This window comes from Dipodomys spectabilis, unplaced genomic scaffold, assembly GCF_019054845.1.
Source record: "Dipodomys spectabilis isolate Male_0828 unplaced genomic scaffold, ASM1905484v1 ptg000318l, whole genome shotgun sequence".
NCBI lineage: Eukaryota > Metazoa > Chordata > Mammalia > Rodentia > Heteromyidae > Dipodomys > Dipodomys spectabilis.
The window spans coordinates 109,920-247,500 of NW_024870995.1; the positions used below are offsets into that span (position 1 = coordinate 109,920).

Sequence of the window (137,581 nt, forward strand, 5' to 3'; positions counted from 1 at the left end):
CAGATGGTACTCTAGGTGTGCGCAGCATGTTCCTCTTCTCAAGACTAGAGGTGCAGTGACCACTGATTACCACCAGATGGTACTCTACTTGTGCTCACCATCCTCCTCTCTTCAGGACTAGGGATGTAATGACCACTGATCTCTACCAGAGGGTGCTCTAGGTGTGCATACTCTCCTCCTCCCCTCAGGATCCTGGATGCAGTGACCACTGATTCCCACCAGAGGGTGCTCTAGGTGCGTGCACCATGTTCCTGAGGACCAGAGGATGCAGTCACCACAGATTGCCACCAGATGGTGCTCTAGGTGTCCATACGATCCACCTTTTCTCAGGACCAGAGATACAGTGACCACTGATTCCCACCAGATGGTACTCTACCTGTGTACACACCATCCTCCTCCCCTCAGGACAGGGATGCAGTGACCACCTATTCCCAACAAAGGGTGCTCTACGTGTTCACACCATGCTCCTCCCCTTAGTACCAGAGGGTGCAATGACCACTGATTCCCAACAGAGGGTGCTCTAGGTGTGTGTACCCTCCTCTGGCCTGGGAGTTGACCCACAATCTCCGCCCCTGAACCTCTCACTTCTGCTCTTGCTCTCCTCCCCTCTCACGCTGACTCCCCCCTTCTGGCCCCGCCGTTCTTGAGCAACAGCACAGCAACATGGCCCCACCCTTTGACCTCTACCCTTGTAGCTTTGGCCCCTCCCACAAGCCCTTGCAGCTCCAGCCCTCTTTCCCCGAAGCTTTCCTCCCCCTGGCTCCAGCCTGCTGCCCTTTTAGCCCCGGGGTCTGGCTCTGCCCCTCCCCACCTGGAGACCTGGGGGCGGGCCTTAGGTGGAGCAACGCCAGGAAGGCCTTCCTCCTGCCCCGGCCTTCCCTCCCTGCCCGGGCCTTCCTCCTGCCCCGGCCTTCCCTCCATGCCCGGGCCTTCCTCCTGCCCCGGCCTTCCCTCCATGCCCGGGCCTTCCTCCTGCCCCGGCCTTCCCTCCCCACCGAGGCCTTCCCTCCCAGCCCCGGCCTTCCCTCCCCACCGAGGCCTTCCCTCCCTGCCCAGGCCTTCCCTCCCTGCCCGGGCCTTCCTCCTGCCCAGGCCTTCCCTCCCTGCCCGGGCCTTCCTCCTGCCCCGGCCTTCCCTCCCCACCGAGGCCTTCCCTCCCAGCCCCGGCCTTCCCTCCCCACCGAGGCCTTCCCTCCTGCCCGGGCCTTCCTCCTGCCCCGGGCTTTCCCTCCCTGCCCCGGCCTTCCCTCCCTGCCCGGGCCTTCCCTCCCAGCCCCGGCCTTCCCTCCCTGCCCGGGCCTTCCCTCCCAGCCCCGGCCTTCCCTCCATGCTGAGGCCTTCCCTCCCAGCCCCGGCCTTCCCTCCCCGCCCAAGCCTTCCCTCCCAGCCCCGGCCTTCCCTCCCCACCGAGGCCTTCCCTCCCTGCCCGGGCCTTCCTCCTGCCCCGGCCTTCCCTCCCTCCCCGGGCCTTCCCTCCCTGCCCGGGCCTTCCCTCCCTGCCCGGGCCTTCCCTCCCTGCCCAGGCCTTCCTCCTGCCCCGGGCCTTCCCTCCCTCCCCGGGCCTTCCCTCCCTCCCCGGACCTTCCTCCTGCCCGGGCCTTCCCTCCCTGCCCGGGCCTTCCTCCTGCCCCGGCCTTCCCTCCATGCCGAGGCCTTCCCTCCATGCCGAGGCCTTCCCTCCATGCCGAGGCCTTCCCTCCCAGCCCCGGCCTTCCCTCCCCACCGAGGCCTTCCCTCCCTCCCCGGGCCTTCCTCCTGCCCCGGCCTTCCCTCCCAGCCTGGCCTTCCCTCCCTCCCGGGGCCTTCCTCCTGCCCCGGGCCTTCCCTCCATGCCCGGGCCTTCCCTCCCTGCCCGGGCCTTCCCTCCCAGCCTGGCCTTCCCTCCCAGCCTGGCCTTCCCTCTCCGCCTGGGCCTTCCCTCCCCGCCGAGGCCTTCCCTCCCGGCCCGAGCCTTCCCTCCCCGCCGAGGCCTTCCCTCCCCGCCGAGGCCTTCCCTCCCCGCCGAGGCCTTCCCTCCCCGCCGAGGCCTTCCCTCCTCGCCGAGGCCTTCCCTCCCGGCCCGAGCCTTCCCTCCCCGCCGAGGCCTTCCCTCCCCGCCGAGGCCTTCCCTCCCGGCCCGAGCCTTCCCTCCCCGCCGAGGCCTTCCCTCCCCGCCGAGGCCTTCCCTCCCCGCCGAGGCCTTCCCTCCCCGCCGAGGCCTTCCCTCCCGGCCCGAGCCTTCCCTCCCCGCCGAGGCCTTCCCTCCCCGCCGAGGCCTTCCCTCCCCGCCGAGGCCTTCCCTCCCCGCCGAGGCCTTCCCTCCCCGCCGAGGCCTTCCCTCCCGGCCCGGGCCCGCCCTCCCCACCCGGCGCAGGAGCCGCCCTCCCCACTGCCCGGCGCCCTGCCGCCGCGAGGGGCTGAGCGCCAGCCCAGGGCCGGTGCAGCAGGCGGGCCGGCCGACCGGACGAGCGGCAGAGCGCTTCCTGGTACGGGGCTTACCGGTTTACCGGCCACAGGGGGTTTGGCGGGTGCCGGCGGGGTGGAGTGGGGGGGAGGTTCTTGGCGGACCCCCTCCTCCCCACACCCGCTCTCTGCGACCCGCACCGCACCGCGGCCAGACAAGCACAGCCTCCCCGACTTGGACAAAGGCTAAAGCAATCCAGCGAAGACAGTGTTGTCAGCACCGGGTGAGGCAAAAACCCGAACCTCAACCTAAATGTCATCCTCACACAAAAAGGAAACCCCGCTATGCAGTGTTCCTGACAGAAAAGGTCAGTGTTGCATTTCACCGGAATTTTCTTAACAACGTTATTCTACAAAGACAGTTACAAACTGGAAGAGTAACATTTTCTAAGCCATATATTTGAGAAAGAAGGAATCAATAAAGCATCATCAGAACACTGACAGAAGATATGAACACATTTCGCCTAAGATGACATGTAGGTGGCAAATTTATGCACATAAAATACATTCAAAGCTGGTGGCTCATGCCTATCACTCTAGCTACTCAGGAAGCTGAGATCTGAGGATCATAGTTCAAAGCCAGCCTGGAGAGCAAAGTCCCTGTGAGACTCTTATCTCCAATTAACCACTCAAAAAACATAAGTGGCACTGTGGCACTAGCCTCGAGCAAAAGAGCTCAGGGACAAAGCCCAGGCCTTGAGGTAAGGTCTGCAAAGCCACATCTCAAACAATTAAGGCTGGGCATGGGAAGGTCTGTTTTCATAATAGGAGAACTCTGGTCCAGGCTGGTCTGGCACAAAGCAAGATCCAATTGTAAAAACAAGGAAAGCATAAAGGATTCTATTTATCCAAACATATTTCTTGCAATGATATCTGTCACTGTCCTTTTATCATATTTAAATAACATTTCTGTAGACACTAAAACTTCATGTTAGTTTTCTGCAAACAACTTGTTAACCCTAAGCTCAATACACAGTTGCTCTATGGAAAAAAATAATTTAGAAGGAAAGACAGCCCTGAGAAACAATTACACAGCCCTGAAATATACTACATTGTTTCTCAACAGCACATCCTTCCCAAGGTACAGAACTTTGTAAATGTGTGTACTGAAAAGTGCTCCCTTCCTCTTCTTTTAAAGACACACATGCAGCAGACCTTACTGAGTATCAGTAGATTCCAATCTATGATGCAGACTGTTATTTGGCTTTGGGAGACAGAGAGGTCTTCGTGCCCAATCCACAGTGGGTATCTGAGGGGAAGTATATACCCAAACAACACAGTTAAGCATTGCAGACCTCAGGTGGGAAGCTCAAGCATGTTAAAACTACTGATTCCTTCATTAACATAGGGAAATTACTAGTGAATGTGACACTATTAACCTATAGGATTCAATGAAAATTACTAAAAAGATACACAACACCAAACAACTCATGTTAATTCCCAGCTTCACATATCAAAACATCCCATTTTCTGTTCTCACTTAGGACTAAATTTATTAAGTAGAAGGAGTTCATCTTTATTTGGCAAAAAATTTACTAGTAACCAAGTCAAGTAAGTGGAGTGGGAGTGCTAATATGGAAAATACACTCCAGTGACACACCTTTTCCTTTGAAGGGTAACAGTTTTATTTTTGAGAAACTTCTTCCTGCCTGGTGTCAAACAGCCACATTAAAAAAAAAAAATCAAAAATGTTTTCTTCCCCCTCATTATAAAATAAATTACAAGGGCATAAAATTTCTTTTTTAAAATCATTACAGAGAGTTTAGCAACAGCATCCAAAATGAACAAAAATGGGGGGAAGCATTTTCTCTATTTTTCCAATGTCTTTGGTTGGGGCCCTCCCCACATGGTTAATACTTCCTCACACCTTCCTTCACATCTTTCTCCAGACTCTGAAATAAACATGATGGAAAGCAGGAAAATGCTTGGTGCAGTTTTGGAGATGAACCTTGGAGTCCTGGGCTGAGCCTGAGTTCACCAAAGCAAGTTCTGTAGGGAGGCCATCTATCCAGCCCATCCTTCATTGGGCCAAACACCCAGATGCTATAACGCACGATTCCAAGCTTTCAGACGCTCCACATTTTCTCCTGAAACTGGGCATTTTCGGCCAAAGTGCCTACAGTCAGAGGAAGTCAACACCCAACAAGACAGCCAGTTCCCTTTCTCACCTAAGGAGGATGGAGTCTGGCTAACAGGGAAAGGAAAAGTCTGCTAGCCTCTGCCTCCACTGAAGTTACTCACTGCAAAGTTGATACAGTGCTAAGTCTAGGAACTGATTCGCTTCTAAGATAAAAAGGGCAGCTTGCGGAAAGCCCTGGAACACAATACCACTGAAATTCACCCAAAAAACCCCTGAAATACCTTTGTATCTATGCCTAATAAAATCTATATAAGGCCTAAATGATGAAAACAAAAAACTTTTTTTCTGCTGGTCCTGAGGCTTGACCTCAAGGCCTGGGTGCTGTCCCTGAACTTTTTCTGTTCAAGGCTAGCATGCTACCACTTGAGCCTCAGCTCTACTTAGAGCATTGGTGATTAACTGGAAATAAAGACTCTCAAGGCTTGCCTGCCTGGACTGGCTTCTAACTGCAATGCTCACATCTCAGCTTCCTGAAGAGCTAGGATTAGACATAAGTCACCAGCACCGGGCAAAAACTAAATCATTTTCCACTCACCCCCTTGCACCCTCGTCCCCATGCCCTATTCAAGAGATGGTTTGGGGTACAGTTCTGTTGGGGTCCACCCAGCATGTTCAACACTGGGCCATACACCTAGATCCTGACTCAGGATTCCAAGCGTCCAGACTCACCAAATTTTCTCATCACAGCACCAAAAGTCAAAGGAAGTCTCTGTAGAACAAAGGCTCTGCATCTTTGGCCTCTACTCTACTGAGTGGGATCTGGAGTATGGCCAACAGAAAAAATAAAAAATAAAACCCCACTAAATATCTTTCTGGCCTCCCCACGCAGCTCCTAATATGACAGATCTTGGGCAAGGCCTGAGGCAGTAATGGCTTATTGAGATCAACAGGGGACATGACTCAGCATAAAGGTACCTGCCTAACTAGAGGGAGGCCTTGGAACACGATACCATACACATGCTCCAAAATCTAAAGAAAATACCTTGATATACCTAGCAAAATGTGGATAAAACCTAGATACTGGGAAATGAACCTCTCACACAATTTTCCCAACCACCATTCCCCATGCCCTGTTAGGGATATGAGAAAGCACAGCCGAAGGCTGTGAATAGACTGGGGCTAGGCCCAGATTAGGAACTGGGCAGAACTCGGAGCAGGTGCAGATTTGGAGCAGGCGCAAACTCAGAACAGGCCTGGTCTCGAAGCTGGTGAGGACTTATTGTCCTCACAGCTGGCTGGGACTTGGGAGAGGCCCAGACTAGGAGCTGGCCCAGATGGGGGGCAGGCTTACATCCCAAGCTGGCCTGTACTTGGAGGAAGCACACACCTGGAGCTAAAGCAGACTCAGACCAGGTGCAGATTCAGAGCTGACCTACACTCACAGCTGGTTCATGCTCCAAGCAGGCCCAGACTCAAGGCTGGCCCAGACATGGAGGATGTCCAGACCAGAGCTGGCCTGGACTAAGACCTGGTACTACAAGCCTGTTTGGGGTCCTAACTCATAGAAATCACTTCAGGCAGAGCAAGCAGGGTGAAGTAGACCCTCATTCTCCCAACAGTTCCGCAGCCACCTCACCCCCATGACCTGACCAAGGCCAACCAGGACTGAACACACAGCTGAATGGTCAGTGCAGACTCTGAGCAGATGTACACTTGGAGCAAGTGCACAAGCGGGAGCTGGGGCCAGAGGCCTACTTTGGGTCCTAACTCACCAAAACTTACTAAGAGTGGAGAAGTAGGCACCAGTTCTCCACACAGTTCCTCAGCCATTCCATCCCCTTGCCCTGGCCCAGCCAAGACTGAAAGCTCAGCTCAAAGCTGGGCACAGACTCAGAGCTGGGGCCAGAGGCCTGGTTTGGGGCTTAAACTCACCAAAGCCACTTCAGGAAGGGCAAATTAACAAGCAACGAGAGCCAGACCACACTTCTCCACCAAGCTCCTCACCCACAACACCCCCATGCCCCGGTCAGAACCTGGCTTAAAATGTGGCTGAAAACGTTGTGTAGACTTGGAGCTAAGACCACAGGACCAGGTTCAAGCCTAGGATCTCCAAAGGATGTTTTTTGTTGTTGTTTTTGGTTTTTTTGGGGGTCCAGTCGCAGAGCCTGAACTCTGGGTCTGGGCGCTGTCCCTCAGCTCTTCAGCTCAAGGCTAGCGCTCTACCACTTGAGCCACAGCTCCACTTCCGGCTTTTTTCTTTTTGCTTATGTGGTGCTGAGGAATCGAACCCAGGGCCTCAGGCATGCAAGGCAAGCGCTCTACTACTGAGCCACCTTCCCAGCCCCTTCCAAAGGATGTTTTGTCCTGCCATAGTTAACAAGCCCTTCTCTACACACCCCTCACACTCCTCACCCAACACAGCCTAAAGGTCTGTGCAGACTCAACTCACAGATGTGCCAGGAGGTCTGGGTTGGGGCTGAGTTCACAAAAGCAAGTTCTGTTGGGGCCTACACAGGATACACTACATTGGACCACACACCCTGAGTGAACACTCCCTGTTCTACCTTCTGTGCTCTCCACATTTTCTCCTCACAGCATCCGCTGTCAGTGGAAGTCACTGTGCAACACAGGTAGGAACCTCTCTGCAGCTGGGGGGAATCCCTAGTACCACTAGCAGCTGGGTAGATCCTGCCTTCTGCCTCCCGTAGTAGCTCCTGGTTAGATAGCTGACATAGTGCTTGACCTTGGCACTGACTGGCTTAGTGGGAGTTAAAGGGGGTGTGGTTTTGGGTTAAGATGCTTGCCTAGCTTGTGGGAGGCCCTGTAATACAATCCCAATTTCATTCAGCAAAACCAAACAAAACAGCTCAGAAAAATGTGTGTAAGACACATGTACTGGAAAGTAAATGTTTTCCACAAATACCATCCCCTCCAACCCTTATGTTGCGTGTGTGCCAAGACTGAACGCACCTGGCGCTGATCCAGAGGTAAGGCTGTGGGCTCCAACTACCAGAGCTAGCTGTGCTGGGTCCAAATGTCAGCTAGGTAGAGTACACTGTTCCACATTCATCCCCTCAACCCACTGAGCACCACACCACTCACTGGGCATGGCTGAAGGCTCAGGGCACACTCAGAGCAGTGAGCAGAGGCACCACTAAAGGCCGTTATAACAGGTTAACTTACCCAAGCATAGCAGAGAGGCAGGCTGCACTTCTCCCTGTATTCCCTGACTCCCCACTCTCCAGGCCATGACTGGGAGCCTAGGTTGGCCAAAGCAAATTCTGTTGTGGGTCCACCCAGCACATCTTTCACTAGGCTGTACACATAGAGAAAACACTCACCAAAGATCCTGGACTGTCCACATTTTCTCCTCACAGCACTTGAAGAGGAAGTAAACACAACAGGAGCCTCTCTTCAGCTAAGAGGGATCCAAGGTGGGGCAGAAGGCATGGCTAGGGTACCATCAGGCCCCATCAGGCCACAGATAACACATCATACAGCCTAGACGGATGAATTCCTCGAGGGACTGCTGAGACAGACAGTCCATTCACGGCAGTACCTTGCTATCTTCTGGTATCTTCTCTGTGTTTCTCAGGTGTTTTCTGGAGACCCAGAAGTTCGATGTGTCTCTGCTGCTGAGTCCATGGTCCTATACCACCTACCAAGGGAGCCAGATAGAGCCTAGCCTAAGGACAGACAGCTGTACCGTTCTGACTGGGCTTTTTGCTCATTAAAGGCCCTTGAGTCACCACTCTCCTGGGTGAGGTTCTGGCTGCCCTGCTGCTTTCCAGTGGGCAGCTATCACTCAAATGCCAAATAAATCAGTACTGACATATGCAAACCTGCTCTCTTTACTGGGACTGGGGACAATGTGTAGATGACTAGAGCTCTGCTAGTGCTGCCCCAAGTCCCCTCTGAGAAAGGGACACAAAGGGCAGAGGCAGAACTCTGGAGTGGGACAGACTGGACACATGCCAAGAAGGGAGGCAGACCAAGACCCTCTTGGCAAAGGCCATGCAAGTGGCTCCCCCCACAGACACAGGCACGAGACACAAGTGAAACGTGGAACACCTTCATTTGCTGACGATGAAGTCAACAAGATAAAACCTTTCTCTTGGTGGCAGAGAGTGGAACCGGCTCCGTGGATTGGGGTGGGGACGGTGCTATGTCGGGGCGCCCACAAGTCCTGCAGGGCCCTGGCCTAGGATCTGCCCGACGACAGCTGTCTCCAGGGGCTTGAAACCCAAATTGTCCAGTGGGATCCCAAAGGCCAGCAGCTTTGCCTCGTACGTGCGCAACAGGTCGTTGTGGGCCTGTGGGGACAGGGCAGGGTCAGAGAGGCAGATGAGTCTGCCTGGACCTGGGCATCATGGCAAACATGAGGTAGCATCTAGAGGGACATGAAGGGTAGAGCTGTCATGACACATCAATAATAAAGCTAACAGGCCAGGCACAGTGGCTCCTGCCTAAAATCCTGGCTCTCTGGGAGGCAGAGATTAGAAGCATTGTGGTTTAAGTCAACCTGGACAAAAAATTCAAAAAGAACAAAAACATCTCAACCAATAAAAGCTGAGTGTAGCAGTATGTGCCTGTTAATCCACCCATACAGGAAGTATAAACAAGAGGGTTAGGGTTTAGTCCAGGCAGGCCTGAGCATAAACCCAAGACCTTATTTAAAAAAAAAAAAAAGGCAAAAAGGGCTAGGCTAGGTGTCTGTGGCTGAAGTTGTAGAGAGCATGGTTAGCAAGTACAAAGCCCCAAGTTCACATCCTAGTACCATGAGAGGAAAAGGAAAGAAGAAAGGAAGGGTTAAGTTAGCAAAGGAGGAAGGGGGAAGGGGGGAGGAGTAAGGGAAGGAGGAGGAGGGAAAAAGACGAGGGAGGGAGGGAGGGAGGGAGGGAGGGAAGGAAGGAAGGCAGGCATGTCAATGGCTTACTATGCCAGACCCACTGCTCACACCTTTACATGAACCTCACAACATGGAGAGAGGTAGAGAGGCCACCTACTCAGCAGACCTGTTGGCCGTGAGAGGTCCTAAGATCAAATTCCAGTATTAAAAAAAAATGGCCGAGCGCTGGTGGCTCATGCCTGTAATCCTAGCTACTCAGGAGGCTGAGATCTGAGGATCAAGGTTCAAAGCCAACTCGGGCAGGAAAGACCATGAGACTCATATCTCCAATAAACCACTAGAAAACCAGAAGTGGTGCTGTGGCTCAAGTGGTAGAGCACTTGCCTTGAGCTGAAGAGTTGAGGGACAGCACCCAGGCCTAGAGTTCAAGCCCCATGACCGACCAAAAAAAAAAAAATGTAGCATAGTTGGGTCCTAGCCTCTTGCTAACATTTCTCAGTGGTCAGTATCCCTCCATGCCCCGACAGAATGGCAGTGAGACTGGGCAAATGTGCCTCATGCCTGTAACCCTTGCTACCAGAATGCTGATATCTGAAAGACTGAGGTTCTAAGCCAGCCTAGGTAGAAACATCCTCAAGACTCTATCTCCAATTAAGCAGCAAAATGCTGGGCTGGAGGTATGGCTCAAATGATACACCCGCTACGACAGTATGAGTTCCTGAATTCAAACATTATTACTATCTCTCTCTCCGCCCCCTCATACACGCACCCCCACACACATACAAAGCAGCCAACTGAGGTACACTTAGTGCAGAGCGCAAGTCTGCTTTGAGTGCATAAAGCAGGAGGATACGGTTTTCATGAAATTTGCAACAGAATCAAAAAAGGGTAGTTCCCTGACTGCCCTAGGCTGAAGACAGTGGAGTTAATCTAGGGGATAGGAGGCCCTCCAACTGCTCCAAGTGGCCAAGTCAATACAGTGGGGTAAGGGAGCAGCAGACAGGAACACAACAGGGGGCAGAGCCACAAGCATGCCTCATGCATGCCTATCCTGCAAGCCACCTGTGCCCCAGTCTTCACACCAGGCTGAGTGACCTTATGCAGGTGCAGATGACCTTGGGCTATGTCTGCCAACTCACATGAGAACAGTCACACCTGCCTCATAAAGTATACAGCCAGTGGAAACAGGTGGAGTCCTCAGAGACTGCTTTTAGAATGTCACCAGGCCAAAATCAGGTGCAAGATCAGAGGGAGCATACAGGAGCCACATTCATACCTTGCAGACCCGGGCCAGCTCATACTGTAGGTCCTTGATGGTGGTGTTCTTTGATTCCAGAACATCCTGAGGAAAGAGGCAAGAGTGAGTTTGAGACTCATTCCCTGCCAAAGAAGACAGCATCAATGATGGTTAGGGGCTCCCTCAATGGTCCTGAAGGCAAGGGGAGTGACGGCCTGGCTTGACTCCAGTATGGAGTGTCAGCATGGAGAAAAGTGACCTAGGCGTTAGCCCTTCTGGTACTGCCTGCATCTCCATAGAGATGGTCCACAGTGGAAACAACAAAGATGCAGTTAGAAAAGACAGGCAGCACAGCTCTAGCAGTGCAAAGACTAGTCAGTGGAGCCGGGGCCAGTGAATCACACCTATAAATCCTAGCTACTCAGGAAGCAGAGATATGAGCATCAAAATTCAAAGCCAGCCCTAGCAGGCAGAAAAGTCCATGAGACACTATCTCCAATTAACTAGCAAAAAGCTGGAAGTAGAGATATGAATCAATTGTTAGCATGCCAGCCATAAGAAAAGTCAAGCGAGCCGGGCACTGGTGGCTCACGCCTGTAATCCTAGCTACTCAGGAGGCTGAGATCTGAGGATCGCGGTTCAAAGCCAGCCTGGGCAGAAGAGACCGTGAAACTCCTATCTCCAATAAACCACCAGAAAAACGGAAGTGGCGCTGTAGCTCAAGTGGTAGAGCGCTCGCTTTGAGCTGAAGAGCTGAGGGACAGCGCCCAGGCCCAGAGTTCAAGCCCCACGACCGACAAAAAAAAAAGAAAAGAAAAGTCAAGCGAGAATTTAAGGCCCTGAGTTCAATACCAGGACCCCCCCCCCAAAAAAAAAGACAAAAAGGGCTGGGAAGGTGGCTCAGTAGTAGAGCGCTTGCCTTGCATGCATGAGGCCCTGGGTTCAATTCCTCAACATCACATAAGCAAAATGCAAAAAAAAAAAAAGCTGGAAGTGGCACTGTGGCTTAAGTGGTAGGGTGCTAGCCTTGAGCTGAAGAGCTGAGGGACAGCACCCAGGCCCAGAGTTCAGGCCCCACGACTGGACCCAAAAAAAAAAAAAAAAAGAAAAAAAGAAAGAAAAAAAGACTGATCACTGGAAACCACTCATGGATTCTTAAAGTTCTAAGCCCCCAGCTGGAGCCATCCCACCCTTCCTGGGCTAGGAAGATCCCAGACAGAGGTAGGCCTTCAATCCCAGGGCTACATACTTGCCAGCACCAACAAGCCCTCCCTCCCCCCCCCCCCCCCCCCCGCCCCGTGTGTTCACTACCAGAGGCCTGAGACCCCAGGTCTAACCTGGATCTCCCAAGCACCAACTCCCACAGTGCAGGACCTACTGCTTTGCTTTGGTAAGTGAACAGTTTCCTCAGCCAAAAGCATGGACCCTCCTTTTCCCTCCTCCATCAGGAGTGAGTCCTGTTCAGTCAGACTCTTGACAGCTCTGGCACCTTCTGCTCTAACTCTGAACCAGCCTACCTGCTCCCTCTCTAGCCCTCTGTTCCCTCTCTGACACAGAGTAGACTCTCTTTGACCCAGTCATCCATGTCCAGAAACTTCTGTGGTTTCAGATTAACATTACACACATGGGTGCTGCTGACAGACTTCTGTACTTGCATCAAATGAAGAGTCTCAGTCGGCATCCTCTAACACCTGAGTGCTTCCCAGGACACTCACCAAGGTCTTCCCACTATGCCTAATGCTGCAGGCTTCAGCTCAGGATGGTGGACATGCACAGAAGCAAATGGGACCAGAGTGCTTTCGGTGGAGACTAGGCAACTTGACTCAAGGTTAACCCTTAGAGCCTTGAATTTGAGGTAAGCAGATGGCATTTGTGTTCAGCTTAGCTGTATGTTGAAACACCTTACAAACACCACCTGTGGTGCTTGAAGATAAAAACACATCCACAGACAGAGGAAGGTTCACGACTACTGCTACACATGTGCCTCTCTATTACAACACAGCAGATGCACCAAGTGATGGCAACCTCGTGATCTGGAAGGACCAACCCTTGTAACAGGCTGGCCTTACCTGACTAGCCTGTTGGTGGTATCAGGACCAGCTGTTTTCAACTCAGAAGTAACAAGCCATGTCTACCAACATGACACCCTGTGTGCCTCTAAGGGTCCCCCAGGAATCTACACTTGGACTACTTGAGGCCAACCATGAGCCTGAGAGCCAGCCAGTCACTCTAGCTTGCTAGGATTCCCTTCATCTTGTAGCATCCCCCACCCCTACCCCAAACCCAGGAGGAAAGGGACATCAACCAGTGCCAGAAGCCTGACCAGCAAATAACAGGCGAAGTTCTGTTGGAGGCTGTGGCCTCCTGTAGGTGACTACGAATATTCTGTCTCCCCAGCCTGCCATAAAAGCCAAAGCCACATATACTTTATTTACTAGGGTCTCCATTCTGTGCCCAGGAAAGTCCCAGAAGAACATTGCTACCCAAATAGTGAATGCTATGTGCCTGCCCTCAATCCCTGGTACTCACAAAGGTTATAGAGCTACACTTTCCCTACCCAATGAGCCAAACTAGACTGTCGAGGATGCCTCCCAGAACTGCAGCCATCTCTCAGGACTGCATTTGGATCTGTCTCAAGTGACAGAGGAACTCAGGCACCACAGAGCTGAAAGCAGAGTTTCCACTCCCAGGCCATCCTCAGGAAACTAAGCAATTAGCACCTGACACATGATGATAAGCTACTCTGCAAAACTGGAATGGCAGAGGGTCAGAAGTTCTAAACTACCATGAGATTAAGGGACGGGGGGGAGGGGGGGGGGCACTCAGGAGAGATGCAGGAAAATCCATAAGAATAAACTCCTGATGCACATGAGCCAGGACACAGAAGCCTGCCACAGTCAGGAAGCCTCCCTCTGTCCATTCGAGGCAGCACAACCCAGTAGTTAGGGTACCACCACAAGTATTGAGGCCATATGCTGGGGCAGAAGTATAGGCACCTTCTAGGGATCCTTTTGGGACCTACCTCCAGCTTGCGAGATACAAGACTCAAGGCTGCAGGATCCAGGTTGGAGGCTGCCAGCAATTCATTGAACTGCACTTCCTTCTTCTCTACAGCGACATTCAGTGCCAGCAACTTGCGCTCCAGCACCAGATTCTTGAAGCCTGTCTTCTGCTGCACTTCCTGGATGGCGGCAGTGAACTTCCGGTAGAGCTCGTCCCTCTCCTGCTGTACCTGTGGGGATGATGCTGGGGTAGGTGGCCAGGCTCCTCCCCTGGAGCCATCTCACTGGGGATAAGACGCTTCCCAATCCTGCTGGAACCCCTGGCTCTACAGAATTACGCTAGTGCCACACTAGTGCCATACCCATAACTTACAGGTCCGCGTGCCATGCACAGGGACCTCTGTGCCGGCCTGTCTCACAATACATGCAATCTACCCTTTGTGCAAAGAACTGACGGTGGGCAGCTGTCTACACAGCGAAAGGCATGAATGAAACATTAGTATGAGTTCTCTCAGGAAGCAGTGGAGTACACCAATAAGAACTGGAGAGCCAGGTGCCGGTGGCTCATGCCTGTAATCCTAGCTACTCAGGAGGATGAGATCTGAGGATCGAGGTCCAAAGCCAGCATGGGCAGGAAAATCCATGAGACTCATCTCCAATTAACCACTCAAAACCGGAAGTGGCTCTGTGGCTCAAGTGGTAGAGTGCTAGCCTTGAGCTGAAGAGCTGAGGGACAGCACCCAGGCCCAGAGTTCAAGCCCCATTGCTGACCAAAAAAAAAAAAGAACTGGAGAGTCCCACTCAGAGAGCTGCTCCACAGGTAGGTCACAGCCAGCCTTGCCCCACTTAGAGCTATGGGTACAGAGAAGAAGCAACTCCAATCATTTTCCTATGGGAGCCAGTGTATTGCACAGCCAGCAGGCAGGGTTTGCAAGAGGGCCTGTGGAGTATCCTACACACAGTTAGCATGAGCCACAGGTCTGTTCCTCTACATCAAACCTTCAAGCAACTGCCTGTCAACCGGAGTAAGGCAGTCCTTTCCCATTTCCTACCCCTTTATCTAATACTGTGTAATTTAAAAAAAAAATTGGGGCTGGGAAGGTGGCTCAGTGGTAGAGGTAGAGCGCTTGCCTTGCATGCATGAAGCCCTGGGTTCAATTCCTCAGCACCACATAAGCAGAAAAAGCCAGAAGTGGTGCTGTGACTTAAGGGGTAGGGTGCTAGCCTCGAGTTAAAGAGCTGAGGGACAGCGCCCAGGCCCAGAGTTCAAACCCCATGATCAAAAAAAACCCAAAAAACAAAAATCAGAGAGTCTTTTAAACTACTATTGCCTGCATGAGGAGCAGGAAACATTTATCTCTCCTTTCTTATTTCTCCCTACTTTAATCCTGTTAAACAAAAGTAATTCCTTGCTAAAAATTAACAAAAAAATTAGAGAACTTTCCAGTAAAAAGTAAACACCCTTTAAACCCAGTTCCCAGAGGTCAACATCACTGTGGTCATTTGGTCTGTCTCTTTCCAGAATATTCTCCACACAAAAAAAGAAACATATAATACTGTTAAGAAGGAAATGGATTTGTGCTACAACACAGAAGCCTTCCCCTCCCCCACCACTTTGGAGTATTTGGGCTTGAACTCAGGGCCTCATGCCTGCTAGGCAGAAGCTCTACCACTTGAGCCATATCCTCAACGCTTTTTGGCTTTATTTATTTTTATTTTTATTTTTTTGTCAGTTGTGGGGTTTTTGCTCAAGGCTAATGCTCTACCACTTGAGCCATAACACTACTTCTGGCCTTTTCTGCGTATGTGGTGCTGAGGAATCGAACCCAGGGCCTCATGCATGCGAGGCAAGCACTCTACCACTGAGCCAACTTCCTAGCCCTGCTTTAGTTATTTTTAAAAAAAAGTTGCAATTTTTTTCCTAGTGCTAGCCTCAGAACTGCAATCCTAACTACCCCTCTGTGCGGCTGAGATTATGTGGCACATACCATACCCACTTTATTTGTTAAAATGGGGTCTTGCTGACTTTTTTCTTGCTGGCCTCAAACTAAAAACCTCTCAGTCTCTGCTTCCTGAGTATCTGAGATCACAAGGGAACCTGACCACACCCATACACACTGCAGCTTTTCACATAGCAGCATACATATACCACCTTCCCAAGGCAGTGAACACATTATCTGTGTCCTCTCCAAGTACTGCACAGTTTGACAGATTTTTTTTTTTTTTGGGGGGGTGGGTCCGATCGTGGGGCCTGAATTCTGGGCCTGGACGCTGTCCCTCAGCTCTTCAGCTCAAGGCTAGCGCTCTACCACTTGAGCCACAGGGCCACTTCCGGCTTTTTTTCTTTTTGTTTATGTGGTGCTGAGGAATCGAACCCAGGGCCTCAGGCATGCAAGGCAAGTGCTCTACCACTGAGCCACCTTCCCAGCCCTGTGACAGATTTTCTTATATCTACTTCTCTGCCAGCTGACATGTAGAATGCCAGTGCCTTTTGGTCTCTAGATTTTATTAGCAAATATGAATCCCTGGGTCAAGTCAGAGACACTGTATCTCAAGCATATTCAAGTGGAAGGAAATATAGCAGATAACATACACTGCAACCCAGGCACATCTCTGCTTTCCTCATTCCACTAACATTGGCTTTAAAAATGATAAAGAAGCTAGGCACCGGTGGCTCACACCTGTAATCCTAGCTATTCAGGGGGATGATATCTGAGAATCACAGTTCAAAGATAGTCCAGGCAGGAAACTCGGTGAGACCCTTATCTATAATAAACTACTCAAAAAAGCTAGAAGTAAGCAGACGCTGGTGCCTCATGTTTGTGATCATAGCTACTCAGGAGACTAGATCTAAGGATCATGGTTCCAAGGTAGCTGTGGCAGGAAAGTTTGTAAACTCATATCTCCAATTAACCACCAAAAAGCCAGAAGTGAAGCTGTGGATGGTACGGCACTAGCCTTCAGCAAAAAAGATCAAGGACAGAGCCCAGGCCCTGAGTTCAAGCCATAGGACAGGCAGACAGAACACACGCACACACACGCACACAGTGGTATGCATGTGTACTTGCACTCTCAACTACTCAGGGAGCTGAGTGGACAGGTTGGGTTGGCTTGAGCCCAAAACTTCAAGACCAGGCTGGGCAACAGTGAGACCTTGTCTCTTTAAAAAAGGAAAAGAAAAAAAAAAAAAATGCTGCAAGGAGTGAAGAGCAAGGTGGCCCTGTGGCTCCCGAACCTGAGACAAAGTGTCTACAACATATCCATAATGATCACCTTAATGAACCTCTGCTCCAGCACCTCATGCTCCCACTGCAGGTCTTTCAGATCCTTCTCAGAAACCTTCAAACGTGCTTTTGTACACTGCAAGAAAATAGGGAGTAAGAGTCAAAAAGAACTCAGGACTCCACACACCCATGTAACAAGGCCAGATTCTAGGAACAAAGCCTAGGAAAGGTACCAGGGATTCTAGTGCGGCCTATACAGCTGCACTGAAGTGTATGAATACATAGAAGACTAGGGCCTTGTCTCCCCCTACAGAATTTACAGCCCCAGAAAAACAAAGGGGAGGGTCTAGATTCCCAGATCTCCCATTTCCCTTTCCCCTTTCTAAGGGATGCACCATGCACATTCAGAGCCTTTTTTTTCATGAGTCCAAGAGGTATGTTACAGAGAGGAATTTAGCAGGGAACTCACAACCAGAATGTGTTTGTCCCTTTCGTAGTTCGCAAGCTTCCTCTGCATCTCGCTCATTTCCTCTCGTGCCTTCTGGAGAGGCTCTAACAGACGCCTATTCTGTAAAGACACCTCCGCCATCTCCCTTTCTAGGTGTTCTTCCTTCTTCCGCATATCCTCCATTTGCTCCTGCCATAACAGTGCAAGTGTAGCAGAGGCTCAGCCTGAGGGCATACCCTGGGTACCCATCTCACCACAAATGGATCCTGCCAGCAAAGTATGCTGCAGATTTTACATATAGACAGTAGTGTGTGTGTGTGTGTGTGTGTGTGTGTGTGTGTGTGTACCAGTTCAGGGCGTGAACTCATGGCCTGGTGCTATCTTTGGGCTTTTTTGCTCAAGGCTAGTATGCTTGCTACCCCTTGAAAAATAGTACTACTTTTAGCTTTTTTGGGTGTTTAATCGGAGTTAAGTTTTACAGAGTTTCCTGACCAGATATGATCCTCATATCTCAGCCTCCAGGGTAGTTTAGATTACAGGCACCAGCCACAGGAACTTAGCTGATCTAAGGTCTCAGAGTCAACTTGCCTCAAAGAAGAGCCTGCCCTGTGTCTGCTTACAAAAATCTGTTTAATTCTATTTCCGTGATGTTGTATATTGTTTTCCTGGTGTGACGTACAAATTCCCATCCCAGTTACAAGCCTCCTTACACTCTCTTAGAATGTGACTCACCCCCCAATTCCAGTAGTCCACTTAACACCTTCATAACACCTCTTCTCAGAACTGACCCTACCCCCGAATTCCCATAGTCTACGTAATGTAACCCATGTGACCCACCTGACTGCCCCCTAAAATTCTGTTTAAATTCAGCCTACACCTGTCTTTGGCTGCTGCTTCCATTCCTGCTTGGAATAGCCTGGCAGGTCTATCCCCTACTAAAGCCTTGAGCTCATATTGGACGCTCTCACTCGCCTCACATTTCTTACATCCAACGGTATTTTTGTAGTCTTAACTCATTCTGAATTTTCTAGGAATGTAACCTCCCATACAAAGTGAGAGGTTACACTCTGTTCAAGACTGTATCAAGAGCTACCCTCCCCTGCAGGAAACCCTGCCACCGTCAGCATTGAGGCCTGCTGACAACTGCCTACTCTGGATACACTGTGGCCATAATGTAGTGCCTACTACAGTTGTGTGTGTGTGTGTGCACATGTCAGAATGCCCCTTATGTCACATCTTCCCCCCTCTTCAGCACAGTTAGTGGAACACCTTGATTGTGATCAATTACAGGTATAGCTACCATATGTCGTCCACTATAGTTCTGCCCAAGTATGCACACATCAGAATGTCTTTAACATTGATATCTCCTTCACTAAATTACAGTTAGGGAAACATGGCTGTTTATGAATTTCAATAATAGTAGAGGAGCAATGGACAGTATTTCTACAGAAAAGAGAATTGGGTCTGGCAGGAACAAGGGCTTTGACTGCATCCCTAGGTTCTGTCGACATTTTTGGACAGGCAGAGCAGGTCTCCTGGCCCATGTCAGAACCTTGAGGGAGTTGATGAGGGCCAGGTTGTTGAGTGTGATGTCATTGTAGTAGTTCTTGATGTCAGTGAAGGCCTCCTCATGACGGTGCATCAGGGTATTGATCTGGCCATTCTTCCTCTCCTCCACTTCATGGATTTCAGTCTTTCTCCGTAAGTCAAGCTCATCTCTCAGCATTTTCATCTTCTTATCATACTTGGCCTCAATTTCTGAAAGGCAAAAGCACACATACCAGCTTGGAAAAGGACCAGCTACCCAGGAGGCAGGGCTGGGTAGGATCTTGGTTAAGGGCCAACCTGGGAAAAAATGTTTTCAAGATCTCCTCTCAATCAATGAGCTAGGTGGGGTAGTGTATACCTGTGATCCAAGGTAGGAAGAAGGCCACAGAAAGAAAAACACTATCTGGGGCCCACCCCAGGCAAAAATATGAGACCCTACCTAAAAAATAACTAAAGCAAAGAAGGGTTGTGGACACGTCCCAAGTATTAAAGCAACTGGCCTACCAAATGTGGAACTCTTGAATTCAAACTCCAATACCACCCAAGGAGGGAAAAATACGGTGAAGTAAATGAAATTTAAAATAAATAAATAAAGATGAACAATAATGAATCATAATCTTAGCTATTAAGAAGGCTGAGAGCTGAGGATCTTGGTTTGAAGCCAGCCCAGGCAAGATAGTCCATGAGTATCTCTATTTGCTTATGTGGTGCTGAGGAATGAACCCAGGGCCTCGAGCATGCAAAGCAAGCGCTCTACCACTGAGCCAACTTCCCAGCCCAGAGTATCTTATCTCTATTTAACTACCAAAAAACTAGAAGTGGAGCTATGGCTCAAGTGGTAGAGTTCCATCTATGAGTGAAAAAGGCAAACAAGAGCACAAAGGCCCTGAGTTCAAGCCCCAGTACCAGCAAGGAAAAAAAAAGCCCACATGCCTCCTCCCTGCCCTCCAACAACAACAAAAAAAAAAAAAAAAAAAAAGAAGAAGAAACAGCCCACATGCCCCCTTTCTAAAACCTGCAGTTAACAGCAGGTGGTGCTTTTACAATGTTGTAAGAAGCATCATTCTTAAGAATATTCTTCCCCATAGCTGCTGGCTAGAGAAGGTTCCAATGTCAGAAGCCAATCTGGTTTAGTATCAAGCCCTGTAATCTGTGTTTGGCTCAGCACACAGGCCTTGGTTAGTAGCACTGAAATTAACTGACAGTGCTGGGAGCCTGAGTATGGTATTGATCAGTTAGTTATACTGGTCAATAACAAAAAGAACTGTGTGCTAAATATATCACCTGTCATCATCAGCAGAAAAAACTGCACCTTCCCTTCACTGAAGTTTGGCAAACCTTGCATGTATGGCCTTTTTCCTGACCCTAACCAGTGTTCTGGGCCATGTTTACAGGTTATTTTTTTGTTTCTAAGTATTTTTGTGGTTGTCAATCCTGGGAATTGACCTCAGGGCCAAGATGCTGTCCTGAAACATTCTTTAGATACTCAGGAGGCTGATATCTGAGGATCAAGGTTCAAAGTCACCTGGGCAGACAAATCTGAGAGACTCTTATCTCCAATTAAGCAACAAAAACCCCAAAGGGGATCTGTGGCTCAAGTGGTACAGTACCAGCATGTTGAGTGAAAAAGCTAAAGGACCGAGGGGAAGGAGGAGAGGGGGTTAGAGGATTGGGGGGGGGGGGGGGGGGCGGAGAAAGGAGGAGACGGGTGAAGGGGAAAGGGGGGAGAAGAGGGGAAGACTGACCTCGAACTTGCCTCTCAAAGTCATTCCGCAACTTGGTGATCTCCTCAGCATGTTTCTGTACAGGTAAGAATGGAACATTACTACACAGGAAGACTGAGTACACCTCTCTCACTCCTCTTTGTTGGTCGTGAGTCTTGAACTCTGGGCCTGGGCACTATGCCTCAGCTCTTCAGCTCAAGGCTAGCGCTCTACCACTTGACACAGTGCCACTTCCAGTTTTCTGGCAGTTAATTAGAGATAAGAATCTCACGGACTTTCCTACCCAGGCTGGCTTTGAACCTCAATCCTCAGATCTCAGCCTCCTGAGTAGCTAGGATTACAGGCATGAGCTACCGACACCTGGCTCACTCCTCTTAAGTCAAAACAATTCCTCACCAAATGTGCTCATTATCTTGCCCATGTAATTGTAACCCCTCTGTACCATATTTTCACAATAAAAATAAAATAAAAAAAACAAAACAATTCAATTCCTCACCATTGGGAGAAAACTCAGTATAGTTGACCCCATATTGCTAGAGCTGGTTGCTTGATTCCCTCTCTTCCAACTTCATGGAACGTGTCCAGAGTAGCATAGCTTTGGCAAGTTCTACATTCCATAACTCACTTCCCTCCCAGAGGTCATCTCTAAGCCTGAGAGACATGAATAGACAGGAGCACTGAACGTAGCTGGGATTCCTCACTCAGGCTTTCCTGCAGACCCAGGCTTCCTCCAATGACCTCACAACCTGCAGAGACACAGGCTTCCTCCAGTACCCTCACAACTTGCCTTACTGTTGCTTAGAGCAGCTTTCAACAATTATTTTAATCAAGCCAGGTGCCAGTGGCTCATGCATGTAATCCTAGCTACTCAAGAGGCTGAGATCTGAGGATCACAGTTTGAAATTAGCCTGGTCAATTCAGTCTGTGAGACTTTTTTTTTGGGGGGTGGGGGGGACGGGGGAGGCTGGTCCTGGGGCTTGAACTCAGGACATAGGCTCTGTCCCTAAGCTTCTTTGTGCTCAAGGCTAGCGCTCTACCACTTGAACCACACCTCTACTTCTGGCTTTTTCTGAGTGATTTTTTGTTGTTTTATTATTTTATTTATTTTGTCAGTTCTTAGGCTTAAACTCAGGGCCTGGGCACTGTCCCTGAGCTACTTTTTCCTTAAGGCTAGCACTCTACCACTTGAGCCACAGCACTACTTCAGGCTTTTTCTGTGTATGTGATACTGAGGAAACGAAGGCAGTGCTTCATGCATGCGAGGCAAGCATTCTACCACTAAGCCACATTTCAAGCCCTGATTTTGTTTTTGCTTTCTTTTTTTTGCCTGGGGCTTGAATTAAGGGCCTGGGCTCTATCCCTAAGGCTCTTTGTGCTCAAGGCTAGCACTTTACCACTTGAGCCACAGTGCCACTTACAGCTTTTTTGAGTAGTTAACTGGAGATAGAGTCTCACAAACTTTTCTGCCCAGACTACCTTTAAGCCATGGTCTTCAGATCTCAGCCTCCTGAGTAGCTAGGATTACAGGCATAAGCCACCAATGCCAGGCTCTGTGAGACTGTCTCCAATAAACTACCCCCAAAAAAGTACAATTGTGGTTCAAGTGACAGAGCACTAGCCTTGAGTAAAAGCAGCTCAGCAACAGTGCCCAGGCCCTGAGTTCAAGCCCCAGGATCAACGCACCCATGCACATGCACACAGACACACACAGACAGACAGACATACACAGACAGACAGACAGACAGACACACACACACACACACACACACACATGCGCGCGCGCACGCGCGCACACACACACATGCACACACACACAGGCAGAGATTATTTTAATAAGTAACTATATATTTAAATTTTTGAATAAACATTTTACTTATTTATTTATTTACTTAATTTATTTTTGTCAGTCATGGGGCTTGAACTCTGGGCCTGGGTGCTGTCCCTCAGCTCTTCAGTTCAAGGCTAGCGCTCTACCACTTGAGCTACAGCGCCACTTCCGGCTTTTTTCTTTTTGCTTATGTGGTGCTGAGGAATCGAACCCAGGGCCTCATGCATGCAAGACAAGCGCTCTACCACTGAGCCACCTTCCCAGCCCTCAATTTTTTTTTTTAGGGAGGACTCAGTAGATCACTTTGGTCATGTAACCCAGGCCTTAACATTAAGCAAACCGCCTCCTATCACTTAATTAATCTGAAACCAGCCATCTCATGCTCTGAAAAGACTAGATAGGCTAGAAACCTCAGCACCCTCACAGGTCACTGCAGTCTACAATGCCACTGAGTTTTATGTTCAGACAGCTGAAGCTGCGCTGCTTCTAAGCACAAGACAAATGTTTGTCAACCCAACATCCAGAAAGAACCTTTAAAACAAAAATCAGAACAAACATCCTTCCTCCTAAATTCTCAGAAGGCTCCCAATTGATTCAGGTCCAAGAGCTATCCTCACAATGGCTGAATAATCAGGGGACTAGCTTCATGTCCCCACGGTCTGTGAACCCACATCCGCTCTTACACTTACCAGCCGGAGATTCTTCACCACAACTTCGTTGGCTAGTTCCTGCTCCTTAAGCTCCACCTTCAGTGCCCGCATATCCTTGCGCAGTGCACCCTCCTGAGTACGGTGCTCCTTCTGAGCCAGCTTCATGACGACAGTGCCCTCTGCCTTCATCTCAGTAAGGTTGTTCTGGTGCTCATACAGCAGGTGCTTCACCTTCTGTTTGTACACCTACAGGGCAGAGAAAGGAACCACCTCTTACTCACACACCTGAGGTACACTGGAGGAGACCAAGACTGGCACATGAGACACATGCCCAGCTCACCTGGAGCTACATGGGCAGAGCCAGGTTGCAAGGAAGTCAGCCTGACCGCACAGCTCCAAGCTCCTGTCTGTTGTACTATGGAGGCTGAGATTCAAACATGCAGGGCCTTCAGGGTCTCTTCCCCAGGAGTTTCAGTGAAACTTCTTTCCCTCAGCCTCCTTTAGAAAAATCTCATCCAGCACAAAGGGCTGTGACCCCCAAGCAAGGAGAGAAAATGCCCCCACCCCACCATCATGTTCTATTTCTGTGCTGTTGCAGGATGAGCCCAGTAGAAAAGGGCAGGCCAGCCTCACTCACCTTGATCTCCACCTGATGCCTCTCCTCTGCCTCCTCCATCTCCCGGTCTTTGTTTCGAAGCTCAGCTTTCTTCTCCTCCAGCTGCCTCCGAGTAATCTCCCAAAAGGTGTGGATCTTGTCCCGTTCCAGCTGAAAGTAGTTGCGCTCCTCTCGCTCTCGGTCCAGCTCCTCCCGAATGCGGTTGACATGCTCCTCCACCTGACCAGGCACAGGGTACCAGGTGAATCACACTCAGGAGCTCATCTACCACCTGGGATGTTTTGGCAAAGAGAAGCAAGGAAGAAAGAAGTAGGGACCAGAAAATAAAGGGCACCAGGTGCCGGTGGCTCACGCCTGTAATCCTAGCTACTCAGGAGGCTGAGATCTGAGGATCACAGTTCAAAGCCAGCCCAGGCAAGAAAGTCCATGAAACTCTTATCTCCAATAAACACTCAGAAAACCAGAAGCGGCGCTGTAGCTCAAGTGGTAGAGCGCTCACCTTGAGCTCAAAAGCTGAAGTACAGCACTCAGGCCCAGAGTTCAAGCCCGACAACCAACTAAATAAATAAATAAATAAATAATAGATAAAGGACTAAAAGTAAAAGGTTAAAATACAATGTGAAGACGTCTCCAGGGACAGTATATAGTCAACCAATGTCAGCATTCTCTTAAATCCAGACAATGATCATAGAACAATTAAGATAATTCTAAGGGACTTAATTGTTTATTTATTGTTTGTGCTAGTACAGAGGCTTAAACTCAGGATGTCTCACTATTGATTTGCTTTTTTGCTCAAGGATTGCACCACCACACCTCTATTTCCAACTTTTGCTTCGTAATTGGAGATAAAAGTCTCATGTTCTATTGATTTTTTAATTTATTTTTTTGGGGGAGGGGACAATACTGAGGCTTGAACACTGGGGCCTTTTGCTCTTGTTTAGCTTTTTGTTCAAGGCTGGTGGTCTACCACTTGAGCCATACCTCTGCTTCCAGCTTCTTGCTGGTTAATTGGAAATAAGAATCTCATGGACTTCTCTGACTGGATTGGATCTGAACCACAATTCTCAGATCTCAGCCTCCTGAGTAGCTTGTATTATAGGCATGAGCCCTTAGTGCTCAGATATTATCCTGGCAATTTATATTACATAAATTTCTCAAAAGAGGGCTGTGAAGGTGGCCCAGTGGTAGAGCGCTTGCCTTGCACAAAATTGCTCAGGGACAGTGCCTAGGTCCCAAATTCAAGCCCCAGGACCAGGCGGGGAAAAAAGCCAGAAATGGAACTGTGGAAAAAGCTCAGAAGAAGTGCCCAGGCCCCGAGTTCAAACCCCAGAACCAGGAAAAAAATAAGCAGACTTCTATCAGTCAACACACTTTGATCCAGAGCCAACTGAAACTGAAAAAGTAGGTTACAGAGAAAAGTAGGACAGGCTTCTATCTTTCTTGGGAATCTTACTTCCCTTGACAGACAAAACAACCACCAGCCCAGAGGGCTCTGAGTTGAGAACACTGAGCAGAGGTCTGGGTCTTCAGGAAGGAACACATCAAGATCTGACCAGTGCCTCAGCAAAACAACATCTTTCCATCATGGACTCTCAGTGTCACTCAGAGTTAAAAACAGGATTCATGTTCTATTCGACTCACACGGTGTTAGTCTGCCATTACATGATATTGAGACTTCTTATAAATATCCAAACTTGTAACTTTTCTTTAAAACTCAGTGAAGAAACAGCACTGGAGTTCGGTGCACACAAGGCAACCACATTGTGAAGTGACTGCAGCAGTGTTCTGCATGGGGTGCAAACCTCCCAGTCTCCCTTAGTCCCTGCCCTTCTGCCAGATCCTATAGGCTTCCAAGTCTGCACCTCAAATGTACAGTCCACAGTGACCAGCCCTGGCCCTGTACATTGTCTAAGTAGTTTTCACCCCACGTTAAGATTGGACCGCATAGGCTCTACTCACCTGTTCCTTGTTCATGTCCTCCGGAGCAAGTCCATCAACTATAGGAGTGCCTTTGGCTTTGCCTTTCTTCCCTTTCTTTTTGGGTGCCTTTGTTTAAAGAACAGATGATTAAGTAAAGGCTACTCTGCCTAATGGCCTCCAATTCTTGGCTGGCTCTAATTTGTTCCTTTGAGTATTCAAAAGCAAATGGCTATACCCCTACTGTTCACACTCTTGGAGTACTGTCCTGAATTTTCCCACTTTTTTTTTTATCATGGGGTTTGAACTCTGGGCCTGGGCACTGCCCATTAGCTCTTCAGCTCAAGGCTAGAGCTCTACACTTGAGCCACAGTGCCACTTCCCGTTTTCTGGTGCTTACTTGGAGATAAGAGTCTCCTGGACCATGATCCTCAGATCTCAGCCTCCTGAGTAGCTAGGATTACAGGTGTGAGCCACTGGCACCCGGCTTGAGTTTTCCCACTCTTAACCACACACAAACAAACACCAGCCAGGTAATGATGGCTCACATCTGTAATCCTAGCTACTCAAGAGATCAAGACTGGAGGATCAAAGTTTGAGGCCAACATGGGCAGGAAAGTCTGTGAGACTCTTATCTCTAACAACCAGAAAACCACAAGTGGAGCAGTGACTCAAAGTGGTAGAGTACTACTCTTGAGCAGAAAGCTCAGGGACAGCACACAGGCCCTGAGTTCAAGCCCAACAACCGTCAAAACGTAAAAAATAAAACACATTTGGAGAAACACAAGAGAAATCAATCTTCTTTCCAGAAAAATACTCCCCACCCACCCACTCCTCATCTGCTTCCATGGAGGAGAAACCCATCCCAGACTCATTCATTCCTTCACATAGGACAAAGACTTCTTTGCTCTGAATGCAAAATTTACTTGGGGGTCACAAAGCAGAATCTCCAGTACACACTGCTGAAATTAACATGATGGCTATAATGCTTAGTAACTACCACAGAAAGACCTGCAAAAACAAAATGTGCTCAATAAATGTATGGAGAAAAGACTCCACTGCAAGAATCTGTAGTGACAATATATGGCTTCCTTTTTTACAGAAAATCCTATCAAGAAAGACTGAGCAAGCAGCACTCACTGTGGGTACTCCGTAAATGGGTTACTAGATCACATGGCTCTTGGGGCCATGCTTCACTTTAACAGTTTTGATAAAGGTAAGAGTATCTTTTGTTGTCTACTTGCTTCCTGAGGCCAATTCAGATACCACCATTCCAAGCTCTACCTTCTGCCTTTGCAACTCCCAACTTTCTCCAGCCTGTGTTGTTTTCTTTTTGTTTTGCTTTTTGTCAGTCATGGAGCTTGAATTCAGGGCCTGTGTGCTGCCCCTGAGCACTTTTGCTTAACGCCAGTACTCTATCACTTGGAATCACTTCTGGTTTTCTGATGGTTAATTGGAAATGAGAGTCAGAGTTTCCTGCCCAGCTGGCTTTGAACTGTAATCCTCAGATCTCAGCCTCCTGAGTAGCTACATGAGCCACCAGCACCCAGCTGGCCTGTGATTTTATGTTCTACCTGTCTCTATAATATTTTTATCATTACCAGTTTTACAAGAAAATCCTTCAAAATATAGGAGAAAAGAAAACGAGCCAGGTGCAGCGATGTATGCCTGTAGTTTCAGCTGCTAAGGAGGATATGGTTACTGGACCATTGGAGCCCAAGGATTCAAAGCCAGCATGAGCAAAGTAGCAAGTCCTTATAGGAGGAGGAGGAGGAGGAGAAAGGGGGGTGGGGAGAAGGAAGGGGAGGGAAGAAGTGGGGGGTGGGGAGAAGATAGAAGAGTGGGGAAGGAAGAAGGGGAAAAAGTCGCCTGTATTTCCACAAGCTAGTGATAAACGTGTATTTAAATGTTATTATTCCCCCAGTCGGTTTTCAAAAGACCCATCCTCTGTAAACTGAGCTCCCCATACACTGCTTTCTAACCGCCTACAACAAAAAGGGAACCCCAATGGAAGGTCCTAACGGCCCTGGAGGAAGCTGCGCACCCCGAGTGTGGGGACGTGGGGGCCACAGAGGGCAGCACGGCCGGGCGCCCCGAGCCCGCGAAGCGGCGGGCCTCACTCCCAGGGGAGCGCGGCTGGGCCGCCGCGCCGGGCTCCCTGCGCTCCCGGCGGCCCGGGCGCCCCCGAGGGTCTCTCGGTGGACGGGTCTCCGGCGCCATCCCGACGCCGCCGGGGAAACCCTGGGTCCCGGGGGCGGCAGGCGCCCGGCTCCGCCGCGCGCTCGGCAAACCAGGCCCGGCTCGTCTGTCGCCCGGCCGGCCCCGCGCGCACACCGAGCGACCCCGGGACGGCCGCGTTCCCGATTCCGGGCTCCAGAGCGCCAGGCCTCCCCGCCCGGAGCCGCCCGACCCCGGCTGGCGGTGAACAAAGGGGCTTAAGCGGACGCCAGCCCGGGACCCTCGCCCCGCCTCACCATGACGCCGGCGACCGAGACCCGGCGGCCCGCGGACTACCACCGCGGCCCAGAGGCGGCCGCGCCGTTTCCCGGCAACCCGGGCGCGGTCCCGCACGAAGTCTCGGAGAGCCTCGCGATACCCGCCCGCCTCTGCAGGGCAACTACGGGAGTGCGTCCCTGGCAACGCGGGGCTGGCACGAAGTCTCGGAGAGCCTCGCGATACCCGCCCGCCTCTGCAGGGCAACTACGGGAGTGCGTCCCTGACAACGCGGGCTGGCAGACGTCGGGAGGGGGCGCTGCGCTCGGTGCCTCTGGCTCTGCTGCCGCTGCGCTTACTTGGGCTCTACAACCAGACTGGTGCTCCGTGGGGTGTTACCCGCACCTGCGATCAGAGTCTGCCACGCAAGGCGCGCAGGATCCAAGTTCGAGCTGCGGATCTGCTCCTAAGCTTACCCACCGTGATACTGAGAAAGACGCATGCTGCCTAGTGAGGATCAAAGGCGCACACGCGCGCGCGCACACGCACAAGTAAGTTCTAGTTCTGCTCCAGGTTTTGAAGTCAGCAGGTCTTCCCTTCAATAAAGTGTTCTGCAGGCAGGCGGCAGTGACTTGAGCCTGGAATTCTAACTTTTCAGGAGGCTGAGATAGACAGATCCCGGTTCAAAGCCAGCCCAGTGAGAAAAGTTCAAGAGACTCTTATCTCCAATGACCTACAAAATGCCAAAAGTGGAGGGGGAAAGTGGGGGACAGCTAGGGAAGGGGCAACATTGTCCAAAAAGAAACGTACTCTTTACCAGACTTACATAAGTGTAAACCTTCTGTACATCACCTTTATAATAACATTTTTTACAAAGCCAAAAGAAGAGATGTAAGTGGTAGAATTCCAGCTTTGAGCAAAAAAAAAAAATCTCAAAAACACAAGAACATGAGTTCAAGCTCTAGTTTTGCCACACATTCTAAAGAGGGGGAAGGAGAAGAAACTGTTGCTTGAAGAGAGGTCCTCATGTATAAGGACAAACTGGAAATGGACATCAGAGACTCCCAGAGAAGACTGCAGAAAAACATTATGTTTCTTCTCTGATTGTTATGGAAACAACTAACCACTGAAGAATTCTCAAAGCAACTCTCTATTTCCTGAAACCACCCCATTACCTACACTTAATGTTCTACATCAACCAGAAGGCTATCATAAGCAGGTGCTTGTCCTTAAAAAATGATCTTATAGAGCAGGGTGCCAGTGGCTTACACCTGTAACCCTAGCTACTAAGGAGGCTGAGACATGAGGACCACGGCTCAAAGCCAGCCCAGGCAGGAAAGTCTGTGAAAACTCTTATCTCCAATAAAGCATCAAAACAGCCAGAGGTGGAGCTATGGCTCAAATGGTAGAGCACTATCCTTGAGCAAAAACATTCAGCTCAGGGAAAGTACCCAAGTCTGAGTTCAAGCCCCAAGACCAGCACATTCAAAAAAAAAAAAAAAAAAACTTACACAGGTGGTGCCATAGCTCAGTGGCAGAGCTCTTGCCTAGCATGCACAAGGGTCTGTGTTTGATCCCAAAACAATGAAAAAAAAATGGTCTTGAAGCCAGGCGCCAGAGGCTCACACCTGTCATCCTACCTACTCAGGAGGCTGAGATCTGAGGATCAAGGTTCAAAGCCAGCTGAGGCAGGAAAGTCTGTAAGACTCTTATCTCCAATAAACCACTAGAAAACCAGAAGTGGCATTGTGGCTCAAGTGGTAGAGCTGAAGAGCAAAAGGACAGCGCCCAAACCCAGAGTTCAAGCTCCACGACCGACAAAAAGAAAAAAAAAGAACTCCTTTCAGTAAACAGGGCAAGAAAAAGAGGGTTTTGTTCAAGAAAGCCTGTACAGGGTTTGCATTTGTCACAGACCAATAGCACAGCTTGATATAGCAGTATGGACTGCAGAGATGAATAGGGAACATTGGCTGCAGACACCTTGAGCTCCAAACAAAAACCAATGTGACCTCTGAGTTTCATCTTGAATTTGAGGTCTGATTTTTAGGGAAAAAAAAAATCTTTTCTTCACATGTATACCTTTCATTCAGCAACAAGCTGTGCAGCTCAGAAATCCAGACAAACTTGTGGAATTGAAACCGCTTTATACAACTATTTAATTAAAAATAATAATGAGGGAAGGGATGACATTGTCCAGAAAGAAATGTACTCTTTACCTGTCTTATGTAACTGTAACTCCTCTCTACATCACAAGGAGGAGGGAGAGTTAGAGGAGGAATAGGAGGAGGAAGAGGAGGAAGAAGAGGAGGAGAAAGAGGAGGAGAAAGAGGAGAAGGAAGAAGAGGAGGAGGAGGAAGAGGAGGAGAAGGAAGAGGAGGAGGTGGCAGCAGCTAGATGTGGTAGCTGCTGTAATCTTAACTACTCAGGAGGCTGCTATCTAAGGATTGTAGTTTGAAGTGAAGTATATGAGACACTCATCTCGAATTAACCACCAAAGGCTTAAGTGTTAGAGTGCCAGCCATGAGCCAAAAAGCACAGGGACAGTGCCCAGGTCCTGAGTTCAAGCCCTAGGACAGTAACAACAACAATAGTAATAATAGAAACCCAGAAAAATGGTATCAAACTCTCCTGTAAAGTACTTGAGCAAGTGTTAATACATACAAACTGGGAATTTTGTCTAATGTTTCTTAAAAGCAAGTGGCCCAGACAGCCACATCAGTTCACTGAAGGTCTGGATATTATTATAACCAGACTGGCCTTTTTTGGGACAGTACTGGTGTTTGATCTCAGGGTTTGTGCTTGCTAAGTAGGTGCTCTACTGTTTGAAAGTATCTATCCTTTTTTGCTGTGGTTCTTTTTATAGGGTCATACTTTTTGCTTAGGCCTTGCTAGACCTAGATCCTCCTTTGGTTCACATTGTAGCTGCAATGATAGACAGGAACCAGCACACCAGCTTTTTCTGTTGAGATTAGGTCATGTAAACCTTTTTTTCCAAGGCTAACTTGAAGTCATGATAGTCATGATTACATCCCAACTAGCATCAGCCACCTACAATATAGTCCTGCCCTTTGTTTTAGAGGTAAATATTGTAATACTGGAAAATGAAATGAGTCACTGTATATATAACTAAAGCTTCAGAAAGACATAGCTGCCAACCTAGAAAGACACCCAACTAATTGGGAAAAGATATTTACCAGCAATATATAAGACAAGGGCCTAATATCCATTATATACAGGGAACTCAAGAAACTAAACCCTCCCAAATCTAACCAATCATTAAATGGGAAAGGGAGCTAAAGAGAGACTTCTCAGAGGAAGAGATAAAACTGGCAAAGGAAATGTTCATCATCCCCAGCTTAAAGGAAATGCAAATTAAAACCTCCCTGAGAAACCACCTTACCCGGGTCAGAATGGCCTATATCCTAAATTCAGCCAACGTCAAATGCTGGAGGGGATGCGCAGAAAGAGGAACCTCCGGCTCTGCTGGTGGGAATGGACACTAATACAGCCCCTCTGGAAAGCAGTCTGGATGGTCCTCAGAAAGGGAAGCACGGGGCTGGGAAGGTGGCTCATGCAGGAGGCCCTGGCTTCGATTCCTCAGCACCACATAAGCAAAAAGAAAAAAGCGGGAAGTGGGCGCTGGCCTTGAGCTGAAGAGCTGAGGGACAGCGCCCAGGCCCAGAGTTCAAGACCCACGACCCACAAAAAAAGACGGAAACCTCGGTAGAGGCAGCCGCTGGCGGGAGGTCAGATGGCTTCGCGGCCTTCCAGCCGTGGACGTCGCACGAGGTCCGGCGGGCGCACGACGTCGGGCAGGCGCCTTCGCAGTCCTGGCAGGAGCGGAAGATTCCGGAAGGAATGGAATGTTAGCGCGTCTATTTTTTTAACCCTGCAGTCGTTCCGGAACCCCTCCGCGTCTCCGTGGGCTGAGAAATCACTCCAGAGACTGGGACTCCGGCCTGGGCGCCGGCCAGCGCGGGTGCGGGCGCTCCGCGGGGTCCGGGGCTGAGCGGGGGCCGGGCCGGGCCGGGCCGGGCCGATCGGGCGGTCAGGATGGCGTCTTCCGAGACGGGGACGCAGCGGCGCTGAGGTCTCCCGGTGGCTCGGCCAGGGCGGCCCGGGTGCGCTCCCGGGCAAGGACCGGCGCGCCCCTCCGAGGTGCGCTCCCGGCAAGGCAAGGACCGGCGCGCCCCCTCCAAGGCGCGCTCCCCTCCAAGGCGCGCTCCCGGCAAGGCAAGGACCGGCGCGCCCCCTCCAAGGCGCGCTCCCCTCCAAGGCGCGCTCCCCTCCAAGGCGCGCTCCCGGCAAGGCAAGGACCGGCACGCCCCCTCCAAGGCGCGCTCCCCTCCAAGGCGCGCCCCCTCCAAGGCGCGCTCCCGGCAAGGCAAGGACCGGCGCGCCCCCTCCAAGGCGCGCTCCCGGCAAGGCAAGGACCGGCGCGCCCCCTCCAAGGCGCGCTCCCGGCAAGGCAAGGACCGGCGCGCCCCTCCAAGCCGCGCCCCCTCCAAGGCGCGCTCCGGGCAAGGCAAGGACCGGCGCGGCACCTCCAAGGCGCGCTCCCCTCCAAGGCATGTCCTCGGCAAGGACCCGTGCGCCTCCTCTAAGGCGCGCTCCCGGCAAGGCGCGCTCCCCTCCAAGGCGCGCTCCAGGCAAGGCGCGCTCCTCTCCAAGGCGCGCCCCCTTCAAGACGCGCCCCCTCCAAAACGCGCTCCCGGCAAGGCGCGCTCCCTTCCAAGACGCACCCACCTCCGTCTCCAGCTGCCACCGTCGCTTCCGAACGGGCGTCGTGATCCTCAAGTCCAGGTTTTCCGGGCCGGGGGAACCGGCGCCGCCTGCGCCCTACCTGGGCCCTTCCGCCCTCGGCCCCGCCACGCGCCACGCGCAGCGGGCTCCGCACAGACTCCTGGGGGTGGACGACCAGCGGGCCGGCGGCCCGCGGGCGGGAAGCGGCGGCGAGACCCGGGCGGGTCCGCGGGCGGGCGGGGCGCGGGGCCAGGACGCCGCGGCCTGCGGGCGCGGGGCCGGCAGGGGGCGCGCGTGGGGCGGGGCGGGGCTGCACCTGTGCGGCCCTGCGGGGCGCTGCGGGGAGGGGATCCGCGCCCCGAGGAGCAGCTGCGCGCCCCGCCCCGCGGGCTCCTCCCCGCCGTCGCGGCCCCCTGGCTGCTGCCCTGATGCGCGGCGCCCGGAACCGGGGCCGAGTCGCCGCCGCAGCTGCTGGGGCGCCGGAGCCGGGTGACGCCGCCGCCGCCCGTGCGCCTTCCGGGCCTGGCCGGCCCTATGGAGCCCTCGGAGGGCGCCGTTCCCGGAGGTGAGTGCGGATCCGCCCTGCGGCCGGCCGCGGCCGCCGCCCACCGCCCCCCCCCCCCCCCGCCAGCCCTCCCGCCCCCCGCCCCCCTCCCCGCCATCCCGCCCGCCCCCGGGGACCGAGGGCGGAGCCCGGCCGGACCCCCCCGGGAGCGGGCCCCGGGCTCCCGGAACGCGTCCCCGCCCCCCGGCCTGCCCCGCGCCCGGCCGAGCGCACCTCGCTGGTGAGACCCCTCCGGCCCGGCCCAGAATGGGGCGCGGAGAGCCGGGGGACCGGAACTGGGGTCCCGGCCGGAGAGGCCGCCCGCCGCTTCGGCGTCTGCTTTGTTCGCCCCAGACGACCCTGGGGAGCCGGGAGGGGTGGCCCGGGCGCAGGACGAGGCTGCGGGCGGCGGGCGGCGGCCGCGGCGGCTCGGCCCCGCACTGCTCCGAGGGCAGGCGGGCGCGGAGGGGCAAGAAGGCGGGCGGCAGGGCCTCCTATCGCCCCCCGTCCCTGCCCAAGGCCCTGCGGGCCGAGGTCACAGCCCCGTCCACGCCTGGCCCAAGCAGCCGGGCGACACCCGGAGGGGGCCGGTTCCGGGAGGAAAACGGCCAGACCCTTCTCCCGGGCTCCGTGGATGCTCCCGGAGCCACCCCGCCCCGCCCGCCGGCGCATCGCGGTCCCGGGCTGTCCACCCTAGAGCCCAGCGGGTGAGGAGGGCGGCCGCGCCCCTCCCGGAGCCCAGGGCCTGGGCGCTGCCGCGTGTGGGAGCGGACCCAGCGCTCCTGCTGGGGACCGCCGGGCGAGGGCTTTGGGGAGGCAGAGCCAGTTCGAAGCCGCACCGCGGACGGAAGGCCGTCCTGGCCCCGGCCGCCGCTCCCCGGCGGGGCGAGGCGCCCCTCTCTCCTTGGGCAGCCCCCGTTTCTGACTGTGTCGCCCCTGCCCAGGGCAGAGCCCGGGCGCAACCCGCGTGGCTCGCCGGGTCTGCGCTGCCCGGCACGAGGGACGGGCAGTGGGGACCGAGCCCACGCCATCCACCTTCCTTGGCTGGCTGCACTGTGCGCTGCCCTCCTCTCTGTGGGACTTCATGAGGCTTCACATCGGTAACTATGGCCGTCACAAGGCACGCACTTACTTCTGAAACTTTACCTTGAAGACCATGAAGCACACACATGAAAGTAGACACCTAGAAGCTCCGTGTACCACCTCCCAGCCCCAAACCCGCAGCAGGCCAGGCCAACTTTAAAGCAGTCTAGGCACGTTGTTTCATCAGTAGTCATTTAAGAAAGTAGCTCTCTAAAAATGACTTCTGGAAAACTACCCAAACACCGCTTTTGCACTTAGACAAATTAATACTCAGGGCTACCGGTAGACCCTCTACTACGAGAGCCAGTCTCCTTGCCCTTTTCCTTTAATTTTTGAAAAGTCTCCAATTTATGTCTGGGCCAGCCTGGACTCTATCCTCCTGTTTATGCTTCCTGAGTGGCTGACAGGCACATGACACCATGCCCAGCTTTCTACTGGTTGAGATGGACCTTGTGAACTTTTTTCTCAGATTGGTCTTGAACTGTGATCCTCTTGATCTTTTCTTGCTAAACAGGCAGGATTGCAGGTGTGAGCATTTAGATACCAGGCCTCTAACCCTCTTCAAAGTCTGTTAGAGAGCCTTCAGGGAGATCAAGAAGGACATGATCCTGCCCTCAGGAAGCTGAGTCTTAAGAGTGCCTAGCCTCCTTAAAATGCTAGAAGGAAAATCTGGATTCAGAGACAAAGGTGATGGGAAAGTAGGGTACATGTAGCTCCTGCCTCTGTGACCATCCCTTCCTCCCTAAAGCCATATTTTTTAACATTCATTCATTTCATTAGTTCAGAGGTACTCAGAGTAGTCAGGTCTGGAGAGCACAACAGGGAACGTGAGATTTGGGCCAAGTTGTTCAGTCACAAATGTGCTGAAAATAGGTCAGCAGCAAAGTACAAGTGGCAGCCATCAACCCTTGGGGCTGCCTTGGTGGGCAGGACATCTCTACTCTGCAGTCAGGGCAGCAGGAGCCCCAGAGAGGCCCAGACAATCCCCCTTAATAAGTGCTATGTAAGGACCAGGACATTGTGGGGTCCTTTGAGGGGCACCAGAAGCACCTGCTTCCTCTACTCTGCCAAGGGCCCTGAGTGGGACCAGTTAGCCAGCACCACCCTAACAGAGCCTTTGTGCCATGGTGGCTCTGCCCCTACCCTAGAAAGAGCAGCACATCTTGCCCATGGGAACTTCTTTTTCTAAGAGATTGCCACAAGGATGTAGACAGGCCTAGGTGATTTTTCAAACGAGCATTCATTATAGAACCTTGGGATCACCTCTTCACCATCCTCTCATTCACTTAGCAAACACATTTTAAATATGATATACTCTGGAACCAAGTATAGGTCCTGGGAATGCAGCAAACAGATTCTCCCAGAGTGTGCACTTCTAATACCTGAGCCCAAATGGTATTTGGCCCATGGTGTCTGATGCATGGTGAGTGCACAGCAAATATTAGTATATGGCCTTTCTCCCCCAGGTTTGCCCATTAATTCCAGCCAACATCAACCTTTGTTTCAATTGAGGGTTTTCACTGAGATGTAATTCACGTATCAAAAAAAAAAAAAAAAAAACTAACCCTTTAGCTAGATACCAATGGCTCATGCCTGTAATCCTATAAGTATTGCAGTTCAAAGCCAGCCTGGACAAGAAAATGTACAAGACTTTATCTACAATTAACCATCAAAAAGCCCAAAGAAGCCAGCTGCTGGTGACTCTGCCTAGCTACTCAAGAGGCTGAGATCTGATGGTTGCAGTTTGAAGCCAGCACAGAGAGAAGTCTGTGAAACTCTTAGCACTAATTAACTACCAGAAAAACAAAAGTGGAACTGTGGCTCAAAGTGGTAGAGCACTAGCCTTGAGCAAAAAAGCTTAGGGACATTGCCCAGGGCCTGAGTTTGAGTCCCATTCCTCCCCCCACCCCCTAAAAAAAAGCTGGAAATAGAGCTGTGGTTGAAGTGGTAGAATACCAGCCTTGAGTGGAAAAGAATCAGGGACAGCACTCAGGCCCTGAGTTCAAGCCTCTGTACCAGCACAAATAAATATAAATAACCCTTTAAAAGTATACAGTTCAGGGCTGGGAAGGTGGCTCAGTGGTAGAGTGCTTGCCTTGCATGCATGAGGCCCTGGGTTCGATTCCTCAGCACCACATATGCAGAAAAAGCTTCAAGTGGCGCTGTGGCTCAAGTGGTAGGGCGCTAGCCTTGAGCTGAAGAGCCGAGGGACAGCACCCAGGCCCAGAGTTCAAGCCCCACAACCAGCAAAAAAAAAAAAAAAAAAATTAAAATGAAAGTATACAGTTCAGTGTCCTTACTTTAGTCACAAAATTGTGCCATCTTCACCACTATGTAATACTGGGAAGGAAGAGAGAGAGAGGGGAAAAGTTGAGAGGTATTTGATTCATTCAACTCTGTGATACCATCGACTACTAAAATGGGAAAAGAACTGGGCTCAGTTACCCATGAAGATAATCCTAGCCACTACAGAGGCAGAGATAGGGAGGGCCACTTTAGGCAGAAAGTTTGAGAGAGTGAGAAGCTGGGCAAGCAGCAGGCACCTGTCATCCTAACTACAGGGAAAGCATAAATAGGAAGATCAAGAAACACAAATAGGAAGGTCGCTCAGGGGGATAGTGCATGAAGCCCTGGGTTCGATTCCTCAGCACCACATAAGCAGAAAAGGCCGGAAGTGGCGCTGTGACTAAAGTAGTACAGCGCTTGCCTTGAAGAGCTAAGCAACAGTGCCCAGGCCCAGAGTTCAGGCCTCATGACCAACAGGAAAAAAAAGAAAAAAAAAAGATAAAGGACTGGGGTGTGGCTCAAGTGGAATAAGGCTTGCCTGTGCACGTATCTAGCAAGCTCAAGGTCCTGAGTTCAAGGCTCCAGGTTCTTAAATTTTTTAATTTATTTTTTGTCATTCATGGGGCTTGAACTCTGGGCCTAGGCGCTGTCCCTCAGCTCTTCAGATCAAGGCAAGCACGCTACCACTTTAGCCACAGCATCATTTCCAGTTTTCTGGTGGTTAAATAGAGAGATAAGAGTCTCATGGGCTCTTCTGCTTGGGCTGGCTTCTAACTGCAACCTTTGGATCTCAGAATCCTCAGTAGCTAGGATTACAGCCATAAGCGACCAGCTCCTGGCTTTTAGAATCATTTTTTAACAAGGCCACTCTGCTTGGGACCAGAAGTTTGTCCCAGGGCTATACCATGTGATTCCAGAAATCAAAGGAGGAATGATAGTATTCCAGCAAAGCCCTTCTCCCTCCACCCCAAACCCAGTGTAAGATGGACACTTTGACTGAGGTTCCAAGGACCAAGACAGGAGTACCAGTGAGGTCAGTGCCAAGTCTTCCACCTACATGTTGTTCTCATTGGCCACCCAATAAAACCAAGTAGACCCCATCCCTTTCTTCTCCCTCACACAGTGGAGTCTGTCCTGAGAATGTGCCCATGTCCCTCTGCCTCATCCTCAGTCATCTGACCCTATCTCAGTTCTCCCTGCCTTAGATGCAGTCTGCACTCCCTCCAGGACCTCTGCACACACCTGAAGGCAGGAACTGGCAGAGTTCCTTCTCAGCTTTAGAGGACTCCACTGCATGTAGAGTCCTCTAGGCAAAAGGGACTGCATCCCAGGCTAAGCCTGACAGGCTTTCAGTCTGGAAGGTGATCCTGACTACCCAAGGAATATAGGACCTACCCTGCCAGCACCAGCTGTCCTTATTCAGAAGGCCAGGAGTGCCCCATCTCTGAAGATGGGACTCTCGTCCCTTACCTTTCTCAGCTCAGCTGACATACCTCCAGACCCAGGTGTCCTGCCTGGAACCTTCCAGACTCCTGGGCCTAGGTCAAAGGGGAAGGCAGGCTAGTCTCTAACTAGTAGCTGTCAACACTGCAAACCCGGCCCGCTGTCCCCTTGCGACCCTCCTGGCAGCAGCTGCTGCGCCGGATGGCAGCCAGGGCTGCCAGAATACACTCCACAGGGTCATGCTCCACCACACAAGGCCTTCTTTCACCCAGGTTCATCCTGAGCACCTTCTTGGGTGTGGGTCAGGCAGGCAGACCCTTCCCATGAAGGGCCTAGAAACCAGCAGGAGAGGAAGATGGAGGGTCTTGGGAGAGATCCTTGGAAAAAGGGAGAAGATAATGGGATAGGATAACAGGAAGGCAGGTACTTACTCTGTCTATTCTCTTGGGGAGTTACCACCTTCAAAATACCCTGCTGTGCCTGGTGCTGGTGGTTCATGCCTATAATCCTAGCTACTCTGGAGGTTGAGATCTAAGCCAGACTGTACAGAAAAGTCCATGAGGGGCTGGGAAGGTCGCTTAGTGGTGGAGTGCTTGCCTCATGTGCCTCACATGAGGCCCTGGGTTTGATTCCTCAGCACCACATACACAGAAAAAGCTGGAAGTGGTACTGTGGCTCAAGTAGTAGAGCGCTAGCCTTGAGCTGAAGACCTGAGGGGCAGCGCCCAGGCCCAGAGTTCAGGCCCCACAACAGGAAAAAAAAGTCCATGAGATTCTTATCTCCAATCAATCAGCAAGCAGGAAGTAGAGGTATAGCTCAAGTGGTTAGAGCCCCAGCCTTGAACAGAACCCTGAGTTCAAGCTCCAGTACTGGTCTGCACGCGCGGACACACATGCTGCTTTAGGAGATGCATGATTTGTGAATGGAGTCCACTAGGCAATGGAAAGAAACGTGTTTTGTGCAAGACCAAAGGACTGTCTGCATACCTGCAAGACAGAAAAAGATAAATGTGAAAAAATGAGCAATTATATTTGGTCAAGGTTTTATAGAAGTAACCTGGAAGAGCATTCACCCAGTGTGACATGTGACTGGTAGAGAGGGATGGTGGATGGCAGGGCTACCACTTTCTACTTTATCTCTTTTCATTGTGAATGCAAATGTCACAGGTTTGTTCTGTGACAGTGCTTGGGACTAGAGCACTGCTCCTTGGCTGTGTTGTACTCAAGGCTGATGCTCTGCACTTGAGCCACAGCTCCAATTCTGGCTTTTTGGAGGTTAATTGGAGATAAAAATCTTATGGACTTCCCTATCTGGGCTAGCTTTGAACTGCAATGCTCAAGTCTCAGCCTCCTGAGTAGCTTGGATTATATAGGAATGAGCAACCAGAGCCCTCTTCCTCCTACACCAGAGGAAGGACAGGAAAGCTGACACAAAAGCTCATAAATGAACCTGCATTGGATCTGGGCTGACCAAAAACCTGAGATATGTGGGAATACTAAGGGTCTGAACTGATTTGCCTATTGTGGAATTCCTGCAGTAGGACAGCAGCCTGATGCTGTAGTACTGAGAGTGGTCTGCATATACATTCTCATCACCTCCATCTCAGGAAGGCCTGAGTGGAAGAAATGGCTTCTCTGCCCCCTTTACTGAGGCATGGGTCTGCCCAGTGACCTTCTAGTCATTGCCCAGTAATGAGTTGACAAGTTTTCAGGTCCTTCTGAGACTTCCTTGATCTTGGGGAGTGGGAGAGTCCTGTCAGACTCAAAGTGACACCATGTGTTGGTTGCAGAGATTATTAAAGAAGCTGCCCTGGGTGTCTCAGCCCATGGATCAGGGGACACTTGCCATACACCTGTGGTGGAGGAGGAGGCAGGCATCCCAATACCAGCACCAGGGCTCCTGCAGGTCACTGAGAGGAGGCGTAAGTATCAACAACCAGCCCAGCATCCTGGGGGGCCCTGTCTCCCCAGAGAGCCACGCAGCCAGTGGGGGGCGGGGCGGGCAGGGATGGCAACAGCGCCACAGAGCATGGTCTGGGCTCAGCACTGAGCACAGAACTTTTATAGCTGTGCCTCAGCTGTACTGCCTGCACAATGGAAGATCCCAGAAAGTGTTCCAATATTGAATGTGCACAGATGATCGTCTGACTCCAGGTTTGCCCACATCTTAGTCTGTGCTGGCTTTACAGAGAAAGTTCTGGCTCACCCGCTGGCTGTGGGGCTTCCAAGCAATCACATCACTGTGGGGTGACTATGCCTCCTTCCTCCCCGCCTCCAGAGCCCCTGAGCAGCGTCTCCTCTCTGGAGGTCCACTTCGACCTACTGGATCTCACTGAGCTGACCGACATGTCTGACCAAGAACTCGCCGAGGTCTTTGCAGATTCTGATGATGAGAATTTTACCAATGAATCCCCAGCAGGTGAGGCTGGCATGGGGCTTGGAGGGATGAGAGGCATAGGAGGTGGCCTGAGGAAGCCCATGCTGCTGCTCCCTCAGGACCCACTATGAAAGTTTCACACCAATCTTGTTTAAGTGCTTTTCACTATCACACCATATAATTCACTATATATATTTTACATTACAAATTATCTAATGGGGATTTATCTCCCATTACACGAACCTCTCCTTAGCCTTACTTTGCAAGTGAGCAATAAGAAGCAAAGCTGCTGTCCCTTCAAAGTAGCACTGGAAATGAAGTCAGGCCAAGCACAAGGTGGGATGGGGCATGCTGAGCAGCCCTGGCCCCTCTGTGGATGCCGAGGAAGCACGGTCATTTTCCAGAGCTCCAAAATGAGTGTGGGAAAGGCCAGCCCCAGAAGTCTCCTTTGCCCTTCCTGTTCATCTCACACAGGCAGAGCCCTGACGTGTTGTCTCCTCACGCCTCCCCCACAATTGCTAGTCAGAGTAGGGTTCAAGTGCAGTCTGCAGTCTGTCTCCAATATGGCCAACTATCAGCCTCAGGCTGAGGGAGGGAGGGCAAAAAACTCAGCCTCCCCATTAGCCTGGTTCAGCTTCTGTTCTCTGACCTCCAGGCCCAGTTTATTTTTTTTATTTATTTTGGGTCCGGTCGTGGGGCTTGAACTCTGGGCCTGGGCGCTGTCCCTCAGCTCTTCAGCTCAAGGCTAGCACTCTACCACTTGAGCCACAGCACCACTTCCAGCTTTTTTTCTTTTTGCTTATGTGGTGCTGAGGAATCCAACCCAGGGCCTCAGGCATGCAAGGCAAGCGCTCTACCACTGAGCTACCTTCCCAGCCCCTCCAGGCCCAGTTTAGAACCTGAGTGACGCATGGCCCAGGATAACTCCCCACCACCGTACCCCTCTACCCCTCCCCAGCATACCAGGCCCAGGCTTGAACCAACAAATGTACATCTAGTGCAAGGTTAAGGTATGCACACACATACACCCCTCCACCCCCACCCAAGGGCTCACAGAATGTACCTTGTCAGCAGACCAACTGCTCACATGCTCCCTGTGAGGGCATGTCACATGGGGGTGGGGGCACCCTGCGTGTCCCCTGGGAGCTTGAGTATGTCAGAAACAGGAAGACCCTGGAACCGCGCTCACGGGCACCCTTGCCCCAGCTGTTCTGTGCGGAGGGTGGCAGAGGGTCGGGAAAGGGGTCCAGCCACACAGCCCACACTGAGATGACGTGAATCTGTGACAGGGTGGAGCTTGGAGGCTGACTACATCACTGGTGGGGTTGGGGGGGGAGGGCGGTTCTGGGGAGACCCCACACCCTGTTGTCTTGACAAGAGCCAAAGCTAGGCTCCCGAGGGGAAGGGGTGGCAGTTGCATCCACAGAAGCCCCCAGGAGATCGGCAAGTAGAACAGAGCCACCATGTGCCCGCCCCAGCCTCTGACCTCTCCTGTGTCCCCACCAGGTCTGCAGCCATTGCCCCGGGCAGGCTGCCTGCGCTCCCCCTCCTGGACAAGAGCAAGGGCTGAGCAGAACCTGGAGAAGCAGCCCCTTGGAGACCTGGAGCGGCAGAATGCAATTGTAGACACTTTCCTCACTGTGGAGGGGCCCAAGGAGGACTAGTGGTCCAGCCTTCCCTGGAGCCACAGGACCAGGCCGACCACCACTGCGATGGCAGCTCGGGATAGTCCTCACCCCAGGGACATCTCCTCCTACCCAGGACTCCAGCTGTTTGCCTCCTGACACCACATCAGGCCCCTGGGCACCCAGCACAAGTTTAGCCCAGTGGCCTTGCATCCAGCTGGTTTCTGCACCCTGGACCAGGGACGACACATGGAGTGACTGCTCTGGGTAAAACCAGAGTAGACAATGGTGAGCCTTCTGGAAACTCGTCTATAGGACCAGTGCTCTTGTCTGCCACCGATCCCCAAATCAGGCTCAGCGTGAGACCAAAGCCTGTGAGGGACACTTCAGGAACCCCTCAGCAGTGTTTCCAATGTGTTTCCTCAGACCTCGGCTTGGAAATGGGAGGTGGGTTTGGGGGTGACTTCTGGCATGCTCTGCTGTCCAGCCAAGCATGTGGGAGGGTGGGTTCGTTCCCAAACTTTCCAGATTAATTTCAATCCTGCCCTTTTCCTGTGCCACAGACAGGCACCACTGGTTCCAGGTCCACTTCTCCTAGTTATGGTAAATGACAGCTGAGAGCTGGAGGCCTGGCCCACCTCCTCCCTAGCTCAGAACACCAAATACCATCAGACTGCCTCAGAACCTGTGACAGCTCCTAACCTGGGGGGGGGGGGATCCACTTTCACCCTTTCCTGCTGTCTGTAATACATACTTGTGCCTGTCCCCCACTGTCCAGTTGTATGGGCCACCCAGTCTGTCAACTCAGTAGGAGACTCTGAGACCCTGAGGGTCTGTGTCCTGGGAACCCAAGGATGTGCAGGGGAGGCAGGACCAACCAGCTGCTCACTCTGTGGTGAGATGTTAGGACACCCAGCTAAGCCTTTTCCAGTTACTGCTTTTTATGTGCTAAAGGGCACTGCTGATATGACCATGAACCAGAAAATGGTTTTGAAATAAAGGTTTAAGCTTGCTCTTTGTCCCCAAGCCAATCTTCTCTACCCTTTTCTCCACTAAAGCCTTTCTGGAGAAGGAAAACAGGCTCCTGATCCTCTCACTGGACTGTCCTGCGGAGATGCCCCAGGCATACCTTGGGCTTTTGCTGTGTGCAGTGGCCATCAAGAGGCTCTTTTCTGAATAAAAGTCCAGTTCCTGCCTGACCAAGTCTCCTAAAACGTAAACCATCTCTGTTTCCAAGACAGAACACAGCAGCTGTCTCTTTCAATCTTACCATGGCAGCTGTGAGCCTCTGGCCATACTTTTGCTAGCAAGGTTTCTCCCATTCCCAAAACCCCAGTCCAACCTCCTACTGCAGCTACCGTAGAGCCATTTATAGAGTGGGATTAGAGCTTCACCACCAACTGAAGACCTAATCACGGTTCTTCTTTCTAGCGAACAGCAGGGTGCCATGGAGGGCTCTGCTAGACCGTGCTATATGCTGTCCGATTGGGTGATACACTTCAGCAATGTGTACACTGGATTTCAAGTTGCTAAGGAAAGCAAAAAAAAAATTTTTTTCCCTGTTGGTCATGGGGCTTGAATGCTGGGCCTGGGCGCTGTTCCTCAGCTCTTCAGCTCAAGGCTAGTCCTCTACCACCTGAGCCACAGCGCCACTTTGGTTTTCTGTCAGTTTATTGGAGGTAAAAAGTCTCATGGACTTTCCTGCCCGGGCTGGCTTTGAATCTCAATCTTCAGAGCTCAGCCTCCTGAGTCGACAGCAGTCTCAGCAAGTCGTGGCTTCTGAGCACACCATTCCCCTCCCTTCCCCTCACAGAAGGCAGGCAGGCTGAGAATACCAACCAGGAGTACCCTAGGCTGCCAGCACTAGCTGTGCCCTGTTCTGGCTATTCCCACCTCCTGTAGGCTCTTTCACCAGCTGGCACAGCAAGAGATTCCCCAGGTGAGCAGAAGAGAACCACAGCACTGGCTTACTCCAGGGATGGGTGCTATAGGCAGAGGGGGCACACACACCCACTCAGTCACACAGGTGGACAGGAAAACTGATTAAGTTGGTGGGCACTTATAGAGCAAGACACAATTCTAGTTTATTAGCTAGTAACTTGTGGAAGATGGGGACATTAACACACAAGACAACTAGATCAAACGGGGTGAAAGAAGTGGAAAATTTTTAAAAAGTATAGGAACACTGACCTGACTGACAGGAGCAGCAGGTGTGTCAGATGGGGTGTGCTAATCTCTGAGGTCCAGGACACAAGAAGCCTCATCCTTGGATTACCTCAAAAGGCCTGGGTGACTGTGGATTGTTAGGAGGTGACAGATCAGCGGGCATGCCAGTTTCACAAGAGACAAACACACAGGACCTTCTCATCAGCCAATGAGGTGGCCAGCCCCACAGCTGAGCCATGGCAGCAACATCACGGCCCCATAAGGTCCTGGAAGCCCTGCTACAGACATTAGGACAAAACGGGCCCTTCCGGGGTTGAGGGACCAGGCCAGGACCTCAACAAGACCCCCAAGTAGCTCAACTCATCTGGGTTGGAAGACGCCACAATACAGGTTGAGCCCTAGAGATTTAAATTCTTTAATAAGGTATAGTTTATAAACAGTAAAAGTTGAAAGCACCTGTCCCCATTGGAAATTCAACATTTGAGGCTCTGAGGCAAACACAATAGCTTGGAAAATGTACTGCAAGGTCCTGGCGTCAGGCCTCAGACAGCCACCAAGGGAACCTGAGCATACACAGGCATGCACGACAGCAACTGAGTCCCACTCTCCCTGCTGGTCACTCAGGAAGCCCTGAGGAACAGTTGGTTGTGTAGAGGTGTCTCCCTAGATGGCTAATACAGCTGATGACTTGTTACCAACCTACAACCTGTGACCCCCACACACCCAAGCCTCACACACTCAGTCCCCAATCTTTACCATACCCCAGGACCACCAAGAACAAGGTACCTTTCAGCCTAATGCATCAAAAGAACTTGGTACTCATAACCAAGAGCCAGCCATCCTTTACTCAAGAGAAAGCTACTAAGCAGGAACCTGTGAGGTACCCATAGGTGCCCTGTAGACCCTCCCTCAAGGATAAAAGGAGGCCTTGGAGCTCAGGTCACACCCTCTCTATAATTCTAACTGAAGGGGTTTGGGGGCAAAGTGGCATATGAGGGAATGGAATTGAACTTGACACTACCCAGTAAGGCAGGCCAACCCTAAGAACAGGTGCCGAGTTCTAGTTCTCCCTCACACTCAAGTGATATACCAGAAAGCCTAAAGGTAGGCCCCAGGGATGCCCTTTGAGTCTACCCTTCACCAAAAGGTGATAACATTAAGAACCTAAGTCTAGGCTGGGTGCCTGTAGCTCACACCTGTAATCCTAGCTACTCAGGAGGCTGAGATCTGAGGATCATGGTTCAAAGCCAGCCTGGGCAGGAAAGTCTGTGAAACTCTTACCTCCAATAACCCACTAGAAAACTGGAAGTGGTGCTGAAGCTCAAGTGGTAGAGTACTCACCTTGAGCTGAAGACCACAGGGACAGCGCCCAGGCCCAGAGGTTCAAGCCCCATGACAAAAAAGAAAAAGAAAAAAAAAAAAAAAAGAACCTGTCTAGCTGGGGGCTGGTGGCTCCTGCCTGAAATCCCAGCTACTCAGGAGGCTGAGATCCAAGGATCTCAGTTCAAAGCCAGCCTGGGCAGGAAAGTTCGTGAAACTCTTACCTCTAATAAACCACTAGAAAACCACTAGTAATGCTGTGGCTCAAGTGGCAGAGTGCTCGCCTCGAGCTGAAAAGCTAAGAGACAGAGCCCGGGCCCAGAATTCAAGCCTACAACCGACCAAAATAAATAAAGAACCTGTCTAAGCCAGGTGCTAGTAACTCATGCCTATAATCCTAGCTGCTCAGGAAACTGAGATCTAAAGAACTGTGCTAAGAGGCCAACCTGGGCAGAAAACTTCAAAGTTTACTACACTGTCTCCAAAGTAACCAGCCAAAAAAGCAGGGCTGTAGGCCTAGCTTAAGTTGTAGAGCACCAGCCTAACAAGTGTTAAAAGTCTTGAGTTCAAATCCTAGTACTACAAAAATAATAGTAATAAAAAATTTTTAGAAATCCTAGTCTAAAGTGGTAGAGCACTCGCTTTGAGCTGAAGAGCGCAATGACAGTGCCCAAGCCCAGAGTTCAAGCCCCACAACCGACAAAAAAAAAAAAAACCAGCTAAAAAAAAAAACCCTAGTCTACATGTGACAATTAGCTGACAGTTTCCAGTTTTTATTATATTATTGTTGTTGTTATTGTTTGCTAATACTTGAACTCAGGGTCTGTGCTTGTGCTTGGCTTTTTTGCTCATGGATGACACGACTACCATGTAAGCCAATCCTCCAGGCTCATTTTGCTGGTTAATTAAAGACAGTCTTACGGACTCTTCAACCCCAGTTGGATTCAAATCACAACACTCCTGGTATCAGCCTCCAGTGTAGCTACAACTACGTGCATGGGCCACCTATGCCCAGCTCCTCATTCTTCACAAAACTTTGCAGGTATCTATGTTCAGCTTAGGCTCCTTCTTTCAGCAACTTGTTTTTTTTCGGCCAGTCCTGGGCTTGAACTCAGGGCCTGGGCATTGTCCCTGAGCTACTTTTGCTCAAGGCTAGTGCGCTATACCACTTGAGCCACAGTGCCACTTGCGGCTTTTTCTGCATATGTGGTACTGAGGAATCGAACCTAGGGTTGCGAGCATGCTAGGCAAGCACTCTACCAGCCAGTAAGCCACATTCCCAGCCCCTGCAGCAACTAACTTTAACAAACAGGGCCCGGGATCTCAGGATAGCCCTCTGGCTCCTCAGCCATCTCCTTTCTTTGAGTTCTGAGCAACATTACCTAAAAACATCTGTTGGCAGTTGTCACCTGTTTTAATTTGTTTTCCAGTTATTCTAGCAGCTGCAGTGGAGGGCTTTGGGTAGTAGCAGTCGCAAACACTAGGCTGCCTTGCACAGGCTACACCGGGCTCTCCTGCAGATGCTGCTCAGTGCCGCCCTCCTCCCGTTCCCGGTTCCAGTCCTTCAGGCCCTCAGGAAGAGATGTGTCTTCCTCAAGACTGCCAGTGCCGTCCACAAACTCCTCATAAGTGGACTTCTCTGCAAAGGGCCGAGGGCCCAGTAACTCCACCATGTCGGCCTTCTCCAGAACTTCTTTCTCCAGGAGCCGCCTGCCCACCTGAAAAACATGGTTCCCCATTAAGACTACTATGAGGGGCCTGCTCGCACTAAAGCCCAGCACAGAGCTGTGCTTAATGGCCCTGCCACAGGCCAGTCCCAAACCTTAGCAGGGCCACAAGGAAGAGTATGGCTTGACCACACCTGTCCTATGACTCATGACCCTGGCTGCGCCACTCACTTTCTCCACTTGCTCCCGGCACTGGGTAAGCAGTTCCAGGGTCCGATCATAGGCAGAGCTGACGAGGCACCGAACCTCCTCATCGATGAGCTGGGCAGTTGCCTCACTGTACGGCTTCTCCACCAGAGCCTCACCTTGTCTGGGGAAGTCAAAGGACACCTGGCCCAGCTTTTCACTCATTCCAAACTGCACAATCTGGAGTGCATGAGAAGGCAGGTGAGCCGTAAGAGGATATGCCTGTTGGAGGCCATGCACTGGGACAACTGCACCTTACCTGAGCATAGGCACTTTGAGTGACCTTCCTCAGATCATCCTGAGCCCCTGTGGTGATCCGCCCAAAGAAAAGCTGCTCAGCCACCCTGCCCCCCAGCATCATGCACATGCGGTCCAAGAGCTGCTCTCTTGTGTAGAGGTACTGCTCCCGGGGAAGGTACTGGGCATAGCCAAGTCCCTTGCCCCGGGGGATGATGGACACCTGCAAAACATAAGCCGATAGCATCACCAGTCCCAAAAATTTCCCAGGTCTATGTACCCAGGCCCACAGTGCCCAGGCCCTGGTCACCTGATTTCAAGGTCAGATCAAAGCTTACAAGTGGGCTGGGAAGGTGGCTCAGTGGTAGAGTGCTTGCTTTGCATGCATGAGGCCCTGGGTTCGATTCCTCAGCACCACATAAGCAGAAAAAGCCCATGACCAACCAAAAAAAAAAAAAAAGGCTTACAAGTGAAGAAAGGCCCTGCCTGAAGCCAATACCCTTTGTTAACTTAACCCTTGAAAAGTAAAGGACATGCCTATGAATATACTGTGTTTGCGTGGGGTGGCACTTGGACAAGGCTGGGAGTTGGCAGGCCAACGGACACAATCAGTGTGAAGTGCTGACCTTCAGCAGGGGGTCTGCGTGCTCCAAGAACCAGCCCACCACTGCGTGGCCGGCCTCATGATAGGCCACAGTTGTCTTCTCACTGGGCTGTAGGACCTGGGTCTTCTTCTCCAAACCTATAAACCACATTTCCAGGGCAGTTAGAGGTAGGGGAAGAATGTCTAACACCCTTCACAAACGGACAGCTTGTATGTACTGTCACACTCAATTCCCAAGGCCCAGCCAAGAACCCATCTCTTCTGATATATCAGAGGGGAAAAAAGCTTGAGATCTACCAGCTCCAGGATGATCTGTGTTCTGTCTCCTAGCTTCATCTACTCTGCCCACGACCCATCCACACAGCTCCCACACACAATGCTTCAAAGGACCCTTTAAGCCAATCAAACAGCTATGTATGAGTCAGAGAACCCAATCACTTTCTGTGGTGTAACAAGAAGCAATACCCAAAGGTGTCCAGAGAGGAACAATCCCCAAATGTCCTAACCACAGATCACAGAAGATAAAGGACAAGAGCAAGCAGCCTGTCCTGAACTGTGTCTACCTACCACTGAGTGAATATTCAGGCTCGGTAGAACCCTAGGGTGGCTTTCCTCTTAAGAAGCTCTGGTAACTTGCTCTGGGCAATTGAGTAAGTACTGCATCTATTTCCCTAGAAGTTAAACTTCAAAACATTCAAAGACTAAGCTCAAAGATTGCCTCTCACCTGCCTAAATTTGGAGCTAGGTGAGGCTGGATCATGACAGCTGCTGCCTGCCACCAACCTAAACTTCATCTGCAGGAACAGCAATAGGAGTAGCCTAAACCATCCAATACAACATCTAACATTTTCTGATGTGGCAGGAGACCCTAATCTGCCACTGATTCCAGGTCCCTCCTATCTGGCCCAACTGAGAGCTAAGCTAAAAGAGGCTGCTGACTAAAACCAGGAGACCAAGCAAGCCAGGCACCAGTAGCACATGCTACTTGGGAGACTGAGATTTGAGGATAATGGTTTGAAGCTAGCTAAGGTTGGAAGCAGAGCTGTGACTCAAATGGTAGAGTACTACCCTTGAGCAAAAAAAGCTTAAGACAGGGGCTGGGAAGGTGGCTGAATGGTAGAGCGCTTGCCTTGCATGCATGAGGTCCTGGGTTCGATTCCTCAGCACCACACAAGCAGAAAAAACTGGAAGTGGTGCTGTGGCTCAAGTGGTAGAACACTAGCCTTGAGCTGAAGAGCTATGGGGCAGTGCCCAGACCCAGAGTTCAGGCACCATGACTGGCAAAAAAAAAAGCTCAAGACAGTGCTCAGACCCTGAGTTCAAGCCCCAGCATAAAACAAAACAAAACAAAGAACTATACAACTTGTGGGTGAGGAAGGGAAAAGTGAAAGAAGGGGTAGAAAAGGGGTGACATTATCCAAAAAGAATTGTACTCATTACCTGACTTATGAATGAAGATGCCTTTGTGCAACACCTTCGTAATAACGTGTGTGTGTGTGTGTGTGTGTGTGTAGTTTCTTTCTTTCTTTCTTTTTTAAGCACCAACAGGCACTCTGGCTCACATCTGTAATACCACTGAGATTGAGAGGACCTAGGTTTGAAGCAAGCCAGGTTTGATGCAAGCCCAGACAAAACATTAGTGAAACTCCATCTCAACAAAGTAAGTCAGGCATAGTTGCAGGCACCAATCATCCCAATACGCAGGATAAGTTAATAGAAAGAAGGATTGTGGTACATGCCCAGCCCAGGCAAAAAAAAAAAAAAGAGAGAGAGAGAGAGAGACCCTATCTACAAACTGAATACAAGATGGGCTGGAGGTGAGGCTCAAATGAGGAAATGCTCACCTACTGCCTTAAGCCCCAGTACCACCAATACAAAAGGAAACTTCAACCATGTTCATTCTGTTAACAGTGCTACACTAAGAAGGCTCAGGGTCAGTAGGGTCCACACACTCCTGGTCTTTTTTAACAAATACCACTGGCCCCAGTTCCTCCACCCTAACTGCGCCCCCCCTCCTCCCTCCCAACCCTCCCTTTGGGAGAATTTCCGTTCTTTACATAGCCAAGTGTAACTCTCCTGTTTCCTAGGGCCTCTGAACGGCCTGCATGTAACTCTTAGAAGGCAGCAAAGCCTGCTGGGAGTGCCCATGTTTCCATAGCAAAAGTGAGGCTCAGACATGCCTGCAAGCTTACCTCCAATGACCCTTTCAATGGCTTGCTCAAAGTGCTGCTCCTGGACAGAAGAGCTCAGATGGCGGGCTGCAATCAGAGCTGCTTCATTGCATACATTAGAAATATCAGCACCTGACCCAGGAAAAGAGAAGCAGCCAAGTTAGTACTCCTAGACATCAGTGTTCTACCAGATCAGTTTGGTGAAGGGGAAATCTTTAAACTTCAGCAGGGGGGGCTGGGAAGGTGGCTCAGTGGTAGAGCGCTTGCCTTACACGCATGAGGCCCTGGGTTCGATTCCTCAGCACCACATAAGCAAAAAGAAAAAAGCCAGAAGTGGCGCTGTGGCTCAAGTGGTAGAGCGCTAGCCTTGAGCTGAAGAGCTGAGGGACAGCGCCCAGGCCCACAGTTCAGGCCCCACGACTGGACCCCAAAAAAATAAAAAAATAAATAAACTTCAGCAGGGAACAGAGAATAGGAACTGCTTCATTAGTCACCATTAATTTTAGCCAAACTTTCTGGTTACACAACTTTACTGAGGAATAATTCATACAGCATTGAAGAACACTGATTTTTTTCAAGCTGGAAAAGTGGCTTAGTGGTAAAGTGCTTGCCTAGCAAGTATGAAGCCCTGGGTTCAATTCCTCACCACATACACAAAAAGCTGGAAGTGGCGCTGTGGCTCAAGTGGTAGAGTGCTAGCCTTGAGCAAAAGAAGCTCAGGGATGGCACCCAGGCCCTGAGTTCAAGCCCAGAACTGGCAAAAAAAAAAAAAAAAAAAAAGAATACTGATTTTCTTCAACAAATGTCAACTCTTGCCACAATCTAGTGAGACAAGCCCTGAGTTTAAGCCCAGCACATAAACTAAAAAATAAAACATGCTGTGAACATGCATGCAGAAATCTGAACATGTTTTCAATTTTCTTGAAAGCACAGGGTGAGGGTGGTGCTAACCAGGGGTTACTCACGGATTCTAGCCATTCAGGAGGTTAAGTTCTGAGGGTCATGTTTGAAGCAAGTCTGTGAGACTCTTTATCTCCAATTAGCCACCAGAGAACAGAAAGAGGAGCTGTGGCTCAAAGTCATAGAGGGGTAGGATTGAGCAGAAAACCTCAGGAACAGCTCCCAGGCCCTGCATTCAAGTCCCACAATAGGAAAGGCAAAGGCAAAAGGCAAAGGGCGAAAGGAAAGGAAAAGGGAAGAGAAAAGGGAAGGGAAGGGAAAGGAAAGGAGGGAGGGCAGGCAGGGCAGGGCAGGGGGAGGAGAAGGGGAAGAAAAGAAAGGGTGAGGGGAAAGTACAGGGTAGTACAGTAACCTTGTCTCATAGACTTTCCCTGCCTGGGCTGGCTTTAACCACTATCTTTATTTTTTATTTTTATTTTTTTGGGTCCAGTCGTGGGGCCTGAACTCTGAGCCTGGGCGCTGTCCCTCAGCTCTTCAGCTCAAGGCTAGCGCTCTACCACTTGAGCCACAGCGCCACTTCCGGCTTTCTTTTTGCTTATGTGGTGATGGGGAATCGAACCCAGGGCTTCATGCATGCAAGGCAAGCACTCTACCACTGAACCACCTTCCCAGCCCAACCACTATCTTTAGATCTCAGCTTCTTAAGTAGTTAGGATTATATGTAAGCCCCAGTGCCCAGTGATTAAACTTTTTTTTTTTGCCAATCCTGGGGCTTGAACCCAGGGCCTGAGCGCTGTCCCTGAGCTTCTTTGACTCAAGGTAGCACTCTACCACTTGAGTCACAGCACCACTTCAGGCTTTTTCTGTGTATGTGGTACTAAGGAATTGAACCTAGGGCTTCATGCATGTATGGCAAGCACTCCACCACCAAGCCACATTCCCAGCCCAAATCCAGCATTTCTTTTTCTTTTCTTTTCTTTTTGTTAGTCATGGGGCTTAAACTCTGGGCCTGGGTGCTGTCCCTCAGCTCTTCAGCTCAAAGTAAGCACGCTACCACTTGAGCCACAGCACCACTTCCAGTTTTCTGGTGATTTATTGGAGATAAGAGTCTCATGGACTTTCCTGCTCGAGCGGGCTTGGAACCATGATCCTCAGATCTTAGCCTTCTGAGTAGCTAGGATTACAAGCGTGACCACCAGTACCCAGCCCTTCTCTTTTTCTTGTATTCAGCTTTTCTTGTAAGGCAAGTATACTAGTAAAAAATTCATTCAGTCTTTTAAAATTTTCTTATGTTTTCATATTTCCTTTTTGTTGTTATTGTTGTAATTGGTTGTAAGCCTTGAACTCAGGGCCTAACTACTGTTCCTGAACCTCACTGTGCTTAAGGCTAGAGCTCTACCACTTTGAGCCACAGCTCTACTTCTGGTTTTTTGAGTGGTTAATTGGAGATAAGAGTCTCATCCCTTCCCCAGATGTTATTTTTGGTCTCTGCAGTAAAGACTAAGTCAGAACAGAATTAAAACAGAAAATCAAATGGGTACAAACAGACTGTAGGGGTTAGAGGTGTGGCTCAAGTGGTAGAGTGCCAGCTGAGCAAGTATAAGGCACTGAGATCAAACCCCAGTCCCAAGCAAAAAAAAAAAAAAAAAGGGGGGGGGAGACACAGATAGACAGAAAGAGTGACAGAGAAAAAAAAAAACACAAATAGACATTAGGCCAAGGCCTCTGAGGCCTCTGAAAGAGCTCGGGAGGTTCAAGGTCCTACAGGGCAGGAAGTATCCAGTACCAAATGGGTAGCCACAGCAATCACATATTAACTGCACACAGCTGAGTATCTTTAGCCCCTGTTAAGGTATGGAGCACAGCAACTTACCAGTGAAGCCTGGAGTGAGAGCTGCCAGCTTCCTCGCTAGGACATTCTTACTAAGGGTCTCATCCAGCTTGAGTGGACGAAGGTGGACCTTGAAGATAGAGGACCTACCTTTGATGTCAGGGGGACCTAATAAAGAAAAAGGGACACACAGATCTCTCCTCTCTGGGCCTTCGGAACAGGGTGTCATCCTCCAGCCCCACCACTTCAGAAAACTACAAGGATAGCTAGCAGAGCTCCCTGGTATCACCACCTGACCACTACCTGACCAGAGTCAGAGCTCAATGGCAACGCAGCCCAAAGAGTACATGAGCTGGACTGTATAGCACACTGAAATGTTTCCTGATGACTTAACCGATATTAAGTCCACTCCTAGGGCCATGAGAACCAAGAGCAAGCAATACAACACTGTTTTGAACAGCAAGGGCTGTTCACACAGGACCAAGGTGTTCTGATAGGAAAACATCAGGGAAAGAGAAGATGGCTGACCATATAGGAGAAGGATAAGGAACAAATTCCAGATTTTTAAACCATCAAGTTTCTGTAAAATTAAATGAAAATAAACCCTGGAGGAAACAAATCTGCTGCTCCATTCCCACATGTATGCACTGCAGCAACATTGTGACAGGACTCAACTGTAGTACCTGTTATTCGCAGGAGGCAGAGTCCAGTAGCAACATGGGTAGTTTGGGCATCTCTATCTTTTCACAACGTTGTGTTCATTTATTTTTTGGTCAGTTGTGGGGCTTGAACTCTGGGCTTGGGCGCTGTCCCTCAGCTCTTCAGATCACGGTGAGCACTCTAGCACTTGGGCCACAGCGCCACTTCTGGTTTTCTAGTGGTTTTTATTGAGATAAGAGTCTAACGTACTTTCCTGCCCGGGCTGGCTTTGAACAGCAATCCTCAGATCTCAGCCTCCTGAGTAGCTAGGATTACAGGCGTGAGCCAATGGCGTCCAGCTACAACGTTGTGCTCATTACTTCAGATGTTCCATCAAAATCTCCCAGAAATACATAAACAATGTTCTTCCCAAACTTTTAATCTCAGAGTTGGGGCCCAAACATGAACATTTAAGCACAATGCACTCAACTCACCAATATATATCTGGCGATCAAACCGGCCGGGCCGTGTCAAGGCTGGGTCAAGGATATCAGGGCGGTTGGTGCCAGCCAGCACCACCACATTGGTGGTGGAATTAAACCCTGAACAAAAAAAGAAGCAAGGAAACCCAAGGAAAGCCCAGACAGACACCAGTATCTCCTTGCAGGTCAGGTGCATACCAGCCCTGCCTCCCTGTGCTGACCCCACTTCAAAGGTCATGAAGCAGGCATGAGACCCTGCCCAGCTGCTCTGGCCAGGGAGATTCAACCTACAGAGGCATGATCTCTGGTTCATAGCTCTCACTATTCCCTTCTGTATAAACAGAAGGAAATCAGACCTTCTGTGGCTGATGCAGAACTCCACAGCCTGGGACTAGAGTAACAGCTGAGTCCCAGGGCACAGCCTCTACCCTGATACACAAGTGATTCCTGCTAGCCTTATACCACATAGTACTTCCTCTGCTCTTGCAGTGTTCAATGGTTCCAACCACCCACATTCTTGTGGGCTTGCAGGGTCCAGGGAAAACAGCCAGATGGGACAGACAGGGGACTATGCAGAGAACAGGGACACTCACCTAAGGAAATGCACAGAGACAGTGGCTAGGTGCCTGCCTCCCTCTCCTTACCACTGTTTCCACTCCAGAAGAGAACACAGTAATAACCTAATTATGTATACTGTAGGGTACTAAAGACGATAGAGGAGTTGGAAGATGACTCAAGCTAGTATAGAAGTGTCTCTAACAGCAGGTTCGAGATGTCCCCAGAAAGGCCTATTTCTTTTTTTTCTGTTGGTCATGGGGCCTGAACTCTGGGCCTGGGCACTGACCCTCAGCTCTTTAGCTCAAGGCTAGCACCCTACCAATTGAGCCAAAGCACCATTTCTGGCTTTTTCTGCTTATGTGGTGCTGAGGAATCAAACCCAGGGCCACATGCATGCAAGGGAAGCACTCTACTGCTGAGCCACCTTCCCCACCCAGAAAGGCCTATTTCTGAGTGGCTGCTCTTACTTGAAATCTGGGGAGCTGTGATCCACGTTCACCACAGAGCCTCCCCTCTAAACAACCTGTCTGTGCAAATAACACAGCTCACACAGACCACCTGCCTTTCTCCTGGGAATCTGGAATATGAGGCATGCCTTCAGTGATCAGCTCCCAGTGAAAGCACAGGGAAACTGAGTCTGTCATGAGCCTTCTGATCAACATACCCTAACATATATTGTCACCGCTCATTACTGGGATGGATCATTTCAAAAGCTATACCAGGTCTCCCTGTGTGCTGTCCCCTTTGACTAGTTTTATGGAACACAGCTAAGTACAACTGCAAGCTGATCCTATAACTTCTGACAAAATTAAAACCTGGGAAGGTGTAAGGGATCTCAATACAACCCTGAAACCAAAGAGATTAATAAATTCTGTCAAAGGGTCAGTGGTATCATTTCCAGATTTATACACTAGTATAAATACCTAGATACATCCTATGAAGGCATAATTTATCTAGAATTACTCTGAGGTAGTAGGACAAAAACTATGCTCCTTAAGGAGCAGAGTACTGTTCACTCCATCCTGGGTGCACCATCAGGAGCACTAATTAGCATCAGATTGTGCTCCCTCCTCAAAGCAAGGATGATTTCACGCCAGGTAACTTACTTCCTGCTAGAAGGCAGGTGAATGCACATGTTTCACCTGCTTTTCACAGTGAGGTGATTAGAAATTCAACACTGTCCATGTTTGCCTAAGAGTAGCCTTCTTTAAGAAGGGAACAACTGGGAGTGTTGTAGGAGGAGACAAAAGCTAGTGAGGAATCACATGACTTTGTGCCAAGGTAATTCTTGCAAAGTTGAACACCTATGGACAAGGCCAGAAGCACAGAGCAACTACAATGTCCACTTACCATCCATCTCCACAAGCATCTGGTTCAGTGTGTTCTCCTGCTCACTCTGGCCTCCCAGGTGCCCTCGGCCTCGCTTCCGTCCAATAGCATCAATCTCATCAATGAATAAGATACAAGGTGCATTTTTTCGAGCCATTGCAAACATGTCACGAACCTGGAAGAGGAATCCATGTACATGCCAATCAACAGGCAGCAGTAACAGCTTACCCTCCCTCTGGAAAAGCAGCATCTCTCAAAAGGAAGACTCATCCAGATCCCACACAAAACCTGGAACTACACAAAGTGGCCAGTAAGTGTGTGACACATTCTGTGGCCAGCCAGCCATCCACCTACCCTTGCTGGACCGACTCCAACAAACATTTCCAGGAACTCTGACCCATTCACAGTGATGAAGGGCACACTGGCCTCTCCTGCAGTGGCTTTCGCAAGAAGCGTTTTGCCAGTACCAGGCGGGCCAGTAAGCATGGCTCCCTGCAAGAGAAAAGGCACACTTAACACTCAATGGGGACATAAGGCACATGGAGAGTAAGTCCTGATTTCCACTTACATGTGACTAGAAATGTTCACTTCCACAGGTGACCTTAGGGTAAACTAATAAGAGTCCAATTAAAACTCATCAAAGGTAACTCACCCCGGCAATTATAGCTACTCATTGGGCTGAGAAGTGAAGATCACATTTTAAAGAAAGCTAAGACAGGAAAGTTCATGAGACTCTCCAATTAAACAGCAAAAAGCCAGATGTGGAACTGAGGTACAAGTGATAGAGTGTTAGCAAAACAGCTCAGAGACAGTGCCCAGGTCCTGAGTTCAAGCCCCAGGGCAGGCACCAAAAAAATAAAATAAAAAAGAATCACATTAAACCCATCAGTCTTATAACCTAGAGTCTTTCCTGCTTATAAAATTAATATACATTGAATACAGACACTCATTAAAGACATAGCACAGAAAATGAAAGCCCCAGGCTGGGCGCCGGTAGCTCACACCTATAATCCTAGCTTCTCAGGAAGGTGAGATCTAAGGATCTCGGTTCAAAGTCAACCCTGGGCAGGAAATCCATGAGACTCTTTTTTTTTTTTTTTTAGTTCTGGTCGTGGGGCCTGAACTCTGGGCCTGGGCACTGCCCCTCAGCCCTTCAGCTCAAGGCTAGCGCTCTACCACTTGAGCCACAGCGCCACTTCCAGCTTTTTTCTTTTTGCTTATGTGGTGCTAAGGAATCGAACTCAGGGCCTCATGCATGCAGGGCAAGCACTCTACCACTGAGCCACCTTCCCAGCCCCTCCATGAGACTCTTATCTCCAATAAACCACTCAGAAAACCACAAGTGGTGTTGTGGCTCAAGTGGAAGAGCGCTTGCCTTGAGCTGATGAGTGCAGGGACAGCACCCAAGCCCAGAGTTCAAGCCCCATGACCGACCAAAAAATATATTAAATAAATAAATATATAAATAAACACACTTCTGAGGAGCATGTATTTTTATGTCTACAATTTCATACTTAATTTTAAAGAATTTTAAGAATTGTAGTCTCAAGTTCAACACATAAGATGAATCTCACTTTTCTCTACAGATGCGATTTCCATATTCCACTGTGGTTAATAAATTATTAAAATGCTAGTACCAGTGGCTCTTGCCTATAATCCTAACTACTGTCATTTGAGAATCAAAGTTTACAGCCAGCCAGAACAGACAAATCTGTGAGATTCTTATGTTCAATTAACCAGCAAAAAGCTAGAACTGTGAGATTCTCATGTCCAATTAGCCAGTGAAAAGCTCAAGTGTTATAGTGCAATCAGGGAATAAAAAAGCTGAGTGAGAGCAAGAGATCCTGAGTTTAGACCCTAGTATGGGCTGCAAAACAAATTAAAACACAGTCAGGACAAAAAATTAAGTATGTCAAGAATTTCTCAAGTCAGCACCTTTGGAATTCTGGCCCCCAAGTCCTGATACTGCTTAGGGTTCTTTAAGAAATTCACAAACTCCATAACCTCCAACTTGGCCTCTTCGCAGCCAGCGACATCTGCAAATCGCACATTCACGCTGTTCTTTAAGATCTTGGCTGTTGTCTCACCGACACTGAAGAGGCCCACTCCTCGCCCACCACGCCCAGCCCGCATCGGGCCCCTCCTCACAGCATACAGGAGGATACCAACCAGTACTAGGCTGGGTACCAGGCTTCGCAGGAAAGACCTGTAACATCACAGAAAACCACTCATCAGGTTATTTCTGAAGAGAGGTAAGAAGTACCACCATCAGCTAGGAAAAGAAAAATGCTTCAGAAAGCTCACCACACAGAAGGGGAAACTTCCTTTCCAAAATGTGTCCGAGTCTACTCATAGTCAGTTCTCTCTGTCCCAGCCCACCCTTCAGGAGGCTTGGCAGGTCAAGAGGAGGCTAATAATCCAAGCCTATGACCAGTAGCCCTGACCCAGACTTTGTCACACCTACTCCTCCCCCCTCGTGAGCCCTCCAAACCCAGCACAGCCTCCATCTTTTCACAGCACATCTTCTATTTCAGCTGAATCTCGTCCTATTTTATCTTTTACTCCACACATGAAAATGGACTTGATTCCCAATCTTATGGGCACATCAGCAAAAGAGGGAGTTCCCATGGCACTGTGGAGCTGAGGTGACCCAGGTGACTCTCATCACTTCCAGTCCCTAGGCCAAACCTTCAATTCCCCTCACACAACTAGTATTCTTGGAAACTCAGTAACCCAAAGTAAATAACAACCCAGAGACATTCAGGGCTCCTGTAGGAGGCTCTAAGTATTTCAGGCCTTACCACTAGAACTCTGCAAATTTGTCCCCAGAACTGCTGTGGTTGGAAGATTCCCCTCAAAAACTCATACTAAGCCGGGCACTGGTGGCTCATGCCTGTAATCCTAGCTACTCAGGAGGCTGAGATCTGAGGATCACAGTTCAAAGCCAGCCCAGGCAGGAAAGTAAGTGAAACTCTTATCTCCAATAAAGCACCAGAAAACCGGAAGTGGCAGAGCACTAGCCTTGAGCTGAAGAGTTAAGGGACAGAGCTCAGGCCCAGAGTTCAAGCCTCAGGACTGACCAAAAAAAAAAACCTCATACTGAATTAACTGCTACTGTAATAGTACAAATAGGGCTTTTAGAGGTGATTAGACTATGAAGGCTCAATGCTAATAAACAGACTGAGGTCAGCTTAGTTCTCAGGAAGTCATTTACAAAAAGGGAGAGTTCAGGCTTGCCCCTACTTTCCTTCTCTCTCTTCTCTCCCCAGCCATGTGACTTACACGTTTTTTTTTTTGGTCAGTCATGGGGCTTGAACTCTGGGCTTGGGCGCTATCCCTGAGCTCTTCAGCTCAAGGCGAGTGCTCTACCACTTGAGCCACAGCGCCACTTCCGGTTTTCTAGTGGTTTATTGGAGATAAGAGTCTCACGGACTTTCCTGTCCGGGCTGGCTTTGAATCGCAATCCTCAGATCTCAGCCTCCTGAGTAGCTAGGATTACAGGCGTGAGCCACCGGCACCCGGCTGTGACTTACATCTTTACATCATGTTATGAGGCAGCAAGAAGGTCCTGACCAGATGTAGCCCTTCAATCTTGGAGCTCCCAGACTGTGAGAAATCAATTTCCTTTCTTTATAAATTACCCAGTTTATGGTATTGTTACACTAGAAAAATGTACTAAGAGACTCTCACTCCCACTACAATCTCCACCCTACTTTTAAATATTGGTCTAGAAACTGAAAAAATTAAGACATCAGGATCCCCATTTTCTTTTTCTTTTTTTTCTTTTTTGTCAGTCATAGGCCTGAACTCTGGGCCTGGGCGCTGTCCCTCAGCTCTTCAGCTCAAGGTGAGCTCTCTACCACTTGAGCCACAGCACCACTTCCGGCTTTTTTTTTTTTTTTGCTTATGTGGTGCTGAGGAATCGAACCCAGGGCCTCATGCATGCAAGGCAAGCACTCTACCACTGAGCCACCTTCTCAGCCCCCCATTTTTTTTCTTTTCTTTTTTTGTGCCAGTTCTGGGGCTTAAACTCAAGGCCTGGGCACTGCCTGAGCCCTGTGCTCAAGGCTAGCACTCTACCACCTGAGCCACAGTACTACTTCTGGCTTTTTCTGTTTATGTGATATTAAGGAATCAAAGGGCTTCATGCATGCTGGGCAAACACTCTACCACTGAGCCACATTCCCAGCCAGGATCCCCATTCTTTACAACCATCCTGGCTAAAGCTGGTATTCAGCCTGTACCCTCCTGATTCAGGGTCAAGAAGGCAGAGCAATGGTATCTCATACCGTAAATATAAGAGCAGTCTCCAAGCTTAACAAGTTGACTTCAATACTGTCTGGGGCCTAGGATATTCATTGAGTAGTTAATCTGGTATTTCCTCTGAAACCCGTAATATACAATTTTTATCAGGAGGATACTGTGATGCACAAATTCAGAGAATTGATGTGAGCATTGTGGAAAGTGTGCCTGACAAGTATTATGTAAGTATGCAGAGTACAAGGAGAGTCCCAGTAATGTGCCTGAGCCCCACTTTTTGGCACGTTGAGTCAGTAGGTCTGCAGGAATTGGGAGTGGACTACATCCAAAAAGAACTAACATAGTGACATATGCCTTTCTAAAATGCTTCGGGAAACCATGCTATCAGGATTTTATCAATAATTAACATCTCTTTGATTTCTTTTTCCCATGTAACAGTTGGGAGGAGGAGGTATGTACACACTCGGACACCAGTCCTGGGGATTGAACACAGTGCCTAGGTGCTGCCCCTGAGCTTTGTGCTCAAGGCTAAGACTTTAGCCAAAGCTCAACCTCTAGCTTTTTGCTGCTTAATAAGCAAAAAGGTGTGAGCCACTGGCCCGTAGCCCATCTAACAATGTTTTAAGGTTGCTCAGCAAACAATTTCCCTGCTCTAATTCTCTTCTCAACAAACAGATGCAAACCATGGCCATAACAAATACCTATGGTCCAAGCTACTGGGAGGCTGAGACAGGAGGATCACTTAAACCTGGAGACTGAATAACAGCCTGAGAAACATAATGAGACTCCATCTCAAAAACAAAAGGAAAACTGGGTGCTAGTAACTCATGCCTGTAACCCAAGCTACTCAGGAGGCTGAGATCTACAGTTTGAAGCCACCCCAGGCTAGGAAAGTCCACGTGATTCTTATCTCTAATTAAGTGTCAGAAAAACGGAAATGGTGCAGTGACTCAAAGTAGTAGAGTGCTAGACTTGGGCAAAAAAGCTCAGGAATAGCACCTAGGCTCTGAGTTCACGTCCCGAGACCAAAAGAAAAAAAAAAAGGAACTGCCTAGCTACTCAGGGGGCTGAGATCTGAGATCATAATTCAAAGCCAGCGTAGGCAGGAAAATCAGTGCGAGTCTTCATTAAAAAAAAAAAAGTGAAAAGAAAAAGGTAACATTGTCCAAAAAAAGGAAATGTACTCATTACCTGACTTATGAAATTGTAGCCCCTCTGTACAACACCTTAATCATGATAATAAAAAAAAAAATTAAGCCAGAAGTAGAACTATGGCTTATGACCGGCATAACACTGAATCTTATTTTATGCTCAGCATCAGAGGTTCGAACACTCACCCATCACTTTCAGTAGTATAGACCACTGTGACCTGGTTGGTGGGCTCAATTCCCAGCTCCCACTGAGCAGACTCCAGGTTACGTTCAAAGGTGTCAACACTGCCGATGTTAAACCATACGAACTTCTGCAGAGACCAAAGCAAGTTTAAGCCACACCACTGTCTCCCATGGAGAATCACCCTCACACGCACCCCAGTCCACAGCCTGAGTTCTTGTTTACTGACTCCTCTTCCAGCAAAGCCTCTTTCCCTGAGATAGTAGGCTAACTACGCAAATAGCAGAGGCTCCTTTGGTCCTGGCCTTACTTAAACTGCATGTTCTCAATTCTAGCGGCAACTGCCAATGTTTTCCATTTCCTTCTTTTGTCTCTTCAATGTTCTATCCTTCAAATCTTGGCAAGTAGTTCTCATACGTTACTTGACAATGACAGTTTAGTCTTTAAAGGGCTCCTGCTCTACTAATCATACAGTAGTATTTTCTTTTTTTTTTTGTCAGTCATGGGGCTTGAACTCAGGGCCTGGGTACTGTCCCTGAGTACTTCAGCTCAAAGCAAGCACTCTACTGCTTGAGCCACAGAGCCACTTCTGGTTTTCTAGTGGTTTATTGGAGATAAGAGTCTCACGGACTTTCCTGCCTGGGCTGGCTTTGAATTGTGATCTTTAGATCTCAGCCTCCTGAGTAGCTAGGATTGCAGGCATGAACCACCGGTGTCCAGCTTTACAGTAGTATTAATACAGGTCAACCAGATAAATTATCACATTAACAGGGACTGTTGAGTCGGGCGCCAGTAGCTCACGCCTGTAATCCTAGCTACTCAGGAGGATGAGATCTGAGGATCATGGTTCAACGCCAGTCCGGGCAGGAAAGTCTGTGAGACTCTTATCTCCAATAAACCACTAGAAAACCAGAAGTGGCGCTGTGGCTCAAATAGTAGAGCGCTAGCCTTGAGGTGAAGAGCTGAGGGACAGCACCCAGGCCCAGAGTTCAGGCCCACGACCGGACCAAAAACAAAAACAAAAAACAAAACCTATATCTGGAATACTTGGCCTTAAACCCACCCCTCACCTCAGAAGTTGTCCCAGGAGCAGGAATAACACGCACAAATTGCTTGTTCACAACTTCTAGCTGGTCCACCTAGTAAAAATAGAGAAGTGATCTGAACAACTAAGGAAATAAGCAGGATACTCAAGTAAACCAGTGCAGCCACAAGCTTACCTGCATACCCTGTGCAGCCCAGTCCAACTTTTGTTTTCTTACTATCTTAGACATTTTAGCCTGGGTATGAAGTTATTTCCATTATAAATAAATAAGAACCGACCCGGGTGCCAGTGGCTCACACCTGTAATCCTAACTACTCAGGAGGCTGAGATCTAAAGATCGAGTTTCAAAGCCAGCCGGGCAGGAAAGTCCATGAGACTCTTATCTCCAATAAACCACTAGAAAACCAGAGGTGGGGCTGTGGCTCCAGTGACAGAGTGCTCGCTTTGAGCTGAAGTGGGCAGGGACAGCACCCAGGCCCAGAGTTCAAGCCCCATGACTGACAAAAAAAAAAAAAAAAAACCAAAGTAAGAAAAGCTTCTAAAACTTGGTACATCTGGTAGCACCATTTTAAACTAGCTTAGAAACCTAACAGACTCCAGCTCCAATTACCAAGCAAATACCAAGTGGCAGAGCACCAGCTGTGAGCAACAAGTACAAGAGCCTGAGTTCAAGCCTTACTAGGGAGAGAGGAGGGAGTAACCACAAAAAAGAAAAAAAGGGAAGAAAGTTAGCCATGACGTGAAAGTAGCTTGCAACCAGCACCGTTCTGCTGGGGTAACTCATAGAAAAGTAAACTGTGTAGGCCATATCCTACAGTGGTCTGCTCAGAACATCAACTGTACAATGGACTGACTCTCAGCCAAGAGCTCATAGCCTCTCTAGGGCATATTTAGCCTCCTTCAAGAGCATAGCAACACAATACCCTCTTTGCTGATAGATTGTAAGTCCCCTCACCAGACCTCTGGACAGGTAATATTGTACAAAGTGTTTCCAGGTGATCTCTTTTCCGTGCTCTTGAAAGTAGAAGTAGAAAAGTCCCGCAGCAACACCTGCCCCCAAAAGGGCCAGATTTCGGAAATCTTTGTCATCCCAGGGTAATTCTCCCTGTGGAAGAAAAGGTAACACTTTTTCTAGTTAAATGATAGTTTCTTTTCTTTCTTTTCCCTTCAGTGTTGGAAACTGAACCCAGTGCCTTGAATTTGCTAGATAAACACACTGCACTGAGTCATACTCTGAAACCTAGGGTGTTTTCTTAATGAAAATAGTTATTTATGCCAGGTAGTCATAGCTCATACTTGTAACCCTAGCTATTCAAGAAGCCAAGGGCTGGGAAGGTAGCTCAATAGTAGACTGCTTGCCTTGCATACATGAGGCTCTGGGTTCCATTCCTCAGCACATCAGCAGAAAAAGCTGGAAGTGGCACTGTGGCTCAAGTGGGAGAGTGCTTGCTTTGAGCTGAAGAGCTGAGGAACATCGCCCAGACCCAGAGTTCAGGCCCCATGACCACCACCACCAACAACAACAAAAAGAAGTTGAGATCTGAAGATCATGGTTAGAAGCTAGTCCCACCAGGAAAGTCCATGAGACTCTTATCTCCAATTAACTACCAAAAAGCTAGAAATGGAGCTATGGCTCAAGTGGTAGAATGTGAGCCTTGAGCAAAAAAGTACAGGGACAGTACCCAGGTCTTGAGTTTAAATTCCAGTACCAGCACGAAAAAGATTAAAAAAGAAAAAAGAAGCCAGGTGTTGGTGGCTCACAACTGTAATCCTAGTTACTTGGGAGGGTGAGATCTGAGGATCATGGTTCAAAGCCAGCCTGGGCAGGAAAGTCCATGAGACTCTTATCTCCAATAAACCACTAGAAAATGGAAGTGGCGCTGTGGCTCAAATGGTAGAGTGCTAGCCTTGAGCTGAAGAGCACAAGGGACAGCACCAGGCCCAGAGTTCAAGTCCCATGACCAACCAAAAAAAAAAAAAAAAAAGACATTCTCTTTTCATATGGTATCAGAGAAGTCTCCAAACCATCCTTTCCTGAAAGACAAAAGTAGAGTGAAGCCAAATAATTCATCTCAGGAGGCAAAAACATTTATATGATGTACAAGCATACACTAAACCTACACCTCAGTATATACCCCAGGAGAAGCAGAAAACTCGTAAAGAGTCTGTCCCTGGTATTGCCAAGTTAGGCTTCTCTTAACTGGGTCTCTGACAATTCAGACAGAAATCTCCATGCATTTTAATCAATTAATGTCTTAGCATCTTTGAACTAATCCACTAGCTCGGCCCTAAATAGGCAGAGACTGCATAGCTTGAATGTTACCTGTCCCTCCAAAACTCATATTGGAACTTTACTACAGTAATGGCATTAAGGGTCCCCATTGAAGCCAGGAACTGGTGGCTCACACCTATAATCCCAGCTACTCAAAAGACTGAGATCTGAGGTCTGTGGCTTTGAGCCAGCACAGGAAGAAAAGACTTTGAGACTCTTATTTCCAATTTATCCACCAAAATACTGGAAGCAGGGATAGAGCACCAACCTTGAACAAAAAAGACAATCAATAGCTCGAGGTCCTCTGTTCAAGCCCCAGTACGAGCAAACACATACAAAGAAAGAAGGGAATCCTTGGACACCTTGATTGTTATGAGGGCTCCATCTCCATGACAGAATAGTCTGTCTTCCCACCATGTGAAGACACAATATTGGCCTTTCTGGAGGAGGTAGCAGGCCAAGTCCTTTTTTTTTTTTTTTTCTTTTTTTTTTTATTGTAAAGCTACTATACAGAGGGTAACAGTTACATGAGTGAGGTTATGAGTACACTTCCTCTTGAACATTGTTACCCCCTCCATTGTTTTCCCCCTACCATCCCCTCCCTCCCTCCCTTCCCCGAGGTTCTTTTTTTTTTTTTTTTTTGATTGTGATTAAATGATTACATAATTTCAAAGTCACAAGTTCATTCTAACTTCCCTGGAGCAAATTGTCTACCACAGTCTGTAATATATAACAGTGTTCACATGTTATATACCATATTTGTGATCAGCAGCATGGGGATATTTAGTAGTGGTTCAACCAGATGAGCGGGAGTTCTTTGTTTCTTAAGTCCTGTTAGTTTTATCGTATCACCTAACCTTTTGGATTTAGCATCCATTTATCAGGGAGACCATGTACCATTTGTCTCTTCGTTCTTGGCTTACCTCGCTCAACATGATTCCTTCTAGCTCCATCCATTTCCCTGCAATTGCCATTATTTTGTCAGTTCTAATGGCTGCATAATATTCCATTGTGTATAGATACAATTTTTGGATCCATTCATCTGTGGTGGGGCATCTAGGTTGTTTCCATATCCTGGCTATTGCGAACAGTGCTGCAATAAACATGGAGGTGCACGTGTCCTTGTATATTGGTTCCTGTTGTTCAGGGTAGATGCCTAGAAGTGGTATGACTGGGTCGTAAGGGAGGTCAATCTTTAGCTTTCTAAGGACCCTCCAGACTGCTTTCCAAAGTGGTTGCATAAGTGTACATTCCCACCAGCAGTGTAACAGGGTTCCTCTTTCTCCACATCCCCTCCAGCATTTGTCGTTGGCTGATTTGTGGATGTGGGACATTCTGACTGGGGTAAGGTGGTATCTCAGGGTTGTCTTTATTTGCATTTCCTTCACCACCAGGGATGATGAACATTTCCTCATGTGTTTCTTTGCCATTTTTATTTCTTCATTTGAGAAGTCCCTCTTTAGTTCCCTTGCCCATTTAGTAATTGGTTTGTTAGGTTTGGGAGGGATTAGTTTCTTGAGTTCCCTGTATATACAGGATGTTAACCCCTTGTCTGATATATTGCTGGTAAATATTTTTTCCCAATTAGTTGGTTGTCTTTCTAGCTTAGTTGCGATAGATTTAGCTGTGCAGAAGCTTTTTATTTTAAGGTAGTCCCATTTGTCGAGTCTCTCTCCAACTTGTTGTGACCCTGGGACTCTGTTCAGGAAGTTCCTTCCTGTGCCTATTAGTTCAAGTGTCTCTCCTACTCTGTCCTGTAGTAGTTTCAGAGATTCAGGTTTAATGTTAAGGTCTTTAATCCATTTTGAGTTGATGTTGGTGCATGGTGATAGGCTGGGGTCCACTTTTAGTTTTCTGCATGTGGCTGCCCAGTTTTCCCAGCACCAGCGGTTGAAGAGGCTGTGTTTCTTCCATTGTATGTCTTTGGCTCCTTTGTCGAATATCAGCTGGCTGTAGGCCTGTGGATTTATATCTGGATCTTCTATTCTGTTCCATTGGTCTTCGGGTCTGTTTTTGTGCCAGTACCATGCTGTCTTTGTGATTATAGCTCTGTAGTAGAGTTTGAAGTTCGGCATGGATAGCCCTCCCATATTGTCTTTATCCCCTAGAATTGTTTTGGCTATTCTAGGTCTTTTGTTGTTCCATATAAATTTTTGGACTGTTTTCTGTATTTCAGTGATGTACGTCATTGGGATTTTAATAGGAATTGCATTGAATTTGTATATTAGTTTTGGAAGTATTACCATCTTTACTATATTAAGTCAGGCCAAGTCCTTTTAAAACACTATGCCTGCTGACACCTTGATTGTCCACTTTCCAGCATAATTGTATGCTATTTTTTTGTGTGCATGTATGCCAGTGTTGGGGCTTAGACTTAGGGCCTCATGCTTCACTCAGTTTCTTTGTTCATGGCTGGTACTCTAATACTTGAGCCATGCCACCAGTTCCCACTTCTTGCTGGCCCCACCTTTTTGCTGGTTAATTACATATAACTGCCTTTCAGAGTTGTTTGCCTGGACTGGCTCCTCAGATCTCAACATCTAAAATAGCTAAGACTACAGGCTTGAGCCACTGGTGCCTCATATGCTGGTTCTTTTTAATTAATGTTTATTAATTGTTCAAAGGGGTCCCACAATGGGTTTCACTGCATAAACGTACAGAAGATTTGATCATTTTACCTCATGCTGTTTATTTCTATTTATGTATTTTGTTATAGCAACAGGAACAGATTAAAATGTAAATAAAACAGAGCCTCAGCTCTGCAGCTAGTGCATATTCTGGAGAAGTGACAGGATATCTGGTTCTGATCCTTAGATGCACACAAACCTTCTGTATCCGTTTCCACCAGGTAAAGTCATCCTGCATACTTCCTCTCTTGCTTCCATCTGTTCCAGGGCCAGCATTCTTTGATTCACCGGTTTCTAAGAAAAAATAAAGTCTTACTTCACAAAGTAGTTCTATATAATTTTACAGAGAACAAGAATTTCAAGAACAGAAACACATTTTCCAACATAAAAATGTAATTAGTATGTAACCTTTTGGAAATAAAGAGGTGAAAAGAGGCTAGGACATATCTGAGAAGTATCTCCAGACACACCTAAAATCTCTCAAATTTCATCTTGTTGGCTTTGGACTTAAGCTTTAATCTCCTCCCCCACCTCCTCTCTTTTTGCTAAGGATACCATAGCTGTAATAAAGGAAAAGAAAAAAGAAAAAAATGAGGCAGAGTGCCTTCACAAGAGAACCATGTATGTCTACCTGCTCTAAGGCAGAGTTTAATTCTCCTAAAACAAATTAAATACATAAATAAAACCTATCCAGAGGGCTGGGAATGTGGCTTAATGGTAGAGTGCTTGCCTAGCATTCATGAAGCCCTGGGTTCAATTCCTCAGTACCACATACACAGAAAAGGCTGGAAGTGGCACTGTGGCTCAAGTAGTAGAGCTCAGGGGCAATGCCCAGGCTGAGTTCAAGCCCCAGGACTGGCAAAAAAAAAAAAAAAAAAAAAAAAAGCCCTATCCAGACATCTAATTGTAACCAGTGCATTAGGAAAGCCTGTTGGCACGTAGTTATAATCTTAGCTACACAGGAGGCTGAGACTCAGAGCATTACAGTTCAAAGACAGCCCAGAATGAAAAGTCCATGGGAATTTTATCTCCAATTAACCACCTGAAAACTGGAAGTGCTGCTATGGCTCAAAGTGGGACAGCACTAGCCTTGAGCAAAAAGCTAAGGGACAGTGTCCAGACCCTAAGTTCAAGCCCCATGACAAATTTTAAGAAATTTTCCACATGTAACTGTAACCCCTCTGCACAGTATTTTCACAATAAAAAATTAAATTAATTAAAAAAGAAATTTTCCATCCACAGGAAGGTATATCACCATATCTCCCACTATGCTTTTATGTATTTCTTCCTATTTTATGTTCATAAATTTCAGGAGAGAAACACATCTTTTAAATACTGACTTTACCAATTCCAAAACCAAGTACACATAACTAAACCATTAAGCAACTTAAAAGATGATTCACTGAGGCTTAGATTCAAATAAGCAAAGAAAATACTGAAAAATGAAGATAAAGACAAAGAAAAGCATGACTTGGGAACAAGCAGCAGCACTCATACACAATGAGGTCAACCTCACACACCCAGGCATACCTATTTGTCACTTCCCAAGGAACACAGAATGCTTTCGAATTACTCAAACATGTAACTTCAGTTTTACCTTTCTTTTTTTTTTGGTCAGTCGTGGGGCTTGAACTCTGGGCCTGAGCGCTATCCCTCAGCTCTTCAGCTCAAGGCTAGTGCTCTACCACTTGAGCTACAGCGCCACTTCCAGTTTTCTGGTGGTTTATTGGAGATAAGAGTTTCACGGATTTTCCTGCCCGGTCTGGCTTTGAACTGTGATCCTCAGATCTCAGCCTCCTGAGTAGCTAGGATTACAGGCATGAGCCACCAGCGCCCAGCCAGTTTTACCTTTCTTTGGAGCTGTTGAATTTTCTGAATCTGTTTTCCTTCCACGCCTCTTAAAAAATTTCTCAAACCCTTAAGGGAAAAAAAAAAAAGGATAAAATTAGAGTGCTTTAAGAGAAAAAAGTATATGCACAAAACAAAAGCAGGATCAAATGAAGACCGCTTTCTTCCTGTCTTGAGTGTGTGTGTGCATGAGCATGTATGCACATGCACTCACACACATGTGTGCTCGCACACATGTGACAATCCTGGGGATTAAACTCAGGGACTGGAGCCCGGCACTGGTGGCTCACGTCTGTAATCCTAACTACTTGGGAGGCTGAGATCTGAGGATCATGGGTCAAAACCAGCCCGGGCAGGAAAGTCCATAAGACTTTTTTTTTTTTTGGTCAGTTGTGGGGCTTGAACTCTGGGCTTGGGCGCTGTCCCTGCACTCTTCAGCTCAAGTCTCACAGACTTTCCTGCCCAGGCTGGCTTTGAACCAAGATCCTCAGATCTCAGCCTCCTGAATAGCTAGGATTACAGGCATGAGCCACCAGCACCCGGCCCATGAGACTCTTATCTACAATAAACCACTAGAAAACCAGAAGTGGCACTGTGGCACTCATCTTGAGCTGAGGGACAGCGCCCAGGCCCATCATTCAAGCCCCATGACCAACAAACAAAATAAACTCAGGGACTGGGCACTATTCCTGAGCTTTTCTGAGCAGGGTAGTGCTGTATCACTTGAACCAGAGCTCCACCTTTGGCTTTTTGCTCGTCAACTGAATTAAAAGATTCACTGACTTTCCTGCACAGGCTGGCATCAAAGACAGTCTTCAGATCTCAGCCTCCTGAGTAGCTAGGATTATGGGTATGAGCCACCAGCACTCAGCAACTTCCTGTATCTATTTCTACCTGACACAATTAATATGCAGCTCCAGGTCCTAACAAAGGCATAAAAGCTGAGAATACCTTTTCTGTAAAGATACAGGGCTCTCAAGGAGCTTCTGAGAGTGCTAACCCTGCACACAAGGGACCAAGCTCAGGCCTGTGACCTGTTTCAAATATGAAACTTGATTGGTTCTTAAAAATCACCTCTACAAAGTCAGGTGCCCATGGCTCATACCTGTAACCCTAAATAAGGAGGCTAAAATCTGTTGGACAATGCTCACAGCAAGCATGGGCAGGAAAGTTTGTGAAACTCTTATCTCCAATAGCTGTAGCTCAAGGGAAAGCACTAGCTTTGAGCCAAAAAGGTCAGGGACAGTGGCCAGGCCTTTAGTTCAAGCCCCAGGAGGACCAGCACACACATGTGCGCACGCACGCGCGCACACACACACACCAGCTATATAGTAAAGATTCATTAAGCAATTTCCTTCTGAGTTTCTTTTTTCCAGTATTACTAAGTATTACGAAGACATCCAAAGGGCAAAGGTAAAGATGCTACTCAGGAAGCTGAGATCTGAGGATCATGGTTCAAAACCAGCCTGGGAAGAAAAGTCCCTGTGAGACTCTTATGTCCAACTAACCACCCAAAAACCAAAAGTGGCATTGTGGCTCAAGTGGTAGAAGCGCTAGGCTTGAGCAAAACAGGCTCAGGGACAGTCCCCACATCCTTCCCACCCCGGCCACACACACACACACACACACACACACACACACACACACACACACACACACACACACGGTGAAGGTATAAAGAGACTGCTCACACACACACACACACACACACACACACACACACACACACACACGGTGAAGGTATAAAGAGACTGCTCCCACTGTTGGAGACACTCTAAGAAAGCTGCTAGTTCCTCTAAACCTCATACTGCTACTGATGGTAAATGGTAAAAGAAAGAGAAGATAAGTAATTTGCAGGAAAACAGATTAGACTTAGAACAAATCATGTTAAGTGAAGTAAGCCAGGCTCAAAGACAAACAGCACATGTTTTCTCTCTTATGTGGAAGCTGGATCTAAAATACAACTATGCACCATAACATCTATAGGGTTCAATGCATTTACACAAAAATAAACTTACTTAAGGAAGTAATCCAAATGCGTAATTCCTTTGAACAACTAATGTACTGTTTATTGAAATGAGTACCAGGAAACAGAAATGTGTTTTGGGGGAATGCACAGGGATGAGGAGAAGAAGGGTGATCAAATGTAGTCTTTATATTCAATGTGCATTATGTACAAAAATGAACTGAATAATGAGAATAGGGATGAGAATGGGGAAATGGGGAAAAATAAAGGGTAACATCAACCAGGAAACATTATACTTGTAATCTGACTTATGGAACTGCAACTCTTTTGTACAACTATTTAATAAAGAAAAGAGAAAAAAAGAGAAGGAAGGAAGAAGGGAGGGAGGGAGGAACAGACAAGTACCTCGGGGTGGTTTTGAAAAGAACCACTGGGACAATGAAGTCAGTCTTCCCTGTAGAGGCAAATACTGAAAGTGGATCCCCCGAAGACACTGAAACAGAAGAGAGAAATTATCTGATGAAAAGCATCTACAATACAAGGCATCTTCTTTTTTTTTGTTCCACTCGTGGGCCTGAACTCTGGGCCTGGGTGCTGTCCCTCAGCTCTTCAGCCTAACGCTAGCGCTGTACCACTTGAGCCACAGCACCACATCCAGCTTTTTTTTTCTGCTTGTGTGGTGCTGAGGAATCGAACCCAGGGCCTCATGCACGCAAGACAAGCACCCTACAAATGAGCCACCTTCCCAGCCGCAAAAAAGGTATCTTCTTAATGTGGCCAAAACATTCTGGAAGGTAAGGCTGGGAAGGTGGCTCAGTGGTAGAGCACTTGCCTTGCATGCTTGAGGCCCTGGGTTCGATTCCTCAGCACCACATAAGAAAAAAGCTGGAAGTGGCACTGTGGCTCAAGTGGTAAAGTGCTAGCCTTGAGCTGAAGAGCTGAGGGACAGCGCCCAGGCCCAGAGTTCAGGCTCCACGACCGGACCCACCCCCCCCCCCCAAAAAAAAAAAAAAACATTCTGGAAGGTACAGGAAGTGAGCTGCAATGTAACTTTGCTGCCCTTATTTATTTACTTAAGCCAGGCAACAGTGTCTCATGTCTACAATCCCAGCAACTCAGGAGGTTGACATCTGAGCATTAACTTTCAGAGAAGATTGGAAAACAAATCCAAGAGATGTTTATCTCCAAATAAACAGCAAAAAGCTGAGATCACAAGGCCCTGAGTTCAAGTACCAGTACCATCCTAAAAGGAAATTATACACATATGTATATATATGCATATTTTAAAATGGTTTAAATGGAATAAATGTGAACTAAATTCACAGCAGAAATGCATGAAGAATTTCTATAGCCACAGCATCCAATAGAGGGTGGGGATTATCATTCCCTGCTTGATGCAATTTTGGTTAAAAAACAAAAAAAAAGACTACAGCTTTGAAATCAAACATGCCTGTCAGGTAGCTCATGCCTGTGATCTCAGTAATCAGAAGGCTGAGTCAGGAAAGTCTTAAGTTCAAGGTTAGCCTGGGCTACATATTTGAGAGTGTCCCAAAAAACAGCAGACTAACATCTACAAGATTTTCCTTCATACGATCATCTATGTTACATGAGAAGTAAACAGTCAACCTAGGAAGACAGATTTCCCGATGCCCCTGTATTTCTTCAGTCCTCCGGGAGGAAAATAAGTTCCTACCATAACCAGGGCTAAAGACATTATGAAGATTTTTCACAGCCGGGTGCTGGCAGCTCATGCCTGTAATCTTACCTACTCAGGAGGCTGAGATCTAAGGACCGAGGTTCGAATTCAACTGGGACAAAAAAGTCCCGGTGAGACTCATCTCCAACGAACCACTCAAAGACCGAAAGTGGCGCTGTGGCTCAAGTGGCAGAGCGCCAGCCTCGACAAAAGGCTCAGGGACAGCGCCCGGGCCTGAGTTCATGGCCCACACCCCACCCAAAAAGATTGTTTTTTCTCTATGACAGGACAGAAGGCATTGGCACAGACCTATCACGATAAAGGGCTACAACGACCTTGGGGTTTCGTGCAGGTACTGCGGTTTAACTCGGGCCTCCGGTCCCGACTTCACTCAGGAATGGCACTCGCGCCGAAGGCCCACGTCCAGCTTTTCTGGTGGTGAGTCGGGAATGGGACCCTCAGCTGTGTCTGCCAGGGCGGGCTTCGAACCTCAACCGCAGACACACTACGTCCCAGTGCCTGACCGCGGGAGTCCAGGGAAGACCGCTGGGAGGCGGCCCCGGCGGGCGCCCGGGGACAAGGCGGGCGCCAGGACCAGAGCGCGGGCAGGGCGGTGGGTTCGGAGGGCCGGGGCGCGAGGCGGCGGGGGCGCGAGGCGGCGGGGGGGGGGGGGGGGCGAGGCGGCGGGCCGGGGCGCGAGGCGGCGGGCAGGGCGGTGGGTTCGGAGGGCCGGGGCGCGAGGCGGCGGGGGCGCGAGGCGGCGGGCCGGGGCGCGAGGCGGCGGGCAGGGCGGTGGGTTCGGAGGGCCGGGGCTCAGCGGCCTCCGCCCACCAAGGCTGAGACCCGGAAGTGGCCGCTCCACCGCGCCGGCGCAGACGGACGGCGTCACCGCGGCACCGAGCGCGGCCCCCGCCCCGCCGCTCAGACACACGGGCCCGCGACTCCCGCTCACCTGCCGGGCGGTGCCTTGCGCCCTTGTGCGGGTCTCGGCCGTCCCACTGCTTCCGGCGCTGCCGCCGCATCGCCACAGCACGGCGAGCGGTCTAGCCACTGCCCGACTGCCAGCGGCCGCCACCAGGCGGTGCGACATCCCCCACCGCCAACCTCGCGCCTTCCGGGCGCGCAGGCGCAGCACGCAGGTCACCATGCGCCGCACCTCCGCTCCGTGGGCCGGCAGGATGTGCGCGTGCGCAGCAGAGCCGCACCCACGGTTCGGGACCTCGCTTTAGGTGTCCACTTACTGGCCTGATTGCCTGTGGCTCTGAACGGCAGTCCTGCCTGGCGTCCTGCCTGGCGGTTCGGCAGCTGAGAGCGCGCTCGCTGGAGGCGCGGCGGGTGTGCCCGGGAAGCCCAGCGCCTGAGGCTCTACCGTGGGCCGGCCTCCCCACCACACCTACGCCAGGGGCGCTCCTCGGGTGGAGCTGCCGCCCCGGGCCCCGGGGGGCGGCAGGTTGCCGGCGTTGCCCGCACTCCGGGCTTGGTTGGCTACTTGGTTGACCGCCCGGGTGTGGTGCGCTTCTGGGCCCCGGGGCGCCGTCAGCCCGAGGGCCTGCGAAGCCTCATTTTCCCTTTCCCCAAGGCCTGCGAGGAAGCGCAGTTTTGTATGTGGGGGTCGTGGGGCTTGAACCCCGGCCTGGGCGCTGTCCCTCAGCGCTTCAGCTCCAGGCCGGCGCTCTGCCGCCCGAGCCACGGCGCCACTCCCCGCTTTCTGGGGGTTCATTGGAGGTCAGCCTCACGGACTTTCCTGCCCGGGCTGGCTTTGAACCGCGGCCCTCGGGTCTCAGCCTCCTGGGTAGCTGGGATGACAGGTGTGAGCCACCGGGCCTGGCTTTACCTCAGTCTTAAAGCTGCTGAGGCAACTGACATTTCAGAGCCAGAAATGTTTGGGAAGATTGTTTAAATGTGACTCGTCTCTAGTGAAAAGGGGACATCGAATTAGAAGCATTAAATTGATTCAGAGCCGGTGAAACTGAGAATCAGCCTGGGGAGGAAGTCTGGAAGACTCCTATCTCCAATTTCCCAAAAAGCCAGAAGGGGAGCTGTGGCTCAAGTGGTAAAGCAGAAGAGTGCCAGCTTTGAGAGAAAAATCAAGGACAGCACCTAGCCCCAAGTACAAGCACCAGTATCAGCACGGGGGGTAAGAACCCACCAGCTAGTTTGGGTCAAATCACAAAGGCCTTAGGTTTTGCTGTTTCTATAATGGCAACCATGGGCTGGGAAGGTGGCTTGCCTAGCATGCATGAGGCCCTGGTGGGTTCGATTCCTCAGCACCACATAAGCAAAAAGAAAAAAGCCGGAAGTGGCGCTGTGGCTCAAGTGGTAGAGCACTAGCCTTGAACTGAAGAGCTGAGGGACAGCGCCCAGGCCCAGAGTTCAGGCCCCACGACCGGGAAAAAAAAAAAAATACAATGGCAACCATTCTAGATAATAATAAAAGGCAAGTTCACAAATAGTTACTGCCTTTAGAGCCTCAGTTCAAGCCCCAATACACACACACACACACACACACACACACACACACACACACACACACGAGATGAATATAGCCTCCCAGCCATTTTTTTTTTAAATATAGACTGAGCTTTATTGAAAGAGAATGCCTAAAGGAATGTTTGCATCCACAGAAGAGTGAGCCATGGTTTAAGTCATCCAAAGATCACTTTATGCTGCTTCTTGGTGGAAATGCTGCAGAGTTTAAGTGGAAGCCCTTACTGGTACTAAAAAACAAAATTTACCTGTGATTTGGCATGCAAACATGAAAACTTGAGCCAGCAGAGGCATCTTTCATGGATGCACATATTTTGCTCCTGCCATTGAAAATGAATGCCCAGTATAATAGTCTCACCAACAAAAAGCATTGTTCATTCTCAACAATATGCCATGCCACCCACTAAATTTCAGCAATCTTTTCCTAACAGTGTAGTATATTCATGAAAGTTCAGCTGACTCAATCCAAGATGTAGCCTCAACCTTCAAAGCTCACTACATGAGAAGAAACTTTGAACATAATGTAGAAGCAACAAATGGCGATGAAACACTATGGCCAGGAAGTTTGGTGAAAGTATAACATAGGATGCTCTGGACAATGTTACAATAAATTGAGAGGAGCCCAAACCAGTAATAATGAACAGTATGTAGAGGAAGATTTGGCCAGTGTATTCAGACACAGAGTTTTTCCCAAACAGATATTACTGATGTACAGCTTCAAAGACATTGTGACCCTTGACAAGAATGTGACCCTGAAAGAGGTCATAGAAGCAGATGCAGACAAGTTGTTTATCTTATGATCTCAAATGCAGAGCTAGTGCAGCTGGAACAGGGATAAGCAAGCCGAGAAACAGTCCATAAGATGGGGCGAGTAGAAATCTTCTAACTCACCTACATCAGCACAACTGCCAGCAGCCTTCTCATTTTGAGACTAGTTTGCAAAACCTTACCAGTAATATCCCTAATGAGTAGAAACTGAAAAAACAAAAACAATAATGTTGCAGTGAACTGTGCAATGAGCAGTGGCATATGGAGAAATGATCTTAGGTAGTCTCAGCCTATGACCAAGAGCAGAGTATCTCCTTCTGCCACGAAAGTTTATTTAAATTATGTGCTTTTAAAATATCACATAGAAGAATAGATGGGAAACAGGAAAAGTTTTTTTCTTTGGTGCCAGTTCTGTGGCTTACACTCAAGGCCTGATGTTCTTGCTTGGCTTTTTCACTTTACCATTTGAGCCACACCTTCCACTTCCAGCTTTTTGGTGATTAATTGGAGTAAGAATCTCATAGACATTTCCTCCCAGGCTAGCTTTGAGCTACGACCCTCAGCTCTCAGCCCTTTGAGTAGCTAGGATTATAGTGCTCTGCTAGGAAAATTTTTTGTTGTTGGTTGTAGGGCCTGAACTCAGGGTCTAAGCACTATCTCTGAGCTCTTTTTGTTCAAGGCTAGTGCTCTACCACTTTGAGCCACAGCACCAATTCTGGTTTTCTGGTGGTTAATTAGAGATAAGAGTCTCACACTTTCCTGCCCCGGCTGGTTTTGAACTGCAATCTTCAGATCTCAGCCTCATAAGCTGCTAGAATTACAGGCACGAGGCACCAGCACCTTCATTTTTTTTGGAATCCTGGGGCTTGAACTCAGGGCCTGAGTGCTGTCCCTGAGCTTCTCTTGCTGAAGGCTAGTGCTCTTACTACTTGAACCAAAGTGCTATTTCTGACTTTTTCTGTTTATGTGGTACTGAGGAATTGAACCTAGGGCTTCATGCATGCTAGGCAAGCACTGTACCACTAAGCCACATTCCTAGCCCTAGGAAAACATTTTTAAAAGAAAAAAATTGTGCCAGGCGCCAGTGGCTCACACCTGTAATCCTACCTAGATTATTTGTCTAGTAAGGGTTCAATACTCAATACTGAAACAAAATCAATAAAAAAAGTAGTAAGCAAAGGGGCAGTGTCTGCAAGTTAACCTCAAATTTTTGGAGAACATATGTAAAGAAAAAAATAAAGCAAATGTAGCAAAATGTTAACATATAGAGAATCCCGGAGATGAGCAATACGGTTGTTAGAATTTTTCTGTAAATCTAAAGTTGCCAAAATGAAAACACCAAAAGAAAAAAAAATAATAAAAACACTTGAGGGCTGGGAACATGGCTCAGTGGTAGAGTGATTGCCTAGGCATACATGAAGACCTGGGTTCAATCCCTCGGTATCCCATAAACAGAAAAAGCTGGAAGTATGCTGTGGCACAAGTGGGTAGAGTGCTAGCCTTGAGCAAAAGAAGCTCAGGGACAGTGCCCAGGCCCTGTTGTTCAAGCCCAGGACTGGTAAAAAAAACAAAATAACAACAACAAAAAACACTTGAAACCTGAAAGGGGGAACTATTATGTCCTCCTAGACAAGAGGATATCCAAAGTGCAGCTTAACCCATGAGTTGGAGCTAGAGGAATGTGCTCAAATATACCAGCATCCCAACCCACTCACATTGTCTGTGTGTTCCATCCAATACAGGAAAAGACGGAGTTACAGTGTATTAGTGGATGAAGATTGTAACTTTGTTTTGTTTTTTTTGAGTCTCAAGTCTCACTGTGCAGCAAAGCCTTCTTCAAACAGGTGGGTGTCCTGCCTCACTTCCCAAGCTTTAGGATTCCAGGCATGCTCTACTAGGCTCAACTTTAGGCATGCTCTACTAGGCTCAACTTTTTTTTGCTAGTCCTGGGGCTTGAACTCAGAGTCAGGGCTCTGTCCCTGAGCTTCTTTTGCTTAAGGCTAGAACTGTACCACTTGAGCCACAGCGCCACTTTCAGCTTTGTCTGTTTATATGGTACTGAGGAATTTAACCCAGGGCTTTATGCATGCTAGGCAAACACTCTACCACTAAGCCATGTTCCCAGTACCCATTCACCTTTGAATCTAACTTGAAAGGGATGTTCAGAGTTTTCCTGAAGTCTATTCACTAGAAACTTCTATTCAGGCCAAGCACAGTGGCTCACTCTCTTCATCTTAGCTACATAACAGGCTGAGAGGATCACAGTTTGAAAGCAGCCCTAGCAGAAGTCTACAAGACTCTCCAAAGAATCAGTAAGGGCTGGGAAGGTGGCTCAGTGGTAGAGTGCTTGCCTCACATGTATGAGGCACTGGGTTCGACTCCTCAGCACCACATAAGCAGAAAAAGCCAGAAGTGGTGCTGTGGCTCAAGTGGTAGAGCACTACCCTTGAGCTGAAGAGCTAAGGGACAGTGCCCAGGCCCAGAGTTCAGCCCCCATGACCAACAAAAAAAAAAAGAACCAGTAAGAAGCTGAGGTGAAGTATAGCTCAAGTGGTAAAGTGCCTGCCAAGCAATCTTGAGGCTCTGAGTTCAAACTCTAGTACCAGCAGGGGAAAACAAAGTTCTATTCAATGAACTCAAATTCTAGATTTTTTTTTTTTTTTAATATGAAAGTAAATGGACTATTTGGGAAGAGGAAGGGGATCAGTAGGGAGACCAGAGACAGTAATGAGGGATGAATATGATCAAAATACATTATATACAGGTATAAGGGGCTGAGAAGGTGGCTCAGTGGTAGAGCGCTTGCCTTGCATGCATGAGGCCCTGGGTTCGATTCCTCAGCACCACATAAGCAAAAAGAAAAAAGACGGAGTGGCACTGTGGCTCAAGTGGTAGAGCACTAGCCTTGAGCTGAAGAGCTGAGGGACAGCGCCCAGGCCCAGAGTTCAGGCCCCATGACTGGACCCAAAACAAACAAACAAACAAAGAGGCTCTGGGACAGCGCCTAGGCCCAGATGTTCAGGCCCCACGACCGGAACCCCCCCCCCCCCAAAAAAAAAAACATTATATACAGGTATGGAAACGATAAAATCCAATAGTTTACACATTAACAAAAAAAGAGGGATGACTGAGCAAAAAGCATGAGAGGCTAGTGCTGGTGGCTCACACCTGTAATCTTAGCTACTTAGGAAGCTGAGATCTGAGGATCATGGCTCAAAGCTAGCCTTGGCAGAAAATTCGAAGAGACTTTTCTCCAATCAAGCTCCTGAAAACCAAAAGTGGAACTGTAGCTCAAAGCTGTAGAGCTCTATTTTTGAGCAAAAAAGCTCAGGCACAGCACTCAGGCTGAGTTCAAGCCCCAGGACTGGCAAAGGCTAACACACATACACACAGGGCAAGCAAATGCAAACACACACACACACACACACACACACACACACACACACACACACACACACACACACACACACACACACACACACACACACACACACACACACACACACACACACACACACACACACACACACACACACACACACACACACACACACACACAGAGAAAGAGAGAAAAGCCTCATACCTGTAGTCTCAGGTATTCAGGAGGCTGAGAGCTGAGGATCAAGGTTGGAAGCCAGCCCAGGCAGACAAATCCCAAAGAGTCTTATCTCCAAATAATCAAGAAAAAGGTGGAAGTGGAGCTGTGGTTCAAGTGGTAGAATGCTAGCTTTGAGTGAAAAACTTAAGCAAGAGCATGAGGCCAAGTTCAAGCCCCCTTACCAGCACAAAACAAAACAAAAAGCCACTGGACATATTAAGTGTAACCACCTTGTATAATCTGTTGAAGTTCAGAATAAGAAATTTAAATAGGAAAATAGAGAAAGGAAAAAGGGAAAGGTGAAGAGAAAGAAGAGAAGACAGGCACAGTAATAAATGCTTCTGGAACCCTGGGACCTCAGGCCTTGTCAAAATGGAGACAAGAGTATAATCAGGCCACATCTGTTGTGAGAGCAGGCTCAGGCCTTGGTCTGACACCAATCAATAGTGTTACTTTACCCCAAACCAGATCATACTCAAGCCTATTGAATTGGCTTGTATATCAACTAACTGCTTTGATCCAGATTCACCATGCTATGGGATACCTTTGAGTGTTCCATAACATAGTAGCCATATAAATGAGCTTCTGGCTGAGGTCTCCTACCCATGCTACAGACACATAGAAAAATCTACACATGATTCTGCATTCTGTATCACCCAAGCCTGGCACTTCAAGGGGAAGAGGAACTAGGGGAGAAGGTTTGGAGTGGGTTATAGAAAGAAACTCAACACTTTGCCCAACAAATGCCAGGCTACTAACATTTTCTGTCAACACAGTGATTTATCATTAGAACAATGTGATGTTGATTACACAGAATTAAGCAAGGTCCTTAGCCACATGACAAAAATGTGATGCAGTGGTGATAAATGCAGATTTAGAGGTGCAGGAAAAAGGCATTTGTCCTTTAGTCCCCTCTTCAACTCAAACAAGGAAGAAGATGGAGAGGGACCTATGTTGACCCCAAACATTTTTCTCTCGGGACGTGGGCGGGGGAGGGGGCAGTCATGTGGCTTGAACTCAGGGCCTGGGCACTGTCCCTGAGCTCTTTTGCTCAAGGCTAGCATTCTACCACCTGAGCCACAACGCCACTTCCAGTTTTGTGGTGATTAATTAGAGATAAGAGTTTCTTGGCCCAGGATGGCTTTAACCTGTGATCCTCAGATCTCAGCCTCATGATCATCTAGGATTACAGGTGTGAGCTACCAGCATCCAGACCTATCAAACTTCTTAAAGGACTTTTTACTATTTCACCTTGAGGTAGGTCAATACCACTCTCCCCAATTTCCCGTGGGGAAACTGACAAAAGACAGCAAGAGCATTGCCTAAAGCCATCTCATGGCACAAGGGGCAAAGGAGAGGCGCAGTATTCGTCTACCCCTTAAATAGGTTGGCAAGCTAAGCTGTGTCTGCTGATTGAGTTATCCTCTCAGGCTCTGTCAAAGGTGAGAGACATCTAAGCAGCGACACTCAGTGCCCTCTAGACACCCAAGTGTGGCTTTCCACACCCATACCCCACACACACGACAAGTAGGAAAGGGACAGTGACCCTTCCTTCACAAGGAGGAAAAACAGAAGCCTTATCCACAGACATCCCCTGATAGAGTACAACCTCAGTTACAGAATTTGTAGGGTACATGGAGCCTGAGTGTGGCCCCTGCTGAAGAACTGTAGATCTTGCCCACTTTCCAGACCCAGATCTTCCTTCACAAGCTATAAGCCTCCTGCCTGGAGCTCAATGCTTGACCTTGGGCCTACAACCCAAGTCACTGGCAGGTTAACCCCAAATCACTGAGAGCCCTCCATAGACATAGTGGCAGCCAACAGAGTTTCAGGGGCAAATTTAGTCCCAAGAACTGCTATGCAGGCCTATTGTAACCAACTTGTTTGCCTAACCCAGAGTCTCCCTGGATGCTTTGTTTCTGCTACAAACCTAGAAGCCAGGACATTTTCCTTGGGCTCAGCCCATAGCTACCTAGCTCAAAGCACCAGAATAAGGTGGGCTAGGCAAGGGCAGAAACAGCAGCAGATAACCCTTCAGGGAGAAGTTCCACAGCCCGTTTCCCTGCCCACTGTGCACGGAACCTCACTGACTGCCTATGAGCCTCAGGAGGTTGGAGAGGTCCATGGGATACCACCATGAATAGCCCATTCATAGACAACCAGATGACCCCAAAGAGAGAAGGTACTGAGAAGGAAGGGGGCCTGTAGATAAACCTAAATTGTTTATGGCAACAGATGAGGCTAGATGTATGGAGCCAGCATCCTCAAGTATCACTGGCTACTCTCTGAGGTTCTTGGCCTAATCAGTTGCTAGGGTAACCTGAACATGAGCAGGGACATCTATAGGATCTAGAAGCCTGGAGTGTTCAGTACCACGAGGGAGTAGGAGTCACACCTGGGCTCCCTTGCTCAAGGCATCCTACAATGGGGGAAGGACAGGGGCCACAGCATGACCACTTACAACAGCATACCTAGGTAACAGGCGGTACAGTCACCTTAAGTCCCAGCTGGCACCTGGGGAGTGGCAGTCCTGGCAGGCACCACTCATACCCTTCTGGCCTGGTTGGTAAAGAGGTCCAGGGGGTGCACCAGAAAGGAGTCTCCAGAGCTGACTGGCAATGCCAACAGAGCAGAAACCAGATGGGCAGGCACAGAGTCCAGCATTCTTCCCTAGCAGTCTAAGCATCCACATCTGGACCAGATGCTTGGAAGAGCGACTGCTTTCTCAGGTTGAGCCGGGCACACTTAGGGCAAGTAGTTGAATTGTCATAGTAGCAATCCCTGGGGGCAGAAAGACAGACATGTAAAATTCTACCACTGGACCCTTACAAGCTTAAGAGGTGAGCTCCTACTGCCCCTGTACAAAGGGGTAAGGGGCTCAGGTGTTCACCACCATTGGTCAGAAGTGAGGGTGGCATCCAAGCATGACAAGACCTGTGTGTCCAGTATACTGGTCTCTGTCAAAGGGTACTCATAGCATAGTATCTGGACAATGCATTCCCCTAGCGTTCACAATCAGGCTCCAAGTTTCTTATATTACCACTGTCACCTATCATCACCAATGTGGAGCCTTCAAGTATGGTTCCCAAACTGTGTGTCAAGGCATACCAGGGCTCAACATCATATACATAGGGATCTATGGGCTCATTTGAACATGTGGAGAGAATGTGGACAGAGTTCATGCTCAAATTCATCAATATTTGACATGTGTCCACCACTGAAACTACTAGCTCAAGAGAGTTCATGTTTCAGCAAGTTTTTACTACATCACTTTTTATGAAAAGATTGGCAGTTGCTATGATAAACTGGCGCAAAAAAAAAACCCAAAAAACTGTGGACAGAAATAGGGATGGAAGGTTCTCATCCAACTCAGAGCATAGCAGATGCACAAAATCATAGTTAAGAAATTGTGCTTTGGATCACTCCTGTAATCCTAGTGGCACAGGAAGCTGAGATTTGCGGATCAAGGTTCAAAGCCAGCCCAGTTAGACAAATCCATGAGACTCGTATCTCCAGTTAACCAGAAAAAAACAGAACTGTTGCTATGGCTTAAGTGGGAAAACATCAGCCTTGAGCAAAAAGCTATGGGAGACCATGAGGGCCTGAGTACCAGTATAAAAAAAAAAAAAAAAGAAAGAAAAAAAAGAAATTGTGCTTATTGTAGAATGAAGTTTAACTGTTTTGCTTCTAACTTATATGTATTATTTTTTCAAACAGCCACTAAATATGCAGAATATAAATCCTCATGATATTGTTTAAATGTAAGTACTTAAATAAGCAAAAGAATCAGGTATTTCTTTTAGACTAGACACTGGAAAAGGTGCTGAAATATTAAGGATATCAGAAACTAGGATGTTTAGCAACCTCTGCTTAGTGCAGGAAGAAGCAGGGCAGATGCTGCAAATCTAAGTAGGCTTTGGGAAGTAATCCACAATGGTCTGGGTGGGGCTGGGAACTTGCCTTGCATGGATGAGGCCCGGGGTTACATTCCTAAGCACCACAAAAGCTGAAAAAGCCGGAAGTGGCACTGTGGCTCAAGTGGTAGTGCGCTAGCCCTGAGCTGAAGATCTCAGGGAGAGCACCCAAGCCCAGAATTCAGGCCCCACGACCAACCAAAAAAAATTAAAATTAAAAAAAAAATAGGGGCTGGGAAGGTAGCTCAGTGGTAGAGTGATTGCCCTGCATGCATGAGGCCCTGGGTTTGATTCCTCAGCACCACATAAGCAGAAAAAGCCAGAAGTAGCACTGTGGCTCAAGTGGTAGAGCGCTAGCCTTGAGCTGAAGAGCTGAAGGATAGTGCCCAGGCCCAGAGTTCAGGCCCCACGACTGCCAAAAACAACAACAGGGGCTGGGAAGGTGGCTCAGTGGTAGAGCGCTTGCCTTGCATGCATAAGGCCCTGAGTTCGATTCCTCAGCACCACATAAGCAAAAAGAAAAAAGCCAGAAGTAGCGCTGTGGCTCCAGTGGTAGAGCACTAGCCTTGAGCCGAAGAGCTGAGGGACAGCGCCCAGGCCCAGAGTTCAGGTCCCATAACCGGACCCAAAAACAACAACAACAACAACAACAACAAAAATCCACCCTGACAGAATGGTCTGGGTTGTAGTGACCCCTTCCTAGCACATAAGCATTCATTCCTAATAGAATTTTTCCACATAGACATCAGTGCATAACTCTGTGGCTCAGGATCAGCAAAGGGCTCTGAAAACCAGGCAGCAAAGGTCCAAATGTCTGTCTCCCCCTCTTTCAGTGACACCAGAAACTGCTTCCTCAAGACCAGATACAGCTGAGACCAAAGAAAGGAAGCCACTCAGAGGGCAGCCTCAACACCTCCTCTGAGGGAGGGGCCTGGGTCACACCTACCTGTGGAAGACCGAGGAGCAGTCCATGCACACAGATGTGTGGCTATCAAATGGGAACAGCACATCACCTTCTCTGCAGAGCTCACACACAAAGCCCTTCGCCTGACACCGCTGGTGGGGAGGGGAAAGAGTGTGGAGAGGTTAGAGAATATATGCAGGTAAGTGCCAGCCAGGACAGTGGGGCAAGCTGCTTCTCCTGCCCATCGCAGCCCCCAAGACTAGACTAGGGGCCAGGAGAATAGCCTAGGGTCTCCTATGGACTGGGGGGAGGCGGGGGAGGGAAGAGACCCACCTCACAGTCCAGCTTGATGTGCTTGGCAAAAAGTGTGTGGATCTCAGTAAGCGAACAACCAAGGCGGCCCATGTGCACATCCAAGAGGTCCTGGATTGAGTACATCTCATCGTTCTCCACAAAATGCTGCCGGTCCTGGAGCTGCCAAATCCCAGTAGCTGTAACCCCAAACACAGGAAAAGAAACCCTCCCACAGCCCTCCCATGGTTGTTCACATTGTCCAGGCCATAACCCTTGGCCAGGTCCAGCAGCTACCATGGTGTGAACAGCCCCAGTCAGGGACAACTAGAAGCCTCCAGAGACAAAGACCCTGGGAGGGAGCCCTAAGAGCAGAATTAGAGAGCCTGGGGAAGACAAAGCAGGAAAATGGCGCCAGGGCCACGTTTCCTGAACTGTGTAACCCAGCTCCCCAAAACATACTCTTGTTACTCCTATAATCCTGTCTCAACCATCCTTGCTCCCCAATCACTAGGCTTTTCCCCTGCCTGCCACACCTCATCCCAGGCCTGGTCTCCCTGTTTAACACCTCCACAGTACTCCCTAGCCCCTCCCCAACTTCGTCCTGTCCATATTGCTTACCACCCTGACATACACTTCCAAACTGATGGAAACTCTACAAGGCAAGGATTCCTGCCTGTTTTTCTTATTGTTTCCCAGAATCTAGTCCAATGCCTGTGAATATTGAACACATAGGAAGTGGTGTTGTGGATCAAGTGGTAGAGTGCTAGCCTTGAGCACACAGAGGCTCAGGGACAGTGCCCCAGACCCTGAGTTCAAGCCCCAGGACTGGCCAAAAAAAAAAAAAAACCTATACATATTGCACACATAAATAATGAACACATTAAAGCTTGTGTTCAACTGGCCTGCGGTGGACGTATACTTCCACCCACAATCACATAAAAGTTTCAGACAATGTTTCTTTATCTCAGTTCCCAACCTGAGATCATCAGAGAACAGTTTTGTGATTGGGGTACCTAATAGCTTATTACAGGCCTGATATTCCTGGGGCACAGTTTGGAAGATTGCTAAAAGTACAATATATACTGCTACCAAGTTGTCTGGGAAGTCCTGGACTAAGGGTACTATCACTGCTGGGCTGCTCCCCCCAGCAGTCTGACCTGCAGCAGCAGACGTGCCTCCATGGCCTCCTTGCAAGTGATGAAGTACGGCTTCATGAGCAGGATGTCCTGGCGCAACTTCTGTGGATAAGGGCAACAGGCAGGGCTCAGCCAGATCAGAGGGCTGTACCTCAGCCATCTCTTCCATGTCCTAGCTTTACAGGGAATCCTCAGCTTACTCTCTTGGTGGCAGCAAAATCAACAGGGGCTGGGAAAGGTGTTGTTGAGCTCCCCAGGATGTTATTAGATCTGAGTGCTACAAAGAAACTCAAGTGCAAATCTCAGCTTCTAAGCTACACAGGACCTTGAGGTTCATTTACCATCACCATCCACTCTACTCACCTACTCCCACAAGCATACAAAATGGCTTTTCCGAGAGCAGTAATGTGTAAAACACTAGGACACACTTGACACACTAGGCCTAACACCTACTCAGATCCCACATTCCTCATCAGCCTCTGTGATCTGGGCAACTCACTCTGCTCTGCCTGCTCTTCCACAGTAACAGGGAATTGGACCTCATTCTACTGCCTGCCCCACAACACCATCAGGTCCTGTCTTCTAGAACATCTGGATCTCCATTCTAGATAAAACTGGCCACCACAGCCAGGTGCCAGTGGCTCACACCTGTAATCCTAGCTACTCAGGAGGCTGAGATCTGAGGATTAGGGTTCAAAGCTGGCCTTGGGCAGGAAAGTCTGGGAGACTCTTATCTCCAATTAGCCATCAGAAAACCGGAAGTGACGCCCAAGTGGTAGAGTAGTCACCTTGAGCTAAAGAGCCTGGGGACAGTGCCCAGGCACAGAGTTCAAGCCCCATGACCAATAAATAAATAAATAGTTCAAGGCCAAGGCGCAACATTGCACAAAAAAAGAAATGTACTCATTACCTGACTTATGAAATGGTAGCCCACTGTCCAACATCTTAATAATAACAATAAAAAACATTTTTTTTTTTTTGGTTGGTCGCGGGGCTTGAACTCTGGGCCTGGGCACTGCCACTCAGCTCTTCAGCTCAAGGCTAGCACCCTACCACTTGAGCTACAGCGCCACTTCGTTTTCTGGTGGTTTATTGGAGATAAGAGTGTCACGGACTTTCCTGCTGAGGCTGGCTTTGAACCGCAATCCTCAGATCTCAGCCTCCTAAGTAGCTAGGATTACAGGCGTGAGCCACCAGCGCCTGGCAAATTTATTTTTTTTAAAGTTCAAAGCCAGCCAGGCACCAGTGGCTCACGCTTGAGTAACTAATTACTCAAGAGGCTGAGATCTGAAGATCATGGTTCAAAACCAGCCTACACAAGAAAGTTCATGAGACTCTTATCTCCAATTAACTACCAGAAAACCGGAAGTGGTACTTTGGCTCAAGTGGTAGAGAGGTAGCCTTGAGCAAAAAAGCCCAGGGACAACATCCAGGCCCCAAGTTCAAACCCCAAGAAGAGCACTAAAATAAAGTGGAAAAAAAAAAAAAAGGCTACTAGAATAAAATTTTAATTGCCTCCATGGCTGGAATCAAGATTGCTATTGAACGTGGTTCTACTGCCTTTAATCCAGAGGGCCATCAAAGGGCCCTGCTGAGATGGCATGCCTCCTTTACTCAGCACCTCCCACCGACCAGAAAAGGGGTCTATCTGATGCAGTACTGCCTCATCCCTCACCTTAGGCCCCAACCTTACCCGGATCTCCACCAGTTCCTCCACGTAGTTGAATAGCAGGGGGTTGATCTCCCGGAGCCGGAGCACTGGGCGAGATACCATCAGTGCCAGGTAGCGCATGCTACAACGAGAAACCTGCAGGGTGCAGCACAAGAAACCTGCCCACAGGCTCTCCTTTCCCATGGCTACCCCTACCCGCCCCCACACCCCTCTACCTTGCGTGGCTCAAAATCCCAGTTGTGCACAACACGTGCAGGGATGACAGCTAGGTCGTTCCAGTGGCAGTGACTGCAGTAGTACTGGCCGGTGTAATCACACTGCCTTGCCTCGCCGGGCACACCCCCTGTGTGGGGGTTGGTACAAGTCAGGCTCACAGGCCTCAAGTCTCCTCCCTGACCAACAGACTCCTCCTCTCCCGGTCAAAAGCACAAGAAAGAGCAAGGTGGGCCAGGGGTCCCACCCCACTGACCTGACCCACCCCTTCTTAGCCACAGCGCCTCTGTAGATCCCAATGTGCTCACAAGTAAAACAGAGCAACAGGACCATGCTATGGGACTGCTGGAGGGAGCCCATGAGTTCACATTTGTTAACATTTCCATGACTACTATGATCTCTCTCCCTCGTCCTGTCTGTTAGGCACTCTGTGACACAGAGGCTGAGCTCAGGCTCCAGCCCTACAGTGACCTGGGCAAGTCAAAGAACAACTGAAACCTCATTTTGCTACAGTGGGAAATAAAGACATGTCAGTATTGACCCTTGCCACTTAAAGCCCTCAGGTCAGTCCTCAGCTGTCAGACAGCTTCCAGTCTGCTCTTGCTCTGCTTAGAAAGGACCCTCTTTATCACTCACGAAGAGAGATGGGAGCCCGGCACTCTGCACAGCGGTAATCCTGGCTGTCCAGCCCTGTCTCAGGACAGATGTTCAGCTCATACTCGGCCTGATGGCTGACTTTGGAGCTCACACAAGGCTTGGAGACGAGGTTCAGGCACTTGCTGTGACAGCGGTAGTAACACCCTGTGACGGAGAGCAACCATGCCTCTTAGAAGTCACAGAGAGGTGTCCACAGTGACCTTCATGAGATCCACTCCAGTGTCAAGACAAACCAGGCAATTCTTCACATCTTGGCTCCTCAAAGATCCTTGTGACCCTGCTCAACATTTGCCTTGCCTATCAATTCTAGACACACACATCCAGAGTCAACCTGCTATTCCCACCCTCAAACTCAAACTGTCCAAATAGAGTTTATTCTCTTCCATCTCAACCCTCTTCCCTCATTTCTCATCTCAGACTTCAGTGACTCCAACCTACTGCTAAGACTAAACATCATGAATCACTTTGCCTCTTCTCTTATCTCCTAACTGCACTTAGAACTTCCAGCTAGCACTGACCTCAGCCACCTGTCACCAAGGTCATGTTGATCCCAGAATAGGTTGTTGTTGTTCTTCTTTTCTTCTCCCTCCTCCTCATCTTCCTTCTTTTTCCTCTTCTTCCAACTTCGCTCTCCCTTCCAGTATATGTGTATATCAGCAGTGGAAGTCTGAGCATCTAACCATGGTCCCTACTGCACTTACAGAAAAACCCTCAGCTCACTTCTACAATACTCTCTTTCAGGTACAATGCTTTAGTTACTATGACGACTGGACACCTTTGTTGGGACTCACATCTGTAAAATTAGCTACTCAGGAGGAGTCTGGGACTTGGAGGATTGAGGTTTGAAGCCCGCCCAGGCAGAGGAGTCTGATGAGACTCTGTCCAATTAGCCAGAAAAATGCTGGACTGGAGGTTCAAGTAGTAGAGTGAAAGCTGTGAGCAAGAAAGTCGAGTGATAGCACAAAGCCCCAAGTTCAAGCCCAGTATAGACAGATAAATACACTTACACTCATGTGCACATGCATGCACATTTTAAAGCCCACTTTTCTTCAAGACTGGGCATAGATCAGTCACAGAGCTTTTGCAGGCAGGCCTGCCCCAAGCTCTACCCTGACTGGCCTCTTGACCCTCAAAGCATTTGCTTAAACATCAAATAAGGCTTTTTCAGCAGTGCCAACTCAAACGCCAAATAAATATTATTCTTTCTCTTTAACTTAGTATGACTGTAATATCATGTCACTTATTAATGAGTTTCTCATTCAGAACAGCACCATCAAAGGAAAATTTCTACCATGTTCCCTTCACTATCCATTGAGACAACCACCAGACTCATGCAGCCATTGAGTACTTACAGTGTACACAGGACAGCTAAGGAACTCCTTCTTTCATATATTTAAAGTCCTACATGGCTCATGGCCAACATAATGGAGAGCTTAGTGAAGACCAGTGAAGGCAGGCATGTTAGTTTTTCCATTCTTAACATTCCCAGCATACAGAAAGCTTGGCCAAATGAGTGTACTATCAAAAATTTACCTGAAAATAACCCACATCTGCAATCAGAGCTTTGGCTCCTGTACCTTACTTGAGGGACTTGGACAGGAAGAGTGTGCTCCCATGTCAGCCCACCTGTACACGTGTACCAGGTCTGGATGAGGCCCCAGATGATGGTGCTACACTTGTCACAGGTTTGCTTGACACTCTTGCTCTTCTCCTTGTAGAAGCGGTGCTCAAGGAGGACTCGGATATTAGGCTCATCCTCATTGGGATCCTATAGGGGAAGGGAAAAGGAAGAGTCACAAGCGAACTGGGCTACAGCTTGTTCCTTTTTGTCAAGTTTAATTCATGCTTTCCAGATACCACTAGCAGAGATTGTGCATTTCAGCCTAATGCATGTTGCTCTCCTTCCTCCTATAGCATGAGGAGGACAGTCAGTCAGGTGCAGACAAGATCACACCACTTTTCTAGCAATCCTGGCAGCCTTGTGCTGCCTAGGTCCAAGGGCCTGTGAACAAGAATCAATCTGCCCTTCCTTCCTTTTACTGGTTAGGTGCAGAACAAGATGTGGAGTGGGGCTATCTTAGACTCTTCCTTTCAGTGACTGGAAGAAAAACGAAATAGGATAACCCAGTATCTCCAATACCACTGTCACAGGCATGAAGAAAATCACACACATCCCCTTTAAGTCACTGTTTAGGTTGTTTTTATCACACATTTAACTATTTCTAATGGATATTTCAGTTCTAAATTCCAAGGAATTAATGAGACAGTATATGGGACTCAGTGGTAGCCAACTCAGACTCAGACCCAACTCAACATGATGGCTCTTGTGGGATTTAGACTATGGAATCCATTTCCTGCCTGGACTGGCTTCAAATCTTGATCCTCAGGCAGCTGGGATTATAGGTGTGAGCCACTCACTGGCACCCAGCCCACTCTACCTTTCTTGGTACCATTCTAAATCAGCCTCTCAGAGTTCAGTGGGAGGAAGGCAGGGGCTACCTAGCCCTTCTGCCTCCTACCATCTCAACCATGGCTCCTGGGACCTTCATGGGGATAGGCCAGCACGCACCTTTAGCTCCTGGAGCTTTAGCCGCAGATGGATGAGCCTCACCACGGCATCTTTCTGCTTCTCGGACTGCTCCGGCAGCTCCAGAATCACCTGCTTGCATTCTTCAATTGCCTGTTGCAGCTGCTGAACATCAGAGGCCAGGAAAAGACCCTGCCCAGGTGGGAGGGCTGTGGTCAGATGATCACCTAACAGATTCTCTGTGAAGGCTAGGGTTGTATTCAAGGGTAGGGAGGCTCAGGGCAGGTCTCAACCTCTTCACCAAATGAAGACTGACTACACATAACAGAAGTCCCACGTCCTCAGGTGAGGAGAGGCTACTGATCACTGTCTTCCCCCTGGCTGGACTGATGGACCCACAGGCCTCTGAAGATGCAACTCAGGGTATTTTTCAAAAAAGGAATTCTGGGCTGGGTATGATGATACACACTTATAATCCCAGCACTTGGGAAATAAAAGCAGGAAGATCTCTAGTTCAATGCCAGCCTGGTATACACAGTGCTACCCTGTCTCCAAAACAAAATAAATTCAAACAAAAAAGACAACTTTCAAGGGGTGGAAGGGTATCTCAGTAATAAAGCACTTGCCTAACATGCTACAGGGTCTGAGTTTGATAGCCAGAATCCTGCGCCCTCCTGTCCCCCACCCCACCAGCTCTCACACGCATACACATACACCACCACATACACACTTCCTTCTTGTACAAATCCAAATGATTTGGGGTGGGGGGCTACATGGATTCACTTCTACAGAGCTTTTCCTTGGAGGGGAGCTAAGGAAATTATAATTAGTATGAAAAAAAGGACACGGCCTCTGGTTGAATTGTAAGGCCCAAGCAGATGCCAGCAACATTGTGTAGGTGTGCCCAGCCACCCCAAAACTTGGTACTTTTTTTTCGTTTGTGCCTTGAAGCTTGTTTGTGCCATGGGGCTTGAACTTAGAGCCTAGGCACTGTCCCTGAGCTTTTGTGCTCAAGGCTAGCACTATACCACTGAAGCCGTAACAGCACTACTTCCAGCTTTTTGTAATTGCAAGTAAGTCTCTCAGGTGAAGAAACATCTCAGATTATCTACCTGGGTCTAAGCTTATTCAACTTTCCCTGTGAGAATAGGGCCAGGGCTAACATAGGTCTCAGAATTGAGGACCCAGTGAGGTGGGTGGTTGATGGTGGAACTTCAGAGATGGGAAAATGCACCTCTAGCTCTTGAGAGTGCGATGAACCAACATCCCTGCTACCAGGACTGTGGTAATCAGGAAGCTGTTGACTCAGTATCTCAGGGCTCCATCCCCTCTCCTCCCAGACCCCAAAACATTTACCACAGGGCGAGAGAAGTGGTCCTCAGACAGGCCAAGATCCATCATGCGCTCAGAGCAGTGGAACTCAGGCTCCCCAGGGGACAATTCAGGCAGGATCTCTGGAGGACAGGGAAAGTATAGAGGTTGGTGGGGCTGGGGGGGGAGGGGGGGGTTGGTGGTGGTGGGGAAGGGGGACGGGGGGAAGGGGTTGGTGGGGGGGGAGGGGGGGTGTCAGCTTGCCCCTCCTGCTTCCAGACCCTCACAAAAGTAATTAGTGGTCAGAGCTGGAAAGAAAACACAGGAAGACCTAGGGAGAGGGGTGAAAGGTGGGTTCTGTTTGATATGCATTTGGAAAGAAATCCAGCTTTTTGCCAAATAGGAAAGAAGAGATAGAATGTCAGGCACTTTGTGGTGCTGAAAGAGGCAAACAAGGTAGCATTATAACTGGGGTGACACACCTGTAATCCTGTCTACTTGGGAGGCAGAAACTGGATGATGGTTCAAGGTTAGCCCAAGCCAAAAGTTCACGAGAGGGGCTAGGAATATGGCTCAGCATAAACAGGAGATACTACTAGAAAACAATGAAATTGAAATCCCTTTGTACAACTACTTAAAACGAATAAAGAAAAAAAAATAATTTTTTTTTTTTTTTGATCGTGGGGCTTGAAGTCTGGGCCTGGGTGCTGTCCCTCAGCTCAAGGCTAGCATTCTACCACTTGAGCCACAGCACCACTTCATGGTTTTCTGGTAGTTTATGGAAAATAAAGACTTTCCTGCCGGGGCTGGCTTTGAGTCGCAATCCTCAGCTCTCAGCCTCCTGAGTAGCTAGGATTACAGGAGTGAGGTACCAGGGCCCAGATGATTTTTTTTTTTTTTTTGGCCAGTCCTGGAGCTTGAACTCAGGGCCTGGGCACCGTCTTTGAGCCTCTCTGTGCTCAAGGCTAGCATTCTACTACTAGAGCCACAGCGCCATTTCCAGCATTTTTTGTTTATGTGGTACCGAAGAATCAAACCCAGGGCTGCATGCATGCTAGGCAAACCCACTGAGTTCCATTCCTCAGTACCACATAAACAGGAAAAGCCAGAAGTGACACTATGGCTAGAGCACCAGCCTTGAGCAAAAGAAGCTCAGGGACAGCACCAAGGCCATGAGTTCAAGCTCCAGAACTGGCAAAAAAAAAAAAGGGGGGGGGGGGAGCTAGAGGTATGGGTCAAGTAGTAGAGTGCTTACCTAGCAAGCACAAGCCTCTGAGTTCAAAACTTAGTACTGTCAAAGAAAAGTGAGCCAGGTGTCGGTTGCTCACGCCTGTAATCCTAGCTACTCAGGAGGCTGAGATCTGAGGATCGTGGTTCAAAGCCAGCCTGGACAGGAAAGTCCGTGAAACTCTTATCCCCAATAAACCACTAGAAAACCGGAAGTGGTACTGTAGCTTAAGTGGTGGAGCGCTCGCCTTGAGCTGAAGAGCTGAGGTACAGCGCTCAGGCCCAGAGTTCAAGCCCCACGACTGACAAAAAAAAAAAAAAAAAAAGTGATAGAAGCATCTTGATTGCTAAAGCAGAGGCCATTATGCATAAACTGACTGACTATACCATAAAATTCATGAGCTGTGTGACAACTTCTCTGAAACCACCCTGGCCTGAGCTCTCCCTCCTAGCTTCGTCTGCAATTTCTAGGGCTAACACCCTCATAATTCCCAGAAGAATGGGGCACATGACTTTCTAACCAATATTTTTCTCCACCAGATCTTAGCTGTAATCTTGCTCCACAAAATCACACCTACTAGGTGCTGGACCCTGGGATTCAGCAATGACTGGCCAGACACAAATTCCTGTCCTCTGGAGTATATACTCAGTACTTGGTTAAATACTGTACTGGTCTTGGGGTTTGAACTCAGGGCCTATGCTCTAAAGTTTGTGTGTATGTGGGGGAGGGTGACAGTTGGCAAGTGTGTGTGTGTTGGGGGGAGGGCCAGTCTTGGGGAGCATGAGCTCAGGGCCTGGGCACTATCCCTGAGCTTCTTTTGTTCAGGACTAAAGCTCTACCCCTCAAGCCACAACACTTCTGGCTTTTTCTGAGTAATTTATTGGAGATAGGGTCTCCCAGCCTTTCCTGCCCAGACTTGCTCCAAACTTTGATCCTCAGGTTGGGAAAGTGGCTCAGTGGTAGAGTGCTTGCCTTGCATTCATGAGGCCCTGGGTTCGATTCCTCAGCACCACATAAGCAGAAAAAGCCAAAGTGGCACTGTGGCTCAGGTGGTAGAGTGCTGGCCTTGAGCTGAAGAGCTGAGGGACAGCGCCTAGGCACAGAGTTCAGGCCCCACAACTGACAAAACAAAAACAAAAACAAACTTTGACCTCAGATGTCAGTCACCTGAGTAGCTAGAATTACAGGTATGAGCCACCATGGCTTCCTTGGCCTTTTTCACTCAAGGCTAGTGCTCTACTACTTGAACCACAGCTCCACTTGCCAGTTTTGTTTGTTAGTTTTTGGTACTTAGCTGGAGAAAAGTCTCACAGACTTTGTGGCCCAGGTAGGCATTCAACCGTGATCCTTGGATCTTAGCCTCCTGAGTATCTAGGATCATTGGCATAAGTCACCCAGCCCAAACTAACTTTAAACGAAATCGACATGAACAGGGAAGTAGGGAGGTGGTCCACACAATTCCTACCCCACCATTACTCACCTTCAGAAGGAGTGTCCCGAGCCTCCTCACTGGACCCCTGCTCATGCTGCCTCCGCCCAAGCTGCTTATTGAAGGGGTTGAGATGGGCCTGCCGGAACCGGGCCAGCTTCTCATCATATTCCATAGCATCCCACCTACACGAAGCACCGCTGGGTGAGTGCCCAGGTCCAGAGCTCATCGTGGACCATCCCCTTCCACCCCCTTAGGCCCTTTCTCTTGTAGAAAGGTATGGCTACTTAGCAACCTCAGTCTTCTGCTTCTCCCCAAACCACCGAGGCTACCCTCACCTCCACTGAGGCAATTTCTCAGAAGAGCCCACAGCGACATGGAATGGTCTAGACCCATCATGTGGGTATAGACTTACCCAAGGTCCTAAGACAGATGGCTGAAGCCCACGGTCCTGCCTCTCAGCACCAGGACTCCTCTGGCCCCAGGTGCTGCTCCAGACCCAGAGCCACCCAGTGAGCTCGGGGAGCCGCGAGCGCAGCCTTGGCCACCGTGCCCACCCATTGCACAGAGGAGACGGGCACGGAGCCCACCGCCGCTGCGGGTCCGCACCCCCGATGGTAGCCTGGAAGCAGGCTAAACCCTCTCTCGGAGGAGCCGCTGGAGGTGCAACCCTCAGCCCCGCGCCTGGCTGTGTAGGCCCGACGCCGGGCCCGGCTCCCGGCGCGCCGGGCCTGCAGCCGGCTCCGCGCCCCGAGCGTCCGCATCCGAAACGGGTGTCGCGAAGGCCGGGGCCGCGCACCCCGGGCCCCGCGGGGGCCTCCCGGCCGCTCACCTGACTTCCAGCGCCGCTACATCGTAACCCGCCGGGCCGCCGTCGCCGCCGTGCAACCCGCGGGGCCGCTCGCTGCCGCCGCCTCGGGCCCGGAGGACCGAATAACACCGGGTCCGCCCGCGCCCCCTCCCGGGAATGCAGCCCGGCTGCGCCAGAGGGCCGAGGGCCTGAGTCACACGGGCAGGTCGCTGGCACGCGGGCACCGGCGCTCACGCCCTGACCCGGCTACTCGGACGGCTGCGCAACCCAGCCAGAAACCCCCGGGGCCCGCCACCGCCCGGCCCCGGCCGCCTCCCCCTCGGGTCTCGTCTCGCCCCGATGCCGGCCTTCAGCCCTGCGCAGGCGTCCCGGGCTCCCGGTCGGCCCTGGCCTCCCGCAGGGCCCGCGGGCCACACGCCCCGCGGCACGAGGCGCGTCGCCTCACACCCCTTCCCAGTCTCTCCCGCCTCTTCCCGCGCTTTTTCACTTCTCTTCCTCCGGAACTCCCGCCCCCCGCCCCGACGCCCCGCCCGCGGGGGCGTGGCGGGGGCGTCAGCCCGGCGGAGCCCGGCGCGGCGGGCGAGACTGCGAGGCGCCCGCCGACCGCGCCCCGCGGATAGCTTGGAGTGGAGGGGCGACTCCGGCTCGAACTCAGCCCTGAGGAAATACGGCCGAGAGGGGCCGGGTTCAAGCCCGAGTCCAACACGCGTAAACCCTGGTGGGGCTTGAGCTCGGGGCCTGGGCGCCCTGGCGCCGCCCCTCGGCCCTCCGGCTCCGGCTCCCGGCCTGGGCGCCGCCCCTCGGCCCTCCGGCTCCGGCTCCCGGCCTGGGCGCCGCCCCTCGGCCCTCCGGCTCCGGCTCCCGGCCTGGGCGCCGCCCCTCGGCCCTCCGGCTCCGGCTCCCGGCCTGGAGCCGCCCCTCGGCCCTCCGGCTCCGGCTCCCGGCCTGGGCGCCGCCCCTCGGCCCTCCGGCTCCGGCTCCCGGCCTGGGCGCCGCCCCTCGGCCCTCCGGCTCCGGCTCCCGGCCTGGGCGCCGCCCCTCGGCCCTCCGGCTCCGGCTCCCGGCCTGGAGCCGCCCCTCGGCCCTCCGGCTCCGGCTCCCGGCCTGGGCGCCGCCCCTCGGCCCTCCGGCTCCGGCTCCCGGCCTGGGCGCCGCCCCTCGGCCCTCCGGCTCCGGCTCCCGGCCTGGGCGCCGCCCCTCGGCCCTCCGGCTCCGGGCCAGCGCCCGGCCACTCCAGGCACGGCGCCACTTCCGGTTTTCTGGTGGCTCAGTGGAGGTCAGAGTCTCACGGCCTTTCCAGCCCGGCTGGCTTGGAACCGCGATCCTCGGATCTCAGCCTCCTGAGTAGTGGGATGACAGGCGTGAGCCGCTGGCGCCCGGTTTTATTTTTTTTAATTAGGGTCTGGGAAAGTGGCTCGGTGGTAGAGTGCTTGCCTTGCATGCATGAGGCCCTGGGTTCGATTCCTCAGCACCACATAAGCAGAAAAAGCCAGAAGTGGGGCTGTGGCTCAAGTGGTAGAGCACTCGCCTTGAGCTGAAGAGCTGAGGGACAGCGCCCAGGCCCAGAGTTCAGGCCCCAGGACCGGCAACAACAACAAAAAGCCACCTAGCTGTTGGAGGGAGAAGATCCTGAAGAACCCTGTAGAGAAGAACCCTGCAAACCCTGTGCCGATTCACCCACCTTAAAGAGAAACTGATGCCTAGGGAGGTAGTGGAGCTGTTCGGTGGAGAAGCAACTGGAGTTGTGGAACTTTGAAGTAGTCTGTGACTGTAGAAACATGCAGCTCTCATCTATCATCTAATGTCTATCATTTATGAGTTTCCCCTATCAAAGAATTAAAAGGCAAAAAAGTGTTTAAGGTAAACACTATTTAAAAGAGAATGGAGGGGCTGGGAATGTGGTTTAGCAGTAGAGTGCTTGTCTAGCATGCATGAAGCTCTGTGCCAAGTGGTAGAGGGCATCTTTGAAAACAAAGAGGCGGGTTGGGAAGGTGGCTCAGTGGTTGAGTGCTTGCCTTGCATGCATGAGGCCCTGGGTTCGATTCCTCAGCCCCATATAAGCAGAAAAAGCCAGAAGTGGGGCTGTGGCTCAAGTGGTCAAGCACCAACCTTGAGCTGAAGAGCTTAGGGACAGCGCCCAGGCAGAGTTCAGGCCCCATGACCAACAAAAAAAAAAAAAAGAGGGACTGAAATGAATTCCATGAAGTCCTCTGGAGGGCAGTATTGTGCACCTCCCAGGCTGTTCAGTGATTCGCCTTGGCTCTTTCCTTAGGTTGAGTAGGCACCCAAGGAATTATGAGCAGGGGTCTGAGACACTAAGGGAGCTAGAAATGTCATGATGGGACACATATTATGACAGCCACTTTTTATCCCTATTTACCAAACAACTCCTCTTTCAGGGGCCACCACTCCTCAGTCACCTTTCCTTCCTCATTGCCTGCACGCTCCCACTGGCCCTGGACAGCAGGGCCAGAGCCAGTGAGGCCACCAATAGTGGGCATATCCCACCTGGCTGGCACAAGCTGCTCCCCTCAACCTGTGAACTCTTGATGAGGTTTCTTCTCACCCATCAGGAATCACTGACCCATGATTAACCAGATTTCTTTTCCTCCATTTGTGGACAGCTTCAAATTGGAGCAAGTGTCTCTGAGCAGTAATCTGAAGAGGCTGAGCTGGGCCAAAGAGGTGGACCTGTGTACAAGGTGGGGTGCTGCAGGAAGCCCCGGACAGCCCTGGACAGCCTGCATTTTTCCTGTGTAAGAACTCTGCATTATGGGGTGATAGTTAATTAGAAACTTTCATTTAGCTGGCTGTGATTAGATTTTCTGTCACAACCAAGGAATTGTGGTCAATCTAACATTTTTTTATCTTTTTTTGGGGGGGGGGGCATCCTGGGGCTTGAACTCTGGGCCTGAGCTCTGCCCCTGAACCTCTCTGTGTTCAAGGCTAATACTCTACCACTTGAACCATAGTACTACTTCTGAATTTTTCTGAGTAGTTTGTGGAGATGAGTCTCATGGACTTCCCTGCCTAGGCTGGCTTTGAACTATTATCCTTTCTCTGCCTCCTGAGTAGCTAGGATTACAGGCATAAGCCACCAGCACCCAGCTCAATTTGTTTTCTTTTTTTGTCAGTCATGGGGCTTGAACTCTGGGCCTGGGCACTTTCCCTGTGCTCTTCAGCTCAAGGCAAGCGCTCTACCATTTGAGCCACAGCACCACTTCTGGTTTTCTAGTGGTTCATTGGAGATAACAGTCTCACGGAGCTGGGGCTGGGAAGGTGGCTCAGTGGTAGAGCGCTTGCCTTGCATGCCTGAGGCCCTGGGTTCGATTCCTTAGCACCACATAAGCAAAAAGAAAAAAGCCGGAAGTGGCGCTGTGGCTCAAGTGGTAGAGTGCTAGCCTTGAGCTGAAGAGCTAAGGGACAGCGCCCAGGCCCAGAGTTCAGGCCCCACGACCAGACCCAAAAACAAAAACAAAACAAACAATAACAACAAAAAAAACAGTCTCATGGAGTTTCCTGCCCAGGCTGCCTTTCAACCATGATCCACACATCTCAGGGTAGCTAGGATTACAGGCATGAGCCACCGGTGCCCAGCTTCAATCAATTTCTTTATGGTAGAAGGTCCCTTAGAAGCATCTCTTCTTTGCCACTTAAAAGTCATAGTTATCTAGGTGCTAGTGTCTTGTGTCTGAAATTCTAGTTACTTGGGAGGTTAAAATCTGAGGACCTTGGCTCAAAACCAGCCCAGGGACAAAAGTCCATGGGATTCTTTTCTCCAGTTAACCACCAAAAAGTCAGACATAGAAGTGTGACTCAAATGGCAGAGCACTAAATAAGCTGAAAAGGCTAAGGGAAAGTACCCTGGCCCTGAGTTCAAGCCCCAGTACCAGCACAGAAAGGAAGGAAGAAAGGCTGGGGGGGGGGGGGGAAGGAAGGAAGGGAAGGAGGAAGGGCAGATAGACAGAAAAAGAGAAAGCAAGCAAAGAAAAGAGAAAGCAAGACAAGAGAAAGCAAGACAAAAAGAAAAAGAGAAAGCAAGGCAGAAAGAAAAAGAGAAAGCAAGACAAAAAAGATGAAAGGAAGGGGAGGGGAGAGGAAGTGAAAGGGACGAAGAGAGGAGAGGAAAGGGAGGGGAAGGAAAAGGAAGGGAAGAGGAGGGGAAGAGGAGGGGAAGGGGAGAACAGGGGAAGGGGGGAACTGGGAAAGGAAGCCAGAAGCCCTAATTTAACATATGGAGTTTGAGATGTGCCCAATTATATTTTTGCAGGCCAAATGAGGACATGTCCTGGAGTGCATACCTTTGCACAGATCCATCACTTGTGTCTGATTGATTGCAGGCAGCACAGTGTAACTGGGCTCATTCCTGACCTGGCCTTGAGATGGCATGGTGCCCTTGCCATGTAAGGCATTGAGCCACCCTGAGACCCGTGTGACAGGAAGACTAGGTGGCCATGCGGAGCAATCCCCACGGAGGTCAGCGATTGTGCTCTAGTCAGCCATGTTGAATACGCATTCCAGGAGTGCACTTCTATACCTAGCCTTGGTCTAGGCAACACCATGAGAAGTCAAAAACTCATCTAGTTAATACATCTAGAATACATTGTTGCTTCTGGTGATTAAGTCTCAGCAACTGAGTTGACACAGCTTTGCCCATCTGTGTTCCCATCCTTGTGGCATATCAGAGCACAGCCTGTTTTAAAGGGCCAGAATCAGGCATGTGGCCCTTCTGAGAGGTTCAGCTCCCTAGTCTGAGACGAGTGCCCACAGCCCTGGACTTATTGTCACATAAAACTACATTGAGAGATGGCATAAGAAAATGCTGTCTACAGTGAAGGACTCCTCACAGGGTGCTGCCAGACAGAGAGTAGGAAATTAAGATTTGACAATGTTGGCCAGGCACTGGTGGCTCACGCCTGTATTCCTAGGTACTCGGGAGGCTGAGATCTGAGGATTACAGTCAAAGCCAGCCCAGGCAGCAAAGTCCCTGTTAGACCTTGGCTCCAAGTGCCAGAAGTGGCACTGCGGGCTCAGCGTGCTAGAACACTAGCCCTGAGCGTAAGACCTCAGAGACAGCACCTGGGGCCTGAGTTCAAGCCCTACAACTGACAAAAAAAAAAGACTTGACATTGTCTTGGTACACAAAGGCTGAGTGGAGAAGTTTGGGACCTTGTTCAGCTGTGATCACTCACTGTAGGTAAGTGATGGACTTCTTAGAATTTCGACTTTTGTCATGGTGAGAAAATGAAAGCAGGCATTTATTCTGCTTTTTCCTCTAGGTATCTGTGCAACCAGACACTGGGTATCTTGCAGATGCAGAAAAAAAAACAAGGGGGTGGTACAGAACCAATATATATTAGCTCTACCGCTTGAGCCACAGCGCCACTTCCGGTTTTTCTAGTGGTTTATTGGAGACAAGAGTCTCAGACTTTCCTGCTCTGGCTGGCTTTGAACCTCAATCCTCAGATCTCAGTCTCCTGAGTAGCTAGGATTACAGGTGTGAATCACCAGCGCCCAGCTTGGCTGTTCCTTTCTATAACTCCCTCCCATCCTCCCTAGGCCTTTCAGATATCCAACACAGATCTGCCTAAGCCACCAGTTCTAGAGATGAGGGCTTCCCCTACCCACCACCCTGCCTGCCGTACTCATACTCCAGAACCTGCTTGGTAACCCTCTTTTCCCAAATAAAATCTCCAGCACCAGAAAGGGGTATCTGACAGCAATAGATTTATTAAGTATCCCCCCCCCAAAATATAAACATACATCAGTAAAAAAAACAAAACAAAACAAACTATAAAACATCAGGCTCGGAGCCACAATAAAACCAAGAGACAAGGGGCAACACAAAAAAGGAGGTGGGTATGTGGGGAGGACAGAGCCAATGGACTCAAACTGGGTGGGGATGGCCATAAATACTGAAGGACGTAACTCGGGAGGCCCTGTGACACCATAGCAAGCTGGTAGAAGCAAAGCTGGGGGGCAGTGTCAGCAGCTAAGTGGCTCTGAGGGACAGACCTGCTTGTCTTGGCCCTGGCTGACATGTGACTCCACCCGCAGGTGGTTCACTTGGGGCCCTGGGCCTCAGACTCCTCATCATCATCTTCATACATCTCGCCCTCCTCCTCGGCTGTGGCGTCCTGGTACTGCTGGTACTCAGACACCAGGTCATTCATGTTGCTCTCGGCCTCCGTGAACTCCATCTCGTCCATGCCCTCACCGGTGTACCAGTGCAGGAAGGCCTTGCGCCGGAACATGGCGGTGAACTGCTCAGAGATGCGCTTGAACAGCTCCTGGATGGCCGTGCTGTTGCCGATGAAGGTGGAAGACATCTTGAGGCCTCGAGGAGGGATGTCACACACAGCTACCTTGACATTGTTAGGGATCCACTCCACAAAGTAGCTGCTGTTCTTGCTCTGGATAGCCAGCATCTGCTCATCTACTTCTTTCATAGACATGCGCCCACGGAAGACAGTGGCCACTGTCAGGTAGCGGCCATGGCGGGGGTCACAGGCAGCCATCATGTTCTTGGCATCAAACATCTGCTGGGTGAGCTCAGGCACTGTCAGGGCACGGTACTGCTGGCTGCCCCGGGCTGTGAGTGGGGCAAAGCCGGGCATGAAGAAGTGCAGGCGGGGGAAGGGCACCATGTTCACAGCCAGCTTGCGCAGGTCTGCATTGAGCTGGCCAGGAAAGCGGAGGGAGGTGGTGACCCCACTCATGGTGGCCGACACCAGGTGGTTGAGGTCCCCATACGTGGGTGTGGCCAGCTTCAGGGTGCGGAAGCAGATGTCGTACAGGGCCTCGTTGTCAATGCAGTAGGTCTCATCCGTGTTCTCCACCAGCTGGTGGATGGACAGTGTGGCGTTGTAGGGCTCCACCACGGTGTCTGAGACTTTGGGTGAGGGCACCACACTGAAGGTGTTCATGATGCGGTCAGGATACTCCTCCCGCACCTTGCTGATAAGCAGGGTGCCCATGCCCGAGCCTGTGCCCCCACCTAGGGAGTGGGTCAGCTGGAAGCCTTGCAGGCAGTCGCAATTCTCACACTCCTTCCGCACAACATCTAGGACTGAGTCCACCAGCTCCGCACCCTCTGTGTAGTGACCCTTGGCCCAGTTGTTGCCAGCCCCACTCTGACCTGTTGGGGAGAGGAGGAGGAAGAAGTGACAGGAAGGGATCTGATGGTCTATAGTCAAGACAAGGGCCTCCCTGAGCACTTCAGGGGACAGCTATGGAAGCTGGTCCCTCTGTAAAGTATACAGCTGATGAACAACTTCCTATGTCCCTGCTGGCCCTGAGCTCTTGCAGCCTGCTGAGGTCCTAGCTGCATGTTAAGGACTTTGGAATGGGAACTGAAAACCTGGGATCAGCCATAGCCATACTGCCTCCCAAGAGCATTCTGGTTAGCCCTTCCCCTCCAAAACACTTTTCTTCCTTGGGCATGCTGGAAGTATAAACTGCAACCCCAGAGTTCTGTGTAGCTGGGGACCAGTTGAAACAGTATCCACTAGAGCTAGGTGTGTGGAGTCCCTGAGGCAGAGGCGAGGTGAGGTATCTTCCTGTATCTGTGTAAGCAGCAGTGGCTGCCACCAAGACACAGGCACAAGGATGTGCTAAATTTTTGTTGTTGTTGTTGGTCATGGGGCTTGAACTCTGGGCCTGGGCACTGTCCCTCAGCACTTCAGCTCAAGGCAAGTGCTCTACCACTTGGGTCATAGTGCTACTTCCAGTTTTCTGGTGGTTAACTGGAGATAAGAGTCTCATAGGTGGTAGAGCACTAGCCTTGAGCTGAAGAGCTGAGGGACAGCCCCCAGGCGCAGAGTTCAGGCCCCACGACTGGCAAAAAAAAAAAAAAGAGTCTCATAGACTTTCCTGCCTGGGTTGACTTTGAATCACAATCCTCAGATCTCAGTCTCCTGAGTAGCTAGAATTACAGGCATGAGCCACCAGTGCCCGGCCGCTCTAACTTTTTTTTGCCACAGACTTATGTCCTCTGATGGCCCCTACTTCTGCCCCAATATCTCTATAATGATTCCACAAACTTATTGTTCTGTACCTGTTATGCTTAAAATGAGTGGTGTGTTTCCTACACAAAATCTTTTCTCTGGGGCTCTAATCCCCAACTACAAAACAGAAAGGTCTATTTTACCCTACAAGGTCCCAGTGAGGAGCTGGCTTCTCCCCTTTCCTGACACTTGTCCCGATCTACTGATGTGGCCTGCCCTGCCCAAGTTTCTCTACCACTGGAGTCTGGAGCAAGGGAAACTCACCAAAGATGAAGTTGTCAGGCCTGAAAAGATGTCCAAAGGCCCCTGACCGTACGCTATCCATAGTTCCAGGCTCCAGGTCCACCAGGATAGCCCGAGGCACATATTTATGAGCTGAGAGAGAGGACCCAAGGATGTAGGTCAGAGTCAGTACCTCCCATCATCTTACACCCCAACCTAGACTCAACTCATAGGCTTAGGTGAGTTCCAGTCACTTGGCTACATGGGCAGGATAATACAGCACCAATCTGTTATAAAGAAATCATTCTGTACCAGTTTCCCAGTAACCTCTAATCGAGCCATCCAAGGGACCCCAGCTCTGTATCTGCCCACAGCCCCCAGAGAACAGCCACTCATCGCCTTGCCCCATGTGCCATGGAAAGTGAAACTTGCATGGCCACCAAGTACAGTTATCTCACACTAGGGTGGCTATCTTTAGTGAGTCTGGAGTGCGGATCCCAGTCATGCCTGCTGGTCTTCTGGTTAACCAGAGGTCAGAGATGCTAGGACTCCACCCCCTCAGGAGCCTCCTCCCCAGGGTGGGAATGGAACTGGGGCAAGCACTCACAGGAGGCCTCGTTGTAGTAGACACTGATGCGTTCCAGCTGCAGGTCTGAGTCACCCACATAGTTGCCGCTGGGATCTATGCCATGCTCATCACTGATGACCTCCCAAAACTGTAATGAGGGGGAGAAGGAGTCGGTAAGGGGCTGTGATATAGCCTTAGTACCAAATTAGAGCCTGGGACCTCACCAGCCCAGCTGACTTTAGAAAAGAGCAACCATGCAAGCCACTGTATCTGCACGTCCAGGCTGACATTACCCCAGGAAGACCAGGGCTCAGCCAACAGAGATCAGGTTCCTAGATACAGCCATGTGGACAAGGTACAAATACCTCACAGAGAAGGTACAGAGAATCGCCTGGAGCAGGAGGTAGAAAGGAATACAAGCCTGAAACCCAGCAACCTGTTCTTGGCCACTATGTGTGGCCTTCAGTGTCAGCACACAACTCCAGTGACAAGTCCAGCAACATCAGGTACATCGTTGACCATAGGCAGTGTGGCCTGTGTGTGTCTGGGAGACAAGCTCCTACACCCCCTCAGGCCTACAGGGGATCCTGAGTGGCAGATGACTGGCCAGTCTGCATGGCCTCACTTTCTCACTTCTTGTCTCCTCTCAGGTGAGAACACATCGTGCTTCTCAAACTCTGCATCCACAGTTTCAGCAGAGCAGGACAGCACAAGGCAAGGCCTGGACTCAGTCTGGGGCCCACCCCACCTTCTCTTAGCTATGTGACCTCAGGTCAACAAGGGTCCTGTTTCAACAATAAGCCTGGTAATAGGCCCATGTGAGAATATAGCAAGCTAATCTACACAAAGTACAAGGGCAGCAGGGCAGCAATAAGCAGGACTGTGAGCCTAGATGCACACACACAGTGAACAGAAGACCTGTACAGTCATTCTGCCCCCCTCTACCCTCCTTGTAGAGACACAGGGCCTGCGGGCAGACAGGAGACACTCCTGGTCACAAGCTACATGGCTCCTGAGGCAGTTGGAATTCTCTTTACTCCTTGGGGCAGGAATGACTTCCAGATGAGCCAATGGCATCAAGGCCTCAAAGAACAAAGGGCCTCTACATCAGAGTCATGTGTTGGCAAAAAGTAGGTTATAAAACAGTGTGCATGTGCTCATCTATATTTGGATAACTCTGACAGAAACACAGAAAGCCATGCCTGAGGTTATATCCCAGGCTAGGAGAGAGACTTCCTTTCACTGTACCCTTTGGTACTGTTGGAATTTCATCATGTGCATGTTAGCTTTAAAGAAAAGTTAAAAATAACTTTTAAGGCTTAAAAACTTTAAACAGAATAATGTAACACACTGGGCTGGCAGCTTACCCTCAGGGACTACCCTCAGGGCACCTTTCAGAAAGGGCGGGGTTGAATTTCTTTCTCTTTTATTTTGGTTTTATTTCATTGTATTATTTTTTTCCCCTGTAAGAGTGTGTTAGTTGAATTGGGAGTGAAAACAAAATGCATATGGGACCTGGTCTTGCTGCTTGCTTGCACCTGGGTCAAGGGCACAACCTACCCAACCCTAGGTCCCTCAAACATCTGGTTTCAGAGACACAATAATCACCAGCCCTGCAGAAGTATGGGTGGACACCCAAGGATATGCATGTATAACTGCAATTTCCTGGAGTCCACTGAGTTCTTTATAGGGTGTGAACAGCCTCCCAGGACTACTCTAACCTGTAGAGCAAACCTGACAGCATTACACATATATAACTGGCCCAAAGGAAACAAAACATTCAGTAGACAAAAGCTTCATTTGTATTAAATTGTTTTTGGTTGGTTGTTTCTTTGTTTTTGTGTAGTTTGTACTGACAAAACATTCAGTAGACAAAAGCTTCATTCGTATTAAATTGTTTTTGGTTGTTTGTTTGTTTTTGTTTGGTTTGTACTGACACTGGGCCTTGACCTCGGGGCCCAGGTGCTGTCTCTTAAGCTTTTTTCCTCAAGGCAAGTGTCTTACCACTTGAGCCATGGCTCTACTTCTAGCTTTTTGGTGCAGATGAGTCTCATGGACTTTCCTATCCTGGCTGGCTTTGAACTGTGATACTCAGATCTCAGCCTCCTGAGTTGCTAGGATTTTTGGTGTGTGCCTAGTCACTCAGAATATTGAGATGCAGGATAGAAATTTAAAACTACAAGTAGACAAATCCAAGACATTCTTATCTTCAAAAAGCTAGAAAGAGGACTGGGAAGGTGGCTCAGTGGTAGAGTGCTTGCCTTGCATGCATGAGGCCCTGGGTTCAATTCCTCAGCACCACATAAGCAGAAAAAGCCAGATGTGGTGCTGTGGCTCAAATGGTATAAAGCACTAGCCTTGAGCTGATAAGCTGAGGGGCAGGGCCAGGCCCAGGCTGAGTTCAGACCCCATGACTGATGATTAAAAAAAAAAAAAAAAAGGTAGAGAGCTAGCCTTGAGCTGAAGAGCTGAGGGACAGCGTCCAGGCCCAGAGTTCAAGCCCCATGACTGACAAAAAAAAAAAGGAAAGAAGAAAGGAAGGAAGGAAGGATGAGCCAGGGGCCAGTGGCTCATGCCTGTCATCCTAGCTACTCGGGAGGCTGAGATCTGAGGACTGCGGTTCAAAACCAGCCCGGGCAGGAAAGTCCGTGAGACTCTTATCTCCAAGTAACCACCAGGCCCAGAATTCAAGCCCCATGACCCAAACAACAACAGCAAAAGACTCTCACAGATTTTCTTGCCTGGGCTGGATTTGAACTACAGCCATCAGATCTTAGTTTTCTGAGTGGCTAGGGTTGACAGGCGTGAGCCACTGGCGCCCTAATTAACAATTGTTTTTGTAATAAGAACTAATGGAAGTACAATAACATCACAAAATGTCGAGCCAGGTGTTATTCCATAGCATGTTCAATAAGCAATGCAATTCTGACGATCAAATAGCATCCCTGCAGAAAACGCCTAGGAGGCCGTGACTCCGTCCATGGTGCTGACCCTTCCCAGTCCCCGTCCGCCAGCACACCGCGAGCGCGGGCACGCGCGCGCGCGAGCGCCCTCCGCCCCCACCTGCTGGGGGTTGGAGGCAAGAGGGGAACGCATTCTCTCATTGGCTCTCAGGTCGGGCAGGCCCGGCCCGCCCCGCCCCGCCCCGCCCCGCCCCGCCGCCCTGGGTGGGGCCCGCGGCGGCCCGCTCAGCGCAGCGCAGACAAAGCCTCCGCAAAGCCGCTTTCCAGCAGGACCCTCCCCTCCCCCGCCCGGGGAGGAGGGTGAGCTGGGCTGTCCGTCTCCAGCAAGAGCACCGCCAGCCGCCCTGGCACATCACATCTGCACTGCCTGTGACCGAGCTAGGGACTCCTAGTTTGGGGCCTTTGAGAGGAAGGGATCGAGCCTCTGGCGCGGGGCTTCTACGATCGAGCACAAAGACCCTCGCGCGCTCGCTCCTGAACTCTGCTGCTCCGCAGGGCCCCGGGCCCTCCTCCCCGCGCCGCGCCCTCCCCAGCCTCGGCCGCGCCCTGCGCCGCGCCCCCCAGCCTCCGCCCCGCCCTCCCCGGGCCCCGCCCTCCCCGGGCCCCGCCCTCCCCGGGCCCCGCCCTCCCCGGGCCCCGCCCTCCCCGGGCCCCGCCCTCCCCGGGCCCCGCCCTCCCCGGGCCCCGCCCTCCCCGGGCCCCGCCCTCCCCGGGCCCCGCCCTCCCCGGGCCCCGCCCTCCCCGGGCCCCGCCCTCCCCAGCCTCGGCCGCGCCCTGCGCTCTCCGCCACGCCCTCCCCGGCTCCGCCCCGCCCTGCGCCCTCCCCCGCGCCGCGCCCTCCCCAACCTCCGCCTTCCCTAACCTCCGCCGCGCCCCGCCCTCCCCCGCGCCCTGCGCCTTCCGCCCCGCCCTCCCCGCGCCCTCCCCAGCCTCCGCCCCGGCCTCCCCGCGCCGCGCCCTCCCTGCGCCCCGCCCTCCGCGCGACCCGCGCCCTCCCCCGCACCCCGCCCTCCCCAGCCTCCGCCGCGCCCTCCCGGCCGCGGCCCCCCCAGTGGGCCCCCCACAATGGGCTGCCCATTGTGCTACCCCAGGCACCACCTGGGACCTCAGCGGGCGAGCCCCAGCCTAGCTCACACAATGGCTGCGCTGGCGACTGGCAGGGAGAACGCCACCGGGGACGCGACAGTCAGTCACACGGTGGAGGCAAACGCGGCCGAGACGTTTCCAGTCGTCGGAAGCAAGAGAAGCGAGAAGACCCCAGACGCCAGGCCGGGCCTCGCGCCCGTCTCAGGGGACTTCCAGACCGGACAGCCTGGGACCCGCGCGGGGCCACCCCGCCCCAGACCACAGACACGCTTCAGGGCTAACAATAAATCAGAGATGCCATTTTTCGGCAGCACAGAGTTGCCGCCGTTCCGCAGCCCACAAGGCCCGGGCTGGGCCCGACGGGCTCGGGGAGGGCGCAGTCCAGTCCGGCCGCAGGGGAGGTCGCTCGGCCTCGCCGGGACCCGAGCCCGAGCAGGCGTCTAGGGCAGGCCAGGCCCTCCTCCCAGCGCGGAGGCGCCTGGGCCCCGCCCGAGCCACACTCGCAATTCCCGCGCCGGCCGGGGGGCCGCCCCGCCCTCGGTCGTCAGGCTTTGTTTCCGCGGTCTCCGTGGTGACCGCTTCGAAGCACGCCTCCCGGCCCCGCCCTCCGCGCCCGCTGGCCAGGGTCCTGACCGCGCTGGGTCCCCGCCGCCCGGGCCGCACCGCGCCGAGCGAGTGGCCCGGGTGACCTTGGGCCAGGGGCGGACTCCCCGGGGCAGACCAGGGCGGCCGACTCCCGGGCCCCGAATCTCGGCATCGGGGCCTCCTCGGCCTCGGGCCAGCGCCAGTCAGGGGCTGGCAAAGCGGGGAGGGCCGAGCAGGGACGCGGAGGGCGCGGCCCACCCTCGGTCTCTGCGGGCCGGGCGCGGTGGGCGCGGCCGGGCCCCGTGGGAAGATGCGACTCTCCGGCCAGGAGAGTCGAGATCTGGACCAAGGTCACCCTGGGCCAGGCCCAACACTCCAACAAAGGAACGGGCGGGGCGCGGGGGCCGAGGCCCAGGCGCGGCGGGCACCTCTGCCCCTCGGGTGCGCTCCCGGCCCCGGCGGCCCACGCGCCTCATTCTAGGCTAAGCCACCACCGCGGGGGCTCCGCCGGGCGCGGGGCGGGGGAGGGCGGAGGGGAGGCCCGGGGCGTGGGCCGCGCGGAGGGAAGGCCGGGGCGCGAGGCAAGGCGCGTGGGGTGCAGCGCGGCGCCCTGCCTTTCCTGCCCGGTCCCGGGCGGGCGCAGGACGGAGCTCGACCCTTTGTTTCGGCTTGGAGCGGAGGGCGCGGCGAGGGGCGCGGGCGCGGGCACTGCGCTTCCACCGCGCCCAGGGCGGCTCGGGGTGGCGGGGCGCGGGGCGGCGGGACGCCGGGGGCGGCCTCACCTTGGCCCCGATCTGGTTGCCGCACTGGCCGGCCTGGATGTGCACGATCTCCCTCATGCTGGCTGCGGCGGGCGGGCGGTGCGGACGGAGCGATGCCGGGCGGGCTGCGGAGGGCCGCGGGCCGCAGGCGCGCGCTCTTATAGCGGTGGCCCCGCCCGGTGGCGCGGGCGGGCCAATCCCGGGCCGCGCCCGGCATGCGGCAGCGCGGCGGGCTCTGCAGCATCAGCACCGCACCGGCCGCGCCCGCACAATGCGGCGCCCGCGACTGGAAGGGCGGGGCCGGCCGGGCGCGGCGGCTCCGAGGACAATGGCGCCCCCCCCCCCCCGCCTGCGGGCGCCGCCCCAGCCAAGGCCCCACCCTGGCTTTGTGCGGGGGTCTGCGCGCCCCGGCCCCCGCCCTCCGGCCTGAGCGGATTCCCTGCCTGGGGCCGGGCCCGGGAACGCGCGGAGGAGGCGGCTGGCCGGGGAGGGGTGCGCAGTGCCGGCGGTGTGAGCGGTGGAGGGTCCTGCCCCGGGGGTTGGGGGCGGTGGCGGGGTCCTGTAAGGGGGGGGGTCCTGTGCGGTGGGGGGGGAGGGTGGCGGGGTCCTGTAGGGGGGAGTTGGGCGGGGTCCTGTAGGGGGGCGGGGTCCTGTGCGGGGGGGAGGGTCCTGTGCGGGAGGGGGGGAGGGTGGCGGGGTCCTGTGGGGGGGGAGGGAGTGGCGGGGGTCCTGTGGGGGGGTGTCCTTGCGGGGGTCCTTGCGGGGGGGTGGCGGGGTCCTTGCGGGGGGGGTGTCCTTGTGGGGGGATCCTTGCGGGGGGGGTGGCGGGGTCCTGTGCGAGAGGGGGGAGGGGGGAGGGGTCCTGTGGGGGGGTGTCCTTGCGGGGGGGGTGTCCTTGCGGGGGGGTGGCGGGGGTACTGTGCGGGGGGCGTGACGGGGTCCTTGCGGGGGGGGGTGTCCTTGCGGGGGGGGGTGGCGGGGGTCCTTGCGGGGGGGGTTCTTGCGGGGGGGGGGGGGGTGTCCTTGCGGGGGGGGGTGGCGGGGGTCCTTGCGGGGCGGGTGTCCTTGCGGGGTCCTGTGGGGGGCTGGTGGGCCCTGCGGTCACCGCACCCTCAGACCCCTGGCGGGAGCCGGGAACGCTGGGAACGCTGGCGTGGGACGGGCCGTCGGTGTCGCGGGCACGCGGCCGTCATGGCGGCCGGTTTCATGGCGGCCGTAGCGGGAGCGGACAAGGACAGGGACGCGGTCCGAGCCCTCCAGGAAGAGCTCCCGCGTGCGGCCCGCGCTCGCCCTCCTCGGAGACAATTCAGAACCGGGTCTTCGCCCTCAGGAGGCCCGAGGCCTCCGGCCCGCGACGCGGCTCTCCCCGGCTGGGCTCCAGCCGTCCGCGTGCCGACAGGGGCTCTGCCTCCTGGCTGGGCGGGAAGTGAGCTGCCTGGACACGGCCCCCCGCGTCCCCTCCCGCCCCCCGCGTGCCCCTCCCGCCCCCCGCGTCCCCTCCCGCCCCCCGCGTGCCCCGCGTCCCCCCCCCGCCCCCCGCGTCCCCCCCCCGCCCCCCCGCGTCCCCCCCCCGCCCCCCGCGTCCCCCTCCCGCCCCCCGCGTCCCCCCCCCGCGCGTCCCCCCCCCCGCCCCCCGCGTGCCCCCCCCGCCCCCCGCGTGCCCCGCGTCCCCCTCCCGCCCCCCGCGTCCCTCCCGCCCCCCGCGTCCCCCTCCCGCCCCCCGCGTCCCCCCCCGCCCCCCGCGTCCCCCTCCCGCCCCCCGCGTCCCCCTCCCGCCCCCCGCGTCCCCCCCCGCCCCCCGCGTCCCCCCCCCGCCCCCCGCGTCCCCCTCCCGCCCCCCGCGTCCCCCGCGTCCCCTCCCGCCCCCCGCGTCCCCCGCGTTCCCCCCCGCCCCCCCGCGTCCCCCGCGTCCCCTCCCGCCCCCCGCGTCCCCCGCGTCCCCCCCCGCCCCCCGCGTCCCCCCCCGCCCCCCGCGTCCCCCTCCCACCCCCCGCGTCCCCCCCGCCCCCCGCGTCCCCCCCGCCCCCCGCGTGCCCCGCGTCCCCCTCCCGCCCCCCGCGTCCCTCCCGCCCCCCGCGTCCCCCTCCCGCCCCCCGCGTGCCCCTCCGCCCCCCGCGTCCCCCTCCCGCCCCCCGCGTGCCCCTCCCGCCCCCCGCGTCCCCCCCCCGCCCCCCGCGTCCCCCGCGTCCCCCCTCCCGCCCCCCGCGTCCCTCCCGCCCCCCGCGTCCCCCCCCGCCCCCCGCGTCCCCCTCCCGCCCCCCGCGTGCCCCCCCGCCCCCCGCGTCCCCTCCCGCCCCCCGCGTCCCCCGCGTCCCCCCCCCGCCCCCCGCGTCCCCCTCCCGCCCCCCGCGTGCCCCCCCGCCCCCCGCGTCCCCCTCCCGCCCCCCGCGTCCCCCGCGTCCCGCTCCCGCCCCCCGCGTCCCCTCCCGCCCCCCGCGTCCCCTCCCGCCCCCCGCGTCCCCTCCCGCCCCCCACGTCCCCCGCGTCCCCTCCCGCCCCCCGCGTGCCCCCCGCGTCCCCTCCCGCCCCCCGCGTCCCCTCCCGCCCCCCGCGTCCCCCGCGTCCCCTCCCGCCCCCCGCGTCCCCTCCCGTCCCCCGCGTCCCCTCCCGCCCCCCGCGTGCCCCCCGCGTCCCCTCCGCCCCCCGCGTCCCCTCCCGCCCCCCGCGTCCCGCTCCCGCCCCCCGCGTCCCCTCCCGCCCCCCGCGTCCCCTCCCGCCCCCCGCGTGCCCCCCGCGTCCCCTCCCGCCCCCCGCGTCCCCTCCCGTCCCCCGCGTCCCCTCCCGCCCCCCGCGTCCCCTCCCGCCCCCCGCGTCCCCCGCGTCCCCTCCCGCCCCCCGCGTCCCCCGCGTCCCCTCCCGCCCCCCGCGTCCCCTCCCGCCCCCCGCGTCCCCTCCCGCCCCCCGCGTCCCGCTCCCGCCCCCCGCGTCCCCTCCCGCCCCCCGCGTGCCCCTCCCGCCCCCCGCGTGCCCCTCCCGCCCCCCGCGTCCCCCTCCCGCCCCCCCCGCGTCCCCTCCCGCCCCCCGCGTCCCCTCCCGCCCCCCGCGTCCCGCTCCCGCCCCCCGCGTGCCCCTCCCGCCCCCCGCGTCCCCTTCCGTCCCCCGCGTCCCCCTCCCGCCCCCCGCGTCCCCCTCCCGCCCCCCGCGTCCCCTCCCGCCCCCCGCGTCCCCCCGACCCCCGCGTCCCCTCGCGTCCCCCGCGTCCCCCTCCCACCTCCTCCATCCCCCTCCCGCCCCCTCCGTCCCCCTCCCGCCCCCTGCGTCCCCCTCCGACCCCCTCCCACCCCCTCCGTCCCCTTCCCACCCCCTGCGTCCCCCTCCCATCCCCTCCGACCCCCTCCCACCCCCTCCGTCCCCTTCCCACCCCCTGCGTCCCCCTCCCATCCCCTCCGACCCCCTCCGTCCCCTTCCCACCCCCTGCGTCCCCCTCCCATCCCCTCCGACCCCCTCCCACCCCCTCCGTCCCCTTCCCACCCCCTGCGTCCCCCTCCCATCCCCTCCGACCCCCTCCGTCCCCTTCCACCCCCCACAGGGACAGCTAGGGCCGCCCGCGCCCCTCTGTCCCCAGAGGCTCCTGTGCCCGGCCGACCGTGGACTCCAGCCTGGCCCCTGGCGGACCTGGCCCCGCTGGGCCCCAGTTCCAGGCCTGAGGTCAGCACCAGGACTGCAGCCGAAGGCTGAGGTGGGCTGGGCGGGCATGCGCTTCCCAGACCACCTCCGAGGTGAGGGAGGAGGTGGGTCAGAGAGACCCAGGCCGCTCAGGAGGGGCCCTGCCCAGGCCAGCCAGCCTGCCACTTCACTGGGAAACGGAGTTAAAGAGCCCCTCATCCATTTCCCAGCTGGCAAGGGAAGATGGAGGCCCACCTGCAAGCCTCCTCTGGAGGGCTGCAGGAAAGGGGCGCACTGGCCAAGGCCAGGCGTGGCTCTTGGGCTGGGGTTTAGTACACATTTGGGGCCAGGGAAGAGGCACACTGAAGCCGTCACTGCAGTGTCACCCAGAGGGGACGGGTGGGGCTGCCCGGGCCAAGGGACAGGAGCCTAGTGGGCCCGGCTGGCGCCTCCACACTTTTCCCATGAGCATGAGGTCCCTTTGCGGGGGAAGGCTTCCAATGTAGGCAGATGGCAGTCGCTTCTGGGACTCTTTCCTCTCATGACATTGATTACTGCCTTTCACCTTCCACCCAAACTTCAAACTACTTCTGGAAGCAGCCAGGCAGATGGATGAGGCCACACAGCATTTATTGCCAGACTACTTTGACCCCCTGTCAGGTTCGGGTCACTGACTCAGGCCAGTGGCCTCTACCAGGACCGGGACAGGTGCAGAGCCACTTCCTGGGGCAAGGGTAGCAAACATCAAAGTCTCCTTTGGTTAGGGTTCCGTGAGCCTCAGAACTTGCTCCCAGAGGGGTCAGCCTCTCATCCATTCTGTCCAAATCTGGTGGTCTCCTTGTTCAAGACGCTCATCCTGCAAGTCCAGTCCCATGGAGCCCATGTGGCTCTGTGGACAGGGTTGGAGCTCCAAAAGCCCTCACTGGAGAAGTCTTGCTCCTCCACAGCCCTCTTCACTCTGCCAGTCCAGGGACTGCCTGCCCTGCCACCCAGGGTACAGGTCCCAAGAGCTAGCAGCAAAAAATAGGCAGAGAGGACTGGGTACCAGTGGGCTTCAACCTGTAATCCTACTACTCAGGAGAATGAGATCTGAGAATCACAGTATCACAGTTCAAAAGCCAGCCCAGCAGGTGAATCTATCAGTGAGGCGTGTGTGTGTGTGTGTGTGTGTGTGTGTGTGTGCATGTGTGCGTGCATGTACCAGTCCTAGGGCTTGATCTCAGGACATGGGTGCTGTCCCTGAACTGCTTTTGCTCAAGGCGAGCACTCTACCACTTGAGCCACAGCACCACCTCTGGCTTTTTCTGTTTATGTGGTACTGAGGAATGGAACCCAGGGCTTCATGCATGTGAGGCAAGCACTCTACCACTAAGCCATCTTCCCAGCCAAATCTGTGATACTCATCTCCAATAAACTACCAAAAAAGCTGGCAGTGGAGCTGTGACTCAAGTGCTAAAGAGCCAGCCTTGAGCAGAAGCAGCTCATGGTCAGCAACCAGGACCTAAATTCAAGCCATGACTAGTAAAAAAGAAAAAGAAAAAAGTAGCAGTAGGTATGGCCTGGTCAGTGGGTGAAGGTGGAGCTGTCCTGGAAAGGCTCTCTTCCAGCTCTGTGCCTGGTGCTCGAGCCCTTCTCCCCAACCTGCTCCTCTGCAGCTCCTCACTGCGGCTGCGGCTGCCAGTGAGTGTCCTGCCTGGAGATGCACACCACCTCTCCCTGGTCTTGAGCAATCATCACAGTTCATTAGTCCATTGCTGGGCAAGTGAGGGCTAGGAGGGGACTGCCTGCCTATGCTCCCATAGGCATCAGGACACTGGATATCACTCTCTCCCTCTGCCTGGCACCTGGCTATGGGACCAAAACCACCTCCCCGCTCACCAGGTGCACCGCAGCACCTCCTTGATCGTCATGCGGAGCTCCTGACTCTGGAAGGCATAGATGAGGGGGTCAACAATGGAGTTGAAGATGATGAGGGCAAGGAAGAGGTTGAGGTTCTTGAAGAAGCAGCTGCAGGTAGGGTGCCTGGGGCAGAGGGTGATGAGTGTGAGGTACAGGAAGAAGGGGACCCAGCATAAGAAGAAAATGCCCAGGAGAATAGCAAGGGTGGCAGCACCTTTGAGCCAGAAGCCCTGGTGAACAGGATGCTTCTGTCTCTTGTGGAGCTGAGCAATGGCCCGGGCATGGTGGCATGCCCGTGAGAGCATGTGAAGGTACAGAATGGCCATGAGGGCCAGTGTGGCTAGAAAAAAGGTAGCAAGACAAAGCAGGACAGCCATGTGATTGTAGTAAGCCATGAAGAGAGTGCTGGAAAAGATGCTGGCTCCCCAGATGGCCACAATGACCCACCGTGCCCGGGACAGTGTCACAATGCTATGATAGCGCAGTGCATAGAAGATGGAGATGTATCGGTCTATCGCGATGGCTCCTAGGAAGCAGAGGCTTGACAGCATGGAGCCACAGATGAGTACGTCAACGACATTGTCCAGCCACTGTACCACCATCTCCCGGGTGGCCAGGGCCCCTGCCTCTAGCCCCAAGATGACAGTGGTCTCCAGCACAATGCTTACACTCACGAGCAGATCAGATAAAGCCAGGCAGCAGATGAACAAGTACATAGGTGAATGCAGGTTTCGGTTCTTGGCAATAGAAATCACCACCAGCACGTTCTCCACCAAGCTCACCAGCCCCAGGCTGAAAAAGAGGCCATCCGGGATGGGCACCAGCAGGCACCAGGGTCCCGTCTGGTTGGCAGACAGCGCCAGGTAAGGAGTGGCTGTCGGGATGGAGTTCAGTCCCTGTGTGGGCACAGTCCTGACCGGGGGGTCGGAAGGGCCGAAGCCGGTTCCAGTTCCAGCCGGCATCTTGCTCCAGGAGGTGCTTGCCTCACGGTGTCAACAGGAAGACTCAGAAGGTGCTCTGTCTGGGAACCCCCAGATTTGCACTCACACTCACCCTCTCTCTGGCCAGACAGGTCAGCCCAGCAGAGGCCCAGCAGAGTCTAGACACTTCCAGGTCAGGACCTTGAGTTCTGCAGTGTGGACGTTGCTGCCTGTGCGAACAAACCTGACCTGCACTATCCTCTCCAGCTCCTTCCTGGCGGCGGCTCAGGTTGGGATGTTTCTAAGCTGCTTGCTTCTTCTCAGCCTCTTGGTCATTTGCCTCTGGTCACTGGGCCAGGAAAGGACTGAGATCCTGGAAGAATAGAGCTTTTCTTTGCCTTTTAAGAGTTATACATAGGGCTCCCCCCTCCGGGGGTGGCCACGTGACGGGCGGGCACTCAGGACCTGTGAGCGCTAGTACTAGTCTACTGGACGAGGGGGCTGTGAGCAGCACTTGGTGGCCCTCAAATGGCTCTACGCCCCTGGACACAGCACAACATCTGACTTCTTCCAGAGCCTGAAGACAGGCAGGACCTCTTCCTGGCCCGCCCTCCAGGCACCCAGGCTGCCCTAGGACTTGTCTTGTGCCTCTCTCCACTGAATTCCTAAGCCGCCTCCAGACCCACCTCCTTCCCCAGGAAGCCGTCCTTCACCCCTCCTCCCCTCATGCTGCTAGATCTGAGGCATCACCACCACTGTGACTGGACACTCCCAGCCCTACCCCACCCCCATTCCAGGGGACATCATCCAGTCCCTGCTGGTACGTGTACATCAGCAATAAAAATCAGGAGACTGGTAGATTCCCCTAGACCAGGAAAGATGTTAAAAATAATTAAAATCATGGTCTGGGAAGGTGGCTCAGTGGTAGAATGCTTACCTAGCATGCATGCAGCTCTGGGTTCCATTCCTCAGGGCCACATGCACAGAAAAGGCCAAAAGTGGTGCTGTGGCTCAAGTGGTAGAGTGCTAGCCTTGAGCAAAAAGCTCAGGGATGGCACCCGGGCCTGAGTTCAAGCCCCCAGGACTGGCAATAAATAAAAGACATAGAAGTGGGGCACAGTCGTGGCAGATGTGATGAGCACCCTACTCTACTTCTTGGTGCTCATGGAACCCATAGAACCCCTGCCGCTTCAGGGCTCCACCTCACTGCGGTGGACCGCCCCCCCTTAGATGCAGTGCTGTGGGATGGGAATGGGCTTTTGCATCCTAGGAGCTGCCCAGCCATCCACCAGACCTCATGAGGTCCTTGGGATGCAGCGCTTGCCCTTCCTTGTGGTGCTCCATTTCCCCTGCAGAGAACACACAGCCCCTGGAGCCAGAAACCACATCAGGGCAGACTTCTGTCTCCAGTCTCAGTGGGCCAGCTCTCCACGTGGTGCCTTGTGGGCAGGCTATTCACAGTGGGCACCGGAAGGGCAGCATGTGCTGTGCTTGCTCGGGTGGTGGGGCAGCAGCGAGGAAGCGCTGGTGGTGCATCAGTGTGAGGACAGCCTTCTTCGTGGAGATGGAGGACAGAGTGAGTGGAGAAGAGATGAAAGACTAGCAGCTGGGCACTGGTAGCTGAGATCTGAGGAACCTGGTTTAAAGCCAGCCCCAGCAGGAAAGTCCGTGAGCTTTTTCTGCATATGTGGTGCTGAGGAATCAAACCTAGGGTCTCATGCATGCAAGGCAAGCACTCTACCACTGAGCCGCCTTCCCAGTCCATGAGACACATCTCCAATAAACCACTAAGAAAACTGGAACTGACACTGTGGTTCAAGTGGTAGAGCACTAGCTTTGAGCTGAAGAGCTAAGTGACAGCGCCCAAGCCCAGAGTTCAAGCCCAAAACCATAAAAAAAAAAAAAAAAAGGTAAGACAGACTTAGCAGTAGAGTTCAAGCCAGAGCCAGGCTAGAAGGTGGTTACAGTGTTCTGAGTTTGTGATTTTAGTATTAAAATCCATTCTCTCGGGGCTGGGAAGGTGGCTCAGTGGTAGAGCGCTTGCCTTGCATGCCTGAGGCCCTGGGTTCGATTCCTCAGCACCACATAAGCAAAAAGAAAAAAGCCGGAAGTGGCGCTGTGGCTCAAGTGGTAGAGTGCTAGCCTTGAGCTGAAGAGCTGAGGGACAGCGCCCAGGCCCAGAGTTCAGGCCCCACAACCGGACCCAAAAACAAAACAAAAAAAATCCATTCTCTCTTATCCACCCAGCTGCCCGACATACTCTGGCTAGTGGTGGTCATACAGCACCTACACTAGCCACTGAAGAATACCAGCCATCCCTTATAGCTGCATTTCACAACTTACAAATCTTCCCCTTTTGCTTTCACTAAAAAAGAAAATGGGCACGGGTGGCTCACGCCTGTAATCCTAACTATTCAGTAGACTGAGATCTGAGGGTCACGATTCAAAGCTAGCCAGGGCAGGAAAGGCCATGAAACTTTTGTCAGTTGTGGGGCTTGAACTCTGGGCCTGGGTGCTGTCCCTCAGCTCTTCAGCTCAAGGTTAGCGCTCTACCACTGGAGCCAAAGTGCTACTACTGGCTTTTTCTGTTTATGTGGTGCTGAATTGAACCTAGGGCCTCCTGCATGCAAGGCAAGCTCTACCACTGAGCTACCTTCTCAGCCCCATGAGACTCTTATCTCTAATAAGCCACAGAAAACCTGAAGTGGTGCTGTGGCTCAAATGGTAGACTGCTAGCCTTGAGCTGAAGAGCTGAGGGACAGCGCCCAAGCCCAGAGTTCAAGACCCATGATGGGCAAACACAAAAATCTTATCAGGTGTGGTGGCATATGACTGCAATCCTACTACTAAGGAAGCTGAGGATGGAGGATCTTGAGTTCAAGGCCAGCCTGGACAATGTAGAAAAAAAGACAAAAAGAAAAAAGTGGCTTACTGACCAGGTACTGGTGGCTCACATCTGTAACCCTAGCAACTCAGGAGGCTGAGATCTAAGGATCATGGACTGAAGCCTTCCTGGTCAGAAAAGTATTATGAAACTCTCATTTCCAATAAACTACCAACTAAATAAAATAAATAAATAAATAAAAAGCCAGAACTGGAGCTGTAGCTTAAGTGGTAGAGTTTTAGCCTTGGACTTGAGCAAAAAAGCCCAGGGACAGCATCCAGGCCTTCAATTCAAGCTCCAGGACTGGCAGATGTGTACCCACACACACAAAGCAGCTTATTGAAGTAAAATACAAAGGTGCACAAGTGACAGTGGAAAGATGACTCAAGAGCCAGAAAAGCAGCACCCAGATCAATGATGATGTGGCCAAAGCAGAGCTCGGACCCTAAACCTCTCTAGCTCCCCAGTGAGTCACTGTCCTGGCACCACTGACACATTTTATTTTGGAATCTCACATAAATGAGACCTTATAGTTTGTCCTTTACAATTTTATTTTTTGGTCAGTTGTGGAGCTTGAACTCTGGGCCTGGGTGGTATCCCTCAGCTATTTGGCTCAAGGCAACTGCTTGAGCCACAGCACCACTTCCAGTTTTCTGGTGGTTAATTGGAGATTAGAGTCTTAACGATTTTCCTGCCTGGGCTGGCTTTGAACCATGATCCTCAGATCTCAGCATCCTGAGTACTTAGGATTACAGGCGGGAGCCACTGGTTCCCGAATCCTCTCCACCCCCCCCCCCTCGCCCCTTTTTTTGTCAGTCATGGGGTTTAAACTCGGTTTGGGCAATGTCCCTGTGCTCTTCAGCTCAAGGTAACGCTCTACCACTTGAGCCACAGCCTCACTTCCGGTTTTCTAGTACTTTATTGGTGAGTCTCATGGACTTTTCTGCCTGGGATGGCTTTGAACCACGATCCTCATATACCAGCCTCCTGAGTAGCTAGGATTATAGGCATGAGCCACTGGTGCCCAGCAACTGTACCATTTTGAGTCAGAGCACCACTTCTGGTTTTCTGGTGGTTAACTGGAGATAGAAATCTCATGGACCGGGCTGGGAAGGTGGCTCAGTGGTAGAGCGCTTGCCTTGCATGCCTGAGGCCCTGAGTTCCATTCCTCAGCACCACATAAGCAAAAAGAAAAAAGCCGGAAGTGGCGCTGTGGCTCAAGTGGTAGAGCGCTAGCCTTGAGCTGAAGAGCTGAGGGACAGCGCCCAAGCCCAGAGTTCAGGCCCCACGACCGGACCCAAAAAAAAAAAAAAAGAAATCTCATGGACTTTCCTGCCCAGGCTGGCTTTGAACCTTGATCCTCAGATCTCAGCCTGTGAATATCTAGAATTACAAGTGAACCACCATTACCCCACCAGTTTGGTCCTTTTTGTTTATATACATCTTTACTACTGGACTTATTACAGGTAATTGAACCCCTCTGATTAGCTGGTTGCTACTAGCTACTCAAGAGGCTAAGATCTGAGGATAAAGGTTCAAAGCCAGCCCACACAAATTGGGACTTTTATCTTCATCTAACTAGCAAAAAGCCAGAACTAGCGGGGTAGTGGTGGCTCATACCTACTCAGGAGGCTGAGATCTGAGGAATAAGCTAGCCAGGGCTGGAAAGTCCACGAGACTTTTACTGACAACTATTCAGAAAAAGCCGATGGGGTGCTGTGACGCAAGTGGAAGAGCACTAGCCTTGAGAAAAAGAATGAGGGACAACACGTAGGCCCTGAGTTCGAGCCTCAGGACTGACGTGCATGTGCACACACACACACAGTCAATGCCAGAGCTCAATGGCTCAAGTGGCAGAGCACCGGCCGTGAGTGGAGAAGCCAAGTGAGTGTGAGGCCCTGAGTCCAAGCTTCAGGACCAAAACAAAAAAGCCCCTTCACCTTCAGATTACGTCCCATTTGTGAGCATGGATTGTGACGGACATTTGGGAAGCTGCTCTGTGACAGTGCTGCTGGGCGTCCACCTTCTGTCCCCCTCACAGCGCAAGACACTCGGTAGTGGACCTGCACAGGCCAGAAGCGAACCTTCGCCTTTAGATCTGGGCCAACCACTTTCCTCATGGGCAGGCCCTTTTCTGTCTGACAGCACAGGCACTCGGAGGCCCGTACTCTCTGGGAGTAACCGTAGAGGGGAATGCTCCATGCAGTGTGCCCCGAGCCGCTGCAAGGGCTGGTGTGGAGGTAGGCCATACTGTCACCTCATTGGCCCAGTTAGCTGCTTCCTGTGGCCCAGGGCCTTGCTGTGCTCTTGAGAGCTAAGTGAGGAGGGTGGACTGATCCTCTGCTCCTCCGTGGAGAGGCTGGCACAGCTGGCCTTAAAACCACGCAGCACCCAGGTAGCTGGCAGCTGCACGCCACCTGCCTCTGTGGCATGTGGCATCTGTAGCGAGTAGCCCTTGGCCCCAGCTCCCTGCTCCACAGCATTCCAGGGACGCTATCTCCAGCTCCACAATGAGGCCTTTGAGATGGACACTCCCCCACTCACCCCACCCCACAGCCTGACTTCAAAGGACATGAGAATCCAGCCTCTGGCAGGGAGGCCACATCCTTCCTCTGGCAAGCATCCGCTGGTGGATACCGGAAATAGGGTGCCCTGCCTGGGGACTCCCTGTCCTGGATCCCACGGGCCACACCTGTCGGTGCCTCATGGGAAGATAAGGCTGAGCTGGAGTCAGCTTCTGGCTGTGGACAGGGAAACAGGAGGCAACATGAGCCCCAGATGAAACCATATGCTCAGGGCTGGCTGAATTTCAACTTTTAGCTCTAGTGTCCTGGAGTGACCACCACTGACTGGGGCTTTAGGAGCTTTTGCTGCAGTCCATGGCGCTGTCTTCCATGCAACACGAGTTGCGAAGAGGAGCTTTACTAGCTGGTTGGCTGCATACCCGGTTCTTGCAGCAGACCAGGCACACCGCAGGCCATATTGCTTCTACTCCATATGCGGACAGGCTACAGGAGCCTCTGCAGAACTGGTACCTGCCTTCATTCAGCCAAACCCCATTTGGATGAGTGTTGTTGCCTGGCAGAGGCCCTACTGGCCCTGGCTTGCTTCTCCTAGGAGCTCCAGCTCCCAACTATGTGAACCTGCCAGTCAGGCTCCCGCTGGGGGCCAGCCTGACTTCTCATGAAGGCCAGATCACTCCAGGAGGCCCCTATATGGAGATGGCAAACAGGCTTCCTTCCATGCACCCACCATGACTCAAGACAAAGGGCAACAGGTCAGCAGTCCCACACTGAGCACACAGCCTTCTAGGGAGGCTGAGGGTTCAGGAGGAAGCAGGTGCACCATGAAGCCTGGTCTGTCAGTCCAGGATTGAAAGCTGTTTCAAGGACATGTGCCAGACCCTCCTGAGGTCCCCGGTCCCACCAAGGCCACCAGCTACCCACAGAGGTAACTGGACAGCAGTGGAGCCTCCTAGCGATGGAGGTGACTGAGGGCAGGACTCGGGTGGGACCTTCTGCCCCACTGGCTGCCCCTGGCGGGAGGAAGATCTGGGCTGTGAGATGCCTGCTAGTTTGTAGCCTTAGCTGGGATTCTTCCAGAAGCAGCTTCTGAGTTACAGGCCTCTCACCCTGTCCAGCTAAGGCCAGTGGCTAAGGTACAGTGTGTGTGGCTCCCTGAGTGGCCAGCTGATCCAGGATCTACAAAGCAGCAAGCTCACTCTCGGACTAGGGTTCAACAGCTAGAGCACCCTGTCTGCCCTCCTATCAAATGTCTCCTGATCTCTATCCTGTGTTACCCTGATCTACCTGGGACAATTTTCCTCCCTAAACTTGCTTCTCTGTCTTCCCTTCGATTCTGGGCATTCCTGTCAAGTTCTGTAATGGTTTTGGGTCAGAGGTATAGGTGGGTGGTGCAGCATACGTGCATCAGCATGTTCAAGGCCCGAGGTGGAACCTCCAGCACTGAAATTATGCTGGCACAGCATTTGTGGACAGCATGGCATCCATCCACTCCCCCCCCAAATTATGGCATCTGGCTGGGAGACTCCAACATAACCCCTAGCTGCTTAGAAGGAAGAGAGCACAGTCCTGAGAGCTGTGTGTGTCTGCTCTACCAACTCTCAAGATAAAAGCACGTGAGGGTGGGGACCCTGCACAGACCCACCGAGCACCAAATCCTGGGAGTGGGACTTGCTCTGGAGACAGAATGCTGAGTCTCCAGGGCTCCGGAAAGAGAGTTCATCCACAGCAGCTGAGCGCGGTCCATTTATATTTACAGGAGAACAAGATGCAGGCCAGCCATACATTCAGGGAATCAGTCAATTCAGACAAAGGAAATCAGGAACATAATTAAGGAGCACTGGGCACAACAACGTCTGCAGACGACTCAGTCCCAATCTCCCTCGCCCTCAGGATTGTCCTCCCGAGCAGCCTCCAGGTCATTGAAGTGGAAGTTGGCCATCATGTCGCGAACGGCCAGCATCAGTCTGTTCAAGCCTTGGTTTCGATTCAGACCTCCAGCCACTCCTTCTTCCGGCCTCTCCCCCTGCACATGAGACATGTCTGAGCAGGGACCGCCTGTGGCAGGACTTGGGGTTGGGACCCAAACTGGAGTTCTCTCTAAAGCCTAGGGCAGCCAATACTCCAGCACTGGACTCGACCCTACTAAGTCCCTGGGCAAGGCAAAAAAATGCATATGTTCAATCCAAGCCCTGGACCATGGGGTCCACCAGCTACGCTGCCTCACAGCATTCACAGCTTCACAAGTCTCTACATCCCACGAGGACGGCAGCCTCTGGGCAGGATATCCCTGAAGCCCTGCCCTGTTCCTGTATGTCATGACACAACTCACTCATGGATGTGACTATACCTACTCAGCAGGAGAGGCCAAGACAGGATCAACATACCTCTGTGGTATAATTTGGCAATAATGACCGGAAGAAGAGAGCAATTGTGTTTCCATGGGTGATAGAATTTAGCCTGAAAGAGAAAGTCAAGGAAGGTCACAAAAACAAAACTAAACAGACATTGTTTAGGCCAGCTCACGATAGCCCCATCAATTGCTGGGTCAGCCAGCAGACCAGGCCCAGTGACAGGTCATGGCCAGGTCAGGGGGGTCAATGAGGGAGAGAGAGAAGGGTATCAGGGTACTGCCTTTACACAGCCTGGCCTGCTGAACCACATGGAAAAAAAAAAGACGTGACCATGATCAGGCTGCTGTGGCTATGGCTGAGGCTCCTTGCCCAGGAACATCTGTGGTTCCAGTGTGCTCTCAGCAGGTGAGGGCTGAGGAAAGCACTCAGCAGTAGGAAAAGAAAGGCAAGAGACGCCAGGATGGTGCGAGAGGTTCCTGCTGGTGACAGGTAGCTGAGGCCGCCCCGCCACACGCAGGGAGGGCAGTGAAGGAAGGGCTGTGTGGGCCAGGCCACCACAGCCAGCAGGGTGTGCCTGAACCAAGAGACATTGTAAGCTTCACGCTCGTCTACTAGAGAACTTAATGGGGATGGTTTCCTCATGAACATGCAGTCCGAGATTCCTTTCCCTTTCCTATTTCTCTTCCTTTCTGTAGTACTGGGAATGGATCTCTGGGACCCGTTTCTGCAAGGCCAGGGCTCGTCCACCCCAGCCACACCCCTGGTCTGCGGCCCAAATGTTATAAAAGGGTCATTGCTGTACTCAGTGTGTCCCACCAAGGCCTACAGGCACGTTCCTTGAAGCAGGAGAGCCTTTCTGGGGCCACTGAGGATGGAGCAATGGGGGTGTGGCCAGTGAGGCAGTCGCTTGATTTTGAAGGCCAGGAAGGAAGGGCAAAGACGCCTTTCATGACCTGGATTCCAAAAGCTGCTCACAAATCAGGCTCTGAAGGGGTCCCGTGAATGTTCACCCAGGCACATAGACCTCACTGCAGCACTCTGGGCTTATGCTTGGTTCTGGGCACAGGGCTTTCGCACATGATGACACTGCTGCTAGATGAATAGCCCACATCCTCTGGCCAAAGCACAAGTTCTTCCTCTCTGAGGCAGGTGACTGCTGCTTCCTGGCCAGGCCCTGTCCTTCCTGTCACACCACTTACCCAATGGTCTGTCACTGAAGTTTTGATCATGTGCTCACCTCTAGGTTCTATGCTTCGCCTGTTGCCCACCGCCCGGAGCACTCCACAAAGCATTTACAAGGGCAGAGCTGGTTTCTTTATTGTAACGTTTTTGAATTAGAAAGTATATATTAGCTAGGGGCTGGTAGCTCATGTCTGTACTTCTGGCTGCTCAGGAAGCTGACATCTGAATAAAGATCATGATTCAAAGCTACTTTGAGCAGAAAAATCCGTGAGACTTCATTTCCAATTAACTAGCAAGAAAAGCTGGATTGGAGGCATGGATCAAGTGGTAGAGCTGAAAGTGCAATGCTCTGAGTTTAAGACCTAACAGCAGTGTGTGCCTGCACACACATGCACAAACCTGCCTGCAAACAGTACAATGTGAAGCTTCACTGGTAGTCCCACACATGCATGGAATTTACCTGGGCCACATCCACCCCTCATATCACTCCAGAGGTGGTTTCTTCTTTTGTGTCCCACTGTATCTCTCCTACTTGCTACAAAACCCAACAGGAAAGTACTCAGATGCTGGGATGGCTCTCTGAATGCTTGTGCTTGCTTCTCCATCTCCTGCTCTGCAGGGTGGCAAGCCCCCGAGCACCTCCAAGCCCTGACCTAGGTCTGTGTAAGCGTGACAGCAAAGCAGGGGCAGGTACCTCTCTGGTCTGACGTAGGAGTAGATGGTGTCCAGGGGCGGCAGAGGGTCAAACCCCATCACAGACTGCGTGGTCACATCCTTCAGAGGGACACAAAACAGAGACGCTGGAGCACGCTGGGAGCCCCTGCCTTCCCAGCAGTGAGGGGCTCCCAACCTGGATTGCATGGGTCTAGTAGGAGGCAGCCACATGTCTGGCTGAAATGCCTGAGTTCTGTACCAAGAAGCTTCAAAGAGTGGGAGTGGGGATGGTGGAGGAGCCTCCCGTCCAGCAGGAGGCAGTACAGTCACAGTTCAAAACACCCCACCCCTTGAGGGGGGGTGGGGAAAGCAGACACTAGTGTCAGCAGTGACAGTGGTAGATGGGGACCCCAGGCCAGTAACCAGAGCTGCTGGTCTCTCACGCAAAACGCTAGCACACCAGATGGCCCATCCTTACTTAGCCCATGATTTGAAGCACCATGCTCTACTGGACAGGAGGGGAGCCTTGGCGCCTGAGACCAGGCTGGCAGTGTCAGTAATGAGAGACAACAAGGAAGTCATGGTTAAGCCAGGGAGTGCTTGAAAGCCCTCATGGAAGCAGCCCACCATCAGCCGTTCCCTGCTCCTCCCATTATATTCCTCTAGGTCACGTTTCAGATAGTGGCAGCCAGGGCCTAGCCTGGGGCAGGGAAGTCAGTACAGGCTGGGCTGCAGGGGGACACAGCCCAAGACCTTGCTGAGACAGCTCACCAAGTCCATGGTGCAGAGATACAGGCCTAGCCTCCAGATGGCTGAGGAGAGGAGCCCTCTGTCCTAGCCAGGCCTGCCTAGCCCACCAGTGTGTGACCCCAAGTCACTGGCCCCTTTTTAGGGCCCTCTCTTACCGGGGGCAGGGCAGCAACGGCTTCCTTGATCTCCGAGAGGATCACATGGCGGTGGATATTTCTGGGAGCACGCTGGAAAAGCACCTTCCTTCTAAGGCCAGGAAAAACAAAACGAGTAATTGGTACTCATCAAGGGAAAAATCAAGCAAGCCCCACTGATTCTGGAACCAGCCCAGAAGGAGCTGGTTCCCTCAGACTGGCCAAGAACCTCCTTCCATCTCATGCTCAGGGCCAGTCCTCTGGCCCTCTTTAGGGTCTCCAAGGGCAGACTGTGGAGACAAACCTGGCAGTGGCCTAAATAATCCCACCCTTATCTGTGAGACAGGAATGATGGCAGCTGCAGCCATGGCTCAGAGAATTTGCTCAGTGCGGGGAGCCGGGGCGAATGCCATTACAAGATGGCGCCCACTTCCTTGCAGCTTTGAGGTAAACAACTCCATATTAGGCAGTGCTTGGCGGGACTGTGGGTCCCGGGCTTTGCGCATGCGCGAGCCACGTAGAGTCCCCAGCCAATCCCGTGGCACCTGGTGACGGTGAAAGGCAGACGACCAATGATAGAACGACCCGTGTTCCTATTCCCTATATAAGCGGCCACATTTCTGTACACGGGGTCTCTTGCTCAAGCTCTCCCATCAACTCAAAAGCTCTCCAATAAAGTGTGATCTGAGAAGACTCCTGGTGTGGTGGTCGTTCTTCCTCGCTGGCCGAGAAGGCGTTCGCCGCAGCTCAGGCCATCTCCACAGTGGGCGCGAATGCTGGGCACCCCTCCTGCTGGGCTGGGGGAGGGGAGCAGTCCACAGAGCCGGCCCGGCTGCTCACGCCTGTCATCCTAGCTACTCAGGAGGCTGAGGTCTGAGGATTGCAGTTCAAAGCCAGCCCGAGCAAGAAAGGCCCTGTGACTTTTTTTTTTTTTTTTTTTTGGGTCGGTCATGGGGCTTGAACTCTGGGCTTGGGCCATCCCTGCGCTCTTCAACTCAAGGAGAGAGCTCTACCGCTTGAGCCACAGCACCATTTCCGGTTTTCTAGTGGTTTTTATTGAGATAAGAGTCTCACCGACTTTCCTGCCCGGGCTGGCTTTGAACCGCAATCCTCAGATCTCAGCCTCCTGAGTAGCTAGTATTACAGTTGTGAGCCACTGGCGCCTGGCACCCCTAAGACTCCATCTCCAATGAACCACCAGAAAACTGGAAGTGGCGCTGTGGCTCAAGTGGTAGAATGCTTGCCTTGAGCTGAAGAGCTGAGGAACACCGCCCAGGTCCAAGCCTCAGTCTCAAGTCCTTGGTGGCTCTGGGAATTGGTGTACCCGCCAGCCTAGCTGCTGCAATCTCCAGAGTCAGGGTCTATGGAGGGCCACAGACCAGACAAACTGCACACACAGGCAAGGGCTTGTTCTTTATAAGCAGCACGTCAGGTTATAAGCCACTAGAATCCCTACATGTGGGAAAGGAGAAGCCAGCATGGTTAACTGTGGGCACCTGCTGGCTTCAATGTTTCCCTAGTGATGGTGAGATTGACAAGTGTCACAGCAAATGTGGAAAAAAGCTCATGGTCAAGATGAAGTTAGCCGGGTGCCAGTGGCTCACACCTGTAATCCTAGCTACTCAGGAGGCTGAGACCTAAGGATCGTGGTTCAAAGCCAGCCCGGGCAGGAAACTCCATGAGACTTTTTTTCGGGGGGTCCAGTCGTGGGGCCTGAACTCTGGGCCTGGGCGTTGTCCCTCAGCTCTTTACCTCAAGGCTAGTACTCTACCACTTGAGCCACAGTGCCACTCCAGCTTTTTTCTTTTTGCTTATGTGGTGCTGAGGAATGGAACCCAGGGCCTCATGCATGCAAGGCAAGTGCTCTACTACTGAGCCACCTTCCCAGCCCCCGTGAGACTCTTATCTCCAATAAACCACTAGAAAACCGGAAGTGGCGCTGTGGCTCAAGCGGTAGAGCGCTCACCTTGAGTTGAAGAGCTGAGGGACAGCGCTCAGGCCCAGAGTTCAAGCCCCACGACTGACCAAAAAAAGATGAAGTTAAAACAATGTGACTTGGGGCTGGGAAGGTGGCTCAGTGGTAGAGCGCTTGCCTTGCATGCATGAGGCCCTGGGTTCGATTCCTCAGCACCACATAAGCAAAAAGAAAAAACCCGGAAGTGGCGCTGTGGCTCAAGTGGTAGAGTACTAGCCTTGAGCTGAAGAGCTGAGGGGCAGCGCCCAGGCCCAGAGTTCAGGCCCCACGACCGGACCCAAAAAAAACAAAACAAAACAAAACAAAAAAAACCCCAGAAAAAACAAAACCAAAACCAAAAAAAACCAATGTGACTACACCATCACACACACCGTTCTGTGCAGACAGTGACAGCAGCTTACCCCAGGGCCCTCCAGGGCCCACCGACAGCAGCAGTTTATACGCTTGCCCCTCCAACCTCACAAGAGCTGCTTTTTGCAGTTCACAGTCCTGCTGCCCCACAGCTGTGACCCAAGGAGGGCAGAGCAGGTGCTGATGCCAGATGCGGGGCGCCCCACCCAAGCTCTGGAAAGCCCCGCTTAGCTCACCTGCTCTCACAGGACCCCACGACAGGGTCTCCAGCATCTACTATCTGCAGAACCTCTCGGACATTTTCCTCCAGCCAGTTCATGATGGCAGGTTCTTTCCAGAGAAAGTGGGACCTCCCGAGGTACAGATTCACCAGTTGGCTCAAGGCAGGGGGCTGGCTGTGGGAGAGTAGTATCCGTAAGCAGAAACCTCTCCCAGCAGGACCTCAGTGGTAGGCAGAGGGAGGTCCAGACTGGCCCAAGCAGTCTGTGGACAGTGGGGTCACTCCACAGACTCATAGAGTGTGTGATGTGCATGTCTGTATCAGCATGGAGCAGGCCCTGGAGGTCAGCCTGCAGCCTGCTGATGGAGAGACAGGGCTGGGTTTCCATAGGCTACATCCTCCCCCTGTTCCTACTACTGTGACGGTCGAGCTCAGCCCTTCCATGTCCCCGTGCTGAGGCCCTCGAGGGCTGTACACCCACCTCATGCCCTGCTCTCCCACTCTCATAAGCAGGCATCTTTGTGAACCTCATGTCTTAGGTCAGAGGGTGCTCACTTGCTCCAGCGGCACTTTTTCTCTCAGAGGTGAGGATGTCTTTTACATGGATCAGAGTTCCAGAACCTTCCTCCTATGGAAATCAGTCCCGGCTCCCCCAGAGGCTTCCTGCCCCCAAGGCTGTCAAAACGGAGGGCACAGATGCCCGGAGCTACACCCTTGTGTTCCACTCCGACCCTTCAGTGCCACAGCCCCTGAAAGCCCTTCTGCTGCTGTGAGGGGGAGCAGTACCCACAGACAGTTAGTTACCTTATCTCAGCATCTGGTCCAAAGAAGCGGTGGCTTGAGACTGTGGCATCGGGCCGCACACTGCAGTATTCGAGCAAGGGCATGAGGACTGCGGGAGAAGCAAGGGCTCCGTGAGCTTATGACCTCATTACACTTGCTCCCACCACCCATGGCGGATGACAAGGGACTTAGTAAGGTCCCTGTCACAGACACAGCTAGCTATTTTTTTTGTTGGCCATGGGGCTTGAACTCAGGGCTTGGGCACTGTGCCTGAGGTTTTCTGTTCAAGTCAACTGCTCTGCCACTTTGAGCCACAGCCCCAGTTCTGGCTTAGGGGGTCAATTGGAGGTTAAGAGTCTCATGGACTTTTCTGCCCAGGCTGGTTTCAAACCATAGTCCTCAAATCTCAGCCTCCTGAGTAGCTAGGATCACAGGTGTGAGCCACCAGCACTGGCCTATCACTGGGTATTTTTAGGGTGAAGGACGTTGGGACAGCCAGTGGGGCCTTGTTTTTGACCAGCACTGAGTTACTGCTGTTGAGGGTTCAGATTAGAGGCTGGGGTTTCTACCTCAGAAATAGAAGCTTGTCCTTTAACCTTCTAGTGCCCTCACCTGTAGTGAGACAGAGTTAGGCATCATCCCCCTTTAATGGGTAGCTGGGTATTTTTTTTTTTTTGGTCAGTCGTGGGGCTTGAACTCTGGGCCTGGGCGCTGTCCCTCAGCTCTTCAGTTCAAGGTGAGCGCTCTACCACTTGAGCTACAGCGCCACTTCCGGTTTTCTGGTGGTTTATTGGAGATAGGAGTCTCACGGTCTCTCCTGCCCGGGCTGGCTTTGAACCGCGATCCTCAGATCTCAGCCTCCTGAGTAGCTAGGATTACAGGCGTGAGCCACCAGCGCCCGGCTGGGTAGCTGGGTATTTTAACCGTATGAAGACCAGACCTCATGGAAGACAGATGGAGGTGGGAGCCACCGGTGCCCTCCCACAGGTCCAGACGTGGGTCAGTAGGTGGCACGCTGGGCGCTGTCCTCCCTGCCCAGCCCCGTGGCAGGCAGCATTCTGGCTGAGTACTGGCTTGGTGATAGCCTGCATATGCAAAGCTGCCAGTGGCTTCTGAAGACCCTTGTGAGGTAGCAGGGCCAGTTCTGCCGTGCAGCACACAGGCTGCCTAGTCCTGCATCACCTCTACGAGTTGTCTATGGAAGCCCAGGAGCTGCCAACTGTATTGAACCTCAGAGATCATAGGTGGCGTCTCAGTTAACAGAGCCGACCCTATGGTCAGGGAGCAGACGGAAGCATGCTGAGACCCTGCCCAGTGTGTCTGTGGGAGCCCTAACAGCTGTATAGCACAATAACATCTCCAGGCTGATGCCCATACACTACCTCTGGGCCGGGCCTAGACACTCTCTGCTCCGCTTTTCTCCCTAACAGCAAAATCTGTATAACATAGTGTATCTCTGGCTGACATCATGGTCTTTCTCTCACCTGCTACTAAGCCCCAAAGGGTATGGATGTGTCCCTCTCCCTGCTGTTCCTTGTACTTGGCCAGATTTCTAAGCACCAGTATAGCAGTTGTTTAGTCCTGTTAGTGTGTATATGTCCTTTACTAAAAGGAGGGTTAGAAGCTGGATCTGTCCCACCCTGAGGAAGGCAAGTTATCTTCGTGGGCAGATCCCACTCTCTAGGGAACACAAGAGGAAGACGGCCCTCTGGAAGGCATACATCCCTCCACAGGCATGGCACCTACCTCCAGGAAACATGGTGAGCGCCTGCTGGACCAAGAGAGAGGCCTTTTCCCTTGCAGAGCTGAGCTCATGCTCAGGGAGGTCTGTTTGCTGACTCAGGAGAAAATATGCCAGTGGAACCGAGAAGGCAAAATTTGGGAGCTGAGACAGGTTCCGATGAGCCTATAAGGTTAATGAAGAAACAAAGTCTGGGCCCTCAAGGTCATGAAGACAAAAAATGTGAAGGTTCTATTAGGAGACAGATCTAAGGATTGAGGCTTGGAAGCCAGCCTACACAGACAGACCTTTATCTCCAATTAACCAGCAAAAACAAAAACAAAACAAAACAAAACAAAAAAACCCTGGAAGTGAAGGTATAGCTCCACTCCATAGTGCACCAACTCTTGAGTAAGCAAGCTGAGCAAGAGCTTAACCTCCTGAGTCCAGGCACTAGACCTCCCAAAAGATACCAAGTGAAGGACTACAGAGACTCAGATGCTGTCAGGTACCCCCACAGAGCCAGACACAGCTGGTGGGTTTCATGAAGGTACCTCCTTAACTCAGGATAAAGAAATACAGAAAACGCAACATTTGTCTAAAGAGATTTTCTGTATGCACAGGACTAAAGGACAGGAGAGGGTGGGAAACAGCCTCACCAGAAGAAGGATGCTCCATCAGCTAGTGAGGGCCTGAAGAGCGGAGGCTTAGCACTTGCTCTCAGCTCTGACAGCAGGGAAGCCAGCCCTTTCTCTGTGTGAGTCAGTGAAGACGAGATGTATCAACACCTCACCATTCAGAGAAGCCATTCTCTCCCTTCACTATGCATGTATGTAACAGACATGAGATTTACTATCCTTCTCCCCTTAAAATGAAATCATCTTCAAAGTGTGCTATAATCTTAGAAACAAGCACAAAACCTCTCCCACAGCCCTGTTTTTGTGAGACCCCCCAGAACCTCTCCTTGTGTTATTCTGTGCAGGAGACTGAACTAGGCTTGGGTGCCATCCATTAGCTTTTTTGATCATGGCTAGCACTCTACCACTAGCTCCACTTCTGGCTTTTTGGTGGTTAACTGGAGGTATAAGTCTCATGGACTTTCCTGCCTAAGCTGGCTTTAAACCATGATCCTCAGATCTCAGTCTCCTGAGTAGCTAGGATTACAGGTGTGAGCCACTAGTGCTGTGCAGCTCCCTAGTTTTATGAGCTCCAAATATTTCTGGAAAGTGGAATGTTTTATTATGTGTGGAAAACATGTACTATGAAAATGTTCAAGCATAGAAACAGTGTTGTCATCCCTCTGCCCCCCCAGTCCTTGCTTTTGGGAGGGGGGGGGGAGGGGAAGCGAAGGCTGACACCTCCTCCACATGAGATAAGAGGAGCTGGGTGCTGCTTAAACTTTCCAGTAGCTGCATTAGAAAGACGTAGCTAGTTTTAGCACATAGCTTCTAACCTAGTATGCCTCACTTCACTTCACAGAGTGAGCGCCGACCCGGTCTGGCGTGAGGCCTGCGCCAGTTCCACTGCAGCGGGCCGGCGTCTGGGCCTGAGGATGTTGTGCCTCTGCAGGACATGGACTGGACAGTGTGCTGGAGTCCCTACGCTGGTTTGAGGGTACTCTCTACTTCATGGCTGTACCCTACTGTACAGGTGACAGCCTGCTCTAAGGCTTTCACAACTTCCCATCACTATGAGCACTATGTGCACGTCTTTCTGCAGCAAGCAGTGTGTGGTGCCATGCGTCTCGACACTAAGCTACTAGACTACATTCTAGGGAGACTAGATTCTGTTCAAAGTAGGAGGGAGCCAACAAGGTGGGAGTACCATGGTATTCACCCTAGCTCTTATATCCTCGCCAGTGCACTGGGAAACTGCCCTTTGGACACATAGTGTATGGACAAAGAAGGCGAGAGAGACACTGACACACTTGAGTCACAGTGTGCTCAGACTCACACCTACCTCCCACTCCTGGAACAGCTGGATCAAGTACTCGTAGTTCCGGGCCCGTAAGGCCAGGTGGTCCACAAGCAGCAGCATGCATAGGGGGTCCTCATCTGGCTCGAGGCTTCCAGAGACAAGCACAGCAAGCCAAGAGCAGAGGGGAAAGAGAGGTATATCATCATGGCTAGTCCCCAGACCTGGGGCTGCTGTGGTGAGGACGGATGGTAGCTTGGCTTGGGTGGACACTCACCTCAGGATGAGCTTGCAGTATTCCAGAGCTGTGCGTGGACAGCCTCGTTTCTCCAGGAAGCTCATCTGCTTGTAGAGGGCCAGATAGAAGCTCCTACATTTGAAATGGTTAAAGCAACAGCAGAGTCACAGAGCACAACTGAGAGACATCTATATGTTCCATCTCTCAGTAAACATTCTGTCTGGATGAAGGTATAAGCCTTTCTTTTAGTATAAATGTACTTACATATGAAAAACATATGGATAGGTCTAATGTTGCCCAAGATCATTTTGAAATCTTGTTTTTAATCACCTCAGACTCCCAAGTGCTGGGACTACAGGTACTACCATGTCTGATTAAAATCAAGCTCGTTAGAAGACTTCATCTTTATGTGTTTTTGTGTGTGTGTGTGCGCGTGCCTGTGCGCGCGCCAGTCCTGGGGCTTACACGCTACATAGACTCTTCTGCCCAGGCTGGCTTTAAACTGCAATCCTCAGATCCCAGGCTCCAGAGTCACTAGGATTACTACCTTTGTGGGTTTTGTTTGCTATTTATCATGGAAAGGAAGAGAGTTAAAATCTGTTAAGAGTTATGATCTTACTTTACACTCAGTGCTAATGGTGGGTAACTTTAGTTACCCTCATTCACTTTAGAACCCGTTTCAAAGAAACGGGAAAAGACAAAAGCAACACAAAGCCATCCAGTGGAGACAGTCGAGATGCAGCACCCAGTGCAGATGACAGGACACTGGGTGTCCTACACAGGAATTCGCCAGAACAGCCAGAGCAGGGCACTGGATGTGAGAAGGGGTCTACTGCAGCTGCCCAGGCCTGATAAGTGGGCTAATGCCAAAGGCTGGTAAGGGAAAGAATGGCAATCACACAAATCAAACTGAATCTCCACTGAACACAGCTTAAAAATCAGGACCCATGCCTGCAAAGCATGCTAAAATATTCTCAACTGAGAGAATTAGCCTTCTCCTCCAAATACACAAGAAAACATAATTATAGACATCACTGTAGCAAGGTAGCCTGTCAGACTCACTGCTAACTCAGACGGGTTTTATTTAGGGCCAGTCTAACCTTGAGTTCTTGCACTTTGGCTGTGAGTACCAAGGCTTGAAAGGAATTCTGGACCTGCAGGGCCCTGGTTCACCTTGAAGACAGATTCTTGCCCCCTGCGCTCTGAACTCAAAGCTGTCACTGGTGTAACTTATGGGCACCTCGTGAAACCTTGCTTCCAAGAACAGGGGCCAGCAGCGACAGGACAGGACCCTCCCCGGAGAGGCTTCAGGACAGGCATGCTCACCTGTTCTCAGGCCTGCGGTAGTCCAGCCGGCAAGTCCCACTGGTAAGGCTGAACAGAGGGTGGAACGCACACTCCATGCTGTACAGTGCTCTCTCTGTGGACCACAGACACACCAAGGCAGGTGTCACAGCCACTGTGTGGCAACTGCGGCCCCCTCTGATGACTCAAAATAGAGAAAATCCTGGACACAGGGCAGGGGGGACCTCCTGGGTATTCTTGATGCCAGTCTGAGTTTACTGCAACGCAGAACTTGTGAGCTTGAGACAGAAAAACCTTAGACACTATGAGGCATGACTGGCACTGTGTTCCGCTAACACTATGTGTGTAACACAAGCATAAACACCCACAAAACCTGCACACTCGTGTTCACAGCAGCACTATCTACAGTAGCCAGAAAACAGACCAAAGGCCCATCAACTGAAGATGGTCTACAAATGTGGTCTACACACAGGTGGAATATTACGCAACCACCAACAGGGTGCAGGTGTAGTACATGCTACAGTACAGACAGCACACACATTTCAGTGAATGAAAGAAGCCACACGTACTTATATGGTTCCATCTACATGAAAGTTCCATACAAGGCAAACTCACAAAGACAGAGCAGAAGAGTGTTCCCGAGGTCAGGGAAGGGCAACAGAGAGTGAGACTTCTTCCACAGGACACGAAAGTGCTCTAAAACAGACCATGGTGGTAGCTACACAATGCACTGCATACTTTCCACAGCCTCTGTCTTCATCTTGTGAAACACTGTCTGCCTGTGCCCAGGAGCTGCTCCAGCGGCAGGCGCAGGGGCTTCTCACCTGTGAGGTCTCGGGCCATCTCCTGGTCCTCCTGAAAACGGCAGGCATCACTGAGCTGCAGAAGTGAGTCGACGTGATAGGGGCTTGTCTGGAGAAGAACCTGCCAGAAAGGAGGAGAGTCCTAGGGAAGGGCTGCAGGCAGGCCCATGTGGGAATAATCCCAGATGCATGGGCCCTGCATATGCTGGGAGTAATGAGCTTCAGAAGGGACACATTTCCCTTCCAATTTAACCAATGATTTGACTCCTGATAGGAACTCAAGAGTCGGGCCTGGTCAGCTTGCCAGGCAAGGTAACAGGTAGCCTTCTTTCCCACCTGGGAACAGGTCGGAGTGCTCACTGCAGGTGAGTGAGCCTGGGAAGCAGAGGGGCCTGGGCATGTAAAGCTAAAGGTACAGGATGCAGACTGAGCTGCCCAGGACCCACGCACTCCCTCTGCTGTTCCAATGAAGTGCGGCACAGGCCGTGCCAGGAGACGCAGGTGCAGGCAGTCCTAGACAGGACTATGTGCTCCTCTCACAGACTGCCCGCTGCTTAGTTCCTAGCACACTTGCATTGTACACAGGTGTCCCTCCTGCTTGGGGAAGCAGTGCCTGCAGGCACACCTCCTCAAATCACCAGGGGGCCTGGCCCTGGTGCAGAGGAGCTGTTCAGACCCTATTCTGCCCAGAGCTGCAGGACTCACGCACCACAATGTTGTTGGGCTCCATGGATTCCACAGCTGCCAGGAACTTGTGCTGGGCCTGCTGGTACTCTTCACTGTGCTCAAATGCGAAGAAGGAAAGACCTTTTTTCGATTCCAGCAGACGCATAGACAGACCTAAGAGGCAAAAGGATATGGGAGAGTGTGCTTGGGCTGGATTGTGGAGTCTTCTGGGCTTTCGGCAGACACACACATCCTCATGCTGTACTT

At 51.6% G+C, this 137,581-nt stretch overlaps 6 protein-coding genes across 13 annotated transcripts in view; 1 reads left to right on the plus strand and 5 right to left on the minus strand.

Moving 5' to 3' along the window:
* Window positions 1-3,739: 3,739 nt before the first annotated feature.
* On the minus strand, window positions 3,740-28,113 carry Gas8 (growth arrest specific 8). 3 transcript variants are annotated; one of them, XM_042702291.1, is made up of 12 exons: window positions 28,040-28,113; window positions 25,608-25,694; window positions 23,670-23,867; window positions 23,072-23,278; window positions 20,576-20,630; window positions 18,835-19,040; window positions 17,304-17,471; window positions 16,884-16,970; window positions 13,631-13,840; window positions 10,648-10,713; window positions 8,682-8,835; window positions 3,740-3,750 (listed from the first exon to the last, which is right to left on the minus strand). In XM_042702291.1, exons 1-11 carry the CDS (start codon window positions 28,040-28,042, stop codon window positions 8,686-8,688), a joined length of 1,437 nt encoding a protein of 478 aa, XP_042558225.1. In that variant the 5' UTR covers window positions 28,043-28,113; the 3' UTR covers window positions 3,740-3,750; window positions 8,682-8,685. The 3 variants fall into 3 exon arrangements, with proteins under 3 accessions (XP_042558225.1, XP_042558223.1, XP_042558226.1); XM_042702289.1 differs by lacking the exon at window positions 3,740-3,750 and having other exon boundaries at window positions 8,579-8,835; XM_042702292.1 differs by lacking the exons at window positions 3,740-3,750; window positions 28,040-28,113 and having other exon boundaries at window positions 8,579-8,835; window positions 23,670-23,919; window positions 25,608-25,688.
* A 5,096-nt stretch (window positions 28,114-33,209) lies between these two features.
* Dbndd1 (dysbindin domain containing 1) lies at window positions 33,210-43,313 on the plus strand. Its single transcript, XM_042702252.1, has 4 exons — window positions 33,210-33,306; window positions 39,887-40,018; window positions 40,375-40,515; window positions 41,980-43,313. The coding sequence occupies exons 1-4, from the start codon at window positions 33,276-33,278 to the stop codon at window positions 42,135-42,137; spliced, it is 462 nt and encodes a 153-aa protein (XP_042558186.1). The 5' UTR covers window positions 33,210-33,275; the 3' UTR covers window positions 42,138-43,313.
* A 3,666-nt stretch (window positions 43,314-46,979) lies between these two features.
* Window positions 46,980-74,420, minus strand: LOC122127937 (AFG3-like protein 1). 3 transcript variants are annotated; one of them, XM_042702240.1, is made up of 17 exons: window positions 74,247-74,420; window positions 72,004-72,091; window positions 69,633-69,701; window positions 67,984-68,078; window positions 63,841-63,990; window positions 62,911-62,979; window positions 61,846-61,970; window positions 58,184-58,454; window positions 56,603-56,740; window positions 56,270-56,423; window positions 54,374-54,481; window positions 53,283-53,408; window positions 50,531-50,641; window positions 48,361-48,476; window positions 47,757-47,957; window positions 47,483-47,677; window positions 46,980-47,302 (listed from the first exon to the last, which is right to left on the minus strand). In XM_042702240.1, exons 1-17 carry the CDS (start codon window positions 74,382-74,384, stop codon window positions 47,084-47,086), a joined length of 2,373 nt encoding a protein of 790 aa, XP_042558174.1. In that variant the 5' UTR covers window positions 74,385-74,420; the 3' UTR covers window positions 46,980-47,083. The 3 variants fall into 3 exon arrangements, with proteins under 3 accessions (XP_042558174.1, XP_042558175.1, XP_042558176.1); XM_042702241.1 differs by lacking the exon at window positions 69,633-69,701; XM_042702242.1 differs by lacking the exons at window positions 69,633-69,701; window positions 74,247-74,420 and adding an exon at window positions 73,604-73,765.
* A 6,864-nt stretch (window positions 74,421-81,284) lies between these two features.
* On the minus strand, window positions 81,285-96,459 carry Def8 (differentially expressed in FDCP 8 homolog). Of its 3 annotated transcripts, none has more exons than XM_042702255.1 (12): window positions 96,265-96,459; window positions 95,484-95,617; window positions 92,821-92,918; window positions 91,507-91,656; window positions 90,564-90,705; window positions 88,917-89,081; window positions 88,283-88,410; window positions 88,089-88,202; window positions 86,417-86,497; window positions 85,299-85,439; window positions 85,008-85,117; window positions 81,285-82,928 (listed from the first exon to the last, which is right to left on the minus strand). In XM_042702255.1, exons 2-12 carry the CDS (start codon window positions 95,605-95,607, stop codon window positions 82,826-82,828), a joined length of 1,356 nt encoding a protein of 451 aa, XP_042558189.1. In that variant the 5' UTR covers window positions 95,608-95,617; window positions 96,265-96,459; the 3' UTR covers window positions 81,285-82,825. The 3 variants fall into 3 exon arrangements, with proteins under 3 accessions (XP_042558189.1, XP_042558188.1, XP_042558187.1); XM_042702254.1 differs by lacking the exon at window positions 96,265-96,459 and adding an exon at window positions 95,848-95,994 and having other exon boundaries at window positions 85,299-85,433; XM_042702253.1 differs by lacking the exon at window positions 96,265-96,459 and adding an exon at window positions 95,848-95,992.
* Window positions 96,460-101,955: 5,496 nt separating this feature from the next.
* Window positions 101,956-116,901, minus strand: Tubb3 (tubulin beta 3 class III). Its single transcript, XM_042702261.1, has 6 exons — window positions 115,919-116,901; window positions 111,553-111,725; window positions 110,456-110,559; window positions 105,079-105,187; window positions 104,514-104,624; window positions 101,956-103,381 (listed from the first exon to the last, which is right to left on the minus strand). The coding sequence occupies exons 1-6, from the start codon at window positions 116,899-116,901 to the stop codon at window positions 102,306-102,308; spliced, it is 2,556 nt and encodes an 851-aa protein (XP_042558195.1). The 3' UTR covers window positions 101,956-102,305.
* A 7,097-nt stretch (window positions 116,902-123,998) lies between these two features.
* Window positions 123,999-137,581, minus strand: part of Tcf25 (transcription factor 25) — a 38,149-nt gene continuing 24,566 nt past the window's right edge. For both annotated transcript variants that reach the window (XM_042702239.1, XM_042702238.1), the window contains exons 7-18: window positions 137,358-137,488; window positions 136,670-136,769; window positions 135,867-135,960; window positions 134,580-134,672; window positions 134,348-134,453; window positions 132,415-132,574; window positions 130,690-130,777; window positions 129,902-130,060; window positions 127,361-127,451; window positions 126,496-126,575; window positions 124,653-124,725; window positions 123,999-124,291 (exon numbers count right to left, since the gene is read on the minus strand). In XM_042702239.1, coding sequence (XP_042558173.1) covers window positions 124,133-124,291; window positions 124,653-124,725; window positions 126,496-126,575; window positions 127,361-127,451; window positions 129,902-130,060; window positions 130,690-130,777; window positions 132,415-132,574; window positions 134,348-134,453; window positions 134,580-134,672; window positions 135,867-135,960; window positions 136,670-136,769; window positions 137,358-137,488 — 1,334 coding nt within the window. In that variant the 3' untranslated portion in view covers window positions 123,999-124,132. The remainder of the gene's footprint in view (window positions 124,292-124,652; window positions 124,726-126,495; window positions 126,576-127,360; window positions 127,452-129,901; window positions 130,061-130,689; window positions 130,778-132,414; window positions 132,575-134,347; window positions 134,454-134,579; window positions 134,673-135,866; window positions 135,961-136,669; window positions 136,770-137,357; window positions 137,489-137,581) is intronic.

What these genes read in the sequence shown, in the direction of transcription:
- Tubb3 (XM_042702261.1), bottom strand. Translation starts at nt 116,901, where the DNA reads ATGCCGGCTGGAACTGGAACCGGCTTCGGCCCTTCCGACCCCCCGGTC. An exon ending in CTACTACAACGAGGCCTCCT is followed by an intron (nt 104,625 to 105,078) that starts GTGAGTGCTTGC and finishes CCTCTCTCTCAG; the next exon opens with CTCATAAATATGTGCCTCGG. An exon ending in GCCTGACAACTTCATCTTTG is followed by an intron (nt 103,382 to 104,513) that starts GTGAGTTTCCCT and finishes TCTCCCCAACAG; the next exon opens with GTCAGAGTGGGGCTGGCAAC.
- Dbndd1 (XM_042702252.1), top strand. Translation starts at nt 33,276, where the DNA reads ATGGAGCCCTCGGAGGGCGCCGTTCCCGGAG. An exon ending in GGAGGGCGCCGTTCCCGGAG is followed by an intron (nt 33,307 to 39,886) that starts GTGAGTGCGGAT and finishes TGTTGGTTGCAG; the next exon opens with AGATTATTAAAGAAGCTGCC. An exon ending in TACCAATGAATCCCCAGCAG is followed by an intron (nt 40,516 to 41,979) that starts GTGAGGCTGGCA and finishes TGTCCCCACCAG; the next exon opens with GTCTGCAGCCATTGCCCCGG.
- LOC122127937 (XM_042702240.1), bottom strand. Translation starts at nt 74,384, where the DNA reads ATGTCGCACCGCCTGGTGGCGGCCGCTGGCAGTCGGGCAGTGGCTAGA. An exon ending in ATTACCTGTCCAGAGGTCTG is followed by an intron (nt 62,980 to 63,840) that starts GTGAGGGGACTT and finishes TATTTTTACTAG; the next exon opens with GTGGACCAGCTAGAAGTTGT. An exon ending in TGATCGCCAGATATATATTG is followed by an intron (nt 53,409 to 54,373) that starts GTGAGTTGAGTG and finishes TTTCTTTATTAG; the next exon opens with GTCCCCCTGACATCAAAGGT.
- Gas8 (XM_042702291.1), bottom strand. An exon ending in TGGTGAAGAATCTCCGGCTG is followed by an intron (nt 20,631 to 23,071) that starts GTAAGTGTAAGA and finishes TTACCTGTACAG; the next exon opens with AAACATGCTGAGGAGATCAC. An exon ending in AGCTGGCCCGGGTCTGCAAG is followed by an intron (nt 8,836 to 10,647) that starts GTATGAATGTGG and finishes CTGTCCCCACAG; the next exon opens with GCCCACAACGACCTGTTGCG.
- Def8 (XM_042702255.1), bottom strand. Translation starts at nt 95,607, where the DNA reads ATGGAATATGATGAGAAGCTGGCCCGGTTCCGGCAGGCCCATCTCAAC. An exon ending in ACCACTTCTCTCGCCCTGTG is followed by an intron (nt 91,657 to 92,820) that starts GTAAATGTTTTG and finishes CCACCTGGGCAG; the next exon opens with GGTCTTTTCCTGGCCTCTGA. An exon ending in AGGCACGTCTGCTGCTGCAG is followed by an intron (nt 85,440 to 86,416) that starts GTCAGACTGCTG and finishes GGGATTTGGCAG; the next exon opens with CTCCAGGACCGGCAGCATTT.